Source organism: Hemitrygon akajei, chromosome 7 (assembly GCF_048418815.1).
Source record: "Hemitrygon akajei chromosome 7, sHemAka1.3, whole genome shotgun sequence".
In the NCBI taxonomy this organism is placed as follows: Eukaryota; Metazoa; Chordata; class Chondrichthyes; order Myliobatiformes; family Dasyatidae; genus Hemitrygon; species Hemitrygon akajei.
Window position 1 is genome coordinate 161091795 of NC_133130.1, and position 144179 is coordinate 161235973.

The 144179-nt window shown below is 38.9% G+C and overlaps 4 protein-coding genes across 10 annotated transcripts in view; 1 reads left to right on the top strand and 3 right to left on the bottom strand.

The window, feature by feature from the left end:
• Positions 1-20105: 20105 nt before the first annotated feature.
• Positions 20106-68180, bottom strand: odf2a (outer dense fiber of sperm tails 2a). 4 transcript variants are annotated; one of them, XM_073052394.1, is made up of 20 exons: positions 68098-68180; positions 61950-62063; positions 59969-60085; positions 58148-58318; positions 56964-57151; positions 56247-56373; positions 54020-54151; positions 51148-51222; positions 46469-46540; positions 45469-45585; positions 43351-43536; positions 42801-42910; positions 41872-42007; positions 35186-35296; positions 34668-34772; positions 33110-33268; positions 31149-31240; positions 29289-29451; positions 26304-26429; positions 20106-23311 (listed from the first exon to the last, which is right to left on the bottom strand). In XM_073052394.1, exons 1-20 carry the CDS (start codon positions 68098-68100, stop codon positions 23156-23158), a joined length of 2460 nt encoding a protein of 819 aa, XP_072908495.1. In that variant the 5' UTR covers positions 68101-68180; the 3' UTR covers positions 20106-23155. The 4 variants fall into 4 exon arrangements, with proteins under 4 accessions (XP_072908495.1, XP_072908494.1, XP_072908493.1 ...); XM_073052393.1 differs by having other exon boundaries at positions 59969-60088; XM_073052392.1 differs by lacking the exon at positions 68098-68180 and adding an exon at positions 67227-67425.
• A 2455-nt stretch (positions 68181-70635) lies between these two features.
• ptgesl (prostaglandin E synthase 2-like) lies at positions 70636-81882 on the bottom strand. 2 transcript variants are annotated; one of them, XM_073052387.1, is made up of 7 exons: positions 81614-81882; positions 77964-78158; positions 76569-76624; positions 75272-75424; positions 73823-74023; positions 73542-73659; positions 70636-72816 (listed from the first exon to the last, which is right to left on the bottom strand). In XM_073052387.1, exons 1-7 carry the CDS (start codon positions 81875-81877, stop codon positions 72676-72678), a joined length of 1128 nt encoding a protein of 375 aa, XP_072908488.1. In that variant the 5' UTR covers positions 81878-81882; the 3' UTR covers positions 70636-72675. The 2 variants fall into 2 exon arrangements, with proteins under 2 accessions (XP_072908488.1, XP_072908489.1); XM_073052388.1 differs by having other exon boundaries at positions 81818-81878.
• Positions 81883-85151: 3269 nt separating this feature from the next.
• Positions 85152-86894, top strand: bbln (bublin coiled coil protein). Its single transcript, XM_073052389.1, has 2 exons — positions 85152-85294; positions 85661-86894. Exons 1-2 carry the CDS (start codon positions 85228-85230, stop codon positions 85822-85824), a joined length of 231 nt encoding a protein of 76 aa, XP_072908490.1. The 5' UTR covers positions 85152-85227; the 3' UTR covers positions 85825-86894.
• A 4207-nt stretch (positions 86895-91101) lies between these two features.
• The window catches only part of ciz1a (cdkn1a interacting zinc finger protein 1a), a 59792-nt gene continuing 6714 nt past the window's right edge, over positions 91102-144179 (bottom strand). The window contains exons 2-15 of one of the 3 annotated variants that reach the window (XM_073052395.1): positions 143508-143698; positions 141225-141388; positions 139222-139348; positions 137302-137407; positions 133408-133496; positions 131687-131751; positions 126266-126445; positions 123342-123466; positions 122832-122919; positions 115959-116072; positions 102414-102578; positions 101355-101406; positions 98358-98479; positions 91102-95065 (exon numbers count right to left, since the gene is read on the bottom strand). In XM_073052395.1, the coding sequence (XP_072908496.1) occupies positions 94361-95065; positions 98358-98479; positions 101355-101406; positions 102414-102578; positions 115959-116072; positions 122832-122919; positions 123342-123466; positions 126266-126445; positions 131687-131751; positions 133408-133496; positions 137302-137407; positions 139222-139348; positions 141225-141388; positions 143508-143698 (2293 nt within the window). In that variant the 3' untranslated portion in view covers positions 91102-94360. The remainder of the gene's footprint in view (positions 95066-98357; positions 98480-101354; positions 101407-102413; positions 102579-115958; positions 116073-122831; positions 122920-123341; positions 123467-126265; positions 126446-131686; positions 131752-133407; positions 133497-137301; positions 137408-139221; positions 139349-141224; positions 141389-143507; positions 143699-144179) is intronic. The other 2 variants (XM_073052396.1, XM_073052397.1) reach the window with 2 other exon arrangements.

The window sequence follows — 144179 nt, forward strand, 5'->3', positions numbered from 1 at the left end:
CTTCTCCACTCTGATTTCTCAAAATGTTGCTCCATACTGTTCTGAAAACCTCATTGTAACAAAATATTTTTAAAAATTATGCTAAGCTTTGCCAAAATTCTAGAAGAGGGTGGAGCTTAGTTACGATGGTGCTAAGTGGCGACTTCTTTGCTGCATCTTTGTAAACAGCTCTATTTCCATCTTTAATATCTCTATTTTTCCCTTTGAAGACCCTGACCTGGAGTTACACACTGACTTCAGTTCTTTGCGGGAATGGGAACCGCTCTCAGGGTTTCACGACTGGCCATTATTCGACATGCCAAGGACTCGGCCCAAGAGCTCAGCTCGCCTTCGGAGCTCCAGGATCTCGTGGCTCTGGAGACGGGCGGATCGAAGGTCAGTGTTTCGACAGGAAATCGGTATGTTGTGGGAGTTGGAAGATCTCTGGCTGAGTGCTGAGACCCCAGATCTTTGGGCACAGGGCTCGGAAAAAGCAACGCAACCGACTTTAACATTGTAAACCAGTGAGTTGTTTGTTATGTCTCCCCTCTCGCTGTGAAATGGAGACATCTCTTTCTCCCTTATTAGGGAGAGAGAGAGCCTGTGGTATGTCACACAGATGCCTTGTGCAGGAAGGCACAGAGTCGACTGTACTTCCTTAGAAGGTTGGCGTCATTCAATGTCTGTAGTGAGATGCTGAAGATGTTCTATAGGTCAGTTGTGGAGAGCGCCCTCTTCTTTGTGGTGGCGTGTTGGGGAGGCAGCATTAAGAAGAGGGACGCCTCACGTCTTAATAAGCTGGTAAGGAAGGCGGGCTCTGTCGTGGGCAAAGTACTGGAGAGTATATCATCGGTAGCTGAGCGAAGGGCACTGAGTAGGCTACGGTCAATTATGGATAACTCTGAACATCCTCTACATAGCACCATCCAGAGACAGAGAAGCAGTTTCAGCGACAGGTTGCTATCGATGCAATGCTCCTCAGACAGGATGAAGAGGTCAATACTCCCCAATGCCATTAGGCTTTACAATTCAACCGCCAGGAGTAAGATATGTTAAAGTGCCGGGGTTGATTGTATTTAATGTATTTAAGTAAACTACTAAAGAACTTTTTAAAAGCTATTATTAATGCTTTTTGAGAGAGTGATTTAGATGCATATCATATTTTTACTGAGTTAAGTATTGTATGTAATTAGTTTTGCTACAACAAGTGTATGGGACATTGGAAAAAATGTTGAATTTCCCCATGGGGATGAATAAAGTATCTATCTATCTATCTAAATACTGGGTGAATGAGTAGTCTTTGGGGTCCTGCAAGCCTGAGTCTTTGCTGTTGCTTTGCTCATGCTTGAGTGCTCAGTGGTGGGTGCCGATGCTTTTTTTTGCTGGTGGGGGGGGGGGGGGGAGATTGTTGCTTTGCTGCTGCTTATGTGGGGGGGAGAGGGGAGCTGGGGGGGAATCTTTGGGGTTCTAACATTTAACTGTCATTAATTTTTTGGGGGCACTCCTCTGTTTTCATGGATGGTTGCAAGGAAAAATCATTTCAGGCTGTATATTGTATGCATTTCTCTGACATTTAAATGTACCTTTGAAACACTATTCCCATTTCCCCAGCAAGATGATGATACTATTGGAGATATATGCCGGAAATCATTTATAAAACCCCAAAGACATGTAATTTTACCGTCCTCCTGAGGGAGTACGTAGATTGAGAGCCCTGGAATTTGTAAACAATCTACCACCATCTTGAAATTTTCCACAAGAGTATCACTGGCTGTTGGATACTTTCCTGCAAAGACAAATTGTTGTTAATTGATAGAAGAAACAAAAAGTATATATAACACACCTACTAAATACTACTTTACTAGCATCATCCAGCAATTTTGCAGGATAAGGTAACATTTGTGTCATTTCTTTTAATCAGTATTTTAAACCTTTGTGTTGAAATGATTTTTGTTTGCAGAGAATAGTGGTGTACTATATAGAAGATTAGTACCAGAAGTGTCAAGTTCCTCATTTATCTGCCAACTTGCCCCTGCCTTCAGCTATCCTCTACTATGACAAGTTAAGGAAAAAGTATTGTGCATTTCTCAATAAACTTCTCCAGAATGCAATTTCATATTTTCAGTAGAGAATAAGTTGATCTGAGAATTAAGCTCTTATGTCTTGTAAGCTATTAAGTTATTTTTCTGTTAATACATAGTTAGTGCACTGAGAATGGGTCCAAGGTCAGTGGTCTATTCCTTGTGTGGGATGTGGGAACTTTGGGAGACTTCCAGTCTCCCTGATAAATACATCTGCATGAGGGGCATTGAGTTGCAGCTCACTAGAGACCACGTTAAGTAATTGGAGCTGCAAATCTATGAACTTCGGCTCATATGGGAGAATGGGAAGGTGTTGCATAGAAACTACAGGGAGGTAGTCAGCCCTGAACTGTGGGAGACAGGCACCTAGGTAACTGTCAGGAGAGGGCAGGGGAATAGGAGGCTAGTGCAGAGTATCCCTGTGGCCACTCCCCTCAATAATAAGTATACCACTTTAGATACTGTTGGGGGGGGGGGGGTTTGGAGGGCAACCTACCAGGGAGAAACTGAGGCAAACAAGTCTCTGGCACTGAGTCTGGCTCTGTGGCTCAGGAGGAAAGGGGGGAGATGAGGCACGAGCTGTAGTGATAGGGGATTTGCTGGCTGGGGAACAGAAAGGAGGTTACCTGGATGAGAACAAGATAAATGATTTTAAGACTACAACTTAAAATCATGGGTTAAGGGTAAAAGGTGAAATGTTTAAGGGGAACATGAGAGGGAACTTCTTCACTCAGAGAGTGGAACAAGCTGACAGCGCAAGTGGTGAATGTGGGGTCGATTTCAATGTTTAAGAGAAATTTGGATAGGTACATAGATGAGAGGGGTTATAGGTCGATGGGCCTAGGCCGATTAATGGATTGGCACAGACTAGACGAGTTGCAGGGCCTGTTTCTGTGCTGTAGGCCTCTGTGCTGAACAGGAATAGACATAAATTAAGGAAGAAGATGGCACTGAGATTCAGGGCATCTGGCTTAAAGTTTGACTGCAGGTAGATTTTAGGGTAGGATGGACAATGAGAACTTAAGGCCAACAAGACTGTAGTGGTGGGGCTGAAGGGAACGGGAGATGCAGAGATCTTGGTGCGGTTGGGGAAGAAGAGAATTGTTCCAAAAGCACGCATCAAAGGAATGAAGAAGAATGCGAGTTTTCAAAATCAAGGCACTGGAAAAATGTAAATCAACACATGCAAGGGTAAAAGTCAACAGGCCAAGGTACACGTTTAAATGTGCTTAGAGTTTTAAATGGGCTGATGTTTGTTGTTCTCAATATAAGGTAATCCTCTAAAGAACTTTTACTCAACCAACTCCAACAGCACTGATCAAGTTTGAGAATGAGAGCAACAAATAGTATTGAGATTGTTATCAGCTCCATGGAAGTAGATTTTCCCTTTTAGAACATGGATGAAGATATATTCAGGCTGTTCTAAACACTTTACACATGGCATCTTCAGATTGTAATCATTTTACTTTCTCACTCAACAAATAATTGTTTCTCACCTAGTAAGAAGAAGGTGTTGGTACCACAATCTCCATGCTTGTAGTGATTGAGTATAATATAGTCCTGACTCCCATTTAAGGTTACGTAATCCCACTTCTCTAAAAAAAAGTTAAGAAAAGCATGATATTCATAGTTATTATGGATTCAGAATATCACAAAACTCATCACTTTTGAAGTTGTCTATGCTTTAGTCACTGATAATGGAATTTGAACCTTCCAATTGGGTAATGGCTGAGAACAGAATTAGATTGAAAATTCCCTGCCTTATAACTTAGAAATCATAGACTCAGAAATTAGAAAGATTGGGAGAGCAGCTAAAAGGAGAATTGAAAAGGATGGTTTCTGGAAGAGGGCTGACTGGCAGTTTTCACTGTCCCAAGCAAGGAGCTGAAGATTCTGTAACAAGGAATATTAAGAGCCAAAGTATAACTAGGGATAAAATTGGTCCTCTTGAAGATCAGTGTAGTCATGGAGCTGAAAGAGATGGGGGAGGTCCTAAAAGGATTCTTACATCTGTATCGCCTTAAGAGATGGACAATCTAAGGCCAAATCGCATGAGGTCATGAACCATACTTGATTACAGAGGAGATGTTTACTACCTTGAGTAAATCAGGCTGGATAAATCCCCAAGCCTGACAAGGTGTCCCCTTGGACCTGCAGAAGGTTGGTGCAGAAATTGCAGGGGCAATTCAAAGAGGTAATTAAAATGTCTTTAGCAACAATTAATGTGCTGGAGAATTGAAGGATAGATTACTTCATTCCATTGTTTAAGAAAGGCTCTAAAAATAAGCCGGGGAACTATAGGCTGTTGAGCCTGATATCAGTAGAGGGTAAGTTATTGGAAAATATTCTGAGACACCAGATATATAAATATTTGGATAGATAGGGCCTGATTAGAGATAGTCCACATGGCTTTGTGCATGATAGGTCGTGTCTAATCAGTCTTCCTGTTCCTATGGTGGGAGAGTCTAGGACCAGAGGACACAGCCTCAGAATAGAGGGGTGTCTTTTAGAACAGATGAGGAGTAATTTCTTTAGCTAGAGAGTGGTCAATCTGGGGAATTCATTGCCACAGATGGCTGTGGAGGCCGTCTTTACATATATTTAAGGCAGAGGTTGATAGATTTTTGATTGGTCAGCCATGAACGGATATGGGGAAAAGACAGGAGATTGGGGCTGAGAGGAAAATTGGATCAGCCATGATGAAATTGCAGAGCAGATTCAAAGGGGTAAATGGCCTAATTCTGCTCCTATATCTGATAGAGTTATGTGGAAGTCACCAGGAAAGTTGATGAAGGAAAGCCAGCGGATGTTGTTTACATTGACTTTAGCAAAGACTTTGACAAGGTCCCACATGGGAGGTTGGTCAGGAAGGTCCAATCACTTGGCATTCAGGATGAAGTTCAACATTGGTTTTGCTGGAGAGCCAGATAGTGCCAGTAGACGATTGCCTCTCTGACTGGAGGCTTGTGACGATTAGTATGCTGCAGGGATCAGTGCTAGGTCTGTTGTTGTATGTATTCTATATCAATAATCTGGATAACAGTGTGGTAAACTAGATCAGTAAAGAGTACAAAGAAAATTTACAAGGATGTTTCCAGGACTTGAGCACCTGAGTTATAGGGAAAGGTTGAATAGGTTAGGACTTTATTCCCTGAAGTGTATGAAAATGAGGGGAGATTGATAGACCTATACAAAATTATGATTAATATAGGTAGGGTAAATGCAAGCAGGCTTTTTCCATTGAGGCTGGACTAAAACTAGAAGTCCATAAGACAATAGTAGCAGAATTAGGCCATTCAGCCTGTCGAGTCTGCTCCAGCATTCCATCATGGCTGATCCCAGATCCCACTCAACCCCATACGCCATGTCATAGGTGAAGGGTGAAAGATGAAATATCCAAGGGGAACATTAGGGAGTACTTCATTCAGAGGGTGGCGAGAGTGGAAGGCACCACCAGCAGAAGTGGTGGACGTAGGCTCGATTTCAACACTTACGAAAGATTTGGATAAATACATGGACCTGAGAGGTGTGGGGAGCTTTGGTTCAAATGCAGGAAAATGGAACTAGGCAGGATGATAGCTCAGCATTGAGTAGAGGGGCTGAAGGGTCTGCTTCTGTGCTGTATGACTCCAAGACTCAAGAACAAACTGAAGAGGCAGCTGCCCTGGAAGGAAACTTGGATATTAAATAAAGTTGGTGGTGGGGAAATGGGAAATGTTTACATTCACATAGTACCCCTTAATCACTTCAGTGTGTCTCCATGTGCTTTACAGCCAATTAATCCACCATTGATCTTCACTAGATTATCTTCTTTTAATATGTTTATTAAGTAATAGCTAAACACCATGGAACTTCTTTGATTTAATGCTGTGGGATTTCTTATTTACACCTTAGCCTGTGATGCCACCACAAGTAAGGTTTTCATTGCACCTGTGCATACCTGTACTGATGCATGACAAAAAAAATCAACTTTGACAACAACTCTTGGAGTGCACTATTCCCTCATGAGAAGCCTAGGGCATACATTTAATTCTCTAGAGTGAAACCCAGGCCTACAGTCCTCTAATTGTTAGGCAAGTGTGCTGATCCAGGAGGGGAAGATTTGAGTAACGTCATGGAGGCAAACATGCTGGCACTGATTCAGAATTAACATGTACACTCAGTGGCCAGTTTATTTGGTACCTCCTGTACCTAATAAAGTGGCCATTGAGTGTATATCTGTGGTTTTCTGCTGCTGTAGCCCATCCACTTCAAGGTTTGAAATGTTGTGCATTCAGAGATGTTCTTCTGCACACCCCTGTTGTAACGTGTGGCTATTGGAGTTACTATCAACTTCCTGTCAGCTTGAACCAGTCTGGCCATTCTCCTCTGACCTCTCTCATTACCATGGAGTTTTCACCCATAGAACTGCCACTCACTAGATGCTTTTTTTGTTTTACACACCATTCTCTGTAAACTCTAGAGACTGTTGTGTGAGATTAACCCAGGAGATCAGGAATTTCCAAGATGCTCAAACCACCCTGTCTGGCACCAACAATCATTCCACAGTCAAAGTCACTTAGATCGCATTTCTTCCCCATTCTAATGTTTGGTCCGAGCAACAACTGAACCTCTTGACCATACCTGCATGCTTTTATGCATTGCAGCCACATGATTGGCTGATTATATATTAGCATTAATGAGCAGGTGTACCTAATAAAGTGGTCACTGAGAGTAGTATTGGTGGACAAGATCATCGCAAGATACGAGGATATTTGAATAGTGTTTCAAAGGTCCACCTGAGCAATAGATGAGACGTCAATTTAAGATCCCATTCTTAAAATGTAAGAGAAGTGTTTACAAACCCAGTGTCATAGAGTGCTACAGTAGAGGAACAGGCCCTCCAGCCAGATATTCCATGCTGAACTGTTATTCTGCCACCACCATCTGTAATAGATTTAGTGAAGGGAATACAAAGACTGTGTGGAACGGTTTAAAGCTGTATCAACAAGATATGTAGAGTTGTCTGTTTATTGAAATGAGGGAATGGTAGTGAAAGTAATTTATGGTATACCATCCAGAGGAACTTCACTGAGGGATAATTATAAAAATTTAAATAAATAAATAATCGATATAAAGTGATGTTTTGTGACTTGATGAAAAGCCTGGGCTGCTGTTAGGTGCATTTTAAAAGATGAAAAGGGTCAAAGGTATTCGGGAGGGACTTGTTGATTGAACCCTTGCCAAAGGTGGAGGGATAAAACAGCACCGTCACAAGAAGCCAGAATTGAAAGAGAGAAGATAGCTAAAACAGTTGTAGGCTTGAATCAGGTACAGAGATGGAGAGGAGCAATGATACAATGGGACTTATAAACAAGATTAAAATCAAGGCATGGCCAGGCAGGGAGTTGGTGTAGATCAGCAAGCAGGTGTGACATGAAGTTTCAGGATACTGGCAGCAAAGCTTTAACCAAACCTATGCAGAGATGGTGCTCTCCGTTTAGCTATGTACATTCTCAGTGCAGCTGAGAGCAAAGTAACATCTCCGATTTGTGCCATCACATAATGAATTCTGTCATTGGAAGACTGTTCAGTCCTGTTTACCCCAAAGAGCTTAAAATACTTTTAAATAGTAAAGAGTCACACCTTCCATAGTATCCATAGAAGAATTGTAATAGATCTTCTGTATTTTTGTGCAAGTTCCTCTCCTGTTGAGTTGATCAATACAGAAAATGTAAAGTTAACAAAATTGGATACTGAAGGTCTTCATTAGTTTCAGTGGATCAAGAAATTCAAGGACGTAAGTGCTTAAGGTATGTTACATTGTCATATTAACCATCTTATCCAGAAAGTGCCGGGTTAAATTGAACTTTTCTTTTTATTGTATTTCTACATAATTGGACAAGATTTCATAAAACTATATTTTAGCTCAAAATGCAAAACTACAAACAATAATGAAGAAATGAAATTGACTTACTAATTTCATCCCTACCTGGTCAACAGTTTTTCTCCATTTCTAACTGTTAGGATGCATTCTGGAGTAATGGTTTTTAGCAAATACTAATTTTTAAACAGCAGCCAGTCTTCAGATCTGAATGTGGATTGTAGATTGAATTTAAAATGCAGCCTTGAACAATGGCCTACCATTTGACCACTGAAGCCTGCATATGCATGAATGCGGCCCAGAGTCAGGAGGAATTAACATTAATTTTGGGTGTCTGGAGTGTGGGTGTGAAGAAGGTGGTGTTTGAAAACTATATGTAATTCAAAGGAAGCATTATAGGTACATTGTAACTATAGAATTGTCCTGCTGTTACCTTTGATCTTTGGTATGTAAAAATGTCACGTAATATGGGGTTGAGTAGGCCTCTTCTCCCAAAGGCGTCTCAATAGGATGCCTGCTGCCCATTTTCCTGAACAATAAACTTCTCTATCTACTAGCTTCAGTGTCTCTCCAGTGATTTAGTTTACGTCACAACACTAATTTTAAGAATTGCCTCCTGAAAACAGTTTCCTTTGAGTTACATCAGTTTTTAGTTATAGATTAAATTAAATCCAGGATGGAAATGATTGCAAAGGTCCCTCCCAAATAAGCCCAAATCATACTTTGCTTCAAGTGACAAAGAATGAATGTGTATTTGTTATTTGTGTATACCTCACTGTGTCTTGCTGGGGAGATAATCAATTTATGTGATGTTTATTGTAATTATTCTTCACTCACTGTATCAAATGGAGAAATCATGTTTATCAGGAGGTTTTATTACAGTTAGGAATACAAGTTCAGTGGAGCAAATCCCTATTTCTATGATTATTACACTTCTGAAATAGGGAAGATGTTAGACTAATATCCCCATTGCTGAGTTGCCTACAAAGGGTGTAGTGTTTCTTCTTGTACTGATCTCTTTGATGTGAATAGAGACTTCAAGGACTTTGTGCTGATGCTTATCCAAATCAGTCTGGGTGTGTCACTTGAAAGAAAAACTAGAAATTATGTCATTCCACAACAGCAAAACCACATGAAGGGAAATTTCTGTTAAGTCTGCATTTATTTTCAATGGTTTTTCAAGTATATGTTCATTTTAGACAATAGACAGTAGGTGCAGGAGTAGGCCATTTGGCCCTTCTAGCCAGCACCGCCATTCAATGTGATCATGGCTGATCATACACAATCAGTACCCCGTTCCTGCCCTCTCCCCATATCCCTTGACCCCGCTATCTATAAGAGCTCTATCTAACTCTCTCTTGAATGCATCCAGAGACTTGGCCTCCACTGCCTTCTGGGGCAGAGCATTCCACATATCCACCACTCTCTGGGTGAAAAAGTTTTTCCGCATCTCTGTTCTAAATGGCCTACCCCTTATTCTTAAACTGTGGCCTCTAGTTCTGGACTCACCCATCAGCGGGAACATGCTTCCTGCCTCCAGTGTGTCCAATCCCTTAATAATCTTACATGTTTCAATCAGATCCCCTCTCATCCTTCTAAATTCCAGTGTATACAAGCCCAGTCGCTGCAATATTTCAACATATGACAGTCCCACCATTCCGGGAATTAACCTTGTGAACCTATGCTGCACTCCCTCAATAGCAAGAATGTCCTTCCTCAAATTTGGAGACCAAAACTGCACACAATACTCCAGGTGGGGTCTCACCAGGGCCCTGTGCAGCTGCAGAAGGACCTCTTTACTCCTATACTCAATTCCTCTTGTTATAAAAGCCAGCATGCCATTAGCTTTCTTCACTGCCTGCTGTACCTGCATGCTTGCTTTCATTGACAGATGTACAAGAACACCTAGCTCTCGTTGTACTTCCCCTTTTCCTAACTTGACTCCATTTAGATAGTAATCTGCCTTCCTGTTCTTGCCACCAAAGTGGATAACCTCACATTTATCCACATTAAACTGCATCTGCTATACATTTGCCCACTCACCCAACCTGTCCAAGTCACCCTGCATTCTCATAACATCCTCCTGACATTTTCACAGAAAAGATTGCTAAGATACTAATACTTCAGATTTCTCAGAGTTACAATGCCAATTGGAAGCCTCACCCCGTCACTTCTAATTTTGGAAATCGTGATTCCAAATATACCAGTAAATATTAAACGACTCTTCCTGGTGATTTATTCTGGAAATGTTGCAATAGATTTATCAACTTACCAATCAATATACAGAAAAAGTGTGTTCCCCCTCAGAGAAAAAATTATGCTGTTCAATCCATCAGTTTTTTCTGCTGAAGCCATAGCAATGACATGCCAAACAACGCCGGGCTTGTGGAGAAAACAAGAATGAGTAATGAAATAAACAGGAGGTGTATTTTTAAAGACCAAGATTATGATGGTAAATTTTATTAACATATTCCACTTATTGGCCTCATATAATACACTTTGGCAAAGATTTGACCTAAATGCTGGAGCTTAGCAAGAATCCCGGAGAGAAAAAAAATCTTCTATATAGTTAGCAATAAACATCGCACTCTTTTGTCAATGTATCTTTAATAATGTTCTCATCAAATATGCTAAATAGAGTTTAGCCTGCATGAAGATTAGATTTTTGGAATTAAATCTCAATTAAAGTAGGGTTTCTTGTGCCCCTTTAGCTACAGTTCCTGCACCTTTCAACTCAAAACATTTTTGCTCTTGAGTTTGCTGGAAGAGTAAAATTAATAACAAGAAAGGAGACAATGAGAAATACAAATAGTGATCAAAAACACCAAAACAATAAAACTTACTTATCAAACCTAACCAATTAGTTATTGAGGCAAATTTGGGCAGATCCAACAAATTCTTTTAAAAAAACATGTGTTGACGGTGTGGTATCGTTATCACAAATTAATAACGGAGTGATGTTTACTAACTAGTAAATTCTTAAGATTAACTCTGCACAGCATGCAATTATTTTACATTTTGTAATTTGTTATTTTTCCCTTCACTGGTCACAGGGATGGGGAGAGTTTGATCAGCGGAGTGTAATTCAGAAAGTAGAGTCCAATTTAGAGTGTCAAAATTGAGAGTTCAGAGTGAATCGCAACAACTTCCTACCCTGAAACTGATCACTCCAGTCCTTGAACTCCAGACCACAGTAATTTTCTTTTATTCTTTGTATTTTTTCACAGCCTGAAGATTTGGGCAGGGCCACTCGATGGTGCCTCATTTGCCCCTGGGTCACTGCATCTGGATAGGTCAGCATCAACAGGTGGAAGTACAGTAGGTGCAAGCACTGAGAGCAGGAATTTAAGCATTTCTGCTCCCTGGGCTCTATTACTCGCATTTGCTCAGCTCAGAGAAAAATAAAGTTTGAACACTTGAATTAATTACTTCCCTACCACTTACTGTCTCTTCGTGGTTATCATGTCTGTCATTCATTCCCTGCCTTGTAAAAGTTCTTCATCTTTCACTCTTCAGTTGTAACAAAGATTTGCTCCCTTGCAAGATCAAAAATCTTTCACAGATACTGACTGACCCATTCCCGTTCTGACACATTGGTCCATGCCTCCTCTTTTGCAACAATGAGACCACTCTCATATTCTGTCCAGGTAGGGGAATTGAATTGACTTTATCACTTACATCCTTCATAAACAAGAGGAGTAAAAATCTTTGTTACTTCTCTGTCTGAATGTGCAATTTATAGTAATTTATAATAAATAGTATGTACAACAGGACAGTCAATATAACAGAAATACAGTTGTATCAGCATGAATTAATCAGTCTGATGGCCTGGTGGAAGAAGCCGTCCTGGAGTCTGTTGGTCCTGGTTTTTGTGCTGTGGTACCATTTCCCAGATGGTAGCAGCTGGAACAGTTTGTGACTAGGGTGACTTGGGCCCTTTCTTACACACTTGTCTTTGTAAATCGTAAATGTCCTGAATAGTGGGAAGTTCACATCTTCAGATGCACTGGGCTGTCCGCACCACTTTCTGCAGAGTCCTGCAATCGAGGGAAGTACAATTCTCATACCTGGCAGTGACGCAGCCAGTCAGGTTACTCTCAATTGTACCTCTGTAGAAAGTTCTTAGGAAGTGGGGGCCCATACCAAACTTCTTCAACCGTCTGAGATGAAAGAAACACTGTTGTGGCTTTTTCACCACACAGACCACGTGAGATCCTCGGTGATGTGTATACCAAAGAACTTAAAGCTGTTCACCCTCTCAACCCTAGATTCATTGATGTCAATAGGGGTTAGCCTGTCTTCATTCCTCCTGTAGCCTCTAACCTGATGATATTAACATCATATTCTCATCATTTCTGGCTTCTGGTAATTTCTTCCCAAACACTTCCCTCTTCTTCATTTCCCCACTCTGGTCTCCTACGAATACATACACAATGCTGGAAGAACTCAGCAGGTCAGGCAGCATCCATGAGAAAAGAGTAGCCAAGGTTTCGGGCCGAGACCCTTCATTAGGAATGGGGGGGGGGAAGAGAGGGCTGAAGTAATAGAGATAGGGGAGGGGGGAGGGCCTAGAGGCGCTAGGTGGAAAACCAATCAGAGGAAAGATAAAGGGGGGAGGGAATAAGCATGAAAGAACTGTAGAGATAAAGAAGCAGAAAGTTGAAAGGGGAGAGAGGCAGAGAGCGACCTGGGATAGGGGAAGGGGGAGGGGGAGGGAATTACCGGAAATTGGAGAATTGAATGTTCATACCACCAGGCTGGAGGCTACCCAGACGGTAGATGAGGTGTTGATCCTCCAACCCGAGTTTGGCCTCATCATGGCAGTAGAGGAGGCCATATATGGACATATCTAAATGGGAATGAGAGGCAGAGTTGAAGTGGGTGGCAACCGGGAGATCCTGTCTATTGTGACGGACGGAGCGTAAATGCTCGACCAAGCGGTCCCCCAATCTGCGTCGGGTTTCGCCGATGTAGAGGAGGCCGCACCGGGAGCACCGGATGTGATAGACGACTCCAGCAGACTCGCAGGTGAAGTGTTGCCTCACCTGGAAGGACTGTCTGGGGCCCGGAATGGTGGTAAGGGGGGAGGTGTGGAGACAGGTGTAGCAATTGCACTTGCAGGGATAAGTGCCAGGTGGGTGTTCTGTGGGGAGGGTCTCCTACCTCTTCTCCTCACCTGCCTGACAGCTCTCCCTGGTGCCCCTTCCTCCTTCCCTTTCTCTTGTTATGCAATCCCCTCTCCTATCAAATTCCATTTTCTGCTGCCCTTTTGTCTTTCCCACTAATCACCTCTCAGCCTCTCACTTCATCCCCCTCTGTCACCCACCTGGCTTCACTTATCACCCCACTTTCTTCTCCACTCTTCCCCCTTCCTTTCCAGTTCTGATGAAGGTTCTCAGCCCAAAATGCCAACTGATCATTCATTTTGACAGATGCTGCCTGACCTGCTGAGTTCATCCAGCATTTTGAGTGTTTGTGTCTGTGTTTCCTGTTTTGGTTGACATACCTTGTACAGTACTTTGATTTCCCACTCAAAACTCCCGCTTACAGTATTTCCAAAATATGGGACGAGGTGCCATCTAGTGGTACACACAGGTATAACTACTATCAATAAAAATACCTCGCATTTAGTAGCATCTTTAACATTGTAAGATTGAAAACCGACGAAATCCAATAGTGTTTAAAATACTCACTTTGATTAGATCTGCACATCCAAATCTTTTGCCCTCTAAAGTTAATTCACAATATTTCTACCATGTAGTTTTAAAACCACAGTACTTTTGGTACAGCATCCCTGCTCGTCATTCTTGACTTGCCCACAACTTCCCACATCGTGGACTAGAAGATTTTCTTCAAACATTTATCTGTGCAGGGAATGTTGCACTCATCTGTTCTATTACACTATACCTTTTTTTCCCCATTTGCAGCCTGTGATCTCCTCCATTGCTCTCTTCTCACTCTGTTGTCCCTTAAGGACTACCTTTGACGCATCTAAACATCAAAATGCACATCCTTGGCGTCAACATTCAGAGGCGCATTAGATTTACCTTGGTGTGCACCTGCTCTACTTCTCGACTGTCTCTGCATTTCACTCTTTCACTCTGGTTATGGCGATCTGCCCGAAATCAACGTTCACCATCAACATCAGAAAGCCAAAAATCTCAGCACGGAGAACATTTCGCAGCCCCCAACTCTACCCCCCCTGCCTGTCTCTGGTTAAAGGCACAGGGTGTAGCAGTGCTACAGCTCGTCAACTCACCTCAAGCATGGATAATGCATTGCTCTGCATTGTTGTGCAGTTCGTGAGGGGTGCAGCTGCGGCTGAGATCACCGAGACAGTCAGAGCAGAAAGGATGTAAAGGGGTAACATCTTGAGCCTCATGTCGCACTTAGATTCTTCAGCACACCAGACTGGGAAGCGTTACCTGCACTACTAGAACGTGCAGAACCAGCGCCTTTTTAAAGGCACCTATTACCAACTCAACGTGACCCAAGAGGTGGGATTTGGAAGGTGGATCATTTAACCCTTAAGAGACTACCAAACACTGCCATAATTTCCAAGATATCTAGATGTAGGCTGCAGTGTAGATTAAGATGTTCTGAATGTCAACAACCAAGTACTGACACTGTTGTACTAAAAGATTATTGATATAATCCTGGAGACCCTTAGTAAATACCGCCCTGCCTCAAAGACCACAATAAATACTGGCACGATCCTGAGGAGCCCAGGCTGATAGTGGCATAATACGGATATGTCCAGCAAATATTGCCACAAAACTGGACCCCAAGGGAACTTTTCTATCATAGACTGGGGAGCCTTTATATGGTAAAACTTCTGCACAATTTACAATATGTATCCCTTTAAGTCACTAAAACCCAACAGGAAAATTGGTTTAAAAACAACAAACAAACACACGGATCAAACGGAATCTGTGAAAAGAAAAACGCTTAATATTTCAGGTAACAGCCCCTGTGCCAGGAAAGCTAATTCAACTGTGACTAACAAGAGAAGTTAAGGATGGTATCAGGTGAAATGAAATACTTGTAAAGTTGCCAAAGAAGAGCCCAAGAGAATTTTGGAATTCAGGAAGGGAGGACAAAATACTAAGTGAGGGAAGATAAAGTATACGTTTAAGAAAGGATCAGGAGGAAAAACTCTACAAGCATTTATAGATCTGTAAGAAGGTAGATGTCAGCAAAAGTTAATGAGGGTTCGGTACAAGACAGGAGAAAACCACTTTGAAAACAGGTCTAGAGCAAATGAAAAGTTGAAAGAAATTCCATTAATTAAAAAAAAATATGTTGGAAACTTAATGGGATTGAAAGCCAACAAATTTCTAAGAGCTGATGGCTTGTATCCCAAGGGTTTGAAAGATGTTTTTTTTGGAAGTAGCTGATGTCATTTTTCAAAATTCCATATATTCTTGAATAGTTCCCCTAATAAATTTAACCCTGCTATTTAAGTAAGGGTGAGAGTAGTGAGGCCAGTTAACCTTACATAAGTAGAAAGAAATTTGCTTAAACCTATTATGAAGGATGTGGTACAAGGAACTTAAAATAATACCAGGACTGGATTGGGTTTACAATAATTTATTGAAAGGAAATTATGCTCAATTAATCTATTACAGTTTATTTGAGGTTGTAACATAGAATAGTTGAAGTTAAACTAGTCGATGTGTCATAGTTGGACTTTCAGAAGGCTTTTGATAAGATGTCAAATTAGAGCATCTGGAATTGGGATAATCTATGGGCAAGAAATGACAACTGGTTAACAGACATGCAGTTAAATAAGAATATACAAGTCAATTTCTTTAGGAGCTGTAACTAATTAAGTGTTGAAAGATCAGTGCTGGGGCTTCAGGCGCCCAAAATCTGTATCAATTATTTGGATAAAGAGACTAGTGTAACATCTAGATGCAGTGTAATTAGCATGGTAAACGATATCATGATGGAAATTCCCAATGGCCAAACATTTTAATTCCAAATACCAGCAACATGTCAGTTCATGGCCTCCTCTTCTGCCAAGATGAGGACACACTCAGGGTGGAGGAGCAATATCCTGTCTGGGTATCCTGATGGCATGAACATCAAGTTCTTCTTCCAGTAAAATAAAAATTCCCTCTCACTCCCCTCTTCTTCTCTTCCCCACTCTGACCTCTTACCTCTTCTCACCTGCCTATCACCTCCCCGTGGGCTCCCTCTTCCTCCTCTTTCTCCTATGGTCCACTCTCCAGCTCTTTATCTTTCCTATCCTCCTGGCTTCACCTACCACCTTCTAGCTATCCTCCTTCCTCTTGCCCCTTCTTTTAATTCTGGCATCTTCTCCCATCCAGTCCTGAAGAAGGGTCTCAGCCCAAAACATTGACTGTTTATTCATTTCCACAGGAAATCACCTTGGATTTCCAGTATCTGCAGACTTTCTTGTGTTTATGGTAGACAACATGCTAGTCTTACTCAAAGAGGAATTGAGTGTGAAAGTGAAGGTCTCTTACTTAAATTAGGCAGAGCCCTGCTGGGAGGTTGCATCTGGAATTTCTGAATTTGTACACAGGTCTGACCAAGGCAAGGATAAAATTGTGATAGAGCGTGTACCAGGCTGATACCCTAGGAATATTGTCACATACAAGATTGAGCAGAAATGTTCTAGTCTGTCTAGAGTTGAGCAGAATGAGTGGAGGTTTAATTGAAATGTACATAATTCAGGGTAGATGGAGGCTGGATGCTTCTCTCAGCTGGGGCTGTTTGGAACCAAGTCTTGAGTAAAGGTTGTTCAATATGACAGATGAGAAGAAATTCCTTCACACAGAGGACAGCAAATCTTTAGAATTTGCTGCCTAAGAACACTGGGGTGGCCGTGGAGTAAATTTGTCAAAGAGATCATTACATTTTTCATTAGAGATTACAGAAAAGATAAGTACAGGGAAGTTTCATTAAGAGTAGCCGTGAACATATTGAATGACAATACAAGTGCAAAGAGCTGAATGGTCCAGTGCTTCGATCTACTACATTTTTTCAAATCTTAAATCTTACAACCATCCCACAAAGTGAGGGAGTAAAAATCTTTGCGATGTACAGACATAAGAAGTTATTAAGTCTAATGGCTTGTAGAAAGAAGCTATTCACAGCAAATGTTGGAAACAAACTTATATACCTTACATCTTCAGCTGTATCATTGGGATCAAATATTCCAAATTCTGAATGGTTACTTTGAGCAATCACATGTAATTACGTAAGTGCATGCATATGTCAGTAAAATATTAAACTGAGGCACAATAGGGTGCGATATATCTATTCTGAATCCTAGAATCTAATATCGTTCCTCACCACTGGTAATATGTGCAGGAGGTGCTGCCTCAAGAAAGCACCAACTTCATGACGTTATCATCAGGCAGGAGGCATATAAGCCTGAAATCCCACATCACAGGTTCAAGAACAGGATACCTCCCTTCAAACATTTGGTTCTTCAACCAACTGGTACACTAATCACTACTAAATAGCAACTCTATGACCACAATGGACTTCTTTTTCTCATTCTAATTGTTTTCTTTGCAGTAAGGATTGTGCGTAATTTGTGATTTTTTTTTGAGGTTATGTGCTGCTTCAAGTAGGGTTTTTATTGTTATTTATTATTTTTCCCAAAGTCTTATTGTTGTACCTTTTTGCGCCCCGTGGTGCATTGGGTGGCATTTTTGCCATTTCTGTAGGATTTGACAGCTTTTTATTTTACGAGGCCGAGTTACTCCCTTGGCACTCAACCCAGCGCAGATGGAAAGCGTGCAAGGAGCTGGCTGGATTCGAACTTGGGACCGTTTGCCTCAAAGTCCGGTACTGATGCCACCACACCACCAGCCGGCATAAAATCTTAATAAAGGAAGTATAATTTATTCCCAAAGTCTGATCCCTTGAACAGCACAGATTGGAATGGGTCAATATGTGATTTACAATGTTGGAGCACTGAGAGATATCAATATACTTTGTATCATGTTACCATAATTAAATCTGCATCTCGACTTGAAAAAAACAAAAGGGTGTACCTTGAAAAAATTCCAAATTTGCAACTAAACTCCAGACTTTTGTGTACTGTATATGAAAGTGATATTTAACTTCTACAGTTACAACTACCAGAGATTTTGATTTGGTTAAAAAAAAGGGTTTACTTGTTCTAGAAACAAAGCCACTTTCTGTCAGATGCGGAGTACTCGCAAGTCATGTTCCATGGCAAGGTAATGAAAAGGTAACGTGGTACAATGTGCTTTCAAAAACCTGACACTGTAACTTGATAAATATTTAAAAAAATGCACAAACCTTGCTCAAATAAACACCCCAAGGCGTTTAACTCACAGAATCTCACGTTCAGTCACAGAAGAAAACATTCAGGTGCGTTAGTAAAAGGTGTAGGCTTCACGTTATCTTAAAGGAGAAAGATGGAGGGGTTTATATACGATATCCAGGTGTTAGGGTTTAGGAATATGAATGTTAAAGAAATGAAAAATGGAGAAATGCAAAATAAGAATTTAAGGAACTTAATGATGTAATAAAGATTGTAAAGCTGGAGAGAATAACATGGTCTTGGAGAGATTTGATTGAGGATTTTAAAAAGGCTGTAATGGGATGAGTGGTGAGTGGGAATTACCACAGACCTGGATAGGGGTAGTTTTCTTAAATGATCAGACATAAGACTGATAGTTAATTTCTATTAGCTGTAGCCATCTAAGTATTTTCAGTTCTCCTGATGTGATACCCAGTAGAAACAGGCACGAAGGCAGGACTTTATGGTGGATGGTGTAGAGATCAGTGCTGAATGATCTGAACCTTTATAAAGGAAGTTTTAAACATGTAAGTACTCCCAACCAGAGGTTATCTGGAAATTTCCAGAGTGTGCATTTGACAGATGAAGGAACTAACACCAATGTCCATAATAAATCACGTCAAAATGAATGTGGAAGCTGGGTTAAAGTTTAGAGGAGATTGTCGAGAGAACATGTCTTCAAAAGGGGGGTAGAATCATTTTGAACTGACTGAGATAGGAAACGAACAGAATACGTTTGATCGTTTCAGTTTGAAAACAAAGTGTTCTGGTCATCTATGATTGGAATGTAGTGAAGCAACTGGACAACAACTGAGGTGGTGGAGAAACAGTGAGGAGTTGGCATACCTCCTTCCATTCCCTCTACCTTCTTATTTTGGCATTCCCCCCCCCCCCCCACCACTTCCTTTCCAGTTCTGATGTTCGAAGTTCAGCTCAAAACATCGACTTTTTATGCTGCCTGACCTGCTGAACTCCTCCAACATTTTGTGTGTGTTGCAGAATTCTTCATCTAGAATCCACAGCAAGTAAGGAATCCCTGACAATAAGCCATGTGAGCATTCAGTCCAACAGCCTTTTCTTTCTCTGCTGCTGTGCCTTCTGGATATTCTTCCTTCCATAAAGGCATTACTCATTCAAGAGGCACTGAGATCGCACACTGATAGGCTAACACCAACCTTCAAATCTTCTGGACTGGGAGAGAGAGGAGAAGTATCAGATGTGGGAGTTGTGAAATTGTTAAAAAAAAAATCACATGAAAGTCACGATCAACTCATCATTCTCCAAGTGTTCACATAGCTTCAGTGTTACCTGTTTGATCATAATATAAGTTTTGTCACATGTACAAAATATACAGTTTGTTTGGGTGAACGACCAGGGTCTGAGGTTGTGTGGGGGACAGCCCGCAGTGTCGCTATGCTTCTGGCACCAAATTAGTACGCCCTCAACTTTCTAACCCTAACCCATCTGTCTTTTGGAATATGGGGGGAAACACACATGGTATTTAAGAATGTGTAAACTCCTTACAGTGACGAGAATTGAACCCCAATCTTACAGCCGGTGTTCTAAAGCGTTACACTCACCGCTATACTACATGCTGCCCATATGCTACCCTGCTGGTCAGTGTACTGTGTTGACAAGTGTCTGTTCACATTTTGGCCATGTTGCATATACTGATTTCGGATTTCTGCTAGGACTATTGGCGCCATCCCATCATCATTAATTTGTTTCTCCATAAGTGACTCAACATTAAGTCAAACCCTGCACTGAGTTTTGAAGTCATTGCCCAAACCAACCACCACCATCCAAGAAGTGTGCCGTAGAAAGCAGATAAAATCTGTGTAATGGTAAAAGACACCACATGACAAATTTATTGACTTTTAAACAAATGTGCATTTTTATTAACATATTCATATAAAAATAGGATACTGATTATAAACATTTGCAATTACTTAAAAACATTCAAGTATAAAAGTGTTATTTACAAATTTTAGCAATATTTCACACTGAAAATTTAATTTTTTATTTTATAAAAGGGATTAGCAAAATGTTTAACTGAAGCACCAGAGCACATGGGACCAAAAGTGGTTTAATCCCTCAAAGTTTAGTAGGGATTTTTTGGTAAATGGGTCAATTGTTCTTGCTACAAATATTGTAAAATTAATATTACGCCTGTGGAGCCTCCGTTTCTACCACCTCTTGAGGTACTGTCAGAAATCAAAGAGCAGAATAACTATTTGTTAGCCTTTAACAAGATACTTACTGTTGGTTGTTAAATGAGATGAAAGGAGGAAAAAGATCAAATGGAGCATAATGACGTCCATTGTTGGCGAAAAGTCAGTTTACATGTTGAATTTATAAAATTCTGTCTTATACCAGTCCATTGTAAATGGGTGCAATTTATGAGAAAATTTGCTTTGCTAGCTATAAAGGTTTAACAAATTATCTCAGAGGTTTATAAAATTATAAATGGAAAGGGCAAATCACTTAAAAACTTGTAAAATTAGGCTGACAAGGGAAAACAGGCAGCCCACTCCACAACAATTCTCTTTAAAGAGAAACTGGATTATTACAAAAGGGACTTACAACCAAAAAAAAACATTGTAAGTGATGACATGGACAGTAACTAGAATGAATTGGTCTTAGTTTCTCTTTTTAACAGATGTTATTTTGCTTCATAATTTTGTAATTTACTCAATAAACAAAGAAATATCACTATGGGGAATCCTGTTGCAAAGCTATACCTCAATAATATGTAGGGAGAATTTGGCACTTGATCCAGACCTTCATCTATCAAAAGAATGTGAGTGTCTAACTGGTTCTTATTAAGTGTTTTTGGAATTGAGAGAAATAATGAATTTTTAAAAATCTTACCTGTATAACATAACTTATTAAAGTTTAGAACTTTTGAAGTTCTACTTTTAAAATTTATCTTGATATTCAGATGGAAATATTACTTTTAAGCTGAGAATGAAGAATTGTCACATAATGGCTGACTTTTTAGAAAAATGAATTCCCTGATAACTAGAGAAAAAAAATTCACTCTTCACTTCAATTATTTTGACTGCACACAATAAACAATCCACTCAGTGTAAACAAGACTTCGAACAATCAGCGATATGACTTAATAAAAGAAACAGCATTTCCTAAGCTGTGCTGCAAAACTATAAGAAAGATACTTTTGTTGCTGAATTGGCCTTTGAGAACGTTACTGATTTTGGCATGGGAAACCTGCACCATTATTAAAGGTACAGTTCTCACGTGGATCACACAAGAGACTTGTGTTCCGATAAAGCTTCAGCTAAATCCCATTTAACATTTGAGCATAATACCAAGCCCAGCCTTTAAGAGTCAAGAACCAAAATTTAGAGAAAGAGCAATGGAGAATATGCTGGGAAGAGACTGTGGCTTTGATCCAACACAGCTGAATTGATCTGATACTTTGCAGATTATTTTTCAGCACTGTCAAATGGATCAAAAAAAAAAATTGAAATTGCTTAATTGCAGACTTAAAAGTCTGGCCTTAGTTTTGTGCTTTTATCAAAATGAAATATACTGGCGCTGAGGCACTGCATGGGCCAAATATAACATAGCTCAAAGAACAGCAAAACTTTGCCACTGCTTAGAGTGAGCTCCCAGTGGAAGTGGAGGATGCTGACTTAATTGCAGCATTTATGAGAAATTTAGGTAACTTCACTGACCCAACACTGAACTGATTCAGCAACCTGTGGACTCACTTTCAAGGACTATGCTACTCATGTTCTCAGTATTTATTGCTGATGTATTTATTATTATTATTTTGGGTTTTTTCCTGTCTGTATTTGCACAATTTGTCTTTTGCACATTGGCTGTTTGTCCATCTTTGTGCGCAGTCTTTCACTGATTCTACTGTGCTTCTTTGCATTTACTGTGAATGCCCACAAGAAAACAGATAGTATATGCTGCTGTACATGTACTTAGATAATAAATTTACTTTGAACTATGAAGTGCATGGATGGAAGGGGTATGCAGGGCTATGGTCCAGGTGCAGGTTGATGAGACTGGGCAGAATAACAGTTTGGCTTGGTCTAGCAGGGCCGAAGGGGCTGTTATTTTCTGCCCTATTGCTCCATGACCCATTTGTGAAATTAACATTTTTTAAAGAAAAATTACAGGAATATTTTAGATTCCAATAATTAGGAATGTTTTAGGACATTTGTTTTTCAATTTGCTTCAATAAAGAATGAAGAATTGAGAAATGGAAGCAAGAACATCTGAGGAAAACTGCTTGAGTTTTGGTGACATGGAAGAGGACAGACAATGTAATCACAGCCCAATCAGATAGCATGCCATTCAATCAATGGTTTGAGTGGAGGAACATAAATGACAAAGGAGCAGCTCAGAGAGACCCAGATAATAAGATTTCCAAGCATTATGTTAGAGTGAGGAACATTTACAGAACAGGCCAAAGAATTATGAAACGTTCCACCTCACAATGTTCTAGTCCTCCTCTACAGTACACTATATTTGTGGGAGCTGCTATAAAACGCACTTCATCAATGAAAGGAAGTATGTGCAATTTTTCTGTGCAAGTATGTTGTTAATCAAAATGAATAGATCTTAATCAACAAATACAAGGCAGGCGATACTGTTATCCCTGTTTATCAGTCAGGAAACAGGATTCTAAAACATTTTTGACATCTTCAGTTACAGATAAACTGATAACTTAGCCTGCTCCAGATTGGTTCATAGATCTAGCACCATACAAGTCAGGAATTGTTCTTGGAAAATTCTTTTAAGATTGATCTGACTACAGAGTAACGGGGTCGGGGTGATTTCTCTGACAGTGTTCTTTTTGTATAGTTTTGATATGTGTACTCCCTGAAAAGCACAATTCAGCAAGATGATTTTTTTTGATATCACAGTCATCCTCACAGGTTATGGTATTTAAACTGGAGAACTTGTTAATGCAGATTCACCAAACACATTGGCATACGAGGATTTTAGGAACTGGACATAATTATGCATGCTGCGGTTGGTGCATTCAGACTGTTCCAGGCGATCCTTTAAATCTTCTAAACGGCTCTGGAAACGCCTCTCAGCCTAAGAAATAATTTTGCACAAATTGGATTTGACAAAATATTTTCAGTCAGTAATGCAATCCTTTACTATAACAAATAAGTACCTTCACAGCAATACCACAGTGGCTTCTCCACAGTTACAAATGTTGTCTTCCTACACATTCTCTTGGTCCTCACACAAATTTTCCAGGATGTCCATCATTTATTATTTGTAAGCCATGACTAATTGCCCTAAGTAATCCAGTCTTCACATTCACCTCACTCTATCCTGCAAATCTGATGGCAAGTAATGGATAATAAACAATAGTAGCAATCCCAATAATTTTCTCCCTCCAGTCCTGGGACGCAAGCAGATGAGATCAAGGGAACGATCACTAGCCAAATCAACACTAACAACAGGAACTCAGCAGGTTGGACAGCATCCATGGAAATGAGCAGTCAATGTTTCCAGCCGAGACCCTTCGTCAGGACTTAAGAGGAAGGGGGCAGGGGCTCTATAAAGGAGGTGGGGGGAGGGTGGAAGGTGCCAGGTGAAAAACCAATCAGAGGAAAGATCAAGGGGTGGGGGAGGGAATAGGCAGGAAAGGTGAAGGAGGAATGTAAGGGGAAAGCACTGTGTAGTAGAAGGCAGAATAATAAGAGAGGTGATAGGCAGCTGGAGGAGGAGGCAGAGTGAAACTGGGATGGGGGAAGAGAGAGGGAGGGCATTACTGGAAGTTGGAGAATTCGATATTCATGCCAAGGGGCTGCAGGCTACCCAGACGGTATATGAGGTGTTGCTCTTCCAACCTGAGTTTGGCCTCATCATGGCAGTAGAGGAGGCAATATATGGCCATTTCTGAATGGGAATGTGAAGCAGAGTTGAAGTGGGTGGCAACCGGGAGATCCTGTCTGTTGTGGCGGACGGAGTGGAGGTGCTCGACGAAGCGGTCCCCCAATCTGCGTTGGGTCTCATCGATGTAGAGGAGGCCGTATTAGGAGCTGCTCGTTTCCACAGATGCTGTCCAACCTGCTGAGCTCCTCCAGAGTATTGTTCGTGTTGATTGCAATTACTAGCCAAACCCCAGGACTAGGTGAACTATTCAATGCATATTTATTGACTCATGAGAGGAGTTCCAACCTTTGTTTATTGCCCTTTTTGGAAATATTTTTGGGGTTGGCTGTACATGTAGCACAGAATTTCTGGATGGGAATGCTCAAAGAAACAATTAATATGTTTGATAGCCCCCATCTCAGATCTACAGTCATGAATATTAAATTTGATTAAGTGCATTAAATGTAAAAATAAAACACAAAGCTATGGTAACTTTAAGGACCAATGATCTCACCTTAAGGACTCATTGTCACCTCATGTTTTCATTATAGATTGCTATTTATTTATATTTGCATTTGCACAGTTTGTTGTCTTCTGCACTCTGGTTGATCTTTCATTGATCCTGTTATAGTTACTATTCTATAGATTTAATGAGTATGCCGCAGGAAAATGAATTCAAGGATGTTCTTAAAGCTTCTTTTAAAAAAAGTGCATAGTCCTACCACTCTAGCCTCATCATCTTAAAACCCACAGAACTGAAGTGAATGCAAGTCAAGCTCAACTCCTAGGAAATACCAAAAGAAAAAGTCAATCCCCTCTCCCAATCCCCATGCTTATTTCCAAGAATCAATTTGGTGAACATTTGTTACAGTCTTTCTATACCAAGTAAAACCTTCCCTTGGTAAGGAGATCAGCTCTATACAAAATATACTATAGGTACAGTCTCACCAGTGCCCACAATATTTACAACCTAACTTTGTAAATTGATTTCCCACCCCTTATACTCAAATACCCTCATAACAAACTGCTTGTTTTCTTAATTGCCTGCTTTAAATGCATGTTATCTTTCAGATATTTGTGTAAAAGGACATCAGGTCCATATGAACACCAACACTTTTAGCTATCATCATTTAAAAAAAAGTCTTTATTCTACAACCCCACAAATAATTCTATTGCTATAGTTTATCAATCATTCAGCCTGCCTTTATACCCCTAAACCGCACCCCCCCCCCAATCTTCCTCACCATCCACTCTTGTATTATCAGTTAGTTTAAACAATTTCTGGATTTGGGCTCCTAATTCAAATTATTGATATGGACTCTGAACTGCTGGTACCCCAAGCACTGATCCTTGTATCCCAACAGACAGACTCCCAACCTCAACACAACTTACTCATTCCTTCCATGTACAGTCAGTTAACTCAGCTTCAATCTCTGCCAGTAAATAACCGTCAATCCACGTGCACTCGTTTAGTTTAGTAACCTTTTCTGTGGCACCTTACTGGAAGTCCAAAGAACCATATCCACCGATTTCACGTTCCCCTCCCCCACCTTCTTGTTACCATAGCTTCACTAATAAAAAATGTGATAAATCCACATTTACTCCACTCAACCCTGATTCTATTTTTCCAAATGTTTTCTTATAATTTTCTCAGAGACAGATTCTTGCCATTTCCTTTCTACTACCGAAAGTCGAGCTGGTCGGAGGTCATTTGTCCTTAAAGTTCAGAAGTAATTTGTATTGGAATTTTTTTCACTTTGAATTCAATTATCCTTTTGATTTCCTTTTTATTAGTGCAATAAGCAGCCTAAGACATGTCTGCATCAAGAAAAGCAGAAGTACACAACACTGTCCCATGTATCTCCAGAGTCTATAGCATTATAACCTGTAACCATAGCTATATCCTAGGGTGCATAAAATCACCACCCGGCATAAAAGGTTGTGTTAGTCACTAATCCATGTAAACTGCTCCCTGAAATTTCTTTATATCTATCTATATATCATTTAAACCTTTTCCAAATTTGGTTTTTATACGAATGTTCCCATCTTATTCATCCAATTTTAAGTTATAAGATTGAAAGGTTTTCCAAAGTCAATTCTTACACTTTACTTAAATGGTCCGCATTCTTTCTGAAGCTTATCTGAAAGCTGAAATATCTGAAGCTCAAGCAAAACAAGAACTGTGTAAATTGTAACCTACATCATCTTTGCTCCGCCTTAGCTGAGTCAATTCTGTTTTTGTTCTGCTCAGCTGAGCTTCAAGGTCCAGTATTTTGCTCTGTGCAGTCCGCTCCTTCGATGCAGCTCTCTCCCTGGTTTGGTCCACCTACACAGTCAGACGGATACGGTCACAATAACTAAAACATTTCTGTTGCATACGGGGAACTGTTCCACCTTGTAGAAGGGTGGATAACCAGAGTAACAGCTTCATGAAAATTGTCAAAAAAGCCCATGGAGGAAGGAAGCTGGGTGATGCTTTGGGATCTGCAGTGCACTTAAAAAAAAAGCAGATAACAACTTTCAAAAGTAATTTAGGTATTTGGAAAGTCATTATTTATAGTTCCAAAAAAACTTGGTAGTGGGGTGGCTTCAAATGAAAAGCATGGAGCTAAAATTAAAATGATTAGCTAGAGAGACTCCTGTTATGGTGGATGAGTCTGGAACTGTAGAGTTCTTCATCTGCATTTCCAAAATTGTACGACTTCAATGGCCAAATGCAATGGAGGCACATTATCACCAATACTTCCAAAACGTTTTCTTCAAAGCGACACTACTCTTATCTGGACATCGACAGCCATTTCTTTGCAATTAGTGTATCTAAACCCAGGAAGTCTCTCTACAGCATGATGTATCCGTATCATAAAGTCTGCACAGGTTCCAGGTGACCTTCTAAAGAACTGAGATAGCTAATAATTTTGACTTTATTTAATTTCTTAATTTCTGAAACATGGGCAAAAGGAATTTGCTAGCCCTACTAATGCAACACATTAAATGTATGCCTTCACTGCTAGATTACAATGCTTTCCTAACGAGTCTCCCATGTTCTCCCCTCAGTGAAATTCAACTCATTCAAAAGTACACAAAGTGTAATTCAAGAGCAGGAACACACCACTGCCTCCTTGAGCCTGCACTGTCATTCAATAAAATCATGGCTAATCTGAATGCAACCTTAACTCACACTCCCACCTACACCCAGCAACCTTCCTCCAACTCAATTGTTCATCAAGCGCATCTACTTCTGTCTTAAAATATTCAAAGAACTCTTAAACTGGCTGATGAAGAAATGGAGTTCCAAAGACCATGATCTTCAGAGTAAAAATTCACTTTCATCTCTGCTTTCAATGGACAGCTTCTCCTTTTTAAATAGTGACTCATAGCTCTAGATTTTCTCTTGAGAATACATATTCTCGTCACATTCACGTTGTCAAGATCCCTCACGATCTTGTGCATTTCATGGTCACCTCTCTTTTCTAAAAAAAGAGCCTAGCCTGTCCAACTTATCCTCTAAAACAACCAACCCATTCCTTGAACCAGTCCAATAAATCCTGAACTACTTCCAACTCATTTACATCCTTTCTTAACTCAGGAGACCTCCCGACTTTATATTGAATTGTCTACACCTGCATTCTTGTCTTTTGTAATTAATCTTCTGGGTCACCCGAGTCCCTGTCTCTGAGCTCTCACCATTAGGTAATAGATTTCCTTTTTTTAAGTTTGTCCTGTTAAAATTGACAATTTTGCATTGCCCACTACTTAACGCTTTGTAGCCTCTATATGTCCTTTTAAGTTGCTTTCCTACCTTAGTATTGGTTTATTGCTGTCACATATACCAAGATAAAGTGAAAATCTTGTCTTGTACACAGACACATTAAGTTGTTACACCGTGCATTAAGCTAGAACAAAATAAAACAATAGCAATGCAGAATAAAGTGTAAAAACTAGCTAAAAGAGTGCAGTGCAGGGAAACAAAGTGAAAAATCATAATGAGGCAGACTGAGTCCAAGAACCCATCTTATTGTACAGGAGCTCCATTAAGGAGTTTGAGAACAGTGGGATAGAAGCTGTCCTTGTATCTAATGGTACATACTTCCAAGCTTTTGTATCTTCTGCTTGATGGGAGAAGAGAGAATGTCCAGGGTGGGATCAGTCTTTGATTATGCTAGCTGTTTTACTGAGGCAGTGAGAAGTATAGACAGATTAAGTATAGACAGATAGGTCTTCAGCAAATTGAACAATCATATCCTTGGTACCTTCATCCAAACAATTTATATAAATCATAGAAAGTTGAGACCCCAGTATTGATTCTTGTTACGTACTATTTGTTAATCAGTATGACACCTTTACGCTGTTCTCCATTTTCAGTAAGATAGTAATTTCCTTTTGACATAAATATATTACCTTTCACATTAAGAACTTATATTTTCTACTATAATTTTTACTGTGGCCTTATCAAGAGGAAATCTAATGGTTCCTCTTTACCCATAACATACACTTCTGCAAAGGCATTGAACAATTTAGTCAAACATATTTTCCTTTCACAAAGCCATGAGAACTTTGCCAGCACATCTTGAACTTGTCAAAGTGCCTGATAAGAATCTCAAGAGTTAGTCGATCACTCTTTGCCTCATTCACGATTTATCGGCAGTTTGATATTAGAATTTTCATCTTCATTCATCCCCCACATGGTGCCATTTCTTCCTGTCAATAATGTGGCCCCTACACTTGCGTGGCAATAACTAACTCAAAGTACACAATGCCGGTACCTAACAGTCTACAGCAAACAAGATGAAATTATATATTCCAAGTAAAATTGTGGTGAATGTAAATGGGTGATTGAAGGTTGGTACTGATTCCGTGCGTTGTTTGACAGGCCTATTTCAATGCTGTGTATGTCTATGAATCTACGACAATCTGCAGTTTTCTTAAAGCAATGGAAATCTGAAAATGTTGGAAATACACAGCAGATCAGATTTGTAGAGTTAGAAGAATTTTTCAGGTGAATAGGTTCATACCAGAACTTTCAGAGAGAATAGCAATGTCTTGTTTCCCCAAACTGATCAATAAGAGACCTGATTCAACCCAACTGGGTTTTAAATTAACACAATAAATCAAAATACTGATCAGGTGTTATTGGGTTCAATGGCATATTGCTCCTCCTACATTTAATAAATCTCACTGAACTGACCTGGCGTCTGGCATCTTCAATAGCAGACTCTAACTGTCGCGCAAGGCTGCTGCACTCCCGGGATTTCTCCTCCAATCGCTGCTGATTGTGGTGAATCGTCTCTTCCCTTTGTACCACTACCAGTATCAGTTCCCGATTTTGTGTATTGACGTCTTCCAATTTCCTAAAAAAGTTATCAATGTCTTTTTTTTTTGGATGAAATATCCTTTCAATAAGCTTTGTCTGTGCATATAACAAACCATGATAATTCAACATTGACTGTTCAGGTTACACTCCCACCTTACTCCAGAAATTCAGTGCTTAATCTAAGTGCACAGTAGGGTTGGTGCTAACCTTTGGATAAACCGTTCCCTATCTCCCTATCTGGCTGTAAATTCCAACATTTACAGCATCTCCTGTGCTTACCAACAGAACCACCTGTATCATTGAAACTATGAAAGAAGAACGGTGAGAAAGGAGCACTTTCTAAATTAATGGATGTTCCTTCGATTCAGTCACTTCTTTACTGTTTGTGGCAGCACAGCAAACACAAAAAGCTGCCATATTTTTCTTTATTGTGGCAAGCCATGAGGATTTTATGTAAATTATATTTAAAAGTTTGGTATTATGTGAGTTATTCTCGAGAGAAAAGATCTGTTACTGGAGTACAAAGACATCTTTCTTAACACATGAATGAAGTTTAGAATAAAACAGATTGCTGATTATAAAAAGTTTTCTAAGGACTCAATCATACCATGATAACAGAAAGCTGATCTGGCCATTCAAGAAAACATGGCCTAATGATGCCATCATAAAACACCCTCAAGCCAAGCAATTTATGTCATCTTATCTGTTTATGTATTCCTGAGTTGATCACTTTTGAACTTTTGCAATAATGACATTTTTCATGTGTATGAAAACTTCATTCGGTAAAATTATTTAATTTTAAAATTTAGTAGCAAATGCATCAAAGCTTTTGAATCTCAGAATATTAACCTAAATATTGAAATGAGACTTAACCTACACCTACACTTGATGGAATAAAATAGTGGTTGGATCTTCACGGTATCTCTTTAAAAACATACTTAATTACAGATATGCAAACGACTACCTTAGAATCTGCAGGAAAGTTAAGAAATTGACTTTATCATGAACTTAACAGCTTCAAACAAAAATCTGATAGCATTAAAGGTGAACAAAGAAATCCAATTACCAGTCCAAACAAGCTTCATTGTAATAAAACAAAGGAACAGTAATTTTTTCCCCCAGATCAAGTCATTAGCATAAAGGAGAATAATACAATAATGGGCATGAATTCCATCCCAGCCATCAAACCTATAAAATATATAATAATTCTGCATATATTCCATTTTCACTGCAATGGAATAAAGAATTGGACTTAAGTCTCCTCTTTAATTACAGCAGGAATTATCAGTTCAAAATATCTCCTTAATGTTGGATGGGACTGTACAATATTTTTCTTGCAGTTTAACATTCATATCCTTGATTGTGCTTTTATATAATCACCTATATACATGTAATTGTTCAGTGGTTACAGTTGTCTCTGTACTTTCCACTGGTGGGTGTCTCATTACTTGAATCTGGCAGTTTAATTGGTTAACTGTTATCCATTGGAATTTCAGTGGAATCAGTGGTCTGGTATAAGAAGACCAGACCACAAATGTTCTCTCTCTTTTTCCCTTAGGCTCTCTTCCACTGCTCTTTTCTTTCCCTCTGTCTCTCACCATGTTTTTCCCTTCGCCTTCTTTGCTTTTGTAACAATTAATAAAACAATTGTAGGCAACAAGTTTTAACTTAACTTCCGAAGAGTCTTTGGATCTCAAAAGCATCAGAATCCAATATTAATGACACTCAACTAACCTTTCCAAAGTTTCCAATTTCAGCTTTAAATTATGATTTTCTTCTTGCATACTGTGACACTTCTCTCTCGACCTTCCACCTAGTTCCTCAATCTGAGAAAATAAAGAATCAAACCATTTATAGTTAAAAAGAACTACATTTAATGAAGAATCAACTTGTCCAGTTGGACCTCCTTTGAGTATTATTAATTATGAATTTTCTTAAGTATTTAAGCTTTTCCTCCCACCAATTTCCCCCACCATACCTCAGGACATAAACTAAATACAAATGGAAGAACTTATTGGGATAAGCAGCATCTGTGGAGGTAAAAGGTATCAGCTGATGTTTTGGGCATCAGGACTGTGAAGGAACAGGGAAATTCAAAGGAGATTTGCAGGTCCGGGTTTTCCCCTCCCCCACAAAGTGGTGGGTGCTAAAGTGTGTTGCTAGGGGTGGTGGTGGTGGAGGTAGATGCAACAGAGACATTTAAAGAGCTCTTAGAAAGGCATATTAATATGCATTGAATGTAGGGTTATGGACCATGGATATAGCAGTACAAACGGGGGTGGAGAGATGCTGGTAAATGATCCATAGAACCAGATGGGGAGGGAATGGCGGCCATATGGAGGGAGGGGATGGGGCAGATGAACAGAAGAATGAGGAAAACTAAGTAGCTGTGAGTGTGTGTGGGTGGAGAACATTTGGGTTATGGGTTACCTGAAAGAGGAATTGAGTTACAAGCTACCCAAGTGGGATGAGATGGTGTTCTTCCAATTGTGTGTTTGGCTTCTCTGTAGTAAAGGTCTAAGATACTGCAATTGGTGCTCACGATGTGGCTTCCTCAATGTTGGGGAAACAAAGAGCAGAGTAGACAACTGCCCTGCAGAACATCTGTGCTCTGTCAGCAGTGATCATGTAGAACTTCCAGTTACGTGTCATTTTAACTCTACTTCCCTCTCCTACAACAAGCAATCTGTCGTCCTCTTTCTTCATTGTTATGGAGAGGCTAAATGCAAACTACAGATGTTGTCTCCTTATCTAGTTTTATCTATCCATCAGCCCCTCTCCATTTGGCTCCATCCATCATCTATCAGAATCTGTTTTATCCTTCTTCATTTTGCATGCGAGCAATCTTTCCTGTCCCCTTTCAGTACTGACGCAGGGTCAATATCTGAAATACTGTTTTATGCCTTTTTGTTTCCATAGGTGCTGCTTTACCTGGTGAATTCTGTCAACATTTTGTGTTTTTTTGCATCTTGCACATCAATTAGCACAGACATGATTCTCCCGCTAACCCGTGTGTGCTAAGCCCAGCAAATGAATCAATTGTTTCTTGTTGGAAGGAGATTAAAAAAAAGTGCAAGCTACCCCAAGCCCCAAAATGACACGTATAACTACCATCAGCTTGTGCTGGCTGCCTCATTAAAAGCTCTGCTATGTAGATTTAGTAAACACAGCAGTCAACAGAACAAGTGTCAAATTGGAAGTACATGAATAAACAGACACTATAACAAGTGCTCAAAACTTTCCTATAGCAAGGGAAGAGTTACCTGTTTTTTCGCACTTAATAATGAACTGTACGCTTTTCTTGTCAGGCAGCATCTATGGAGGGGAATAAATGGTTGACACTTCAGGCCTGAAACATCGACTGTTTATTCTCCTCCATTGATGCTGCCTGATCCGCTGAGTTCCTCCAGCATTCTGTTTGAGTTACTATGGATTTCCAGCATCTGCAGAATCTCCTGTGCTTATGCATACTTTTCTTAGTCTGTTTAAAAATCTCATTCCCATATTTCACACAAAAACTTTATGCAAGCGGACCCAAAAGCGATTTTACAAATAGCAAACTCTCACGTACTGTAAACACAAAATAAGTCTAATGTTACAAACTGCTCTTTATACATTTTAATGGACATTTAAAAAAATTATTTAACCTTCATATTTAATATAAAAAGCTACACAAAAAGAAATTCCAAAACTACCTCCATCTTGAGATCACATATAATGGAGGACTGATCTACATTTTTCTTCTCATACATGACCAGCTGCTGCTGGCAGTCCTGCAGTTTATGTTCAGTTAACTTCAACAACTCAGGAATAGGTTCCAGATCACTCAGTTTTTTCTGCATTTGTCTACGCACCTACGGAATAAACACAGATATCAGAGAGACCATCAAAAATATATCACTGCAAACCTCAATATTAATACATAATGTAATTATTTTCTATTATTCCCCAATGGAACCAGCTCATCCTGTAATTAGATCTCCAGACCCAGAGGGACACCATCAATCCACCCATAAAACAACAGATGCTGGTAAGATTCTATATACTGTACTGCTGGATTAACATCCAAATTTAAGAAATGGTACTCACGGACCTAATGCATGTACAGAGTAAAATTATTGGATGGTGAAATTGTGGGCCAATTGGAATTTCTTAAATTGCTCTCTCAGCATGAAGTGCTGGGCCAGAAGCAACAAATAATAGTTTTTACCCACAATGCCAATTTATTTTACTAATTAAAAGGATGGTAGCTTAGTGATACAGTTCTCTGGAGCCATATGCAACTGCTTCACTAACTGTAGGATGCAAGCTTGCAATACTGATTGTTCAGTTAGGACAGGCTCCTCAAAGGAGAATATTTGCAAGGTTCCACTACAGGAAGCAGCCTCTCCACGCCCACTCTTTCCAAACCTTTCAATATTCAATAGGTTTACAATGAATCCCCTTCCCCTCAATTTTCTAAACTCCAGCAAGTACATGCTCAGCGCCATCAAATGAATCTCACAAGTTAACCCTTTCATTTCCGGGATCATTCTAGTGAACATTCTCTGGATTCTCTCCAATGCCAGCACATTCTTTCATAGATAAGGGGCCCGAAACTGCTCACAATACTCCAAGTGCAGTCTGACCAATGCCTTCTAATCCTCAACACTACATCCTTGTTTTTAATATACTAGTGCTCTATAAAGTAAGCTTTCTGATTAGCAATTTAATGCCCTATACAATTTTCTTTAATTATATCAACTACTGTCTCAGAAAATCTTCCACCTTTCCAAAGTTTATTAAGTCTATTAAAACTGCGGCAAAACAGACTGTTAAAACAAACTTTCAGCCTAGCTTCCTCAGATTCCAATATGCCTGCAGTTTTAAACAGCATTCCCTTTTCCAATCTGTTTCCATCAGGGGTCAATACTGAAGATTGAGCTCAAAGGTCGATCAGAAGTCTGAAAGTCAAAGCTCAGAGACTGGAGGCCCGTTTGTGCGCATGGGTGGGTGGGAGGGTGGAAAGGCGTGGCATTCTGTTGTTTCCTGGCTTGTTGTGTTCTGCATTGTTCTGCCTAGCACGCTATGTTGGCACTGGAATGTGTGGCGCCACTCACGACACCAGCATACCCTTAGGTCGTAGCACAAATGATGCATCTCACTCGATGTTTCCATATACATGCGATAAATAAATAGGAGATCCGAGCAATTTTAAAATACAACAGTCTCTATCATAAGGGAATTATTTTCTCCTTCTCAACAAGTAGTTACCTGTTCAATTTCTTTATTAACCTCATCTTTCAATAACTTGTTCTCCCTCTCTGCCTTCTCCAGCTTCATGTTGTATTCATCTGCCTCCAACCGTGTTTTCATCACCTAGATCCAGCCGAGAATTTTATTACATAGCATTAAAATAATGACATGTAAAATTTTGCAAACCTCTCCACACAAAGAAATAATAATCATTTTACAATGGTATTCAAAATCCTTCAGTGAAACTAATGCTCTGTTGGTGTTGTCAACATGCGTCTTCCTCATTGGTTAATACGTTGAACCTACGGCAGTTTCAATTTACGTTTCAAATACATATTTATTTTCATAATCTTATATAGTACAAGAGCTCTTTCACCCAATCCTACGAAGAAATTGGACTTTCCCTTCACACTGCATTAAAATCAAAAACCTTGAGTTCCAGTGGTAGGATTATAGACTAATACTACACAAACGATTGTATGAGAACAAATTGGTTTCCTATATTCTCAGACGTTCTGAAATCCAAAATTAATTACCTGAGATTTATAACTATCCACCAGCCCTTCATAGTGTTTGATAGAGACTTTGAGGTGTTGCATTTCAGTCTGAGCAAATGCGAATTTTTCCTCCAATGCATTCATATTTGCCTAAATATTTTTGAAAAAGGAAAAAGTATTCAGCTGGGGGCTGGCTGAGATATCTTTGAAATATCAAATTGGTTAGTTGTTTTTACACTCTGGTCTGCTTTAAAATATTCTCCTGAGCGTAATGGTTACACTTAGAGAATCAGGCATAATCATATTGCTCAACCTCTAACTACAGAGTAACCCAGGGTCTCTTCAATAAACCAGTAAGGTTATGATGCTTTCAAACACAAACTTGAAAAGTTTCATTGAAATAAAATCAGATACGAATTATTTGTTCTGCAGAATTTAAGCAAAAATGCAAATTATAATTATGAACCTTAAACAATATTTTCTCCTCTTATTGGTAAAAAACCATAACCCCAACTCATTAGTATTGTTTCATTGGAGCCATCTGAAATTTAAATTTTATAACCTACTTTTTGTTCTCAGACCAAGCAAGGCATTGTCTTTATAATCTCTTATTCAATTCTTAAATAAGTATATAACCTACAGTCTCTTTTTTTAAAATTCCAGGGGATCATGGGTTTGCGCCTCCGGTGGACTGTGTTCTCTACAGGCCTGGGCGGGAAGATTTGAAGAACTGGCTGTTGCCCATGCAGTGTGTTCCCCCTCTCCATGTCACTGATGTAGTTCAAGGGAAGGGCAAGCACTGATACAACTTGGCACCAGAGTTGTCGCAGAGGTTGCCAGCGTGAAGTTTAAAACAACATCAAACTGTCGTATGGACCCTGGCTCCAGATTTCTTCCTCAGGGTTTACTCCCGAAGCCTTTCCCTTGGGGTGGGTATGGCCGCAAGGCAGCGAAGGTTTAAAATCAGAGTTTTCCTTCTCCTAGGCAACTGCCCTCCACAGCTGATGAGCCCCACCTGCCCGAAGCAACTGGTTTTGAGAAACCAGTGGCCCGCTTTTGCCCCTTCTCGTCAGTAAAAACAGTTCTGCTGGGCCTAATAGCTAAGCCACACGTGAAAACCAACAGTTGGACCTGGTTGTCAGAGACTGTTAAAGATGCACGCCATTTGGAGCACTTTATAGGTAGTGAGAGCTTATCCCCACTACCAACCCTGGCTATGACCTTAGGAACCAGGCATCAATCACTCAATTTTTATGAGAAATATGGAGGTTGTCTAGGGAGTACTGGTTCCTTCGTCAGGGGTTGTGGTGGGGATAAGCTCCCAATGGCGTGCCACTCAAATAGAGACAAGAGGGTGTACAGGAGTGAGATATGCCAACTAGTGGAATGGTGCTGTAGCAACAACCTGGGACTCAATGTCAGTAAGACGAAAGAGCTGATTGTGGACTTCAGGAAGGGTAAGACGAAGGAACACATGCCAATCCTCACAGAGGGATCAGAAGTGGAGAGAGTGAGCGGTTTCAAGTTCCTGGGTGTCAAGATCTCCGAGGATCTAACCTAGTCCCAACATACTGATGTAGTCATAAAGAAGGCAAGACAGTGACTATACTTTATTAGGAGTTTGAAGAGATTTGACATGTCAACAAATACACTCAAAAACTTCTATAGTTGTACTGTGGAGAGCATTCTGACAGGCTGCATCACTGTCTGGTATGGAGGGGCAACTGCACAAGACCGAAAGAAGCTGCAGAAGGTTGTAAATCTAGTCAGCTCCATCTTGGGCGCTAACCTACAAAGTACCCAGGACATCTTTAGGGAGCAGTGTCTCAGAAAGGCAGCGTCCATTATTAAGGACCTCCAACACCCAGGGCATGCCCTTTTCTCACTGTTACCATCAGGTAGGAGGTACAGAATCCTGAAGGCACACACTCAGCTTCTTCCCCTCTGCCATCTGATACCTAAATGGACATTGAAGCTTTGGACACTATCTCACTTTTAAAAAAAATATACAGTATTTCTGATTTTTGCACATTAAAAAATCTATTCAACATATGTAATTGATTTACTTGTTTATTTATTGCTTTATTTTATTTATTATTATTTTTCTCTCTCTGCAGATTATGTATTGCATTGAACTGCTGCTGCCTAGTTAACAAATTTCACGTCACATGCCGGTGATAATAAACCTGATTCTGATAACCAAGCCCAGCTCCTGGCATTCACTCACGGCTTAGCTACTAAGCTAGGTGGAACCATTGCTACTGATAGGAGTAGGGGCAAAGGTGGGTTACTAGCACCTTTAAACCAGTTGCTTTGGGCAGATGGGGCTCGCCAGCTGTGGTTGGCAGCTTATCGAGAGGAGAACTCTGATTTCAAACCTCTGCTGCCTTGCGGCTATTCCCACTCATGAGGAAAGCTTCGGGAATAAACCCCAAGGGAAAAATCTGGAGCTGGAGTCCCTAATGGCAGTCCTACATCGAGTTCAACATAGACTGGCAACTCCTGTGACACTGTTGGTGCCAAACTATATCGGTCTCTGCTGTTCCTTTGGGCTCAGATGCTTGGAGAGGGTGAGCTTGCTACACGGGCAACAGCTTGCTCTCAATATCATAGTGCCCTGGCTTGCATATCTAGACACCTAGGACACAACATCCATGGTTGACCCTGACCGACATAACCCTCATTATTAGGGAGTACTTGCATGGACTTCCAAAGAGATTTGGCCCATTGAGGCAAGGGAAAGGACATAGGATGAAGGAACCATGGTTGACAAGAGAGGTAGAACACTTAATCAAGAGGAAGAAGGAAGCATACTAAAGCTTTAGGAAGTAATGCTCAGAAAGGGCTCTTGAGAGTTATAAAGTAGCCAGAAAGCTTAAGGAGGATTTAAGAGATCTAGGATGGGCGAGGTGGCTTTGGCAAGTAGGATTAGGGAAAACCCCAAGGTGTTCTACACGTATGTGAAAAACAGGAAGATGCCTAAAGAGAGGGTAGGGCCAATCAGGGGTAGAAGATTGTAGGCTACAACTGGACAAGGACAGAATAAAGAGAGGGGCTTAGAAATGGCAGATAGAATTCAATCCAGGTAAGTGTGAAATTATGTTTATAAAGTCGAATGTGAAAGAGTACAAGGTTAATGGCAGGATTCTTAGCAGTGTGGAGGAACAGAGGGATTTTGGGGTCCAAGTCCATAGATCCCTCAAAGTTGCCATGCAATTTGATAGGGTGATTAAGGAAGTGTATGTTGTGTTGATCTTCATTAGTAGTGGTGGTGGTGGGGGAATTGAGTTCAAGAGCTGCAAAGTAACATTGCAGCTCTATAAAACTCTGGTTAGACCACACTTGGAGTAATGTGTGCAGTTTTGGTCTCCAAATTTGAGGAAGGACATTCTTGCTATTGAGGGAGTGCAGCGTAGGTTCACAAGGTTAATTCCCGGAATGGCGGGACTGTCATATGTTGAAAGATTAGAGCGACTGGGCTTGTATACACTGGAATTTAGAAGGATGAGAGGGGATCTGATTGAGACATATAAGATTATTAAGGGATTGGACACGCTGGAGGCAGGAAGCATGTTCCCGCTGATGGGTGAGTCCAGAACTAGAGGCCACAGTTTAAGAATAAGGAGTAGGCCATTTAGAACTGAGATGCGGAAAAACTTTTTCACCCAGAGAGTGGTGGATATGTGGAATGCTCTGCCCCAGAAGGCAATGGAGGCCAAGTCTCTGGATGCATTCAAGGGAGAGTTAGATAGAGCTCTTATAGATAGCGGGGTCAAGGAATATGGGGAGAGGGCAGGAACGGGGTACTGATTGTGTATGATCAGCCATGATCATAGTGAATGGCGGTGCTGGCTAGAAGGGCCAAATGGCCTACTCCTGCACCTACTGTCTATTGTATACACAGTGGCCACTTTATTAGGTACACCCGCTCCATAATACAATCATGTGGCAGCAATTCAAGGCATAAAAGCATGCAGACATAGTCAAGAAGTCTGTTTGTTGCTCATACCAAACATCAGAATGGGGAAGAAATGTGATCTAAGTAACTTTGATCATGGAATTATTGTTAGTTCCAGACCTGAAATTGCTGATCTCCTGGGATTTTTACACACAGAGGTCTCTAAAGTTTACAAAGAATGGTGTAAAAACAAAAAAAAACATTCAGTGAGCGGCAGTTCTGTAGGCAAAAATGCTGTGTTATTGAGAAAGGTCAAACTAGTTAAAGCTGACAGCAAGACAATGGTAATTCGTTACAGCAGTTACAACGAAAAGCATCTCTGAACACACATGTTGAAACTTAAGTGGATGGGCTACAGCAGCAGAAGATCTCATAAAGCAGAAAGCTACTTTATTAAGCCACTTCTATACCTAATAAAGTGGCCATTAAGTGTACTGGCTGGTCGTTCACTGCCACTGGGTCAAGATCCTAGCACTCCTTCCTTAATGGCACTGTAGGTATACCCACACATCAAGGACTGTAACAGCTCACTACCACTTTCGAGAGCAACTCGGGATGGGCAATTAAATTTTACCTCTGTGATGCCCATACCCCTTAAATTAATATATATAAGAAAGCAGTGGCAGAGGCAGGTCAGAATGGCAGTACAATTGAAAATTTGAGAATTAGAGTGGCATGATCAGCACTGCAGACTGAGCACAGATGACCTACTAGAGCAACATCCAATATGGTTTTGGTTTCTCCATGTAGAGGAGGCCACATTGTGAAAACTAAATGTAACAGATTACACTGGGGAAAAGTGAAAGTGAAACACTGCTTCACTGGAATGAGAAGTCTGTTTAGCACTGTGTTCTCAAGAGCAATTATAGATTGGATGATAAATGCTGCCCTTAGCAGGGATGCCCATGTACTGCAAATGAATGTTATTTAAAAAAAAGTCACTTTTAGATACTGACAAACCTGATATTTTTGGCACCCTTTATTTATCTTTCAATAACAATCCAGAAGCTAATTAATAATGGATTGTTAGCTGTCCTCACTCAGTTATGTACGTTTTTAAAGTATTCAAAGATTCAAAGCACATTTATTATCAAAAAATGTGTAAATTACAACCTTGAAATTTGCTTGCTTACAGGCAGTCACAAAGCAAGAAACTCGAATAACCCAATTTTAAAAAGGACCAAAAAACCACCATGCAGAGAAAGAGAGAGAAAAAAAAACACACATAATGCAAACAATAGAAGCAAGCCAATGATATCCCAACTAGACTGAGTCTCAGATCTGCTCCTGGAGCAGGCCCAAGCCAAGCCTCGGTCCCCAGTGTTCACACCAGCGAGGCAGAAATGCACAGCAGCCAGATCAGTTCACAGCCTTGGCGCTGCAAAGTAAGGAATGAACATTCGCAGGATATTGAGTAAAATCAGCCCAGTACTTGCCTCCATACCCATCACTCGAGCTTCCAGTCTATCTGGGCCAACATTTAAATTGTCCAAACGCTAAGAAGTGCCACATTTCAGGACAGATCCAAGCCCCCTGATACACTTGTGTCACCCTGCCTGAAGCCATTCTCAAACTCCCCAAATCGGCTCAGCGCTGGGAGCAATCCAACCTCGGATCCAGGTTAGGTGAAACTCTTCCGCATCGACTCCTCTCCAAATCGCTCACTCTATCTCTGGCAGCGTTATGAACTCTGACAAAGGGTCTCGGCCCAAAATGTTGACTGCTCATTTCCATGGATGCTGCCCAACCTGCTGAGTTCCTTCAGCATGTTGTATGTGTTACGAACTCTGTCTCTGTCTGCAGCTCGAACACGTTGCGCCTCACCATGCCCCAGCATGGCTCATTCCCTCAAATTAGCCTCACCTCTGCTTGCCTCCTTGTTGTCTGCGGCGATAATTCACAATTTGCTTCATGAAAGATGTTAGAAGTAATGTTTTTAGTTGACTCTCTGGCCTTATGATTTACCAGTTGCACATCTTTGGTCGCACCATCTTAAACTAGAAAACAACTAAAACACTTAGCCACCACTATTAACTCAGTGCTCCCAAAACTGCTCAACTCTAGTGCCAATGCCTTTAAGTAATTGAAAAGAATTGGAATATAACTACATATTGACACTCCAATTCAGGGACAGTTAAGGTAAGCCATAATGGTTTGGGTCTGGTTTTACAAAAGTAGATTTCCTTCCTTATGACATGTTTGTAAATTACTAGCAGACTTAAAACTAAATATTACAGACTCTGGAAATCTAAAATAAAACAAAGAACGTTGGACAACAATAACTCATGCCTACAACTGTAAATTATGAACCCAACAGAGTAGCATTTTCTCTCTAAAAATGCCTTTTACCATCTAAACAGCAATTTGAAAGTACAATAAGATCAATGTTTTGTGAAAATCAAAGTTTATTAATAGAGAACACTGAAAACATTTCTGGGTTAAGCTAATTAATGTCAGAAAGCTGGAAACAATGTAAAGAGTTACTAATTAGTTTCTATTTACATCTTGATAGCCATTCAAATCAATCTCTCCTGCCAATCCACACACAGAAAGCTGAAAGTACAAACATTGCACTGAATGCTACAAACTCCAGCACAAGTGCACTTAATGTTAAACATTAATAAAAAATAACTTAAAACTTTAAGTTTGAGATCACATGTCCAATTAGAATTCAAGATATCACTGGATCCATTCATTATAAAATTAATAAATTCAGAAAAAATTATGCTAATTGTCTTTCATGTGCCTGTCAATGGAGAAATTTTACCTTCATTGCCTCGTTTTCCAGCTTGATGGAGGAGCTTTCTGAAGACATCTTGTGGAGCCTGTCCATTAGTGATTCCAGGTCTCCTCGAGCCTTGTCCTCCACATGATGAGTTTGATCCAGTAGATCAGCAATACGGCTGCCAAAAGAAAATTTATACATTATCTGAAATATAGTCTGTTTGCTCACTTCTGGTCCATATCATTAAATTCAGGTCACAATCTTAGGTGAAATGTTGGCAACATTAAAAGTTGCCTACTGTATGTAATTAAATTTAAATTCACTTTGAAAAGAAATCCATATGATGCTATAGCTTTTAGTCATCTAGTGTACTGACATCATCTTATATCCTGTATCATTACTTATTCAAGCAACTTGTAATGCCATAGGGCTTTTCCTGGCAAAGGACACAAATTTATTAGTCAAATCAAATAAATTCAGTGCTTCATAATGAATATCAATAATGCTTATGAAACAGAATGTCAAAATATAAATCAAGCTACATCTCTACTTCACCACAGTTGAGCATTACATAGCTTTACAAAATTTAATTTCAAAAATGTGTTATTAAAAATAGGTTTAAAAGGCATCTTGGGACACTGATGCACCTCATGAATATTTTATGCTTTTTCTATTCTAATTGTATTCTAAATAAGATAAAGAAAACTGATGCCAATACATATCTATTAACTCAATATTAAACTCAAAAATGTTTAAACATTAGAAAGGAAGCTCCTCCCAAGACTATCAGGATGTGTACTGTCCTTCCTAACTGGGAGAATGTCATAAATAGATACCATATTCATGAACACTTCACTATGTTGTAGTACAAATTCACCATTAAAATTATAATGTTAGTGTGAATGATAATCCCAAACTACACCAAGTCTATCTCTTCTCTTGAGCTGTTTAAGCTCTCGCAACTTTCTTACTTGTTCAAGATTGAGACCTCGATCTCCAGTTGACTCTTTTCTTTTATCACCTTGCTATGAGAACTTCTCCATTTCTCAGCTGATGATAGCGCATCTGCCAACTGTGTTTCCTATAAACAAGCCAATCAAGCAGGTTCATTTTAAATAAGAATTAATAAAGCAAAAGATACAACAGCAAAAACTATTATGGAGCCTATTTTCTAAAATACAACTCAAGTAGAGTTAAAGGGAATTTGTTTGCCTTATTTGGCAATTTCTTTTAATATGAGAGATGTTAATACAAAATATGAAATACAACCACTACAAGATTAATGCAATCAAAATGCAGGGCATATTTTTGTTATTTTGCATAATGCTATTCAAGTATAAACTGTCATCCTTAAATACAATGTGGCAGCTCACATTTGCCTTTCAGTAAGTAAAGCATACGTTTCACCCATTGCTCCAGGTAAATGTTGCAAATAATCCAACTCATTGCATACTTCAAATTTCATTAAATTTCTGATAACAATATCCCTTGCCACTTTATTTGCCAACACTGCCTTAGTACCTTGTCGCTAAGTTGGGCATTGAGCAGCTCAATGGCGTCTTCACTGCGTTCAGCTCGCTGTTTCTGAGCCTTCGTGGCTTTCTTCAAGGCCTCTTTGTCTCTGTCCCCTTTCTGCTGAAGCTGCTTTAGTTGCTCTGTTAAGTAGTCCAATTGACCTTTTTGTTGCGAAATGGTACGCTCAAAATTCTGAAGTGATAAAATTGGAACAAATTAAAAGCTCCAACTGGAGGCAATTAAATCAAAAATCAGAACATGTTTTTTAAAAAAAGACATGTAGAGCGATACATAAACATCTCATACAATTTTCACTCAGTACATTAGTTTTTGTGCAATTATTTTGCACAAGGAGAAATTACGCCAAGTACAAATGAGACTAATAATTCCCTAACATGATTTCACTGGTGATGATTTTAGGAGGAAAACAATTGGAGAAGATGCTGCTCTTTGAAAGCAGCCATGAGACATTAAAAGTCTAACTCATCTGAAGGACACAGTTAGGGCAGTGGTTGATGATCTCAACGGATGGTATCTCTATGTTTGTCATTCAAACATTAATTTAGATTACATGGTCAGATTTTAGAGTGCAGATGGAATGCAAGGGTGAAATGTGCAATTTAAATTTATCAAAGAATAAACCTCTCATTTAGTATGAAGCTAAAAACTCACAATTTAAAAGACTACCAGTGCTTGATAAAGATTTGGCTTTCTGAATATTTTAGGGTGTATCTTATAGATTTTTGGCTGCTGATCATGAAAATCACTATGAAATTTCCATATCATGCACCATTTTAAAAAATTCTTTATATTTGTTATTTCAATTCAGATTTCAAGTTAGTATAACTGATGCCATGATTAAGGAAGGCATTTTTGTTGGTCCACAGATCAAACATGTCATCAATGACAGGCAATTTGAAGAACTTCTAATGGGATTGGAGAAAAATCGCCTGGAAGGCATTCAAGCATGTTGTTAAATTTTTCTTGGCAACTACAGAGCACCAAGCTATGCTGACAACATGCTTCCAACTTACAAAACCATGAAGTACAACATGTCACTAAAGATTCTTTTACTGCATTCCCATTTAGACTTCTTCCCAGCAAATCTTGGCGCTGTCAGTGACAAGCACAGTGAAAGGTTTCACCAGAACATTGCGGTCATGGAGAAACAGTATCAGGGCAAATGGAATCCATCAATGCTAGTTGATTATTGTTGGACACTTAAGCAAGAAGCCTCAGACACAGAGTACAAACGAAAATCATCAACAAAACAATTTTAGCTTAGTGGACCCATTGCAAAACTTCAGCACTATTATGCAATTAAAGACATTATATTTAATTTGTTTCTCCAAATTTCTACATGATACAAGTACTGTAGTCTGAAATTATATTTGTGTTCGGCTTCAAATGGTCTATCATAAACAAAAAAAATACTAAGGAAGCAACGCTTCCGAAAAAATTGTTGTCCAGTGTAACTGAACTGCCTCAAGAACAATACAGTTAAAGATTTGTTAACAACAAAATATAGCAGCAATTAGTCACAGGTTCAGTGTTAACATTAAGCAGCATCTTTGTGCCCACCTTAACAGTTAGTACATTACACTAAAGCAAATTATAAAAACAATCATGAATGCAACAGCCTACATGCCAACCAAAGGAACAAGTCGGCACTTGCCAAGCACACCTACCACTCATATATAAAAGGATGAATCAACAACTAGAAATAAAACATACACATTTGTCACTATCAGACTATTTGCACAAGTCAATAGTGAAGTCAGCATTTTTGCAAAACAAAATAATTTTGACATGGATCCTTTGTTTTTTTTTAAAAACAGAGATATGAGCATATCTTACTTCAGAGACATGCTCATAATTAGCTAGGCTCTGTAACGTGAGTGGAATCTGCTAGGCAACCTTTGATTTCATTAATCCTTTAAGTACCATACTGGGGATGCCACATTATTGAGATGTTCCAGTGGGCTTTTAGACCACAATCTCCAAACTTCAAAAAAAGCTTTTAACTCAGAACAAAAAGAGAAGCTAACAGTACTCTTAGGGCACATGATATTTTGTTTTAAATTTAGTTCAGTTACATGAAAACTGGAACAAGATGTTGCATACCCTGATTTGAACAGCTAGCCGATTGTTCTCTGCCTCTTTACTGCGCAGCTGTCCCTGTAGATGGGCTCTAGTGCTTTCAAGAGATTTGGAAAGTTCTGCTGCTGCACGAGCATTGTCCTATAAAGGAGAGGGGTAAAAAAAGTGGCTCAGTAAAAAGTAGCTCTTCCCTAATAAAACTATACACCGAGAGTAGAAGTACAGCCAGCTGATTGGACTTTCCGAGGTGCGGACAAGGGATGGCACGGTAAGCATTCTTTATGGTGGTATAACAGTGGACAAGTACGTGAGCTCCTCTGGTTCCACAGGTGATATGTTGGTGGTAGTTGTTTGGAGGCTTCTTCAAGCTTGCCTAGTTGAAATCCCCTGCAATAATAATCTAGTGAGAGTTGATCATGGTGCTCAGCTCCTCCAGTGCCTGCCTGATGCTGGCCAGAGGTGGAATATACACTGCTACCAGGATGATGGTAGAAACTCTTTCAGCAGATTAAGTGGATGACACTTAACCTCTAAATGTTTTAGATCGGGTTAGCAGGACTGAGACAGAACTATCACATCTGTGCACCACGATGAGTTAGTCTACCTTTAAAATACTCAGTAGAGACGTGGATGCTTTCAAACACAATCAGGGATAATTGTGCATCTATCAGCATAATAGTAGGGTCATAAACTGAAGTTTATTTGTTTCACTATTTTAATCAGCAAATTCAGTGATCTTTTATATTGATGGAAAACCTTAATCAATAGAAATTGGAGAATCTTAGATATAAATGCAAGTGCATTAGGGAAAGGGACTGTGAAACAAAGTGTTGTATATGCAGAACGTAACAAGTAGCAAAAACCAACAGATTGATGCTGTACAAATTATTAGTCATGCACAAACATTCTTAATGCCATACAAAATTGAATAAATCAATTTAAATATAACAATTACTAATTCAATTTAATGCTGGTAATGTTATTCCCCCCCCCCCCCACCCCACCACCTTTCATCCTTACTTACTTTTTCTGTTTGATACTGAGCAAGAAGCTGGTCAGTCTGATTTTCAATTTCCTGCATCTTCACTAACAAGTGCTGAAAAAGGAATATTAAGAAACTTTGCTTTTTTTGTTTTAAGAATCATCACGTTTGCTTTATACTTCTAAAGGTCAATCATCCTACCCAAGATATTTTCTATTTTTCCCCTCAGATCTCATTCTATATATTTATAAAGATATAATTTCTGTTTCACTTGTATGCATATAAAAACAATCTTTAATTGAAAAGACCAATTAATTCGATCAGCTTTGTTTCACCGATCTGATGATGACACAAAGGTGTTGTGGATAGTCTGGAGAGAAATCAGAGGTTACAGCGATACATCGACAGGATGCAGAACTGGGCTGACAAGTGGCAGATGGAGCTGAACCCAGATAAGTGTGAAGTGCTTCATTTTGGAAGGTCAAATTTGAAAGAGTATAATATCATTGGCAATACTCCTGGCAGTGAGGAGGATCAGGGAGATCTTGGGGTCAGTGTCCATAGGACACTCAAAGCTGCTGCACAGGTTGGCAGTGTTGTTAAGAAGGTGTATGGTGTGTTGGCATTCATCAGCTGTGGGATTGAGTTCAAGAGCCATGAGGTAATGTTACAGTTATACAAGACCTTGGTTAGACTCTACTTGGAGCAAGTACTGTGTTCAGTCTGTCACCTCATTACAGGAAGGATGTGGAAACTATAGAAAGAGTGCAGAGGAGATTTACAAGGATGTTGCCCGGATTGGAGAGCATGCCTTATAAGAATAGGTTGAGTGAACTCAGCCTTTTCTCCTTAGAGCAACAGAGGATGAGAGGTGACTTGATAGAGGTGTACAAGATGATGAGGGGCATTGATTTTATGGATAGCCAGAGGCTTTTTCCCAGGGTTGAAATGGCTAGCACAAGGGGGCATAGTTTTAAGGTGCTTGGAAGTAGGTACCGAGAGGGTGTCAGGGGGAAGCTTTTCCCACACAGAGAGTGGTGGGTGCAAGGAACCTAAGAGACTCTTAGGTAGGTACATGGAACTTAGAAAACTTGAGGGCTATGCGGTAGGGTAATTCTGGGCAGTTTCTAGAGATGGTCGCTACAACATTGTGGGCTGAAGGTCCTGTAATGTGCTGTAGATTTCTATGTTCTATGTTCATCTCTGTCCCATTTCAGCTCAACCACTGCTGAAACCCAGCATGATTTACTTACTACCAGATTCAACTGTTATATGGCTCACCTGCTAAGGTCATATCATCCCCTTTTCATGAATTTGATCCTCAAATATTATATTATGTTCCAGACTGCTCTGTCACATTCATCAGTGGCTTCTGCTCAGTGATCAGAATTGGCACCCAGTTCAACAACAGCTTGGTTTTAAAATACTCACCCTTGTGTTAAAATATCTTGAGAGCCTATACTTAACTAGATTTCTGTCACCTCCTCCAATTTTTCAACTCTCCAGGAATTCTATCTTCTTTCAACTCTTGTTGCATAGACATTGCTCATTTCCTTGACCATTTGACCATTGCCTCTCCCTCTAACCACCAGATGTGAGGCTATGCCCAGATTTAACCTCTGGAATTCACTCCCCAAACATTTCCATCTATTTCTTCAAAACTCTTCTTAAAATCCAACTGTTCCACCAAGCTTTTAGAAGATCATTCTTTTGCCAGATGTCAATTTTATGGCTGTGAATCACCTTGGGATTTTGTGTTGCAAGAATTATAAATGAAAATTTGAATCATGTCTCAAGCATGATTCATTCAGATTTTCCTTGTAATTCTTCTTCATGCCTCTCAGGGATATTAATCTTTACCAAACAGTCAATGTATACTAAGCAAAGCTATTTGAACACCGAACCCAGTAGAGATGAACAAAATTCTCATATATACAAGTACCCAAGAAATTATAAGACTATAATACCATAAGACATAGGAGCAGAATTAGGCCACTCAGCCCATCGAGTCTGCTCTGCCATTCTGTCACGGCAGAGCCCAGATCCCACTCAACTCATATACCTGCCTTCTCGCCATATCCTTTGATGCCCTGGCCAATCAGGAAATGATCAACTTCCACCTTAAATATACGCAGACTTAGCCTCCACTGCAGTCTGTGGCAGAGCAATCCACAGACTTACTAGTCTCTGGCTAAAAAGAAAATCCTCCTTACCTCTGTTCTAAAGGGTCGCCCATCAATTTTGAGGCTGTGTCCTCTAGTTCTGGATAACCCCACCATATGAAACATCCACCCTTTCTAGTCCTTTCAACATTCAGTAGGTTTCAATAAGATCCCCTCGCATTCTTCTAAACTCCAGTGAGTACAGGCCCAAAGCCGCCAAACACTCCTATGTTAACCCTCTTCATTCCCAGAATCATCCTCATAAACCTCCTCTGGACTCTCTCCAATGATGAGACATCCTTTCTGAGATAAGGGGCCCAAAACTGTAGACAATACTCCAAGTGTAGCCTGACTAGTGTCTTATAAAGCCTCAGCATTATCTCCTCGGTTTTATGTTCTACTCCCCTTGAAATAAATGCTAACACAGCATTTGCCTTCTTTATCACAGACTGAGAACCTGTAAAATAACCTTTTGGGAGTCTTGCACGAGGCCTCCTGAGTCCCTCTGCACCTCTGATGTTTGAACCTTCTCCCCATTTAGATAATAGTCCACATTATTGTTCTTTTTACCAAAATGTATTATCATACATTTCCCAACACTATATTCCTTCTGCCACTTTTTTGCCCATTCTTCCAATTTGTCTAAAGTCCTGCTGCAATCACATTGCTTCCTCAGCACTACCTACCCCTCCACCTATCTTGGTATCATCCACAAACTTTGCCACAAAGCCACCAATTCCATTATCTAAATCAATGACAAACAATGTGAAAAGGAGCAGTCCCACACTGACCCCTGAGGAACACCACTAGTCACCAGCAGCCAAACAGAAAAGGCCCCTTTTATTCACACTTGCTGCCTCCTGCCTGTCAGCCATTCCTCTATCCATGCCAATATCTTTCCTGTAACGCCAATAGATTTTATTTTGTTAAGCAGCCTCGTGTGGCACCTTATCAAACAACTTCTGAAAGTCCAAGTAAATGACATCCACTGCCTCTCCTTTGTCCAAGCTGATTGTTACTTCCTCAAAGAACTCTAACAGATTTGTCAGGCAAGATTTCCCTTTACAGGAACCAGGCTGACTTTGACTCATTTTATCATTAGTCTCCAAATACCTCGAAATCTCATCCTTAGTAACAGACTCCAACACTGTCCCAACCACTAAGGTTAGGTTAACTGGTCTATAATTTCCTTTCTTTTGCCTTCCTCCCTTCTTAAAGAATGGAGTGACATTTGCAATCTTCCAGTCCTCCGGGACAATGCCAGGATCAAATGATTCTTGAAAGATCATGACTAATGCATCCGAATCACATCAGCAACCTCTTTCGGGACTCTGGGATGCAGTCCATCTGGCCCAGGTGACTGATCCACCTTAAGACTTTGGGTTTGCCTAGCGCTTTTTCCATTAGCACTCACTCCTGCTCCCTGACACTCACGGACCTTTGGCACACTGCTAGTGTCTTCCACAGTCAAGATAGATGCAAAGTACCCACTAAGTTCATTTGCATTTCTTTGACCCCATTACTACCTCATCAGCATCATTTTCCAGTGATCCAATATCATCCCTCACCTCCCTTTTCTGTGCAGAAATAAATGAAAAATGTGCTAAGATTCAAGATTACATAGTATCATTTCCAGTATGTAAGTGTAAAGGGGAATGAAATAACTGTCACTCTGGATCCAATGCAGCACCAAAAAAAAATACAATGGCATAAAGAATAGAATAATAATTTTAGAAAACCACAATAAATATAAATACATAAGACAGCTCTTATACATAGATTGATCTTATGTCCATAAAGTGACAATAGGCACAGGAGTATCTGTCTGCACATAAGGTGACTGACGGAAAAAGAAAAAAGAGTGGTGGTTGGGGGTGTTGAGGGGTGGGTTTGTGTTGATCAGCTTACTGCTTGGGGAAAGTACCCGTTTTTGAGTGTGCTGGTCCTGGCGTGGATGCTACATAGCCTCCTGATGGGAGTGGGACAAATGGTCCATCAGTAGGGTGGGTGGGTCACTCATGATGTCACTGGGCCTTTTCTGTATATATATTCTTGATGGCAAGTAGGCTGGTGTCAGTGATGTGCTGGCAGTTTTGACTATCCGTTGAGGAGCCTTCCTGTCTGCCACAGTGCAGCTTATGCATCATACAGAGATGCAGATTGTTAGGAGGCTCTCTACTTTGTATCTGTAGAATGACGTGTAGATATGCATAGTCCAGCTCTCTTCAGCCTCCTCAGAAAGCAAAGAGGTTGGTGAGCTTTCCTGAATGCGTAGAATGCGTTCTGGTACCATGAGAGATGTGTACTCCCAGGAGTTTGAAGCTGCTCAGTTTCTACTGCTGTGCCCCAATGTAAAGAAGGGTGTGACTGGTGCAAGTTTTTCTGAAGTCGATAACCACCTCAATTGTTTTATTGATTGAGGAAGAGATTATTTGCCTAATATTTAATTGGCCTTCTGCAGCCACTGCTGATAGCAGAACTCAAAATATAAACCGAAAATAATCCTGTTGAGGGTTTTTCCCATGAACAAAATCACCAATTGCTGTAAGTTTATCTCACCGCATTTTCTGCTTCCGACTGGGCCAGTTTTTCAAGTAAGGCTTCTTTTAGATCAAACAACCTTAAAGCATCAGTCTAGATATTAAAAAAAAAGAGTGGGAATTAACCCTATCAGCACAGATAATTACAGAGTTTTTTTCTTCACTATCATCTACCTTCTTAATTTAGTATCTTCAATATGTTTCAGGGCTTATGATTATGTCTTCCATCAAGCTTGACTATATAGATTTTTGAAACCTTTGTACCTTCCCTCTTCCTCTTGTCCTGTTTAATAAATCTCTTGTTATTCACTTCTTCCTGGCCTCATCTTTTATTCTTCCCTCCTGCTCGCTCATTTTGTTCAGAAAATTCACTTGCTACTTTCTTCCCATCCATCCTTGTTTTTGTGCTGACCACTTGCCTTTTTCTTTGACATTGTTAATACTTGCCACTTCCATCTACCCCCATCATGCAAAAACGCTATAATCACTCCATTTCAAAATAATAACTACCTGGTCTGGAATATAAAGAGAAATAAAAACACATGATGTTTGTAGAAAGAGAAACCGTTCTATTGTTTCAAGTTGAAGATTCTTCATTAGAACCAGAAAGTGAAAAAACGAGTTAGTTTTAAGTTGCACAGAGTTAAGGAAAGGGATGTATAGGGCAAACAAAATATCTCCAATGGGGTGAGACCAAAGTTACCAATGAGATTCCTTCTTAATAGATAGTTAGAGAAAGAGATGTGGTTGTAGTAGTGAGGTTTTGGCCAACATTTTAACTAAGACAGGGCAACTATGGAAGACAGTTCTTGTTTTCTTCTTAGTTCTGACAAGGCTTGACTAAAATTTATTTCCATTGCCCAATCTTCCTCTCTCTAAAGCTTCCTTCATTAATCTCGTAACCACTTGGCTCTGAAAACAAATGAATGACCTTGGCAAATGTGGCCTCATCTTTTAAGATAAATTTCCTTTGTTCCATTTTTCCCTGTCCATAACTAAGCAGCACTTTCAAATTTCTGACAACTATGTCTTCACTGAGCTCTCCCCCTGCCCTCTCATCTGTCTCAACCTACCATTAGGTTTAAACTGACCTCAAATGGGACACACTATCAACACCTTCAATGGACAACACAAGTTCCTATCATTGACTCTAAACTTCCATAATTCATCTTCCTCCCTTCACTGCTGTGCTGCACCCAATAGATTTTGTCTTTACATAACATAAGAGCATAAGAAATAGGAGCCGGAGTAGGCCATCCAGCCCACTGAGCCTGCCCCACCATTCAATAAGATCATGGCTGATCTGTCCATAAACTCAGCTCCATCTACCTGCCTTTTCCCCGTAACCCTTAATTCCCCTACTATGTAAAATCCTATCTACCTGTATCTTAAATATATTTTGTGAGGAAGCCTCAACTGCTTCCCTGGGCAGAGAATTCCACAGATTCACCACTCTCTGGGAAAAACAGTTTCTCCTCATCTCCATCCTAAATCTTCTCCTCTGAATCTTGAGGCAATGTCCCCTAGTTCTAGTCTCACCTACCAATGGAAACAACTTTCCTACTTCTATCTTATCTATCCCTTTCAAAATTTTGTATGTTTCTATCAGATCCCCTCTCATTCTTCTGAACTCCAGAGAGTATAGTCCCAGGCGACTCAATCTCTCCTCATAGGTTAACCCCTTCATCCCTGGAATCAACTTGGTGAACCTCCTCTGCACTGCCTCCAAAGCCAGTATATCCTTCCTCAAGTATGGAGACCAGAACTGCTCACAGTACTCCAGGTGCAGCCTCACTAGAACCCTGTATAGTTGCAGCATGACCTCCCTGCTCTTGAATTCAATCCCTCTAGCAATGAAGACCAACATTCCTTTTGCCTTCTTAATACCTGCAAGCCAACTTTTTGCGATTCAACTTTGGAAAATATTGTTAGATATTTTGTATTCACTCAAGGATAAAAAAATTATAGTGCATTAATTTAACATTTGGGAAAAAAATCATAGGTCCAATAAAATGCAGAAGTCTGCTTGGACTGTATAGATGATCCAGTTTCAACCAAGTAGGTGAAATTTTATTTCTTCTTTAATATGTGACTAAGTGCAAGTCAATGTAAAGCCTTTGGAAATTAAACAAGGATATACAGCTATTCATAATAAAAGGTGACCAATTTAGAGAACCTCCAATCTCCTGATCCACTTGCAAACATCTTCCTACAGACTGGAATAGATTTTGCTAATACATTGAGAAACTGAGTTCATATATAAATTATATCCTATCTCTAAATGATTTTCTTCCTTTATTCCTGCTGCCGTGAAGGGTGAATTGTGCTGTTCTTAAGGAAACAGATCTTGATAATTTATTCGTTTGTCCAGTACTCCAACCGGAGTCATTACACAGAGAAAGGGCAACCCATCAGTTGAGGAAGAATTTGTGACAGATCTAGCTCTTGCCCCATTTCATACATTATAGCAATCCTAGGGCATGCTGAAAACTAAGCTGATGTCATCCTTTCTACTCTAAGAACCAAAACCATCATATTGGATCTTTTACATACATTACCCATTGAATTATTGATCCCAGAAGGGAGACAAATTGCAATTTACTTTTTTCAGGGAGCACTGAAACCACTGGACTACTTCAGATTTGCATTATAGTATTGGTCGAGATTTGGTGTCAAAAGTTCTCAAGTGAGACATGAAGCAATCAATTAACTTTCTGAATCACAGAGAGTAATTGCACTGTGGCTCAAATCAAAATAAATGCCAGCTTGGATATTAATATCAAATGATCAGAATGATCCAACTTCAATAAAGGTGAAACAGAAGAAAGCTTTTCTAACTAAATACAACTACAGAAAAGAATTAAATGACCCAACGGCTGACAAATTCTTACCTCTTGTGCATGCTGTTCCTTAAGTAGATCCCGAACAGCTCGATTTGATGCATCAAAGGTCTCCAATTTCTGCATTAACAATTCCTTCTGCCGTGATAGCAAGTTACATTCTGATGTTGACATTTGCTTCTCCTTAATGTACAGAAAGAACAAGTTTAGTGGACCTGCAATTCCACTTTGCAAATATAGAGAATTTTTATTTTTTTAAACAAAGAGGACCACTGAAAAATCTGTACTTTTACCCTTTGGGAATACAAATCATCTTATTAAAAAGTTTCTCCTTTTCTCAGCCATGTTGGCACAGGCAGCAACAGAAATCTGCACTAAAGTCTTAGATTAAAAATCTGTTTCCAGCTGCTTCTTGGCAAAGGTCATTTGTGCATCAGCACTCAATGTTTTTGCAAATTCTTATTTAAGTATTTAATTTTTCCAAGGAATAACAATGCTTCTTCAACCATATCCCCTCTCAAGCTATAACATTTATTAATTCCAAAAGACTATTCAATTTGTATCAAAGCTTTGGCTAGGGTTCTTTATCAAACTTATAATTTTATGCTCCCATATACATCTTCTAGGCTCTTAACTCACAAACAGGAGCTGTTTCATTTCCTAGTTTCCAGACTATGCATTTAAAATAAACTTACACCCAATTTCAAGCTCCCAAAAGTGATTTCTGTTATATGTTGTGCTGTCAACCCCAGAACTTTGCTTCACCCATCTTTTACTTAGGATCCCCTTGTCCTGTGTCCAATAGAGTAACAAGTTATCTTAAAAGAGGCATTGTAGGAATGGGCATTAATGATTAGGCAAATAACAATGTAGCAAAATTCACAAAAATATTTTGGTTATATTGAAACCACTAGACTAATCTTGCCATGGCCCACAAATTAAACCTCAAAAGGGTTGTACAAAGTAACATTCCTTTTAAAACCTCCTGAAATTATGGCAGTGATGATTTCTACTCAAAACTTCAGAAGCAGATCACTAAACTGTTTGTGATCTTGGGGACAACTTTGAGAATGGTGGTGATACCAGGGTGGATGTACGAAGAAGAACAAGGGAAATTATCTTCAAGTAAGAAAAGAAAAAACTTGAAGAAACTGAAATCCTTATCATCTCAGGCAGTAAGTTAGTTCCTTTATGTCAAAGTAGGCCTTAACCCTCCAAGAAAGATTTTCTGCAGTATCAGAGTCCCATACTTTTTGCAGACTTCAAATACACAAGAACTTTTTATGCAAGAGAGCACACATAAGTGGAGGACGCTGTGTAACATTACTTCACAAGCCCAGCAGTCATACACTGTGAACATGGCTTTCCAAGCATAAAAGTTTGAGAACATTAAACCTATCTTCCTCCTTTAGACATCTATCAGAAATCACATTGTAATACACAGAAATAGGGCATTTATTTCCCCAATTCATCCAATGCAAAAGACTGTTTTCTATTTCACCACTCTATTATGCTCAATAATTTACTGAACCGATTGGTCTCTCCAACTCTTCAACCCTACTTTTCTTCAAGGCAAAGCTGAAGGTCATGACCTTCTAAATTATCACCCTCAAAATTTATATACAAGTCATGAAATTCCTCCCAATCTTTCTTTGCTCCAAGCAGTCTAATACCAACTGAACAGTCAGCTTCTCCACATGGAGCCATGGGAATTTTGTATCATTGGAGGACATGCATTTACAGCAGGTTCTTGGCACAATGATAGGGAGGGCAGAGGCTTGTGCTGGGCTTCCAGTTCCCAGGCACACATCCTGAGCTACTATCTTTTCTGAAGCACTATGCAGTGTAGCACTAAACACTTTGTATAGTATAGTATCAGTTCATTTTGCTTTTGTGCAAGACTTGTCATAATTCAACCTTCAACAATTAGCAAAAGACAAACATGCTTGGGAGATCAAGTTGCTTCTGCTTTGAATTTATCAACAAAATTAGCCACTTGACATTTTCTTATTGATCTCAAGATAGAAGGCATTTCAGAAATTTCTAGTAGAATTATTCAAGCAGTAATAACTTGAAGAAATACTCTGAAAATTGAAGGAAATAGTTCTACACACTAAGTGGACCACTGTATGAGAAGACAGGCTATTCACCAAACATTAGCAATTCTTTCCAGCATTTCAGTTTTTGTAGTTGACAGAATTGTAAGACAGGAGGAAAATCTTTCTCGAAGAAAAGACTACATGATGCATGATTAAAAGAAAAAAAAAGCTACACTTACTGTGCCCAGCTTACTGATAGTATTACGCAGAGATGCAACCTGTTTGGCTGCAGCAGCTCCATCCATTTCAACCTCCATGAGCTTTTTCAACAGGGTGTCATCTTTACGCCACAGCTTTTTATCTGAGCTTTGAAAAACAACATCAGACATGTTGATAATTCCCATTATGTGCAAGAAGTTGTCTTGAAGTGAAAGGAGAACAAAGTAATAGTTACACAGGATGAGAAGGATATTTTAAAACTACTTATTCAAGGTATTGCCTATCAGCAAGGCTGACAATTTACAGATACCTCTGAACTAAGAAGGCAATTAACAACTCTGGCGGCTTTGGAATCACATATTTTGCCAAGCCAGGAAAGAAAAAGCAATTCTGGTTCACCCAACCAGGTCTAGAGATTAAGGAGATATATTTTCTTATAATCTCTGCGAATCTCCTTCATAGTGTCCTTCTCCATATTTCTCGTTAGGAGTGATCAGAAATGAATCCAGTATTCCAATTCACGTGGCCTTATCAACATTCAACAGACTTTAATCTAATTCCTTATTCCTCCTTGATATTTAGTATTAGGTTAAATAACTTTTGTTACTCATCAATCTAACTCATTCCTTCTGTGAGATTGCTTAGAAAGGCTGTTCTCCCAACTGAAGCAAGTTGCATGAAGGAAAGATTGCCGGCAGAAACTATAGATAAAAAGGAAATACTTATAAATTTTGTACCAGGAATTTTCTGGATCCTCTTTCATCATTTCAATGTTCCTTTGTAGTAGCTCATTCTTATGCTCAGTAAGAACTAGCTCCTTGGTGATTTCAGCTAATTCCTCCTCTTTCTCTTCAATCAACCGCTTGGATAGATTTAGCTCCTCCTCTCGCTGTTCCAGCAATTGATTTTTCTTTCTCAATTCAACCTATATATCATACATAAATCACAGTTACACTTTCAAATTGGAATTATAAGAAATGGTTAAACTGTGAGTTCAGCAAACAGAATCAACAATTTCTGCTCCTTTTATTGCTCTGATATAATCAAAAAATCAATATGCTATGAAGGGAAAAATCATTTTTGACAAATCCAATAGCTTTGAGGATACAATTAGTTGAGTAGATAAAGGGAAATAGTGGAGATGAAGAGTGTGTTTTCCTTTTAAAAAGCTCCCAATGTCCTGCCTCATAAAATTCTGTTACATAAAATAAGGTTCACTAAAATGAGGGTTAACTGAAGAGGACTGGCTAAAAGAAAGTAAAAATACATGGGTTGGTTTCAAGTTACCAGCAGGCTGCCCAGGGATCAATCTCAGGCACTCAACTGTGCACAGTTTAGATTTTGATGAAACCTGATGTAACAAGTTTGTTAATAATACAAAGCAAAGTTGAAATATGAACTGTGAAGAGGATACAAGATTGTAAATCTTTAAAATTCTCTGCTCATAGGGCTGTGAAAGCTCAGTCATTACCCTTCATTCAAGACCAAGGTAGGTTCCTGGATGCCAAAGGAATTGCTGGATATCGATGGAAATGGACAGAAAAATAGACTGGACGTGATCAGGCTAATGGCTCACCTGGCCTATTCCTGCTAGTTCTTCTGTTTTGGGGGTTTCAAGCTCTACTATTTAGGGTTCTAGAGTGTTGGATCTTCACAGGGCTCATTAAACTAGCTTCCCTGATTCAAATTACATTTAAAAAAATCATATAATCAAGTGTGCCAGTACACTGTCCTGCATTCCACCCTCCAGCAATGAAATCCAGGACACCAGCTAATTTAACAGCTTTTAACCATGCCAAAACTTCACACATGGCTGGCTGTACAAAACTTGCTACACTTTATTTCGTGAAGTAGTTTGAAATCCTAAGAGGCACTATAAGTGTGGCACTACCAGCATGGTTTAACCTACAGTAAACCTCACCTCATTTTTTAATGATCCCATTTGCTTCATAAGACAGTTGATTTTCTTCTCATACTGATTCATCTTCCCATGTATCGCTTCCTCATCATCTGTGGAGAGGTCACTCAGGTGAAGTGTTGAATTGAATTTCTCAGTGTTAATGGGTGTTATATCCAGTCGATGAGTTGGACCCTGGAATAAAAGGAGCATGACAGCAATTGTTAGTAATGATCAACTCCAACACTTTGTCCAAAATAAGAGCAAATATTTGCAGCTTTGAATTTATCATTGGGCACATAAAAAAACTGAAATAACTCAGAAAATGAAGAAATAGTTCTGCTCAAGCATGATACATGCTTCCTAAAGACCTCATCAGGTTTATCTGTTCTCTGGCAGGTATTCATTACATTTTGTGAATGTGATTCTGCAGGCTGTCCACTTTGCCCAAGAGCTTAAAATCTGCCTACATTTGATAGTGTCATTATATTATGATTTCACAAGTACTACAGCCAAATTAAAATTCCATCTTCACTCAAATTCCATCTAGGTGCACCTAGGATTCACAGACACTGATTACAGTTAGGAACTGTGGATAAATTACCCATCACCTTTGAAGTGTGGTGGAATTATTTATTTATTGAGATATAGTGCAGAATAGGCCCTTTCAGCTCCGCAGCCCAGCAATCCCCCAATTTAGTCCTGGCCTAATCATGGGACAATTTATAACGACCAATTAACCTACCAACCGGTACGCCTTTGGAATATGAGAGGAAACCCACACAGTCACAGGGAGAGCATACAAACTCCTTACAGGCAGCAGCAGGAATTGAGCCCAGGTCACCTGTACTGTAAAGCACTGTGATAACCGCTGTGCTACCGTATCACCCTAATTATTGTTATTTCAGTAAAGACCTGAGAATGAACATGATCCATCCTAGTCTTTATGCTTCAGCTACTTACTAGTTTAAATAACAAGGTTAAGATCTGTTGTTAAAGCTAAAAGCTTCTATTCCCCTTCATCTCCTTCTATCTCACTCAATTTCTATGGTACCAGTGATGAATTTCTCCCAGAATTGCTATGTAAATCAACTGATGAAAATTCATGAAGATATTCCTGAAGAAGGTTCTCGGCCCGAAACGGTGACTTTTTATTCATTTCCATAGATGTTGCCTGACCTGCCGAGTTCCATCAACATTTTAGTGTGTGTTGCTTTGGATTTCCAGCATCTGCAGATTTTCTTGTGTTTAGAAACACTAATGAGTTCAATTAACACATTAATACCATCATATTATAAACAGACCTCTCAGATTTCCTCTGTACCCAAGAAGTTTAGTCCTATTTACCATCATGCACAAAATGAAATTGAGAACTCTCTTTCAAAGCCACAGGAAGCACAAGTTCATTGCACAGTAAAATACATAAAATTATTGTTTCTGCTCCATACAGGTTTTTGACCTCCCTGGAAAAGGAAGAAGCTTTATTTTTAAGTGTTCTGCGAAATTAAAGAAATGGAAGGAGCAGAGAAATAGAATACAGACAAGCCAGAGTTCTCCCTCAAATCTCCATTCTTTCCATCCCTTCAGCTTAGGGCTGTTGAGGTTAGGATTAGTAAATTGTGGGCATGGTATATTGGCGTGGCTGCCCAGTATAATCCTTATGACTTGATTTGACACAAATGACGCATATTACTATAAATTTCAATGTTTCAATGTGCAATTGACAAATAAAGCTAATTTTTGTAATCTCTGTCATCAAAACATTATTCATTGGAGTCAGACAGACACCAGAATTAAATAAGCATTGATGCAAACTAGAACTTTCAAGGAGTTATGGGTACAAACCTCCCATTTGTAGCCAAGTTCTCTTACTGATGTTTTGCCTGGTGGAATCCATGGCATCTTGGTCTTTACCTTGCTGACTGGTCTCAGGTTGCCATATTCGAGTGCTCCTTTCAGTTTCTGCTAAATGTTGAAAGTAAAGATGTTACAATACCATGAAATCTATCAATGTTATGAGAATGTCTATCAGGACAGGTTTCACCTGAAGAAGGCTCAGACCAGTATTACAGTGAATCAAATCATTAAGATAGTAGATAACATTCTGACCTAAATATTTTGACCAGCTGAAATACAAAAAGTTAGAAGGAATGAACAAAGTGATTGCACATAATTACAAAGTGGATAATGTTAAACAGATTCCGTCATGAAGAAACAGGGCATACAAACATAGCAATACATTTCCAGTGAGCATCAGAGCAGAGATGAAGGGGAAAACATAAAACTGAAGAATAATTTCTTGAATGCGCACAGCATTTGTAACAAGGCAATGAATTAACGGCATAAATCAAAAGAAATGCTTACGATTTAAGCCTCTACAAGGATATGACTATGAGGTGAATAAGGCAGAAAGTAAATATTTTCCAACTTTGAGAAAAGATAGGTATAATGCAAACAGAGGGATAGCCATGATATTAAAGAATAGGACGAAGGAATTGAAAAGAGTAATTGAGTTTATTGTAATGTCCATATATATGCACAGGTGAAATGAAAAGCTTACTTGCAGCAGAATCATAGGAACACAGCATGGGAGATACAATATTCACAAAATTATACAAAATTATCTAAGAAAGAACACAATTAGTACAAAATCCCACTGTCCATTGTAGTTCAAAGTAGTCTTAGTTCATGATATTAATATAGAGATTCACCATAGTAACCTCGACGAAAGGTTCTTCGTTCAGAGATTCAATAGGTGGAATAAATTTTGTTGGGGCTAAGAAACAACAAGTGGCAGGAATTACTTGCAACAGCTCCATATAGTCCCACAAATGGTAGAGTTAATGGAAGGCATATTAGAAATGAAGGAATACTGGTGCAGGTAACAATCACAATACAATAATCTTTAAACCAAATATAAATTAAGTGAATGTAACTGAAGATGAAATAATTGAGTACAAGAATTTTTTTTTACATTAGTATGACGAAGCACCAATATCTAAATAGACTATTTTAGATTTGGTACAGTATAATGAGAAAAGTAATCATAATATATTAAAAATGAAAGTGAGAACTTAAAACTGCTTCAACAAACTATGAAGGTGAGAAGCAGGAGCTGGTTATGGTAGAATGGATAAGGCAAAAGTGATTTATCTGGACTTTCATGGGTATCATATGAGATTAAACAAAAACTAGACTGCAACTAAGTAAATCTTCACTACAAAACAAAATTAGAACACATGGGACTGAATGAATGGAATAGGAGAGATAGAAAATGGTTAGTGGGTAAGGATTGCAGGAATCTGATTAGGTTAGGAAGCCATTATTTGTAAGGAAACACAAGGAAGACACAGAGGAGATAAAGACATTTTTACTAAAGGAATATAATGTGGAAAAATCTACTTTGGTTCAAAAAAATTGCTTACTGTTTTTAAAAATGAGAAAGTGAATAATGTTGGTGTTCATAGGAGATCATAAGGAATATGCTTTCCCAAGGTTGAAGTCCCATAAAGTGGCCACAAAATAAGGCTTGGGAAGCGACAACTAATACATCAGTGCAATTTATACACCAATTTTACAATGAAGGTCTTTGAACAAACTGCATCTTGGTGCTGATATTAAACCATAATTTTCACTCGCAATGAGTACTCAAAATGCAAAATATGACATTTATCAAAAAAGTGCAAATAAAATGTATTCACATATAAAAGGAATAAGTCAAAAAGATAAAAAATCTTAATAGTTAAGAGGTGGTGGGAGAGGTGAAAAGAGTGAGCACACAAGACTAACGTCATCTAATTTTCCACTGAGAGAGCCAAGGGATTACCTGGACTTTCTTTGCTTGTTTTGGACTCTTCTTAACATGAACATGAACAGGAGTTGTTTCATCAACATGAACATGGAGAAGAGGAGAGGTTCTTGTTTTCATTTCCCTTCTCAGCTGATCAAAGTAACACAAAGAATCAGATTGGTTCACAGAATCTCACAGCACAGATACAGGCTTTTCAGCCCACTCTATCAAATCCAACCATCAACTGTACTGTACTTATTTATACTAATCCCATTTGCTAGCTTTTTCTTCAAGACTTCGGTGATTGAAATGCTTGTCCAGAAATTTCATGAATATTGTTAGAGGCTCTGCTTCAAGCAGAGCTTCCTAAATTCCATGAAAAGGTTAACCTCCATCTATTCAGTTGTATCACGTGATTTCAAAATAAAAATTTTTATATACAGTATTCAAAACATCACAATAAAATCGGACACTAATTCAGACAATTCTTTCAAAAGAAATGCACATCTACAGTACATTCAAATGGAACAGTAGATTTATTTATTATAGATCAGGATGGGAAAGTAGCAGAAACACAGAAGTTACTGTCAGAAGGCTGTGTAACCAGAAAAGGAGCGTTCAGTTAATTTGTTTCTCAAGCATCCAAGAGTGAAATATCGGGGATAGTAGAGATCTGAAAAATAAAACAGAAAAAGCTGGAATTGCTCAGCAGATCAGATAGTACCCATAGAGAGAGAATCAGAATTTACTTTTCAGATTACGACCTTTCATCTGAATCAATGAAGTGTCAGTGAGCAGAAACATTAACTTTGCTTTTTTTCCCTCCACTGATGCTGCTGGTCTGCTGAATACAGTGGATTCCAGTTAATTGGGTCCTTGATTAGCTGGGACAGCCACTTATTTGCGACAACTCTTAAAGAAAAAAAAACGAGTCAAGACAATAGCCCGGATTCCCTTCATTTATTTGAGACACTATGCTGCTTCATTGGGACAGGGGGTTGTTACCAAACAGTTTCTAACTAGCATCAAATGCATGCACTTGTATGACCATTAGATACTACAATGTGCTTACAACAAATAGTTTTTAAATAGCATCAGTTGCTTATGCATGTGTTCAAAAAGTAATGATCTTCGTCACTAATAGTTGTTGAGAAATAAGCAGTAAGGCAATTCAGAACAGTTTTGCTCACTGCGGTTTCAAGCATTCATGTTTACAGATGCCAGAAATGGCCAAGTGAAAATGAAATGATTTCACTACTTCAACAAGTTAGGAACTACAAATAATTTGAAGATATTGACAATCATCTTGAATGCTACAATGAAAATGAAGATTTGGAAGGATATATCATCGATAGCATTGTTTGAAGGCAGTCCATATCTACACTAGGTGTCTGTGTTGATTTTGTTCATTTGCAGTGAATCAAAAGAACACAACAGGAAACAGGTACTCTGGATATATTCCTCCACTGATAACAATTAGGAACTCTTACACAGTTTAATAGTATTGTTGTAGTATTGATAGTGTTCTAATTTGTTCTGTAGTTCATTTAAATACATGATTTGTTACTCAGTTAAATGGTAGCTTGTCTTTTTATACCTTTTAAACTATTTCCATGAAACTTTGGCTAATTGAGACAGCCGCATAATTAGGCCAAAATACACTGATCCTGTTGTGTCCCAATTAACTGGAATCTACTGTACTTTCTGTTATTTCAGTTTTATCTAATTCACAGTTGGGAATGTCCAGGTTGAAACTGCTCACCAAAAAATAATTGTTTGTCTTTTTTTTAAAACCTTGCTCGCCTTCAGTGGCTGTTTCCTTGCTTTTTTTTTTAAGGCATTGACCAAAACTAGTTTATACAGCCATATCTCTTTCTTTAAGAACTCTCACTTATTCCAATGTGTGTTAAGTGGATTCCACAATTCAGACTCACCTTCAATGACAGTCATGTTTAAGCTATTCACACTTTGCCAGGCATATTTTTTGCTGTTATTGAAATTGATGTGCCTGTCCTTCATCTCACTGCAATTGTACCAACTCAAACAATTTAAAAGCAGTTTTATTGTTCCATTTATCCCTTGCAATATTTGGTGTTTAAACAAAAAAACATTCTTCTCTCACACTGAAGACCTCAAACTTCAATAACTCTAATTCAAATATTCATGCAAATCTTTCTTCCCTTTGCTGTCTTCTGACTCCACAGATTTCTCAAGTTCCATCCCGTGTCAAGTTTTCACTATCCCTCGCTTTCCTTTCCCTGAACTCAGAAGACCAGTCCTTACCAGAAGCTTAAGCTCCTCCCCATACTCAATCTTAATGAATTTAGCACTCAGCACCTTTCCCCATTGCAACCACTTCTTTTGTGCATAAATCACAGTCATAAAAAGATAAAAGTACCGAAACAGTTTTATCAACTCACCAAGTCCACTCTGACCATCAATTGTTCACACCCATTTTACAAGAGTGCTTTTTAAAAAAAAAAATCCTTTCCATACTGAAGAACTCTCCCCAGATTCACCCACTCGCCAAAACACTATGGGCAATTTATAGTGGCCAAGCAATCAGCATGAAGGATATGCAAGCTCTACAGAGACAGCAATTAAGGTCTGGATTCAACCTGTATCCAAGATGGCAGCACGGTGCAGCTTGCAGTGGCTGATTATCTGTTATTTGTGAAGCAGGGTGCCGTGCTCAATCATAATCAAATGAAAAACTGACGTGGGAGCACGGAGGAACATCTGGAAATCTCCAGGAAGACCTTCTTCGTTGCTGCTGCTGCTGTGAGGTCCGAGTCTCTGCTGGGAAGAACAGGACCCCAGTCCTCGGGGTTGCGTTGCCGATGGCCGTTGGCGGGGGTGTCTTAATACGCTTGGCAGAGGATGGTGCTCAGAGAAGCTGTGCCGGAGGGGATGGTCGGAGGCTTGGAAGTTCGACAGACTCGGAGTCTGCTGCAATCAGGTCGCTTTCAGTGTGTGCTGTGTCTGCGAGGCTGGGTTCGACAGAGCTTTCATTGTGTGCTGTGTCTGCGAGGCTGGGTTCGACGGAGCTTTCATTGTGTGCTGCGTCTGCGAGGCTGAGTCGGGCGGCGCCATGGAAGTCCATAGCGGGGGTAATCCCTTCTGCTGCCTGCGTGAGATGACTAGTCTATCGGGGACCCTGAGGACTTGTGGAAACTGTGTGGTGGTTTCTTTTGAACTTATGGTCTTTTAACATCTTTGGACTATTTTTACTGTGCCCATAGTCTGTTTTTTTTAATCAATTATGCTATTGTTTGCACTGCTGTAACTATATGTTGTAACTATGTGGTTTTGTGCAGGTCTTGTAGCTTTAGTTTTTGGTCTTGTTTTGTCTGGTGGAATTGGAGCTCCTTTCTGGGGAACACACTAAGATGGTAGCGTGATATTAATACGCAGCAGCCTCTCCGGACTCTGGATTGGGGATTGCCAAACAGTATGTAGATTTTCTGGTGTAGTCTGTTTTGTCATGTGCTTTTGTGATATCATTCTGGAGGAACGTTGTCTCATTTTTTAACTGCATTGCATTTGTGGTTTCTAAATGACAATAAACTGAATCTGAATCTTTGTTGTGAGGGTGTTGCTCTATTAACTGCACCTCTGTGCCACCCACACTGTGGCCCTCTTTCTCCCATCTCTGGAATTTCTAATCAATTTGGACACTGTTTCTGGCTTTTTTCTACTCAAAAGGAAATTGATCATTGTTACACACACACAAAATGCTGGAGGAACTCAACAGGCCAGGCAGCATCTGTGGAAAAAAGTACAGTCGACATTTCGGGTCAAAACCCTTTGGCAGGACTAGGAGCTGATTTAAAAGGTGGAGGAGGGGAGAGAGAAACACCAGAAGATAGGTGAAACCTGGAGGGGGAGGGATGAACTAAAGAGCTGGGAAGTTGATTGGTGAAAGAGACAGAAGGCCATGGAAGAAAGAAAGAGGGGGTGGGGGTGGAGAAATACTAGAGAGGCGATGGGTGGGCAAGGAGGTAAGGCGAGGGAGGGAAAAGGGGATGGGAAATGGTGAAGGGTGGGGGGGGGTGGAGAGCATTACCAGAAATTCAAGAAATCGATGTTCACGCCATCAGGTTGGAGGCTACCCAAACAGAATACACAGTGTTCTTCCTCCAAACCAAGTGTGGCTTCATCACGACAGTAGAGGAGGCCATGGATGGACATATTGGAATGGGAATGGGAAGTAGAAATAAAATGGGTGGCCACTGGGAGATCCCTGCTTGTCTTGGTGGACAGAGTTTAGATGCTCGGCAAAGCAGTCTTCCAATCTATGTCGGGTCTCACCGATATACAGAAGGCCACACCGGGCACAGTAAGTGACCCCAACAGACTCACAGGTGAAACGTCGCCTCACCTGGAAGGGCTTTTTAGGGCCCTGAATGGTAGTGAGGGAGGAAGTGTAGGGGTAGGTGTGGCACTTAATCCACTGGCAAGGATAAGTGCCAGGAGAGAGATCAGCGGGGAGGACAAACAGACAAGTGAGTCATTGAGGGAGTGATCCCTGTGGAAAGCAGAAAGTGGGGGGGGGCAGGGGGAGAAGAGAGGGAAAGATGAGCTTGGTGGTGGGATTGTATTGGAGACAGCATAAGTTTCAGAGAATTATGTGCTGGACGCAGAGGCTGGTGTGATGGTAGGTGAGGACAAGAGGAACCCTATCCCTGGTAGGATGGCGGGAGGATGGGGTGAGAGCAGACATGCGTGAACTGGAAGAGATACTGCTGAGGGTAGTGTTGTGGTGGAGGTAGGGAAGCCCCTTTCTTTGAAAAAAGAGGACCTCTCCTTCTTCTAGAATGAAAAGCCTCTTCCTAAGAGCAGATGCGGTGGAGATGGAGGAATTGAGATAAGGGGTTGGATTTATAAGGGGTGACCGATTTATTCCTCACTCTGTTCTACGATCTATGTCTCTCTGAACTTGCAGCTCTGCACTCCAACATTGTCATCAAACCACTGACAAAGCCGGAGTTACAAGCAAACTAACTTTTGCTTTGCAGAAGCTCTCAGACATCTGAACCTGTTCCATGACATCACCACTGCATATCAGACTATTGTTTCCAAGACACCCACTGACATCATTTCCCCCGAAGGTGTTCTCTTTATGGCCTCAGACACCAGACATCCTGCTCCTATCCACTCCCAACATCCCCAAGCAGGAATGTCTTAGTAGACAAGCTGTTTCAGCCTGCTCTACAGAACTTGTAGACCCTTGTCTAGACCCTTTTCACTACATCCATGACACCTCAGACACCCTCCACCATTTTGATGGTTTCCTGATCCCAAGAGGCTTACCAAGAATGTCAAATCCATCTGGACCTCCATCCACTTCAGGAAGGCCTAACCAGAGTCACTCCACCATAACGTTCATTCGTCTTTAGAGAATAAACATAGTTCTGACGAAAGGTCAGAGATCTTAAATGGCAATTGTTTCTCTCTCTCTGTACTTATTGCCTAACCTGTTGAGTGCCTCCTGCTTTTTCCTTTTCATGAAAAAAAAAAGCCCGTGACCATACGTTTACAGTTGGTAACTCATGCAGCAGGGAAACAATGATTTTCTAGCAACACAAAATTATCGCCTTTGCACTGGGTCACCCCCTAAGCCTGCCGCAATATTTCCAGTATATGTGCATCAAACGAAAACCTGGCTGGCTGGTCCATTATCTAACTTTGAAATTGAAGGTCAGTGTCGTTATTTGGACTAACGTTTGTTCCGAAAACCCACATCGGGGTGCGTCGAAATCAAATTTAGGAAACCAAGGAATATTGTCATCCCCGTCCCTAATCCCAGGGAACAAACTTTGGGCCGAAAACGAGTGAACCTGGACTCGGAAGATTTAGGGCAGTGATTGTTGGCGGTTTATCCAGGGAAGTGAAGGCCGAGAGAGAGACGTGGGGATGGCCTCGGATGAATGTAAGATACACCCCGTCCTCCACCCTAAAGATGCACTCTCACAACTGCACTCCCACCGATCCTGTTACTCACTAACAGTGGGATCTTGCCGTTGCCATGAAGTGACCACAGAGTCTTTGTCGTATTACAGAAATCACTGCCCCGCTTTGTTTGCCCTCATGCTGAAACGTATATTAATTAAATAGACTCGATCCTTCCTTTTGTTATCGATACCACCTCCGCCACGGTTTTGTTAGGTGGACGAGACCTTACCATACGAAACCCCCGATGATGCCGCCACTTAAGCGATTGATCTGAGCTCACGGCTGCTTCCCAACTTCCGACAGCCACACCTTTACGTCACTTCCGGATGCGCTCCGCTCTCTTCTAATTGATGCATTCAAATCACCCTAACGGTCTCAGCTCCGCTCCGATTCGCTCTCCCCTTGACCCGACTAAAGAAACCTTCCGGGTTACGCTTGCGGTTGGATCACCATGGCAACCGACCCAACTACTAATAGCCGTTTACTAACTTGTTGGTCTTTACATTTCCAGGCATACAGCGCAGGATAAGTATATTTACTAAATATGTTTTAATACAAAGATGCAATATAATTAACATGTATGTGATTAGAAACTACAGAGGGGTAAATTATTACAATAGGCATCGACGTTCAGCGTCGTTAGCAACACTAATTGATGAGGGACAGTCTGGATCCGGATAGGTTGTTTGACCAGTTATGTCTGTTACTAGTTGTCTCTAATGGTCTTTATGTCTGTTCTTCTCAATCCAAATTTCGTTAAGCGGTCATTTTTCCAGGACACTATTCTCTCCGGGACATAATAACCCGCTGGAGATCGATTGTGGTTAACATACTTTTCTGGGGAGGAGAATATCGGGTAATTTATGGGAAACACTGTATACTACAGTATATTGTAATGACAAGATTGCCCAATCTCAGGCCTGGCACATAAATTAAAATACTCAGCAAGTCAGGCTGCAGCTGGGGAAAGAAAAGCAGAATTAACTTAGTGACACACACAGAATGCTGGAGGAACTCAGGTCCTGCTGGATGGTCTCGGCCAAAATGTCGACAGTACTTTTTTTTCCCCAAAGATGCTGCCTGGCCTGCTGAGTTCCTCCAGCGTTTTGCGGGCGTTGCTTGGATTTCCAGCATCTGCAGATTTTCTCTTGTTTGTGAACAGAGTTAACTTTTCAGTTTGAAGGCCCTTTGTCAAAACTGGAAAATGAGGCTGCAGTTACCATGAAAGTACTTTAGCTTTAAAGGTGTCAGAATGTGAGAAATTCTAAATGGTCATTCCCAGCACAACAAAAGGAAAAAAAACCTGCAGATGTAGAAATTTAAAATAAATAGTGGAAATATCTTATGAAGACCCACCCACCCAAAATATTTATTTAATTCTCTGCCATTTCCTTATTCCCCAAGGTAATTTCTCCAGTCTCAGTCTGTTAGTAACCTGATTTGCCATTTGCTAAAATATTGTCAATTTACATATCTGCACTGCAGAAGTTTTTATAGCATGTTTTTATACTAGACTACACTCACATACACTTATAATAAAACTTGCACAAGTTCAGAGAAAACCACCCTTTTTAGCTTGGCACTTTACCATCTGTCAGCTGAGATCATAACAACCCCACCCCCCATTTCTAAAACAGATCACAAATAGGCATCAGCATTCAGCATCGTTAGCAACTCTAATTGCTGTGGTGCAACCATGGTTTCAGTGATCACTTGCGCCTCATTTGGTCACAAATTTTGTTGCTTTATTGGTGCAGCTTTTCCATCTGCCTTTATCCTGAACTTTCATCCCCTAACTTCCTTCCCATCAGAGACTCTTTGCATTGTCCTTTCCTGTCCACTTGCTTGGTCTTGTTTAATCTTTATTTTTTCCCCAGCTCTGATTAATACTTATTTAACCCAAATACTCATTGCACAGAACTAAACTGCTTAAACTTCCCAGTAATTCCTGATTATATAACTTGTCATTACTTTACCCATATAAAACTAAAGGTAACACCTCTCAAATTTAAAATTTATACCTTTCATTTGCCTCCACTGCCTCACTTTGATTCCATAACACCTCTAATTAACTATACATGCTCCTTTATTCCTCCCTTTTTGCACATTCTTATTGTAATCACTAACTGAACCAACACCATTTCATCTTGCTTTCAACCTTCAAGATACTCTATAAACCATGAAAGTGCTGGATCTATTCACAGGGCAGGCAAAATTTATGGAGAGAGAAAGTGGTTTAATGTTTCAGTTCATTTGCCTCTCAATGGATGCTGATGGAAATATTTAGGACCTTTTCAGTTTTTATTTCACATTTTCAACATCTATAGTTTTGTTTTTGCTTTTTTTCCTTCTGAAAATCTACCTAATTGGTTAAGTTCCATAATAATTGTTTAATTTTATTGCTTTAGAACTTCATTCTGTGACACTCCTTGGGATATTTTACTATGCTATTACAGTTAAATCTCTTCACTTCCAAGATATGTCAAAGCATTTCACGGATCATTTATTTTTCAATTGTAGTTGTATTTGATGGGGCAGCCATACTACATGCAACAATGAGATAAAAACCCAGTTGAAATCACAAAGACCTAGGGTGGAGGGTGTGTCACGAGGCCAGCCACCTTTCAGCTTGTACGGACCACAACTGCTGCTAAGTCAAAGCCTGTCAAACTCCTACTCTACAGTATTGTTTGAGTAATTTAACCACAATAACAAAGGCAAAATCTGCACAAAGAGAAGTTAAAATAGTGTATTTACACTATAAAAATGGATTATAAATCTCATTTGGTTTATTGAGGGATGAACACTAATGTTGATATGAAAGTGCCCCAAATATGTACAGTTCATAAAAAGCAAAACAAATCCATGATCATCCTGATTTGGAAATATATTGCTGTTCCTTCATTGTTGCTTGGTCTAAATCCTGGAATAGCCCATGCAATAGTATCTTTTGTTCTTATTCAGAATATACTATTCCCAAATTAGAGATACACTGTTCCCACACTATCCCATACCCCTGTTCCCACTTATAATGTTGAATTCATAACTCTGAATTATTGCCTTCTGCAATCCAACAATATTACAATTACATTTAATAAAGCATCATTCATAAAAAACATTATTTTATTAAATACTATGTCATCCATCTACAAATGTGGCAAACAATACCCCTTAATCTCAAGTTCCCAATTATGTTTGAAGAGACTCCATCTCACCCTGTCTAGGAAAATCAAAACTATCGAAAGATGCATCAAGTATATAATAAGATTTCGATATAATCTCATAAAATAAACTGCCTTTAGAGAAACTCGAGTTTTGCTGAACCAACAAAATACAACTTAAAGTGGTTAAACACAAGGAGAAATAGAAACAAGGGGGATAAAAAAAACATAGGAGACGTTAGATATCGCAAACTACGTAATGGACAAATTACACTTCCAAGAAAATATACAAATTATTGTGATTCTAGGACTGCTAAGCTGCAGTCAATCTACAAAGAACCAGCATTGAGCTTCTCTCCAATTAACTCAAAGGATGGAAAATATGAATCAAGGTACATCAAGGGAGATCATGCATTAGGGTAATTGTATTTTCTGTAGCATTAAAGCAAATTGCTGCAATGTAAAAAGGTAAGAGAGATAATTTACATTTATACAGCACCTCTTATGACCTTGGGTCATACCAAATCATTTTAGAGCCAAGGAAACAGTTTGAGGTCAGCAATTGTCATAATGTTATAAAATATGGCAGCCAATTGCAAAATGAAAAATTCCACAAGATGGTGATCAGATAATCTGGTTATATTGTTGCAGGAATAGGTACTGGATAGGACCTTGAGGAATACTCTTCTACACTCAGGTGGTGAATTTTTATTTACTGATAGTGTGGAACAGGCCCTTCCAACCTAATGAGCAGTTACCCACCTATTTAACACTAGCCTAATCACAAGACAATTTACAATGACCAATTAACCTACTAACCGGTACACCTTTAGACTGTGGGAGGAAACCCAGACGGAACCCACGTGGTCACGGGGAGAACGTACAAACTCATTACGGACAGTGCCAGAATTGACCTCTGAACTCCAGAAAACCCTGACCTGAACAGCATCACACTAACCGCTACACAGAATGAAAATAAATAGCACTCAAATGGAAAAAAAAAGAGCAAGGAAAGAGCAACATACATGTATATAATGGTCTTACCAATAATTTAATGTCTGTTTTTTGGTTCTGATATTTCTCTTCTGTTCCTTGTACTTATTTTTAAAAAATGATTACTTTTACCAGTTCTTAAATATCACAACAGAAATGTTTATTAGTCTATATTCTCTATAGCACATTGCATTTGCTGTGTACTGTCAGTGCAATTCAGTAGTCCATTTTTGTTTTTATTTCAATGCTCACAATCATCGGACTGCTTAATTTATGAATGCCATGATTTTTAAAGCTATGGTTTATTGTTTTCATTGGCCCATTTTTTAAAAAATAACCATCTTCATAGATGCTCTTACACTCGAAATGAGAACACAACAGTTTTCCCCTCCAATCATCTTTAAGCAGAATAAACACAATAATACCTGAACAGAGTTTGGAGCAAAAAGTGCATGACTGTATTTGCCAATTTTTTCTTAGTTTCAGGCTTGCCCTGGTATTTGCTTCAGACCAGAGTTAAGAGACGGATAAAGCATTGCTCTAATTCACACTTACTTTTAACAAAGGATGAGTGTTTTGTGATTGAGCTTTTAAACAAAACTCATTCTTTTCTCCAGATACATCCTGTGGTCAGTTCAAAACCATAAAAACATTTAACGCAATTTATTGCTCAATTCCTGTTCTTTCTGGATATTTTCTTCCATCCTTTGATACCATGTCTTGATCTTGGTGTTTGCCATCATGTCACCGAATGCCTCCAGACCTTCCATTACCCGGAGAACTCCATAGACAGCCTGCAAGGAAGAGAAAAAGACAGAAATCACAGAAACAGACTTACGGACCCAAGAGGTGATACTCATCACAATAAATGGATAGACAGGAGCTCACAACTCTACAAAGACCATAAGATACAAGTGCAAAATTATGCCATTTGGCTCATTGAGTCTGATCTGCTGATCCAATTTTCCTTTCAGCCCCAATCTCCTGTCTGCTCCCTGTATCCCTTCATGCCTTGAAAAATCAAGTATCCATCAATCTATGCCTTAAATATATGTAAAGACTTGGCCTTCACAGCTGCCTGTGGCAACAAATTCCACGGATTCAGCACTCTCTGGATAAAGAAATTCCCACTCATCTCTGTTCTAAAAGGACACCCCTTTATTTTGAGGCCAAGTCCTCTAGTCCTAGACCCTCCCATCGTAGGAAACATCCTCTCCATACCCACTCTATCGAGGCCTTTCAATATTCAACATGTTTCAATTAGGTCACCGTTCATCTTTCTGAATTCCAGAGAACACAGGCAAAGACCCATCAAACGCTCTTCATATGACAAGCCATTCAATTATTTTTGTGAACCCTTTGAACCCTCGCCGGATACGATAAGGGGCCCAAACTTGCTCAAAATACTACCAAGTGAGGCCACTTCTCTCTTCCAGAGGCACAACCTGTTCAAATGTTCTTTAAAGTTAGCTGTGGAATCAGGGCACCCAAATGTAATCCAAAGTGAACTTGCTCTTACCAAGTCAGCAAGATTGGGTACATTTCCACCCATAAATGGCCTGTGGTTGCCCACAGCAGCAATCCATTCATTGACCGCTTTGTACAGGTCCTGCCGCACATCATCGTGAAGATTGTGTCTGAAACCAGCAAGGGTACAGGTTCAGTGCATTCTTGTAAGATGAGGCACAGGTCAAAATGCTTCACTTTAGTCTAACAGTCAAAGAATGTGATATATCTGTTTCAAGTGGTGTCCAGATACCTGGACGTAATTAAGTACTCTAAAGATTCAAATGCATGTACCTTGACTTGAGTCTCTTGCTGACAAAGAACATGGCAGCTGCTCCAACATACTTGGCAAAAAATCCTTCAAACGCACCAAATTTCCCCTCCCGCACAATATAATCAAAAGACTCTAGGGCTTCTCTAGGAGTCCGGTAGACATTGGGCGAAATGAGGTGAACCAACCAGTCATCCACCCACTTGCGCCATTTCATTTCTTCCCTGAACAAGAAGAAGAACCAATACAACTTATACACAAAGAACACACAACATCTGAAGTTGAAATCAGTAAGTTACCATTATCATGGGTCGCAGCCTAGAGAATGCGCACGGGGCATGTGCGGAGTGGGGGGAAAAGATAGGAAGAAGTTTATATTGGCCCATCTCTCCTCCAATCATTCAGAATTATAAAGGGAAGGCATAAGTATACAATGTGTGTATTTCATAAATCCCCTACAAAAACAGTTAAAGTCAAATTCCTGGTCTTCTCTTTCTGTTCATGTGCACAGTAACAACATCACCAGCAAACCACACTCCCAGACCAACTCAGATGTGTATAGACACTTCCATCACTGAAACTGGGCCAAGTAGTGAGGGCTCATCATACAACAGCACTATGGGAACGTTTTGTACACAAAATCCAGCAATTCAAGAAAATGATCTATCATTGCTTTCTCAAGGTATTTGACCAGGGATGCCCAGAACCTGAAAATACATCTTTGAACAGATACAATACAGACTTCTAAATACAAGAGATCTGATTTAGGACTGAGTAGCTTATAACTTGTTGATGGTGGAAACCAAGCAATAATAGTTATATTGACCTTAATGACAGTGAGTAACCAGCAACTTTCTCACTACCTTCCAACCTCTGCCAACACCAGATATTTAAAAAAAAAATCACTCTGAATGGAACTGCAATTGGATAAATTAACAAATAAAAAATGCAAGGGCCAAGAGGCAAGTTTCACAACTTTGTAATAGTAGCAGGAAATCTGTGATACATTCTCAGGCGAGTAATCACAGATCATAGTGAAGGGTCGACAACAAACCACACTGCTGTATTATTGTTACTACAAATGAAATGTGGAATATAATGTTTCACTGACACAAAAAAAACATGGCAGCCTTTATGATTCAGCAAACATTAATGAACAAGTGCTGGGGACATTAGTTAGTGGACAAAGAAAATTTGCCGAACACTTCAAACAGCAAGATAAGATCTTCAGCCATTTATTCAAATAGGGAAAGAAGTTTGGGGGGCGGGGGTGAGGGAGGAGTGGATGGAAAGTTCAGCTGAATGTAACATTTAAAAAGACAGGAACCAAATTTTAAAAAAATTATTGCAAAATCAACAGGTTTGGCCAAGAGGGCACGCACCGAATGATACAGAAGTCTCTCCCAGTTAGAATGATCAATACTTATATAGTAATAAAATGATGGGTGTCATTGATATTCCTGTATACGTACTTCCTTGCCTCCTTATTGGGATAGTATTGCTTTTCATCCTGGTCCTCCAGCATCACCCAGTACTTGTTGTTATATTCAGTGATCTCCTTTCCCTTTACATCTTTTGATTTCATCTCTGGGTAGTATGATATCACCTTATTTAAGTTTTTGTCCCTAAGTATTTGAATGAGAGAGGAAGAGAGAAAAAGACAGAGTAAAAAATAGCATGTTTTAACTTGCATTCCAAATCCAAATCAAGAGTTCCAGTATTTGCAAACATGTTCAAACACAATGTTTGCACCTGCAATTAGCGGTATGCATAACTGTACCACCGACGATTGGGCTGGCATTCAGAGATCATTCAGAGCAGCCAAATAACTGTGAGTAATAGGGGAAAAATTCAAAAGGATCTCCATGTCATTCTTGTCTGTTTCACATACTGATATTGGCAGAAGGGATCACTCTCTTGGACAAGATTTGACAAGGTCAGGTAACCAGAAGATGTGAGAATACAAATCTCTGTAAAATGGTAGAAATGGCATTAGTTTGTCAGTTGTGAGGTGGCAGTTCTGATTGCGCAGTGCTCCCTCAATGCTGCTCTGCAGCATGAGCCCAGATTTCTTTTTGCTCACACGTATGGAATGGGTCTTGATAGAAAATACCCAAGGGCAGAGCATGTCCTTTTTCCCCCTTTGTTGTTAATTGTGAAAAGAAAAATAATAAATCTTGGAAGCCTTTTCCTTTTGGGCAAAAATTGGGAAACATGGAAAATAACAAAAACAGGAGTGAAATTTGAAAACAAACTTAACAGACACCTATCTCCAAGACCACTTGTGTGAAGCAGTGAATGAAAATCTTTAAAAATGTCAGGGAGTCATGTGATTGTGTGCTGCAGTCTTCAAGTGAGACACAGAAAGGGCATTGCAAATCTAACTGAGGGCATAAAGCTCTTAGAGGAGTGTCTATTGCATGGTCAAATTAACAACTGTGTTTGCAACTGCAAATATATATGTGACTGATGCCAGTGCCGTGTTTATGCTTAACAACTAGTATATGAAAAGAGAAAGTCCTGGTTTCAAGGAAGCCAACACCGATTTGTTGGCATTCAAGTGAAAAGATTAAATAAAATTAAATCAAGTTTATAGTCAAAAAGGGTGAAAATACAGAAAACAAAACTAATAGCCAGAGAAGCAGAAATTTAAATGTTTTGACAACAAATTGCTAACATTAAACAGTAAAACATGAGTGTACACTTCACATAGCCAAGTAGTTTGGAAATACTAAATAACATGATCACCAGTAGCCACTTCTGGTTTACCTGGACACTAAATATGTCTTTACAGCACTGATGATAACAGACGAATCGTTGATTTGCTGGGGGGAAAAAGGGAAAAAATTGGTTATGAGCTGCTTACTGCACATGCAACTAGCAACCACCAAACTTCAATGAACATCCTTCACTCACTTGTTAGATTTCAATTTTTAAAAATATGAAATTCATTCTGAACTTAGCACAAACCTTGTGTGTATGTGGGTAGAAACACAGACAGAGAGAGCACACGTACTGGGGCTAACCCACCTCTTTACTTCACCCCCTCCCCCTCTCCTGGTTTCACCTATCACTGCCACCTTGCACTTCTTCCTCCCCTCCCTCTCACCTTCTTATTCTGACTTCTCCGCTTCCTTTCCTGTCCTGATGAAGGCTCTTGGCCAAAAACGCCGACTGTTTACCCTTTTCCATAGATGCCGCCTAACCTGCTGAGTTCCTCCAGCATTTTGTGTGTGTTGGTCTGGATTTCCAGCATCTGCAGATTTTTTCGGGTTTCTGAAATGTTGATTCCTTTCTTCACGGATGCTGCCTAATGTGCTGAGTGCTTCTAGGATTCTCTGTTGCTTATTAAATATCCCAATCCGTTTGTATGCAATTAATTAGCTACGCTATAATCCACTTTGGTAAAAGTACCAAACCAGAGAAGATGTATCTAAGATGTTTGTCAGTACATGGCAAGAATTCACTTGTCCAATCTGTACAATGTACATCCAGTGGAGCAGCAGATGGTTTAACAGTTCACTGGAAGGGCAGCAGCTCATGCAATGCAGCATTTCCTTGCCACTGTACTGAAATGTGCAGCATAAATTATATACTCAGGTCACTAGTCTGGAAAAAGGTTACAATGGATTGCCACATTAGGACAGCAACATCAAAAGTTAAAAGAGAACTCGACTTCTTAGGTTACATAACTAATGTAGAAATACACAAATCAACACGTTTTACTACTGGAAAAATTATCAGGGGAAGAGGATAAGAACACATGAACACAGGAGCAGAAATTGTCCATTTGTTCCCTCATACCTGCCTCACCACCACTATTATCACTCAAACTCCACACTATAAAAAACCTTTCCTTACACTTTCTTAACCCTTCCCACTTTCTCTGCAACTTGTTTCATTTCCATCTTTTCATCAATTCTGTGAAAGATTAATAACTTGAAACGTTAACATCGATGCCACCTGATCTTCAAGTATTAATAGCGTATTCTGTTTTTATTTTAGCTCCCCTTGCTTTGAAGTAGGCACTGATACCAACCATTATTGCTTTCTGCAAAAACCTTATCACCCCTCCCTCCACCCAAGGACTGCACCACTGACGTCCACAGTTTTTTTTAAATGACTCTCAGTAGTTTGAATTTATGCCTGTTATGTGTTACTTACCACCTTCTCGCCATTCTCTCCAATCAAAATTGGAACCTTTCGGTAGCTGGAAAATTTTATCTCTTTCCGTAAGACTGGGTTTACCTCAACAATTTCATAAGGCAATGAATGGAAGTCAAGGAATGCACGGACTTTACTACAGAATGGGCAAGTCTTATACTGATACAGAGTCAGAGACAGACCAGTGCTGGAATCCTGCAATAGAAACAGAGAGATGAAAAGGGAATGAATCCTATTTGGAATCACATACTTCCCAATACCCCACCAAGGAAAACACAAAATCACTAAAATGGATTATGTTGGCACCTCTGAAATCTAATTGTGTGCAAATCAGCAGTTCAACTTTCCTACATTATTAAATTGAGCAAACTTCAGGAGTATTTCAATGGCTGAAGAAGCCAGCATTTGAAGCATTGGTGTCAGTTAAGTGCAAAGTTTCCATTCCTAATTCCAGTTCAGTGGATGCCACAATTCCAGCTAGCTGAGTGGTAACAACCTTGTAAGACCAAAGAGCTGATTGTGGACTTCAGAAAGGGTAGGATGAGGGAACACACACCAATCCTCATGGAGGGATCAGAAAGGGTAGGATGAGGGAACACACACCAATCCTCATGGAGGGATCAGAAATGGAGAGAGTGAGCAATTCCAGTTCTTGTGTGTCAAGATCTCTGAGGATCTAACCTGGTTCCAACATATCGAAACAGCTGTAAAGAAGGCAAATCAGCAGCTATATTTCATTAGGAGTTTGAGGAGATTTGATTTGTCACCTAAGACACTTGAAAACTTCTACAGATTCATGGAGAGCATTCTGACAGGCTGCATCAGTCCGAATTGGGGGGCGGGGAATCTACCGTATAGGATCAAAAGAAGCTATAGAAAGTAGTAAAATTTGTCAGCTCCATCTTGGATACTAGTCTCTGCAGTACCCAAGACATCTTAAAGAAGCGGTACCTCAGAAAGGCAGCATCCATTATTAAGGACCCTCATCACCAAGGACATGCCCTTTTCTCATTGTTACCATCAGAAAGGATGTAAGAAGCCCGAAGGCACACACTCAATGATTCAGGATCAGCTTCTTCCCCTCTGCTATCCAATTCCTAAATGGACATTGAACCCATGAATACTACCTCACCACTTTTTTATTTCTGCTTTTACACTGTTTTTAATTTGCATATACTATATATGCAAATTATACTATATGCTATATAGCGGTGTGTGTATACACTCATACAAATATATTTACTGTAATTGTTTTTTATACTTATCACATATTGCTTTGTACTGCTGCTGCTGAATTAACAAATTTCACGACATTTGCTGGTGATATTGAACCTGATTCTGATACATCCTTATAGCTTTGAACTGGCTTGAGCAGTGATTTACATTTAAGTACATACATGAGCAACATCCACTGAGCAGGAGAAAGTGACACAGGGAAAAGCTATAAACATGAATTTATATCACATCTCCCTAGTCTTAACACATCTTAAAACAATTTTCAGCTAATGCTGAATGATAAATATTCATAAGATAGGAAACTATCTTGGTTTCCTATATCCTACAAATAATATAATGAGCAAAAAAATCAGTTTGCACTGATGTTGATTGAAAGACGAATGGCAAGCAATGTAGCTCTTGTTCAAGTTAGTACATTTATGTAATATCTGTTAAGGAAGGGAGAACATCATCTCAGAAATTATCACCTTAAACAAAACGGATTCATCTTGGACTCTACTGACTCAAACCATCAAAGTCACATCTGATATTGATCTGATTATTCCATTGGCATCAGCTACTGTTAGAGGTCATTTCACATCACTTGATTTATTACACAGGTATCAGATAAGATTTGTCTTTTGAGCCGAGCTAACGCATGTTTGATAATATGAATTAAAATCACTTTAAACCAAAGTAACAATTTTAATGTACTAACAAAATCATGATACGTGATAGTGCTATTCAGTCTCTTCCATCTATCTATGCGAGGATTGTTTTTCAGAACTCACCTGACTTCTGGTCCCACTACACTGCTCATTCTCAACAGCATTTTATATTTCTACCTTACGTGCTACTATTTAATTTTCATTTCAACCCAATTCCAAGGTTAAAGGGGTTAAGTTATAAAGACATGTTGTACAGACTTCAGTTGATTGAATAAATTCAATGTGTAGAAATATTATTTTCTTTAATTTTGAGGCAATGTGGTAGAGCCATGACCAAGGGTCACCCCTGACTTCTGTGGAGTTTGTACATTCTCCCTGTGATCACGTGGATTTCCTCCAGTTGCTCCCAGTTTCTTCCCATGTGCAAAAATCCTTGGGTTAGTTTGGCCACTGCAATTTGCCCCTGTGAGCAGTAGAAACTGGGGGTAAATTGATATGATTATGGGGAAAATAAAATGGGATGGGTGTAAATAGGCACTTGAAGGTCAATGCAGACTCACTGGGCCAATGGGGCAAAGGATCTGTTTCTGTGCTGTATGACTATGATATTGGGAGTCCAAGCCAAAAGCACATAATCTTAACATTTAGAGCTGGAGCAGTTAGGGTCAATAGAGCCACTCCTTCACACAAAAAGATTGACAAATTCTGGAACTCACTGGATGTTGTGGCTTCTGGTCGAAAGAAATTTCAAAGGAGAGATCTTCATCTACATTGAGGTAAAAGAGCAAGTGGAATTGGGAAACAGCTAAACCAGTATCTATCTGGATGATGCGGCAGATGCAAAAAATTGAATGCCATAATTCTACTTCTGTGTTTTGCCCAAGAAATAAGACACAGAATTTTACAATAATTAATTTCAGAATAAGTATTAAAAAAGGATTGATACATCACTTTTTCCAGATCTTGGAAAAAAATCAAGCTATTCAACTGCAAATCTGGGGATGGTTAGATCTGTTCATTTATTTTTATAGTTTTAAAACTATTATCATTGCAAAGTTGCAAAATGGGTCCTTAGAGCCACTTGGAAAAGTTTGAAACCCATGGCCAAATAAAACATGCAACTGTGACCTGATATCCAAGTGCAATCCAATTAATAGATTGCAGTTTTGAAGTGTAGTCGTTTGTAATGTAAGAAACACAAATCAACTTGTGCACTTATGATAATTACCAGATAATATGATCTTTTTTACCTTGATTGAGAAATGGATACTAGCCAGAACAGTGGGATGAGCCCCTCTGCACATCCTTAATGCTCATATTGCATTATCCTTGCAATAATGCCGCGAAGTCCAAGGGGAAAAAACCAGAACCCGTTATAGTGTATAACCTCTCAGTACTGCACTACATGTCAGACTACATTTTTGGACTAAAGTTCCCGAAAAACTCAATCTCCTTGCTCATCAGCACGTCAGAATTACCCAAACCTTCAGAAACGTGGCAAAAATTTACAGCATTGCTATATCTCTCTTTCAGGATTTTCAAACTAAAACAACAACTCAATATTTTAAATCTTGGCAGAGTTATGATGGAATTGCACTCAGATGGTGTTTTTGAGCGCAAACCAATTCGAAGTGATTAAAAACTCGGTGCGTTGCAGCTACCGGTACTATAACATAGGTATTTTAATCTGGTGTACTAAATTAAACCCCGATTTCACTGATCGCTAAAACCGCCAGGCCCTATCCACGCGCCTTTCTCCAGTTTCACCTTTGTGAACTGTTGTTCGGCGTGATGCTGCTGAACATTATGCTTGATCGTCTGGTAGAGTCCCAGGGTTCCACCGAACACAAATGCGAGGCTCAGCGCAGTGCTGCCAACTTTGAACCCCTCTGTCAGTTTCTTCTGAAAACCCCTGCCGTACATGTGAAATCTACAGCGAGGCTGCAGTGCCAGAAATTGCCATTTGCAAACCTTGCTAGAAGCTACCAGCCGCATACAATACCGTCCCACACCAACATAGGAAGCTGCCATCTTTAAGTTACGTAAAGAGGTTTTTGCCAAGCTATTTTTAGAGACGTATTTTATTGACCACCTCCTCCCCCCCCCCTCCCGAGATGCCCTTTCGGCATTTCAACTACAAAACAGCTTATGATCAGCTGGGTTCCTAAGTAAGCGATAACAGTGCAGACGAAGTAATAATGGTTGTGCAAAGTAAAATTGCAGTCTCGCTCACAATCATTGTTGAAATCAAAATACGGCTCCAAAGCAATCACGGCCAGCAGTTTAATCTTCGATGAGAATCGCCTCAGTGTCACCAGCCCAAATATCCAGCATTTTGTGTGTGTTGAACGGATTTTTAAAATTGGCCCCTATAATCATGCAATTGGTTCTGTAAGGGAAAAGCATTGTAACACGACTCCCAATTACTCACAAAATGCTGGTGGAACACAGCAGGCCAGGCAGCATCTATAAGGAGAAGCACTGTCGCCGTTTCGTGGAAGGGTCTCGGCCCGAAACGTCGACAATGTTTCTCCTTATAGATGCTGCCTGACCTGCTGTGTTCCACCAGTATTTTGTGTGTGTTTGAATTTCCAGCATCTGCAGATTTCCTCGTGTTTGCTCCCAATTACTCCCAGTAGAGAATTCCAGATATTCACCACATCCTGGGAAGATATTCCTACATGCCTGAATTTTAAATGCCAGCGCGTAATCTTGTAATTTTGTCCCCTGGTTTGAGGGTCTCCCAATACTGAAAACATCTTAGCATATACTCTGTCAAGCCCCCTAAGGATGTATATGTCTCAATAAGCTCACCCCTTGAACGTCAGCTTCATAAAAATACAACTTCTCTTATTGTTTGTGATAGAGAAGCCCTTCCAAGAATAAGACTAATAACTCTCTCTTCTGTACTGCTACTAATCTTAATAAATCTCTTATAAATAAGGAGAGAAATAATATGGGTACTCTAGACATGGTCTCACTAACACTCTGTAAAATTATTGTTTCCATTATTGTTAAATACTTTTACAAAGAAAGACACAATTGTTTTCCTTAACTACTTATTCAGAATCAGAATCAGGTTTAATATTACCAGCATATGTCAGGAAATTTGTTAATTTAGCTGCAGTGGTACAATGCAATACATAATTTTCGAAATCAGATGGCAGAGGGGGAGAAGCTGTTTCTGGATCATTGAGTGTGTGTCTTCAGGCTCCTGTATTTCCTTCCTAATGGTATCACTGAGAGGAGGGCATGTCCTGGGTGATGGGGGTCCTTAATAATGGATGCTGCACTTATGAGACACCGTTCCTTGAGGTTGTCTTGGCTACTACAGAGGCTAGTACCCACGATGGAGCTGATGACATTTACTGCTTTCTGTAGCTTCTTTCAATCCTGCGCTGTAGCCACTGCACCCCCCCCCCCCCACCATACCAGGCAGTGATGTAGCCTGCCAGAATGCTCTCTGCGGTACATCTGTAGAAATTTTCAAGTGTTTTAGGTGACAAACCAAATCTCCTCAAACTCCTAATGAAGTATAACTGCTGTCTTGCCTTCTTTATAGCTGCATCGATACGTAGGGACCAGGTTAGATCCTCAGAGATTTTGACACCCAGGAACTTGAAATTAATCACTCTCTCCACTTTTGATCCCTCTATGAGGATTGGTTTGTGTTCCCTCGTCTTACCCTTCCCGAAATCCACACCATCTCTTTGGTCTTACTGATGTTGAGTGCAAAGTTGTTGCTGCAACACCGCTCAATTGTCTGGTATGACCTGTATGCCCTCTCGTTTCCACCTGAGATTTTGTCGACAATGGTTGTATCATCAGCAAATTTATAGATGGCATTTGAGCTATGCCTAGCTACACAAGTCATGGGTATAAAGAGAGTAGAGCAGTGGGCTAAGTACACATTCCTGTGCCAGTGTTGATTGTCAGCAAGGAGGAAATGTTATTACCAATCCACACAGATTGTGGTCTTCTGGTTAGGAAGTTGAGGATCCAATTGCAGAGGGAGGTACAGAGGAATGATGGTGTTAAATGCTGAGCTATAGTCAATGAACAGCATCCTGACATGGGCATTTGTGTTGTTCAGGTGGCCACATAAAGACCCATTGAGATTGTGTCTACATTAGAACTATTCTGGCGATAGGCAAATTGCAGTGGGCCTCGGTTCTTGCTGAGGCAGGAGTTGATTCTCGTCATGACCCACCTCTCAAAGCATCTCTTCACTGTAGATGTGGGTGCTACTGAACGATAGTCGTTAAGGCAGCTCACACTGTTCTTCTTGGGTATCAGTATAATTGTTGCCTTTCTGAAGCAGGTGAGAATTTCTGACTGTAGCAGTGAGAGGCTGAAAATGTACTTTGTGTACCTGTCACTAATTGTTCATTCATGTATAAGATCCCTCTGCAATGCACCTATTTGTAATCTGTCTCCATTCAGATAATCATCTGTGGTTAGAATCCTCTTACCTAAGTGCATGACTTCATAATTTCCCCACACTGTTTTCACTCACACACTCAAACTATCTATATAACCTTTTAGAATCAAATATCCTTAGCACAACATGCCCTTACAATTATTTTTGTACCTTGGTCAAACTTGGATGTTTTGTATCCCACCCCTCCTATGGACTCACTTTCACGGACTCTTTATCTCAAGTTTTCAATAGTTATTGCTTATTTATTTTTATTACTATTTTTTTCTTTTTGTAATTGCAGTTTGTTGTCTTTGGCATACTGGTTGAATACCCATGTTGGTGCGGTCTTTCATTGATTTTGTTATATATTTATTGAGTATACCTGCAAGAAAATGAATCTCAGGGTTCTGTGATGACATATACTGTATGTACTTTGAAAACAAATCCACAGAACCACATTGATAGAAATGAAGTGAATTATCTTCAAAGTCTGACATATTAATTCCTGAACTAACATTTATTTTTCAATGGCATCGTGTTATTTTTAGCACCATGCTGTAAGCATATTGGTTGCAGTGCCTCAAGCTGTAACAGAGCTTAGCATTCTTTGTCACTAAATTGGGATCGGCGTATGCCCGAAATAAATGGATTTATTTCTTATTTTGACTTATTATCACACATACTGTCGTAACTGAAGTTAATAACTGTCTGTTGCTTTCCTCCGATGTTTTAACATTGGTCAGGCTCTGATAATCTCCGTCGCTGCCTGAAACGGAAACTTTCTGAATTATACTGTACTTACTAAGAACTGAAATGATTTAAGGCAAGAAGTGACGACCAGTTTGTAAACTCTTCAGGCGGTTACCGGACACCCCACATTAGGACCCACCGGCCGGGTTACATTGAGGTCAAGGGTCAGGTGGGAAATCTCGGCGGCGTTGGGTGTCGGATCTTCGCTGTGATGTCGGGACCAAACGGGGAGCCGGCCGTTAACGTGCAACGTGAGGATGACGATGTATCCACGGAAGGTAAATGTCAGCCGAAAGAAGCTGTCAGATCTCCGTCCCGTTCCCTGGATGTAAACCTGCTGCTAAATTATTGAGAGAATACTCACGTACATCTTCCCGACGCTGGAAGCTCTCTGCGGTGGATTTCCTATAGATTGAAAAACTACGTGCACTCCCCAAGGTGTTTTCTCGTGATATTACGGGATAACTATAATCTATTATTGTAATTGCCCCATTTCATATATAACGAGGCTGTGCGTGTCGACGATTCTTGTAACTGACCACACTTCAAAAATGTTACTGTGTTGTAAACGTTTATTCTTTGTTGTAGCTCATTCTGCTTGTAATATAAAAATCCCTTTCCTCGCCTTTGTTTCTATTTGGCAGAGTACGATGCACTCAACTTGATACTCGATCAGATCAACTCTTGTTTAGATAACCTTGAAGAGAAAAATGATGTCCTAAATGCTAAATTTCAAGAACTGTTGGAATCGAATCGTCAGGCAAGGATGGAATTTAGGCAGCAACAAATCAATGCTACGAATCAATAGGATGCAAAAGCGGCAGGATTGACACCGACCTCTCAGATTCTAATCATGTTCCTTTGATTGTTGTTATTGCGTAATTTTTCTGTGACTCCTGTTAAACTTGATTACCAGCGCCGTGACATCTTTTGACTGTATGTAACATTGTTTGTCGGCTTTGTGTAATTGCTCCCCCCCCCCCCCTTTATTTAAAGAACCAGTACAATTCCGCAGTTTTCATTTCGAAAGCAACGCTTTTTGATGGAACCCATTACTATTTGGTTTTATGCACTAATCTGCACGGGGCTCAAGAACTGCTGTTTTCTTTATAGTTGGTTCTATTTATGTTCGAAGTAAGTAATGCTACACACTTTTAATATTATTCTCCAAAAAATCCAATTTCCCTTAAATTTTCTGCTAACTTTATACATTTTGCAGATTCAATGGAAATTATTTCAATCTGAAATTCCTTTCATCTTCCCGTTTACAAATCAGGGTTTCTACCCTGCTTATATTAAGCACCCCTTTTAAAGTCTTGATTATGGCCAAAAGATAGTTGGAGAATGTACCCCTACTTAAACATTCCCACCCTACACGTGGATGTTTGCAAATGTACTTTGTTCTTTAATGTCCTTTCTCAATGCATCTGTTACTACAGGTGCAGCTAATTTAGAGCTTGGTGATGCATTTTATTAAATGATTTTATTAAAACTATGCTATTCTATTGGGGTAAGGGCATGGATAATGAAACCTGCTGTTTTTGAATGGGATAAACTAGTCTTGCCCTGGTTGTGGAATTAATGGAATGGAAATAAAATTTTATATGCTTTGAAAGTTGGGTAATGTACTGCTACCAGTACCATTGTAGTTGATGAAGTATTCAGTGTTACCTCAATTTCATTGAAGTAAATTAAGTGTTAAGTTTTCAAAGGACAGAACAAATCAATAAAATGCTTTAATCTGTACTGGAATAATGGGGGGAAAATTGTTCAAAATTTGTTAAAATTTACACAGTAACGTGGGAGACCAGGCATTGTAAATCTACTGAGCAGATGAATGGTTACTTCTATAAATTAAGCTAATGAGATTCTATCTAACTTGCATGTGTATCATGGTTGTTATTTCAAGTGTTTTCTTGGCATGGTGTTGAGAAAGGTTATTAGCTCCCTATCAGTGAGCACTGCAGATTACTCCTCAGGGGATTATTAAAGAAACCTTGGCTATAGTTCAAATTGAAAGGGGACAGGTGTGGAATGGGTTGAAGTCTCTATTGGAAAATGGCACAGTGCACCTTTGTATTTAAAATTAATATACCATTCCAGAGTAAAGTATGACTTAAAGAAAATGCAACCCATCCACCAGGGCATTCAGTCAACATCAAATGAGATAAATAGATGTTCATGTATTTTTTCTATACACATTTTCCTTTACTCCTAGAGCTTTTATTTTCAAATATAGTTACTTGATTTTGTACCACTACTGCTCATTCATTTCTTTATACCTTCAAGAAAAAAAATTAACTTCCTTCCCTAGAGAAGAAATAATTAGCTAATGACACCATATATAACATATACTTATATTCTGGGCAAACATGAGGAAATCTGTAGATGCTGGAAATTCAAGCAACACACAGAAAATGCTGGTGGAACGCAGCAGGCCAGGCAGCATCTATAGGAAGAAGCACTGTCGACATTTTGGGCCAAGACCCCTGATGAAGGGTCTCGGCCTGAAACGTCAACTGTACTTCTTCCTATAGATGCTGCCTGGCCTGCTGCGTTCCACCAGCATTTTGCTTATATTTTGGGTGTTACTTCAGTGTTTCCCTAGCACCCTGTTCAGAAGATTAGCAGCTCCTGGGCTTCCTGTCAGTGAGGGCTGCAGATTACTAATCAGAAGATATTACTAAAGAAATTCCAGCCACAGGTATGTTAAATCTGACTGTAACTATCTTTACCATTGTATTTTGGTGCAGTCACACACAAAATCTAAACTGAAGTCAAGAGGTTTAAGTGGGTAAACCAAAACTGCCATGTATTTAAAATACCATTTGAAACAGATATGGCTGATGTTTTTTTTTCCTGAAACTTTATTCCTGAAACCCAAGTGCAGGCTATTTAACCACCAACATAAACATGGTTTTCAAACTATACTCAAACAGCATTTTCACTAACAAAAATGACAATGCTCACAAACAGCAATATTATTAACAGAAGAAATTCAACATTAAAGGGAATACTACTTCATAAAATTACTTTTTAATGTGCCATTATTCTAAATAATGGCCATCCAAATTTTATTTGCTACATATCAAATATCACATTTCTAGAGGATTTAAACCATTAAAAAATAACTATCAATTTGGTATTTTACAGATCTTCTCATTCAAGGGTGCACACATGACATGGGATATTCATCTCCTAGTATGCAATGCTTCTTTCACCCAAAGAAAATGACAGTAAATGGGAATAACAGTTCACAGAATTTCATTTTGAGATGTACTATGTGACTGGGAAACAAGTCCCAGTTGTGGGCAAAAACATCATTTTTCACTTTTTTTACTTGCCATTCTTCAGTTATACTGTTACACAAGTAGATGTTCATGAGCCAAAGATCTTATCCTTATTGTTTTAATCTGTCACCCAAGGATTAGAATAAAGATTAAACAGAAAACTTCATGGCTCATCTGAAAATATTCACTCCATCAATAGGTGGGTTTAAATCATTTGGTCCATGATAAATGGAAGGAATATAAAATAAACCCACAAATTATTAAATATATTTATTCACTCTAGATTTTCACTTCGGAGAATAAAGTCTCATTTTTCCTTTATAAGTGGGGCACCTCAATGCTGGAGTGAGGGCAGTGCAAGAAAATGCACCCACTCAAATTTGATCATAAACAAATACAAAGCAATGATGTTAAAATACATTCGTTATTTGGCTCTGCAACCTTAAGATGTAGTTGGATAAGCAGTATCTAATATTTAGATTTTAGGACATGGGTTAAAAGCAGTGGCACTTTCCCTTTGACCAATTCAATGTGTCTGCCTAGGAGGATCCAGAATGATGGGATTGGCAAGTCCTTTTTTTACTGTAGAGATCAGTATTTAGGAAAATGTGAACCTTGATGGGACCCATTCAAAGCAACCTTTATTTTGCATAACTTGAGAATATCAATGATATCATAACACTGATTATGACCCAATATGAAAAGGAGTGATATCTGAATGATGTGGGATACTGTAACTAAGGAGACCCAAAGACAAATTCTGACTTCAATGTAAAATGCAGATTCTAATTCTGATATTCCATACCAGATCTGACATTGGAAAATATATTCAAAGTGTTCAGCAAATTTTTGGCCATTAAAATTGAGAAATGGAGAAGATGCATGGACAATGCTGTTGAAGATGACTTATGAATTAAATGAACATCAATCTGTCTTGGGTATTCTTCCCAAGTTTCTAATCTCAAACCTGAGCAATATAGAACATCAAGGAGCAGGCGAGTAAACATATATAAATGGCAGATAGTACCTCCTTATCCTCAGGATGTTAAATTACTCAGCGTATTTACTCATTTATAAAATCAGTTTCATGAGCCTTCCTCATTTGACTGTTAACTGCTACTAGCTTAGTTTTCCAATATTTAACGTTGAGTTGTCAGGAAAGTGAGGATCATCCACCTTTTTCCAGACCAAAGACAGCTTAACCACAAGAAGAATGAACATATAATGTTCGTCTGATTGGGGGCGGGGGGCGGAGGGATGATTTTTGAAAGGTTAGGCAAGTTTAATGGATTGGATTTTTTTTAAAAACACCAATGGTTTGCTGTATTCACTCTCCCTTCCTCCCCAACAACATTGCTCAGTATACCACCAGTCCTTTGCAACTTGCCATTTTTTGTCATTGGGAGTGTAAATGACAACAAATGAAGCTGCACTTATAAGCATCTCTTCTCACCAGGTGGTACTGAATAGGAAGCAAAATTTTGTTTCCTGGTGAAAGCTTGTACAACAGATTGAGCATATGCAAGTCTCAGCTGAATTTAAAACAAAACCCATTTTGTTTTCTGTTAAATGGCCCAATGACTAAATTCAAATTTCCAACTGGAAGTTTTATTTATTTTTATTTAAAGATACAGCGCGGAATAGGCCTTCTCAGCTCTTCAAGCTGCACCGTTCAGCAACTCCTGATTTACAATGACTAGGACATCTTTGGACTGTGGAGCACCTGGAGAAAACCCATGCAGTGCACAGAGATGGGACAGAGACTCCTTACAAAAGGCACCATGATTAAACTCCGAACTCTAATGCCCCAAGGCGTAGTAGCATCATGCTAACCACTATACTATCATGGCGGCAAAAACTGGATTGTTAGGAGCACCTGTAATCAGCATAAGCACAATGAACAATTCTCCACAAATAAACCTGTCATCACTTGAAAGAAGTTAAGTAATACACAGCATCATCTAAATGAAGAGCTGATGTCAGTCAGCCAAGCCGTCTTTGGCAGGAAGCAACATGAGAAGGGAAAAAAAAAGAGACAACCATCACAAGACTCATATTCCAATGACTGATGCAAGATGATCTCTGGGTGTGACAGTGAGGTGAACTGAACTAAATCAAAAGGGCAACAGCCATACCACCCATCAGTTACATTATCTAAAAGGTTGTAAGCCATTCTTTAATTCAGGAAATGATCTTACCCATTACCTCAATAAAGCTGGCAAAGACTTAATAGAAATATCCAAAACAGCTTTAAATTAGAAAATATCCATTGTCAGCAGAATATGGAAAACATAGTTGCACAATTGTCGATGGTTATACAGCAACAAATGGAGGAAGTTGCAAGCTCCTAATTCCTTCAAGTACTTAACCCCTATATCTAGAGATGAACCTGATGTGAAAGCAGTTCATTTTAAGGGCAATGTAGATTACAAGGATAACTTTCCTGCAAATGTACGGTATTTGTATTGAGAATAAAAGGCTGATATTTCAAACTAATTATTTGCAGTTGAAGGGCCAATGCCTGAAACCTTAATATTTTCTCTCAACAACAACTGACAGACCTGCTTTCTATTTTTTTTTTTTTTGGCCTGTTGAAACATTACCATTACCCTTTAAAATACACCCTATCCTCATTATAAGCGTCTTCAGACTATGTGGGTCCACAGTTACGTGAGGAACCTATTTCTACCAATGTCTCCTTATATGCATCCAAAACTCAGTTATGCGAGGAGCACTGCTTTCCCGCCAATACAAGTCATGTGCGCACACCTCAGTCTCACTCCCGCCAGACTCCCGGTTTTAACAAGGTGTGGATGTGCGATCTTGCACTCAAACTTTTTGTTAGTTTTACGGTACAGTGATTTTGTGCTTGAAATATTTAACTATGCCTCCTAAGCGTCCGATGGCATGTCCTGGGCTATCAACCGAGCGGAACAGAACCACTTTAACACTTGAAAAAAGTTGGAAATTTTGCGCGGCATCAGCTGAAGGTAACACAGCTCTGGGACGCTACTGCCGGGAACAGAATCTTGCCTTTAAAGTTCTTTTGTTGCTTGACAATGCGGCAGCCCATCCTAGATATTTGGACAGCATTCATATAAACTTAACAGTGCGTTTCCTGCCACCTAACACATCGCTGATTCAACCACTCAACCAAGGTGTGATCCATATTCAAGGCGTTTTTTTTTTTTACAGTGAACTATCTCTCAGATGCTGCAAGCAACAGACGATTTTGAAAATCCCAGGAGTTTACCAATGGTGAGGGAATGGTGGAAGTCGGAACACTTGGCACAAATGGCGATGGAAATGGACCCAAGTTTAGAACGGAGTCAACATTTCAGTCGTTCCCTGCCATCAACCCTTCTTCCCTACAAGCAAATTTATGCTGAAGAACAAAATGCTACCAAGCAAACAACCCTCACCACTTTATTCAAACCGGTGTCATCTCCTGCTGCCTGGAGTTCTAAGAGTTCTGTGAGTCTTCCCTCACTTTGCTGTGTTTGATATGATCCCGACACCACAACAACCACTCATTTTCGGGAGCAAACACATCTGCCACTGTTGGTGAGTACTGTACACCCTAGTATGTTAACTTTCCATGATTTATTATGTTGAATATTACTTTAAATTGATGAAATATAATACAAATGTTGCCTTGTGGTACTGCTTTTGTGTCGTATTGGTATGAAAATGTGAATAAATTACAGATAAAACATATTTAGGAAGCCCTCCGGAACACATCCCTATTTTCTCCATTTAAATAATTGTTCACTTTATGCATTTCACACTATGCGCTAACTGCAAGGAACGTATTCCCCGCATATAACAAGGATAGGGTGTGGGACAAATTACAATCAAGATATCAATTCAAAACAAAAAGGCAAAGAAAGTTATACCTGGAACTTACTCCCAAGAGTAGGAATTTTCACTTTGAAATAGAATACTAGAAATGTGTAGAAAACCATAAAAAACAAAGCTAACCTATATGCATGCAGGTCTCCCAATCCACATTCCAGCCAAGGCAATATTCAGCCCTCCACCTGGTTGTCTATGGACTGTCTATACAGGGTGCCAACTTTTATGGATAGGCATCTACAAATCAGATCAACTTCCAGGACATGGCTGTAAACAGAACTGAAGACAAATAGCAGGGGCATTGAATAAACTATGTTTAAAAACAAATCTTTCTGACTGCAACTGCCTATTAATTATAATATTATTAGAGTTGGGAAGGATATGAATCTTTCAGAACAGATTCACTTTTATCCCCCACCCCCAAAATGGTACTGGAAATGTGCAATCTATATACTGGACAGCCAAGTGGGAGGCAATTTAACTACCTCCCAGTTGCCTCAAAGCACTGCAAAGTAGGATGAAGGTGGTTAGTGTTGGAGGAATTGCTGGATTGTTTGTGGTTATGAAGCTGGAGATCATTTCCAAGTGGAGATGCTAATCTCCACATATACAAGAGAAAAAATGCAGTAATATAACAAACTTACCTGTCATTATCACAGAATTTCACCATATTACCTTATTGTGGGAATATATCTAACAGAACTCTTTGCAGTTCAAACTCTGGCAAGCAACATATTCCAAATAACGGAAATACCACAAAGACAGTGAAAAACCAGAAACAGCCTCAAGGTTCTGTTATGTAAGTCATTAAAATGTAATGGACAGACATGGAAAATAATCAATAAACAATAGTTAATGGAAAGCTAGCTTTTGTTTTTACAAGAATGAATTTTCAGGGAAAGCAAAGTGGGGATTTGATTAATGTCTTAGAGAAGATCAAAGATATTTACCAAGTGAGAGTAAAGAGAACGGGCCAATTTTAAAATGAAAAGCAAATGACAATGAAAAACTTCCACATTCAAGAGGGATAGAAATTTGAAGTTCTCTACAACTGGATCAATTGCTAATTTTGATAGCAAAAATATAAGACATTTCTTTGTTCACTGAAGGAGCTAATAGATATGGGGCATAGAAAGATATTTGATGTCAGTTTACAGAAACCCACAATCTCACTGATTAGCATGATAGGCTAAATAACCTTTATGTTACTGAAAAATTGAATGCTAGCATCAATATCAAGAGCAGTGTATAGCATTCTAAGAACTAAATGTGATTTAATGTCATTGTTCATCATCAAGAAAAGGTGCTTTGGAAACATTTATTTTCCTTGTCAGAAAGTCTAACTTTAATCCAGTTCCATATACAAGCAAAGTGTACTTTATGAATGAGGCTTTTCAGGGACAATAGCCAAGAATCCCAATTCCTGTAAAGCTTCAGAGGACAGATGTTAGAAACTGCATAACTGCCTTGGATAGGCAAGTCTGTGTATGCTGCATTTCACTTTCTTGACCAGTGAACACAAGTAAGCAACTCACAATAGGCAATTAACTTACATGACTCAGAAAGATGATCAGTGCTGTCCACTTTGCACCTGCTGTTTAAACACAGGGTTATCAAGGTACTGAGAAATTGGTTGACGCTTGACTTTGCATTTAGTGATAGAGTTGCATAAAGTGATCACAAAGCAAAGAGATCCTATTTGAAGAAATTCCAGTCTACCCAGTATTTAATTCTGCCCACATTGGCTTGCCAATATGAAAAGAAGCTTGGGCCTCAAGCTACTGATCATTCTGTTTACACAAATTTGAGTCATCAGCTGTGAAGGGGAGTATTAAGTCAGATGGTATAAATTCAGTCACAGTATATAACATATGTAGTAACATCTTGGAAATAAAAATAATTGAAGACAATTTTTTAAGATACAATAAGATCTTTGGAGTACTGCAGTTATCCCTATTTTGTATTCCATAAGAGGATGGAAAAATACTTCTGAATGGGTACTGTATTGAGATTTACAGTTTCAATCAGCACTATACTTGTGTAAGAGTCTTCCCTCACTGAGAAAAGGAAATGTATAACCACTGATGGACAACCATGTCATATATCTAATACGGTGCCAGAGGTATATTAACTGCAGGCCTTTAAATTTAACTCAACGTGGTATAATCAACCCTTAAAAACAAAAAATGCATCATAAATTTACTTCTTCCGCCTCGAAGAGAAACGACGGCCACGCACTACTCTCCCTGATCTTGTTTTGGAGACATTGCCTTCCAGATGCCCACCCTCCTCACCCACCTCATTCTCTTCACTTTTGACACTTGTCTCTTCACATTCCTTCTCCGTCAGGTGTTCTTCCTCACCCTCAGTCTCACTGGGCTCCTCCGCTTTGGACAAGCTCAGGTCACACTCCTCACTCCCATCCTGCTCTTCATCCAGCACCTCACTACCCACAATGGAACTTGACTCACACATGTCAGAACTAATTCCTTGCTCCCCCTCCACTCTGGTGCTTGGCACCTCGTTCTTTGTACATGGGCTGACAGTTAATTCACAATCAAGCTTTGAAACAGGTAATTCATCAATGCTTGAACCACCTTGATCAATGTCATCTGGGCTCTCCTGCTGGAGGTTCTGCGAAGGGGAAACACTGTCTTTGTTGTTACCACCATCTACATGGGTAACAATGCCATCACCTAAAGGTGCAGGGGTTTCAGCTTCACAACTTGCTTCCTCCATTTCAGGGTGATTGTCAGTGACATTGGCAGGTTTTAAGTCATTCTCTGGTTGCTTCTCACTTGCTGGTTTTTGATCATCTGTTGAATGAAGGTTGTTCACCACAGAGGCTGCTGGTTCTTGATATGATACTGACAAATAATCTTGGGCTCTTTGTACTTTGTAACTCTGTTTCAACAAAATAAATGACAAGAATTTGGTAAAGGCATCAAACCTCAGATTACAAAAAGCATTACTGCTCATGAAACAATACTATTGTTGCTCTGTGCAACAATCATTGAATTTATAAGAATCATTGCTGCCTTCTTTGAGCTTCATGCCTCTGCTCTTTCCTGGTTAAGAATGTGGTGAGGTGACCAATTTCTAGATGTTTGTCTTGTGACTGATGTTACAAAAATTAAGAAATTTTCTCATCATCTAATTTTCTTTTCCATTTTGCTGGAAATTATTTTGATGCTTAACTCACTCAGCCACCAGAATTTATAATGTGGTTAAGAGCCCAACACCTATTAGGTTATAACATAACTTGTTATATGATGAACCTTAACACTACCCTCTACACAACTCAAAAATAATCCCCATTCATTCACTCGGTTCACTTAAATATTAATATTGCATATCCTCAACTGACCTGTTACTCCCTCTCTTCCTAAATTGTGTAAGATTTCTGTACTACTCTCATTCTAGCATCCTGCAGCTTTAATCCTCACATCAATGAAGAATGTTCTTTTAACTACCCAAACCTGAAGCTCTAGTTCTCCTTCAAGAACCTCCTTCACTTCTGTCTAACCCTTTGTCAGCTGTGTTAACCTTTGTTCCATCACATTTCTTTTCTTACTATACCACCAATATGATAGCCGATCTTTTATACTCATCTCTAATGGACTCCATCTTATCACCACTGCCAGTTCTGAAAACCAAGCACTTGCTTCTCATTTCTTCCCTATGACTACATTATTGTGTCCATGCATTGAAATTTACATCTACATCTATGAAATGGTTAACAATTCAATCATTTATAACAAGATTAAAGATGGCTATAGAATTGTGACAGAAATATGGATTTTCTTTTACATGCATCTCCTTGATAGTAGATGAATTCTACTGGAAAAAAAGGCATCAAACCACCAGAGTGACCATGTGAAGTAACTGAAACCATACTTCACCTACCGGTAAACAGATTCACCCAATAAATGGGAACAATTGAGGTTTTCCATTTTACCAATGCTAACCATCAAGATACATTTACAAGCAGTAAAACTCTCAAAGTGCATTTTGAATTTATTAGGATTTTAGGCTGGCTGGTGGCGCAGTGGCATCAGCACCAGACCCCGGAGCAAAGGCTTCCGAGCTTGAATCCAAGTCAGGCCACCCCCGAGCACGCTTTCCATCCATGCCGGGTTGAGCGTTGAGCTAACCACTCAGCCTCGTAAATAAAAGGGTTGAGTCAGGAAAGTTCATATCGTGACCTGGTTAATCCGAAAGGAGACCAATCCTGACACCATGCGCCAGACAAGAACGGCTGATTGTCTGGTGCGACACGCTAAAAAAAATTAGGATATTTGTCCTGAAACACCAAATATTATTTGCATAGGAAACAATCCATGATGAAGTTACTTAAAACATGCCCCAATGTACCTTCCTGTTTGTTATGTTGTTTAATAACCAAGTCTACAAAGTACTTCTTTCAGCCATCCATAAATCCTAATGTAGACTCATGAAAGAACCAGATATCAAAGCAATGGATGAACAGTAGACATGGCATGGGAGTACAGACAGTAACGCCAACACCAAAGGTGTGGCAAGATGTACCAATAAACTGATGTCCAAGTGATGAAACTGGCGATCAGAAAAGTGATCAGGTTTTGTAAAAAAATTTTCAGTCTGAAAGCAAACCAACAGCAAATTTAAAGCATTATTTTAAAAATACCAGGCATCATAATATATGTAAATGAAAAAACAGGTTGCATAGCATGGAATTGCACCTAAAACTAATTATACTAGGATTTCTTTTTGCTTGGAATAGAGCAGAAATACCAAAAATATGAAGCTCTAAAGCTGCACATCAACCCTTGAGATAACAAAGTTATTTGAAAAATTCTCTGAGAAAGTCATGTGTTTGAAAAACTGGAGATGATCAAATGTAAGCAGACATCTTTTGCTGCTTCTTTTCAAACTCATTCATGCATCATAGCTTATACAATAGGGAAATTATTGGTTGTATTCAAAGCTTGAGTCTACTCAACAACAATTAGGAGTACTTCACTCATTTTGTGCTAAGAATTGCATGGCACAAAAGCAGGAATTCAGCTTGGAATTGAAATCCAAAATTGACATAACCTTTTGCTCAATTACTTTAAAAAAAAACTCCACAAGAAAGATATGGAACAACACCAAGATGTTAAAAAAAGAAATGTGAAACTACATGAATTAGATAAAGCAGACAGTTTATAGTGCGGCAGACAGAAGCTGAGATTATATACCGCAAATCAGCTCAGAGCATTGAAATGAAATGAGAAACAACATAAGGTGCCAACAACTGGACTGCAATAATACAATAGTTACTTTAAATGCAAAACAAACAGCACAGTAACCATGATTTAAACCAACATCAATGCAGTTCATCAATGTTAAGTGGGTCACAGACTTGCTCCAATTTCCTTCAAGAATAGTGTTATCAATATTTCTTTGTTAGCATTTTGTACTGAGGGGGAATTCTCAGGATCAGTTAACAGAATTTAACACATCCAGATCTAGCACAAGGATAGATGCAAAGCAAAGCTAACCTAGTTTGCCCAAACAATGTACCTCAGTGTCCAAGTCTCCTTTCCCAATTTGATTATACAGTCTCTTTGGGCAATGGCACTTCAATTATAATTTTTCAGTCCCAGCTGTCTTTAAATTCACAAAATCAGTATTCCTTTTTATTCTGCTTGGTATCCAAACTGGTCATTCCACCCCCCCCCCCCCCAACCAGTCAAGAAATATGTGGGTGAAGATGTATGGATCAAATATAAACCATTTCATTTTCACTTTAACCAGTTAATGAGAGGTACACTGAATAGAACAAAACTTCCAAGAAATGTGGCACATTTTCATCAGCATTACATTGGAAATTAATGTTAGCTCATCACTTCAGAAACATCAAATGATTAGCATTTTTTTTTCAATTGGAAAGGTTCCAGTTGCTTTCACAAAACAGAGATGAAAGGACTTTAAAGCAAGTCTGAGACTACACCAAACACCAGAATTAAAAGAGGGAAAAAAGTACAGTAAAACATAGTGATCCTACAGAGGGGAGAGGGCCCAGGAAGGAGGGTGGATAGGGTAGTAAGAAGAAAAGTAGTAGCAAGAGAGGATATTAAACAACAGATACACAAATCAGGTGGGTTGAAAGATAAAGGTAGCAAAGAGAGAAAGGAAATGAAACATAGGCCACATTATGGAACAACCATCTAACCTGAAGGTTCTGAAAATGCATCAGTGACTTGCAGTGGGTAAATCTGGCAGTGGACTCAGAATGGTAGAATTTGTGACACAGCTTGCAGAGGAAACCGGTCACAGGGACCACAAATTCCTGGCCTGTGGAGGGGAGGGGAACCAAGACGATCACTATGTTACATTGAATGTGCCCTAATCATAAAAGCACACAAATCAAAATGGAAATGCATACAAGAAGATTTTTTAAAACAAGAATCAGCTGTATAAGAGTTAACAGAAAATTGGCACAATCAGCATTAAGAATTATGACTACATGTAAAAAGAAATCAACTTGCAGATTCAAAGATTGTATGGAAGTGCATTTGTGAAAGGTTTTCATGGCATTATAATGGAAAGTCACAATACATAATGGATACATACTGTTTTGGTACAAGAGCTAATTTATTTATCTGTATTGATCAAATAACTCTGCACTTATGATAGGCTAAGCAACAAGCCAATAATTTTAAAAACGGAATCCAATTTTGTGAATAAATTGGCTCTAAATAACTTAGTAGGCAAACACATTTGAAAAGGTTCAACTTTGAAAGATGAGCACCATTTAAACTTGTTTTAAAGGTTCTGCTCTTCAGTGTATGAACTCAATGACTAAGGGATCAAAAATGATCATTAAAGCAAAAGTGATTACTCTCTTGGCAGCTTTCCAAGCTAATTGGATAAATTTGAGATAAGAATAAATTACAAAGTATATGCAAATATTAAGTTTTAAGTTATGTCTGAAATGGTTAAATTATGAAGCTAAATTGAACAATGTAAATCTGTATTTTTTTGAGTTTAGAAAGCTGCAGTGTAATGTGATTAAAATGATTAAAAAGATGTGATAGTAATTGCAGAGTGACTATTTCTTCTGGTGAGAATTTCATATTTAAAGGATCTTATTAATGCTTTCAAGAAAGGCCAGTTTGGTAACACTTTTTTTAAAATCTGGAATTTGTTCCTGCAGGGTGGCCATGGATAGTGGAACTGAATTATAATTTTCTTTAAGTTGGCAAAATTTTATTAGGCATCAAGGGATAAAATCAAAGATGAGAAATGGAGTCAAGTTATCTAGATGAATAGCAGGGAACAGCCCCAAGGAATCAAAAGACTGATCATTCCTTTGTGGCAAGGAAGAACTCATCCTATTGTTTCTGTACAGAACAGGGAAGTATGAAAACTGGCAAAAGAACAGCAGGAAGCAGTCAAACAGGATTTCATAAAGGCAGTTAGGACTGGATAGCTCTGTTCTATTGCAGATAGGTCTAAAGTATTGAACCCATTTAGATCACTATAGCCATTGGAGAAGGCAGGCATCACAACCCAGTCAGTCTAATCAAGGCAGAGGAGAAAAATAGTTGGGGAAGGGAGGATTCTTTAAGATTTGTTTTAATATGAAGAAATGTTACTTAGGGTTTTACATTTCTGCACTTCTTTTTAATGAGAGTTTTCCTACTTTGCACACTGACACAATGATAATCGTAAACCAACTATGAAACTAGGTACAGAATTTGCATTTCCACTTTATAATCTGACAATATACCTATTCACTCTCTTCCTCCCCAACAATATTGCTCAGTATATCACCAGTCCTTTGCAAACTATTACTCAACTGTTGTTTAATGAACTGTTCGCTGCAATGAACAAATCTGAGAATAGTTGTGTGTGCTATGTAATTGGTACAGCTGAGAGAACAGAGCAAACTCCTTTTAACGTAGAAAGCTTGAGCTATCATAACTGATGGCAGCATAATTACTAGGTTATTTAACAGATAAATATCTGGTTAAAACACAGCATTGGTAAATAAAATAATAATAATAATGTAAAACCATAATGCATAACAGCCTCACTTGGCAATGCAATCCCAACCAACCTCCTTAGATCCATGTCTGATGTCTAGCAGAGTTCATGAACTTTCTTTAAACTAAGAGTGAAACTATTATTTTTCTGCATCATTCTTGTCAATCAAACATCACCCTTGGCTGCTTCCTGCCCTGATCTTGAAACCATATTTTGCTCTATCTTGCCAGCTCCTGCCCTCTATATCCTTTATGGAAGCATAATCTCAACTAAATTCAGCCGTCTGTCCACCCCGTTTGCAATAAACTGTTGACAAAGCAATTTCCCTTCTTGGTATTCATTGTAGTTGACAATGTAATCTGACATTCCTTTTAAACCTGGTACTATAAACCTCACATTTTTATCATCTCTACTGTTTAAACACTCCTCCAGGGCAATATCCTAGACTGAAACAAATTATTTGTCACATGGCATTTTCTTTTTGACTCCTTGAGCTAAATCTCAAATGTCTTTCCTCTCTATCAAAAGACCATCCATTTTCAATGCCAAAATATTCCAATTTTCTGCCTCTGCATCAAACATGTGTTGCTGAAACAGCTTTCACCTTCCTTTCTCCATAATAATTGCCTATATCATAAATGACATTATCCCAGCATCCAGTATTTCCCCAATCCTGCAATACCTCAAATACAAATTTCTCATCTTAATATTCAAGACTTTCCATGCTGTTTTCCCTTCATACCTCTGCAACTTCTACTAACCCAATAATCCCAAGAGCTGATCACTTCCCAAACCTCTACGCTTTTAACCCACTAATAGGAGCTGTGGCCTCAAACATCCAAGTTTTCAGTTCTGCAATCTCAATCAACTGTTTCATAACTTTTTTTAAAAACAGATTCTCTTTAAAACCTATAATTCTAACTAAACTTTTTAGTCCTCATTCCTAAATTTCCTTTTGCTTGGTGTTAATTTGATCAGGCTTATGTAAAGTGTCTTGATATTTTCATAATCTGGAGGCATTAGAAAAATCCAATTTATAATATTTGGAAAATCTCATTAAATCAAAGATTAACACTTAATTTAGAATGCTTGTAAAAACATCTAAGTTGGTCTTATTTGGGTAAATTTATAAGGTGTTAACGACGAATGCAATTATCAACATTAGTTTTTTTCGACTCACCATATACAGTCTCTGCATCATATGGCTCCGTCTGAAATTCTGACATGAAATCCTAAATGTACAAAGCACATGTTTATTTTTTTCTCCCCATTCTAAAGTTAACATTTAAGAGATTGTAAATTCAATTTTATTTCAAAGAAGTCAAGCAATTCAGACAAAACAAAAAAGCTATTATCCATGTCAGGTTTCTTTCTGATCACCTCCACCATGCTCACTGCTGATCCCCTAAGGCCTTTGAGTTCCTTGTCCCTTTTACAAGGGAAAATAGTGTTTATTCTAAAATTTTAGTTCTTTTTCAGTAGTCATCAACTGATAAACCAGTCTTTCAGCAGCACCCATGTTACACAACTGCCATCCTTTACATCTTTTCTCCTGCTACTTTAAACTTAGTTCAGAGTTAGGGAATTCTGTTTCTATGATCTCTAACACTATGATCAGTACCAAACTAAATATTTATCAAATTTGGCCTGATAACATCAATGATTTTTAAAAACTGCAATTTAATTGCAATTCCTTTGTTCACTGGGAAAAGAAATTAAGAGCTTAGTTTCCATAATGGAACGTGCTAACACACAACAGCTGCTAAAGTAACATCTTAATTTTAAAATTCCTGCATGTCATTCACTCTTCCTCTCTGCAATATATTACAGCTCTGTAACTCTGAGATCTTTATACTCCTGTACATACTTGACTTTTTGCCCCCTACACTACTGATGATAGCCACACTTTTCCATTCTCCAAACCCCCAAGTTACAAAAATCTTTCTCTAAACCTCTATTTCGATCTTAATTAAGAATACAACTTAAAAACCATCTTCTTATCATGATCTTGTACAGCTCAGTGTCAAATTTTGTTTGATAATGTGGCAAAAAGCCTTTACTACATTAACAGTACTGCAAAAGTGACTTCTTGCAGTAAAACATTAAAACAAAATGATTCTACATTTTCACATATCAAAAAATCATATTGGTAATAGAACAGCTAAAAATAAAGCTTTAAGTCACCCATACTGTAAATGAGCAATTAGAAATAAAAACCACTCAGAGCATATTGACAAACCTGCTGAGAATCCCCATCACTTAAACATTCAGAGCCACTGTCATCTTCAGTCATTCCTTCTTCATCGTCTTCATCAAAGCAACCAACTGCATCAACAGTGATCATATCCTCTGGATCATCTTGTCCAGCTTGATCTTTATCCAGGGAGCTACGCTGCAGTTTAACCTGAGAAACATACAATTCAACAACGTACAATACTTTTACACAAATAGTACACTGATTTTTTTAAAATCATTTGCTATTTCTCAAATGTCCCACATGTAGATTTTCTAATGACATTCTCTCACTCTATTATGTGGCTTTCATTTTTTCCAGTATGTCAAAGAATTGATCATATCTGGACTTTTAATTAGCAATCAACAATATTAATGTAGTAGGGCGGTCAAGAGAAGGGGCTCAATAACATGCTGATTTGAAATGTCTTTTAAGGCAAATAAATTTTTGATTCTGCTGTCATGGGACAGAATGAGGAAGAGAAGGGCGAAAAGGACAGATCCTTGGATGTAGCTAGAGATATCAGATTAGGAAGAGGAGTCACCATTGGAAATGTTTTTCTAATACCTCGACCTGTTTGGTTATTTTTCATATAGAAAATGCATTAATGACCCAAATACAAGTATAAGTTTGCGTATAAGGAGAAGGTGGGAGTGGAGGATGCTATCACGTATTTGCTGCACAAATCACTCTCTCACCTAGATGGGGTCAGTTGTGCTGTGAGGATTACATTCCTTGACTTCTCTAGTGCCTTTAACACCATCCAGCCCAAGATCTTAAGGCACAAACTAACGGAGATGGGAGTAGACTCTCACATGGTGGATTGGATAGTGGACTACTTGACAGATAGACCTCAGTATGTGCGGTTGGGAGACTGTAGGTCTGACACGGTGGTAAGCAGCACAGGGGCGCCGCAGGGAACCGTACTCTCTCCGGTCCTGTTCACCCTGTACACATCAGACTTCCAATATAACTCGGAGTCCTGCCATGTGCAGAAGTTCGCTGATGACACGGCCATAGTGGGGTGTGTCAGGAATGGACAGGAGGAGTATAGGAAACTGATACAGGACTTTGTGATATGGTGCAACTTAAACTACCTGCGTCTCAATATCACCAAGACCAAGGAGATGGTGGTGGACTTTAGGAGATCTAGGCCTCATATGGAGCCAGTGATCATTAATGGAGAATGTGTGGAGCAGGTTAAGACCTACAAGTATCTGGGAGTACAGTTAGACGAGAAGCTAGACTGGACTGCCAACACAGATGCCTTGTGCAGGAAGGCACAGAGTCGACTGTACTTCCTAAGAAGGTTGGCGTCATTCAATGTCTGTAGTGAGATGCTGAAGATGTTCTATAGGTCAGTTGTGGAGAGCGCCCTCTTCTTTGTGGTGGCGTGTTGGGGAGGAAGCATTAAGAAGAGGGACGCCTCACGTCTTAATAAGCTGGTAAGGAAGGCGGGCTCTGTCGTGGGCAAAGTACTGGAGAGTTTAACATCGGTAGCTGAGCGAAGGGCGCTGAGTAGGCTACGGTCAATTATGGATAACTCTGAACATCCTCTACATAGCACCATCCAGAGACAGAGAAGCAGTTTCAGTGACAGGTTACTATCGATGCAATGCTCCTCAGACAGGATGAAGAGGTCAATACTCCCCAATGCCATTAGGCTTTACAATTCTACCGCCAGGACTTAAGAACTTTTTAAAAGCTATTATTAATGCTTTTTGAGATAGTGATTTAGATGCATATCATATTTTTTTACTGAGTTAAGTATTGTATGTAATTAGTTTTGCTACAACAAGTGTATGGGACATTGGAAAAAAAGTTGAATTTCCCCATGGGGATGAATAAAGTATCTATCTATCTATCTAAATCCAAGTGTTGCAAAGCATTTTAATTTCAGTTAATTAAAATCTTGTTACACCAGTCATGGTGACCATGAAACTATCAATGCCAAAAAAATTTATTCATAGTCTCTGAGAAAAAGATATGTTTTCTTGAACTGGTCTAACAAAACACTCAATTGTGTCAAACCGCTGTACACATGGGATTACCTTCAGCAATCTAAAATGATTCTGAAAGTGATCTCATAAGAAATTGGTAAGCTTGTTGAGACAGAATTTTTTTCTTTACAGGCTTAAAAGGGGTGATGAAAGGACAATGGTTCTCATGCCAGGTGTGTACAGAACTTGAGTTACAGGCTCAGTATAAACAGTAGGGTAATCAAGATTGAGATAAGACATTTTTTCATCCAAAGAGTAATGAATCTTTGAAATTCTCTACACAAGAGGTCTGTGGAGACTTGGTCACTGAGCATGTTGAAGGAGACTGATCAAGGGAAATGAGTTAAATGCAGCAAACTGGAGCTGAGGCAAAAGATCACACATGACTTTGCTGAGTGGCACAGGAAGCTATTTGGAAGAGTCATTTTCAATCTTGTTTGGAGTCATTAAAAAAAAAAACGAGCCAAACACTGTTTCCTAGGTTGCTATAACTTTAGTCAATAATCTGGACTTCTGCTTTGCTTTGTGGATGTGCAGTCTGGGTATTTAAATCCGCTCAATCTGTCCACATTGTTGATCTCAAGGTCAAATCTAAGTGTGCATAACCCCCAACTTACCATCTTTGCAGAAAAATAGAATTGGTTAGAAAGCTCATATTAAGTTAATCTGACTTTTTATTTTCCCCACATTCCCCTTTTGATTCTTTTCATCCCTACCCCACCATTTTTTACTACTCACCTCCACACTAAAAGCAATCTACAGTGGCCACATAAGCTGCCAATTTGAATGTCTTTGGGATGAACGTCACAGTGAAAATGCACGAACTCAACATAGAGAGCAGACAAGATCATGTTTGAACTCTGGTTTCTGGGCTCTGAGACAGCAAACTCCTAGCACTCGCATCTCCCCAGAGTCCAAAATGTTTCAGCTTCAGCATTCATACAATTAAGTAAATTGGAATTCGAATATACTCAAAGGATGCACTGCACATACCTTACATTAGCCTAGTTTTGTTGTGAAGTTGAACACACAATTTATTTAAAACGAACAAAACCAAGACCAGGGTGTCAAAGTGGGATCCTAAAGAATATGTCCTATTGAAGTAAATTTTCAGATAATGGTTTCTTTTGCATTTAAAATATTTCAAACTACTTTGGTGTGAGTATATCTAAACATTTGCAAAAATAAACTGCTGCCCAACTGTCTTCTATTTACATAAATCACAGATTTACACAAATCATCAATAAACAGAGACTGGTTATGACCTCTACACTCATTCCTAGTCCAGCAAATCAAAATGAAATTCTCATTAGTGTATTCAAGTCACTTCATGTTTTTGACGTATTAACTACAACCTCATTCACCACTGCCTGTCTTCCATTCTCCCAATGTTGGCTTCCTGCGCATTCCAGATTTTTCACCCCATCGCTGGTAGCTAATTATTGAGTCATCCAAGCTCTGAAACCTGCATAATAAACTTTTACCTATTCTCTTAATTTTTAAGGTGATTCATAAAACTCTCCTCTTATACAACTGTTCAGGATCCAAGATGGCGGCGCGACACAGCTTGCAGCAGCCACTCTGGAGCTGATCATCTGTTATTTGTGAAGCCGGGTGCCATGCGCAATCGTAATCGGATGAAAAACAGATGTGGGAGCACGGAGGAACATCTGGAAATCTCCAGGAAGACCTTCTTCGTTGCTGCTGCTGTGAGGTCCGGGTCTCTGCTGGGAAGAACAGGCCCCCAGTCCTCGGGGTTGCGTTGCCGATGGCCATTGGCGGGGCCGTCTTAATACGCTCGGCAGAGGATGGTGCTCGGAGAAGCTGTGCCAGAGGAGATGGTTGGAGGCTCAGAGGTTCAACGGAGCTTTCATTGTGTGCTGCGTCTGCAAGGCTGAGTTGGGTGGCGCCGTGGAAGTCCATAGCGGGGATATTCCCTTCTGCCGCCTGTGTGGGATGATGAGTCAGTCGGGACCCTGAGGACTTGTGGAAACTGTGTGGTGGTTTCATTTGAACTTATGGTCTTTTAACATCTTTGGACTATTTTTACTGTGCCCATGGTCTGTTTTTTATCAATTATGCTATTGTTTGCACTGTTGTAACTATATGTTGTAACTATGTGGTTTTGTGCAGGTCTTGTAGCTTTAGTTTTTGGTCTTGTTTTGTCTGGTGGGATTGGAGCTCCTTTCCGGGGAACGCGCTAAGATGGTGGCGCGATATGGACTTCCGGTTAAGATGGCGGTAGCTTAAGTCGCTAAAACTATTGCTCCGTTCCATTTCATATACCTGCATTTATTTCTTACTCTTCCTCCCACTATTGAAGTTGCTGCCTGCACAATGACTGTATCTAAACCTACTAAATTGCCAAAAAAAACACTCCATCGGGAGCAACCTTGAGTGAAATTGTGTCGCTGTTAGAACAAACCCGACAAGATATGTTTTCTCAATTTAGTTCGTTGGAACTGAAACTGGATAAAATCAACTCTACACTGGAGAATCACGCTCAATGTTTATCACATGTTGAAGAAGTCACGGAGAAACTAGACCGTCGTTGTAAAGACCTGGAAAGAGTTTGCTCTACCCTAAAGGAGCATAATAGCAAGTTAACTCTTAAAGTCATGGACCTTGAAAGCAGGAGTAGACGCCAAAATCTTCGAATTCTCGGCTTGCCTGAGACTGTTGAAGGGGGATCTCCTGTTGAATTTTTCTCAAACTTTCTATGTGAGATTTTTGGAAGCAAAATACTTTCCAGTCCTCCAGAGATTGATCGAGCGCACCGTATCTTTACATCTCGCTCAGCGGATGGCCAGAGACCACGTCCAGTGATAATTCGCCTCCATCTTTACTAAATCAAGGATTTACTAATTAAAGAAGCTCGCCGACGTAAAACGCTTCAATATAAAGGTCATGCTATCCGTTTAGTAGAGGACTATGCACCTCAAGTTATGAGTCAACGTGCTGAATAGAGAGGAGTAATGAAAGTTCCCTACGATCGTGGACTTCATCCGTCTCTCGTCTATCCAGCCCGGCTCCGAATCAAGCTTAGGAATGGCGATTTTAAACATTTCAATTCGGTTGCAGAGGCGCAGACCTTCATTGATAGCCTATCCTCAGATACGATATGATATGATTTTTTTTTCTTTTCAGCCTTTTTCATTTCTGTTTAGATAACGGTTTTTTTTCTAATATTCTAATCTTTATTTCTATCTTTTTCATTATCCATTTAACTCAATATATTTCGATATGATGGATTTCTATTTTTCAGTATGGGCATTTTCATTTTCATTAAATAGAGCTGACTGTGAAACTATGTAATTAGACATCTCTTAAAGGTCTTTAGAAACTTTATTTCAAAATGGAGTCAGTGTCGCTTTTAAAAATTGATATTGATTTGTGAAGTGACGACGTCTTTGAATGGTTTTTTGTTTTTCTCTTCAGACTTCAGTCTCCAATTTCTACAAATCTTGTTATTTTCTTTTTTAAATTTAAAATGTAGCTGTTGTCGCATCTATTTAATTAGTAGCTTAATTATGTTGCATGGTTCTATTGAAGTGTTTTTTTTCCATTTTCTCAATTTTAGTTTCTATTTTACATAATTTTAGTTCTTTAAAGGTGATGATTTTTTTTTCTCTCCAGTTAGATTATTTTAACTTTAAGTAGCAGTTGATGTTGTACCTTTAAACTCAGTTTCGGGTTTGGATCAAATTCCTCTTGAGTGGATTTTTCTTTGGTGTTTTTTTTTCCTGTGTTTCAAGATGCTATTTATGATTTTTTCCCTTATTTTTATGATTCAGTTGGATTACTTACTTTGACGTTAAAGTTTTTTTCTGTATAACTGAGTTTATAGATGATCTTTTTTTCTCGGTTTATCAACTCTAGCGGGAAGGTTGGGGTAAAGTTTTTTTTAGACCATTATTATACTTTAAGATTTACAAACTTTGAATGTATTGTTTTTTCTTGTTAAGGTAAATCTTTGTTTGTAACTCTTAAAGCTTTTTGGTGTTTATTTCCATTACTGTATCAACAGTTGCTTGGGGAGAGCTTGCTGCTTTATATTTGCAGCTTTCTTGTTGTAGGTTTAGAGGGTGTGGGTGGAAACTCCAATGCTACTATTATATATGGAATTTTTATATATCTGTACTATACAGGATGTAATTTCACCATTTTTTTTCTTCTATACTTTTGCCCCAGAATTACATATAAATTTCAGATATGGTTTAATACCTGCTATCCTTATGTTCAATGGTTAGTCCATTGAACTTTGTCAGCTGGAATGTTAACGGTTTGAATTATCCAGTTAAAAGGGGGAGAGTGTTCACCCATCTTAAACAGCTTAGAGCAGAGGTAGTCTTTTTACAAGAAACACATATTCGTCACTCAGATAATTCTCGTCTTATGGCACGATGGGCAGGACAACACTTTCATTCAACTTTTCAAGCCAAGGCGAGGGGCATTTCAATTCTTATAAACAAAAATGTTTCTTTTGAGCTTCATAATAAGATAGCTGATCCTAATGGTTGTTTCATTATTGTTTCGGGGAAACTTTATAATACACGGGTGGTCTTAGCCAACCTTTACGCTCCTAACTCAGATGATGTAGGGTTTTTTGACCATTTTTTTTCCTTCATTGCCAGAACTAAGTTCATACTCTCGTATATTGGGTGGTGACTTTAACTGTTGGCTGGATCCAGTTTTGGACAGATCTTCTTCTATCCCTAGACAATTAAGTAAATCTGCTTTATTTATTCAATCTTTTCTTTCTAATTATGGAATATCTGATATTTGGCATTTCTTTCATCCACACGAAAGAGATTACTCCTTTTTCTCACAAGTTCACCATACATTTACTAGAATCGACTATTTTTTAATTGATAATCAATTGATCCCATCTGTCCATTCTTGTGACTATGAGAGTATATTGATTTCAGACCATGCCCCACTTACATTGTACATAGTTCTCTCTGGCCTCCCTCAAGTAAATAAACACTGGCGTTTTAATCCGACCTTGTTGTCGGATAACGACTTTGTAAAATTTATGGAGGATCAGATAACTTCCTTCTTAAATACCAATGCATTACCTGAAACCTTTAGTCAGGTGGTTTGGGACGCAATGAAAGCATATCTAAGAGGTCAAATAATTTCCTACACAGCAAATTTGAAAAGAAAGACTCACAAAGAACGTTTAGAACTGATCAATCAGATTAAAGCTATAGACCAATTATACGCCCACTTCAAGGATCCGGAGTTATATAAGAAAAGAATGGAACTTCAAACTAAATTTAATCTTATTTCTACTTATCCGAGATTGAACACCAACTTTTGGGCAGTCGGAGTAAGTTCTATATTCACGGGGATAAATCTGGTAAGTCCTTAGTTAACCAACTTAGACGCTCTAAAGCAAAACAACACATCACTAAAATTCGAATGAATAATGGGAATATTAGTGTGGACCAGTCTGAAATTAATGATACATTCAGGAATTTTTACTCTCAACTTTACAGCTCTGAATCCTTTAATGGTAATACTACTGTTATGCAATTTTTAGATGGTTTAAATATTCCTAAACTTTCTTCTGATCTTAAACGTAAATTGAATGAGCCATTATCCTTAAAGGAAATATCCTCTGCTATTTCTGCTTTGCAGCCTGGTAAATCTCCTGGTCCTGATGGGTTCTCTACAGAATTTTATAAATCATTTTCCTCATTGCTCTTATCCCAACTTAGTTTAGTTTTTACTGATTCTTTTAAACAAAATAAATTGCATCATTTGATGAGGCTTGTATCATTCTTTTAGCGAAAAAAGGCAAGGATCCATTAGAATTTGCTTCATACAGGCCGATTTCTCTATTAAATGTAGATGCTAAAATTTTAACTAAAGTTTTGGCCTGTAGGCTGGAGACTATTTTACCCTTAATTATCTCTGAGGATCAATCTGGCTTTATTAAAAATCGCCTTCCCTTTTTCAATATTAGACGTCTTTTTAATATTCTATATTCATCTTCATCAGGGACCCCTGAATGCGTTATTTCTCTTGATGCCGAAAAGGTGTTTGTTCGGGTGGAGTGGCACTATTTATTTGCGGTTTTAGAAAAATTTGATTTTGGATATAATTTTATTAAGTGGATTAAGTTACTATATTCCCATCCAATTGCACCAGTTTTGACTAATTCCCAGCAATCCCAACCGTTTGATCTTAAATGTGGCACCCGACAGGGATGCCCTTTAAGCCCTCTGTTATTTGATCTGGCTATCAAGCCATTGGCAATTGCGTTTCGCAGTTGTACTGAACTGACTGGGATCCGGAGGGGCGGTTTTGAGCACAAAGTCTCTCTATACGCCGATGATTTGTTACTTTTTATATCAAACCCGACCACCTCCTTACCTTTGTTGTTTTCACTTCTCAATAAATTTAGTCAGCTTTCCGGATACAAACTTAATCTACATAAGAGTGAACTTTTTCCAATAAATAAGGAAGCACAAGAGTTAGAATTTCACAATCTCCCTTTTAAAGTAGTAAACAATTGTTTTACTTACCTTGGTATTATCGTAACAAGGAACTATAATCGACTGTTTGATGAGAATTTCAATAATCTTTTAAATTTTACAGAACAAAGATTAGCACAGTGGTCACCTCTGTCCATGTCTTTAATTGGGCAAATTAATGTAATTAAAAGGTATATTCTCCCTAAATCTTTATACTTATTTCAATCTTTACCTATATTTATTCCTAAAGTTTTTTTTGATTCTTTAGATTCTATTATCTCGTCATACCTATGGAAGGGTAAACAGCCCAGACTCAATAAAGCTCATCTCCAAAAGCCTAAAAGAGAAGGTGGCTTGGCATTGCCTAATTTTCGTTCATATTATTGGGCAGCCAATATTCGTAATATTATCTTTTGGTCCTACTTTTATAATCAGTCTGTTTGTCTAACATGGGTGGCAATGGAAATAAATGCTTGTAAGAAATTATCAATTCCAGCTTTACTTGGATTTGTTCTTCCTTGCCAATTGCCAAAATCTATTATTAATCCTGTAATCAGGCATACTCTGAGAATATGAGCTCAAATTAGAAAATACCATGGTCTTTATAGTTTTTCCCTCTCTAGTCCTATTCTATACAATCATTTATTTCAACCGTCTATGCAGGATTCCACATTCCAAGACTGGTGTAGGAGAGGTATCATTTATAGACAATCGGTTTGCGTCTTTTGAACAGTTGTCTATGAAGTTTAATTTACCGAATACTCATTTTTTTTAAAGATATCTTCAAATTAGACATTTTATTAGCCCTTTAATACCACATTTTCCTGAACAACCTGATAAAAATGTTGTAGACTTGTTTCTTCAAATGAACCCCTTGGGCGAAGACGTAATTTCTACTACTCGTGTTAAATTTATGACTCTCAGACGAGCCCCTTGCGATAAAATTAAAACTGCTTGGAATCTCCTGGACCTGATGGGTTCCCCGTAGAATTTTATAAATCATTCTCTTCACTTCTTTCTCCTCAGTTACTCTCAGTACTATTTGACTCGTTTAATTATGGTAAATTGCCACCCTCTTTTAATGAGGCATCTATTATTCTTTTATTAAAAAAGGGTAAAGACCCAACAGAGTGTTCCTTGTACAGGCCGATTTCTTTGCTTAATGTTGATGTTAAAATCTTGGCCAAAGTTTTGGCTTATAGATTAGAAACTGTTATTCCCTCTATTATTTCTGATGATCAAACTGGTTTTATTAAAAACCGTCTTCCTTTTTTTAATATTCGGCATTAATATTTAACATTTTATATTCACCTTCAACTGGGATTCCTGAATGTGTTATTTCCCTCGATGCGGAGAAAGCATTTGATCGTATAGAGTGGAACTACCTTTTTGCAGTTTTAGAAAAATTTGACTTCGGTCAAAGTTTTATCTCTTGGATCAAATTGCTGTATCTGTGTCCTACTGCCTCTGTTTTGACGAATTTTCAGAAATCCCAGTTATTTAACCTCAAACGTGGCACCCGTCAAGGATGCCCTTTAAGTCCCTTTCTCTTTGATTTGGCTATAGAACCTTTGACGATAGCATTTCGAAGCTGTCCTGAATTGACCGGGATTTGGAGGGGGGGGGGTGTTGAGCATAAAGTTTCTCTTTATGCTGATGACTTATTACGTTTTCTTTCAAATCCGTCTACATCCTTACCTCCAATGTTCTCACTTCTTGATCAGTTTAGCCAGTTTTCTGGCTATAAACTTAATTTACATAAGACTGAACTTTTCCCAATTAATAAAGAAGCACAAGAATTAGCATTTCGTGACCTCCCTTTTAAAGTAGTTCATAATCAATTTACTTATCTTGGGATTACAGTTACAAGGAAGTTTAAAGATCTTTTTCGTGAAAATTTTGCCAATCTTTTATATACTACAAAACAGAGTCTGTCACAATGGTCACCTCTATCTGTGTCTTTGGTAGGTCGTATTAATGTTGTTAAAATGTATGTTCTCCCTAAATTTTTATATTTATTTCAATCAATCCCAATTTTTATCCCTAAAACTTTTTTTGATTCCTTAGACTCTATTATTTTGTCATATCTGTGGAAGAATAAGCGTTCCAGAATTAATAAAGCTTATCTCCAAAAATCTAAAAAAGAGGGTGGCATGGCCTTACCTAACTTTCGTTTATATTATTGGGCAGCCAATATACGTTGTGCTACCTTTTGGTCTTTTTTCCATAGCCAACCCGAGTGCCCTAATTGGGTGGCAATGGAGTTGAGTTCCACTAAAGATTTATCTATTTCTGCACTTCTTGGCTCTGTACTCCCTAGTAGTTTGTCTAGATTAATTGTTAATCCTCTTGTTAGACACACTTTGCGAATATGGGCTCAGTTTAGGAAATTTTATGGTTTCTATGGTTTTTCCTCTTCTAGTCCTATCTTACATAATCACCTTTTTTTACCTACTATGTATGATTCAACATTCCATGATTGGTATAGGAAGGGCATTAGACATTTTGAAGATCTTTTTATTGATAATCGCTTCGCATCTTTTCAACAGCTCTCTGCTGTTCAATCTGCCTAATGCCCATTTTTTTAGATATCTCCAAATTAGACACTTTATTAATCCTTTAATTCCTAACTTCCCTGAAATGCCTGAGAAAAATGTTATGGATTTCTTTCTTTCTACTAATCCACTGGGTAAAGGTTTAATATCATTATTCATGATAAATTAGCATTCTTACGGCGTGCCCCTGTGGATAAAATTAGAATGGCTTGGGAGCATGATTTAAATATCTCTTTATCTGATGAGACTTGGGACTCGATTCTCAAATCGGTTAATTCAACCTCTCTTTGTGCTCGCCATTGCCTTTTACAGTTTAAGATTGTTCATAGAGCCCATGTCTAAATCTAAATGATCTCGATTTTACCCTAATATTAGTCCTCTTTGTGATAAATGCAAAAGGGGCGAGGCCTCTCTTATTCATATGTACTGGTCCTGTCCTAGCTTAGAGAAATTTTGGAAAGATGTCTTCATAACTTTATCCTATATTCTGAATCACCACTTAGAACCTAACCCTTTAATTGCTTTGTTTGGTTTTTTGGGTGAGACAGATATATGTTTGAGTTCGACTAAATGTCGAATATTATCTTTTGCTTCTCTCCTGGCTAGACGTTTAATCCTCCTTAGATGGAGAGATGTTGCCCCGCCCACGCATGCTCAATGGCTTAATGATATTATGTCCTGCTTAGACCTTGAAAAAATTCATTATTCAGTTCTTAATTCGGATATAAAGTTCCATAAGGTCTGGGGACCTTTTATTGAGTACTTTCATAACCTTCCTCTAAATTAAGGTTTTTTTTTCGGTCCCTTGCTTTCAGCTCTATTTTTTTGGTAGTAGGCATTATTATCTTCTGTTTTCAAGTGTATTTACAGTTTTGGGGGTTTGAATGTCCTGATTTATATTCTCTATATTGTGTTGTGGTTGGTCTGGAGTTTTTTTTGTTGCGGGGCTTGGGGAGGATACTAACTTTACATGACTTCAATTTGGGTGCTTTCTCAATTATCTTTTTTGTATTATATTATTATTGTATGTTTATTTTTGCACTGTATTAATTTTCTTCATTTTGGTTTGGGGTTTTTTCCTATCTGTAGTGATGTAGAAAATGCATTAAAAAACCAATAAAAAAAATTTTTAAAAACTGCTTGGGAGCATGACTTAGGTTTCTCTTTGTCCGACAGGGTTTGGGATTTAATCTTAAATCCGTCAATTCAATCTCTTTATGTGCTCGTCATTGTCTCCTGCAGTTTGAAGTCGTCCACAGGGCTCATATGTCCAAAACCAAATTGGTGAAGTTCTATCCTGATATTAGTCCCTGGTGTGACAAATGCAAAGGAGGTGAGGCCTCCCTTTTCCATTTGTATTGGGCCTGTCCTACTCTGGAAAAATTTTGGAAAGATTTTTTTTAACTTTATCTTCTATATTAAATTGTCATTTGGAACCTGATCCTTTGATCACTCTTTTTGGTATTCTTCGAGACCCTGACAAGCATTTGACCCCGGCTAAACAACGAACATTGTCTTTTGCCTCTCTTCTAGCCAGACGAGCAGTACTCCTTAAATGGAGAGATGTAGTTCCCCCTACCCATGCTCAATGGCTTAGGGATATTATGTCTTGTTTAGATCCGAAAAGATTCACTACTCACTTTCTAATTCGGACATAAAGTTCCATAGGGTGTGGGGATCTTTTCTCGAATATTTTCATAACTCTCACCTAAATCGACAGGTGTTTGTTCTTTTTTCCCTTGATAATCGAACCCTACATTTCCAGCTTTTTTTTGACTTTCGTTTTTTCTGATCAGGTAGCAGGCTGCCCCCCCCCCCTTTTTTTTATTACAATATGTGGTTCTGGAGTAATAAAAGTGTATCTCATATAATGGTTGGCTTGGAGTTGGATAGGTGATGGATTGGGTGCTTTTCTTTCTTTTTCTCTTTTTTACTATGGGTGACTTGCTCATTTGTTAAGACATGTATTATTGTTATTTTTGTTTATATGGCAATGATCCTTCTATATATATTATTGATTTTCTTTTCTTCGTTGTAGTTTGTAGAAAATTATAAATAAAATATTTTTTAAAAAGATGGTGGCGCGATATTAATACGCAGCAGCCTCTCCGGACTCTGGATTGGGGATTGCCAAACGTTATGTGGATTTTCTGGTGTAGTCTATTTTTGTCATGTGCTTTGTTAATATCATTCTGGAGGAACGTTGTCTCATTTTTTAACTGCATTGCATTTGTGGTTTTTAAATGACAATAAACTGAATCTGAATTTGGTTGTTCTAACATCTTATGTATCTCATTGTTAAATTTTGTTTGATAAAAATACTGCGAAGCTCTGTGTTTCATTACATTAAGGGTTCTATACAAATGCAAACTGCCACTAAGTTCTGCAATTTACTTACACTGTTCCAGGTCACAAGTATACCCATTCCAAAGCAAAATTCAAACAAATTATTTAATTTTTCCCCTGTATTCCACTAAGGAAACAAGTGAAAAACCTAGAAAAAGCTTAGTGTACCTCTTCCACTTTCTGCTTGTGCTCTGGCGACTTCATGTGCTCCACAAACTTGCGGGGGGTTTTGAAATGTCGGCTGCAAACAGTGCAGAAAGGCCGCAGAGAGTACTTAGCAAGCTAGTGAAAAACAGAGAACATAAATGATACAGCTACCGCATGGGAGAGGATTTGGCTAGTGGTTTCATTTAAAAATGGGGAAGTCTTTTAAATGATTCCTGTTTCTAAGTGTTATACCATTCTAGTTCTAGCCGAAGCTGCACTCAACTCTGAATAAAAGTATATAATGGAAACACCCAGCTGCTGGAAGAACTAAGCAAGTGTCTTGCATCTGTGGAAAAATGATTGGTCTTGACCTAAAACGCTGACTGTCGTTTACCCTCTACAGATGCTGACTTACTCACTGAGCAACTCTGGAAGATAATTTTTTTGCTCCAGATTCAAGCAGCTGCAGTCTCGTGTCTTCACCCTATTGGAATGCATGCATTACTAGTCCAACAACCCTGAAAGAATAAGCACAAATTCTTTCACAGCAAATTCCAATTTCTCAACTTATGGACCATTACCAAAAACTCAAAAAGTGTCAAATTGTTTTGAACCAGTTGAGTATTATGAAATGATGAGAATAAAGACACCCCTTAAGCTATAACTTCCTTTCCCCTATTAATCTTACTGAAGTCACCCAGAAACAGGAAGCCAGAATACTGTCCCACCTGGCTACTACCTTCTATCTTAACTATCAACTATTAATCCTATTTTGCAGCACTTCAATAGGTACATTTAATGTCAGTTTTACAATATACATCCTGAAATACTTTTTTTTTTGCAAACATCCATGAAAACAGAGCACTGTCCCCAGTTAAACGTTAGAACCCCAAAGCGCCCCCCCCAGCTCCCCTCTCCCACGCACAAGCAGCACAATTCAAATGACTGGATAATTCAAATGCTGAAGCAACTCTGATTTCAGCACCCTCTCCAGCAGCATATTCCATGTACCTCTCTGGATGAGAAAGGTTCCCCCTCATATTCACTCTAAATCTCTTATACTTTAACCTGTGTCTACATTTTCTAGTTTTAGTTGCCTCTGGTAAGGGGAAAGGTTTCCTGCAGGCTATCTACACCCTATAATTTTATATTCCTCAAACCTCCTTTGCTTTAGGGAAAACTGACCAAGATTGTTTTGTCTCACTTAACAACTGAATTGCTACATGCCAGGCAACATCTTGATAAATTTCCCCTGCACCCTCTCCTGTTGTGATGTCTTTCATATAGTGTTGTGACCAGAACCGCATGCAGTACTTCAGCTGAAGACTGACCAATGTTTTTGTTTTTAAAAAGTTAGAGCACAACCACCGGCTCTTGCATTCAGTATTCGGCCTAAGAAACAAGAAACAACAGAATTTTATCTATTTTAATATTTTACCTCTCATTTCTTAATGTACACACATATGGCAGTACTTTTTCACAGAATGATTTCCCTTCACCTCTCAAATGTTTTTCCATATTATTTACCTCATAGATGTCTTAACAAGGCCAACAAGTGCAAGCTGTAAACTTGGATCATCAATTATTTGTTGTGACTTGAATCATTAAGCTATCTAATCTGTATTTGATATGTATTATAAAGTGTATACCTCCATTAAAACTGGTCTTGGCAGTAATAAGCGGAGACTTAAGAGGATGCAACCTAGCTCCACCTTATTCCCCCCCCCCCCCCCACACTGAACTGAACTATCTGCCTTCTTTCCCCCCTCTCCTTATCAACCTCTACCTATCACTTTCCAGGCTTCAAGTAGTTTTTAGGTTCAGATTACAGCATCTTAAGTCACTTTTGTTTCCAATGGCAACAGCTGGTTACTTAAGGGATTTGCCTTAAATGCTGACAAGACAATCTCTTATGTGACCTACCTGCCATGAACTACCAGCATTCATTACTATTATTATTGTTGAGAGAAAAACATCCTATAGCAACTTGTCTCTATACATAATATGGGATTCAATGAGAAATAGCATTTTAACTCAAGAAAAACTGCAATACAGACCATTTCCTAGAAACACAACCCTCATAATGCAGGGTCAGGTTTCCTTGTAATCAATTGGGCATCTCTAATATAAATGTAAGTTTAGCACAACAGAGGAAAACTGGGGCATTTTCAGTTGAACTAGTGCTAGGGTTCAATTATGTAAAATGCATTTTAATAACTTAGATGAAGGACCAAATTTGCTAATGAAACAACAGAAGATGCGAGGAAGACAAAGGATCTGAAACAGCCGGACAGTAAGAAGGGACCTCATTTAATACAACAACATTCTCAAAGGAATTGACAGGGTCCCTGCCAAAAAATGTTCTCTCTTACTTGTTCAGAAATTAGGAGCAATATATCAGGATAAGGAGCTGGAGTAACTTCTTTATACAAAGAATTAAAAATCTTTAGGATTCTCTCAGAGATACATTCCATTGCAATTAACATTACAGGTGTCACTCGCTTTACAAATGTTCACTTTACGCCACTTTGCTTTTACAGAAGACCTACATTAGTAACCTGTTTTCGCAAAGAGGATTTTCACTTTTACCAACATTTTTCCCATATTAATTAATGGTTCTTCGCTTTACGCCCATTTCAGATTAAGAAAGGTTTCATAGGAAATCTCTAGCTTTGTAAAGGGAATATATTTTTGGATTTGTTTGTTGCTTGAGCCTCCCATTCATTTCAGAGAAAATTTCAGACGGGGGGAGACACCTGTATTAGTCTCACTAAATAGTTGATGCCTATTCCAACTATTTCGAACATTTTCTGCTTTCATTTTAGTTATTATGAAGCCTGAAAATTACCTTTTCACTCCAATATGTTTAATAATAAATGTTTAAATTATCTCACTCAGCCCCACCAAATCAGTGTACCTAATAAAGTCAATTTTTACTTAAAATTCAACTACATTACATCTGTTTATTATAGATAAACCTTTTACGATCAAACAATCTCACATAGTTTAATGAACAGGATTAACTCCAGGAAATTAATCTTTTTAAAAGCATTAAATATTTTATGGTACAACAGGAAGACATTTTCTCTGAAATGAATGGGAGGGTCAAGCAACAAACAAATCCAGAAGTGTATTCCATGATCATTTGAATAAATTGTAAATTATATTCCTGTCCAAATAGACTTAAACTTCACACACAAAATGCTGGTGGAACACAGCAGGCCAGGCAGCATCTATAAGGAGAAGCACTGTCGACGTTTCGGGCCGAGACCCTTCGTCAGGATAACTGAAAGGAAAGATAGTAAGAGATTTGAAAGTAGTGGGGGGAGGGGGAAATGCGAAGTGATAGAAGAAGACCGGAGGGGGTGGGATGAAGCTAAGAGCTGGAGAAGGGAAAGGATCATGGGACGGGACGCCTCGGGAGAAAGAAGGTGGGGGGGGGGGGGGGGGGAAGCACCAGAGGGAGATGGAGAACAGGCAAACAACCAAATATGTCAAGGATGGGGTAAGAAGGGGAGGAGGGGCATTAACAGAATGCCCCTTATAGATGTTGCCTGGCCTGCTGTGTTCCACCAGCATTTTGTGTGAGTTGTTTGAATTTCCAGCATCTGCAGATTTCCTCGTGTTTGCTGTTTAGACTTAAATTTGTTTACTCTGATGATAAGGATGCTGCTGGAGAGATCAATATTGATTGGCCATCCAAACTGTGCTTTGAACAGATTGGCTTGCTAAGCCATTTCAGAGGGCAATTCCAAGTAAGCACGTAGCCTGGGATCTGGAGGCTCAAGTAGGCCAGATCAGGTAAACATGGCATACTTCTTTTCCCGAAAGCTATTGATGTATCAATTCAAATTTTACAATTATTCTGAAGTTTCATAGTACTGTTTTTATGCCAGGTTCACTTCATTATTTTGGTTTAAATTCCCCAGCTGCCATTTTAGGATCATTCATCCAAGCCTCTAGATGTTAATTAATTCAGTAACATAGCAATACAGGTTTCCCCCGCTATTCCAAGGTAGAGCGTTCCTTTGAAATGGTTTGCAAGCCGGAACGTCGTAAAGTGAAGAAGCAATTACCATTTATTTATATGGGAAAAATTTGTGAACGTTCGCAGACCCAAAAAATAACCTACCAATTCATGCCAAATAACACATGAAACCTAAAATAACAGTAACATATAGAAAAATTAGGAATGATCTGATAAATAAACAGCCTATATAAAGTAGGAATACTTTTCTGCAATTATTGCAGCACTGTCCACCGTAGCAAAATTCTCACGCAAGCGCTCTCGGCAGAAAGATTCAGCGCAAACACTCTTGGCAGCACTCGCGGCAAAAACACTCGGCACAAGCACTCTTGGAAGAAACACTCTGCGCAAGCGGTCTTGGCACAAGCACTCTTTCCAGTAACCGTTAAGCTATGAAGCTGCCAAATCATACCAAATAACATATAAAAATACACAGCCTATATAAAGTAGAAATAATGTACGTCCAGTGTAGTTTCACTTACTGGAATCGGGAAGACAGTGAGCACACTGATGATGGTGTGTTAGGCTGAGTCGTCGAAGGTTGGGGTGGTGGGACTCTGGGAGGTCATCTCATCTTCGTCTGTTTCCATCAGGGCAGGCAGGTCACGTTCTTCTATGTCTGCCTGCCTCGATGTCGAAGGTCGAGGTTCGTTGTCTGCTGTGGCTGATGTGGAAGGCTTTAAAATCGACAGTATGCTTGACTGCTTAGCCTCGTGCATTTTTCTATCATACAATTCTTTGTAAGCACTCAAACCATCCTGCAAATATGCCCTAAACCTACGTACCCTTTCAAAATTAAAGTCATATTTTTCTGCAATCATTGCAGCGTTGTCAATCGCAGTGAAAATCTCACGCAATTGTTTCACGTTCAGTTCCTGGACGACTTCATTTTCGGGCTGTTCACTACTGCGTTCGGCTTCAATTGTTATCCTTTCCTCTTCATCAGCTCTTCATCTGTCAGTTCTTGGTCATGGGATGCCAAAACCTCTTCATCATCTTCGTCAACTTCCACAAACCCTTAGCCAAACTCACTATATCCTTACTTTGTTCACCATGATTGAAACGCTTAATTATGCCTAGTTTTACGCTGTCTAACACCCTTACAAGCTCTTTTAGGCTTTTCTGATACTTTAGAACTCACCTTGCTAACCGATGCACAAAATAAATCGACATAAAGCACAGATGCTCACAGGCACATGTTTAAGCAATGCCAGCTAGAATGCCATTCCGGGGGAGGACGCGCTGCCTTTTTCGTAACAGTGAAAACAACTTCTGTTAGCGAAAACAGGTAACTAATGTAGGTCTTTCATAACAGCGAGGTGTCGTAAAGCAAACTTTCAAAAAACAGGGGACACCTATATATTATTGTACCAACTGTAGGATTACTCTAGAATAATGTACATTAAAAAATAAGTTATTCCACAATACAAAAATCCCTAACCCATTACAATATAGAAATCCCAATTTTCCACATTACACAGTCTAAAGTGATTGGAATACTGCAGATGATCCTGAGTAAACTGAAGCTGAAAGCAATGTAACTGACCTTAGTTAAACTACAATCAGCACCGGATTTAAAACCAACATTTCACCCCACACAACTTAGTTGTGGAACTTCATACAAAAATAAACTAAACAATCAAAAACATTATCACCTTTGCTCTTGCACCATCATCAGTACAACTACTTCTGCCCAATATAAATTAAGCTTTTAAAATATTGTGAAACAATTCAATGATATTAATTAGAAATCAAGAGTCAGATTCACCGGCATATGTTGTGAAATTTGTTGTTATGCAGCAGCAATACATAATAAAAGCTCTGAATTACAGTACAAAAATATATAAATTAAATTAGTGCAAAAATATTAAGTTATTAAAATTAAAAATATTAACAGTTCACAACTGATGCCTGTGATTTTAACTGACTTAACTCCAAATCTTGAAATTCTCTTTCTAAACCTTACCATTTCTTAGAATGCCTTGTAAATCTTCACCTTTGAATTAATTTATAGAAATGTGGGACAATAGGATGTTTTACTACATATATTGTATGAAAATTGAAATTGTTGTAAGCTGCTAAAGGTTCTACCTGTTGCAGGTTAGGTTAGGTTTAATGCTTAAATGGAAACAACTGCATGGTTGTATAGAGTTCATCTGCTTTATAAAATGTTTTACTGACAGTGATGTCTCATTTGCTTGGCATCTCTGGGCAAAGATCTTTACGTTCATACAATATTCCTACCCAGCTAGTAGGCTGATATTTCCACTGTTGAAATTACATTATAAGAAACTTCACAAAACATAGGAAATAGTTAAGATTAGCTAAGCAAGGAGAACTTGCAAACTTTACACAGACAACACTGAAGGTCAGGACTAAACGTGGGTCATTGGAACCCTTAAGGCAGTAGCTCCACCATATGCATTACTAATGTGTGCAGGCAGAGAAGCAAATTATACCTGAACCTTTTTCAACTGGCACATTTTGCATGTGGGCTCTAATGTGCTTACCACTAGAAAGAATGACAATGCATCCTAAGCGTGTACAAGAAATCTGTCCATTCCCACATTTTTATGCAAGCATAAAACAATATTTTGACTCTACAAAATTTCATAGATTTTGCATCAAAAATGTTCTTGGTTTAAAAAGCTGAAAACGTTTGGTTAACTTTGGATATAGACAAATAGTTGCACAAAGCAAAACAATGGTTTAAACAAAAAGGCAGAACATGCTATAAATGTATATGGTTGGTTAATTTCTGAAAGTTAGTTCAAAGTTTTACAGAAGGTAAACACTATTCAAAAGGAAAACTTTTTTTTGTGACACTTATCAAATAGCAGTACAACGCAAGTGGAAAGGTTGTCTACCTTGTGTCTCTGTGTCCTCCGATGTTCAATGACATTCCCTCTGAAGTGGGCCTGACAGGTGCTGCACCATCTGGGCCTTTTTTTGTCACTGTAAAGCAAGAAATGGTTACTTCCAGCTGCCAGAGATAATCTGTCTGCAGATTTTTACCTCAGCTCATATTCCAGGAATTGCTCCAATGGGGAGTTAACACGTACAAACAAACTGGATGAACTCAGCAGGTCGGGCAGCATCCATTGAAATACTCCGAATGGGGAGTATTTGGATACAGCTACATATTTATTTAGGAAATAAAAACAAGCTAGAGAAAGAGAAGATGATATTCTAAAGAGGCAAAGGATAGAAAGAGGCTTTGGAGCATAAAATCAGCACTGAATAAGTAGGCTGGAGTGATCTGTGCTAAAACTTATATGCAATACAATTTTCAAGGACAGAGACTTTATACTTCAGAGGTTTTAACTCCATTCATTTCATAACATTCCAAATTTTCAATCTCTGGTAAATACACCCACCTCTCTCTACCTCTTCCCGTTGAACCTTGCTGTGGAATTATCGTGGCCAGACAAGCATTACTCATCTGCTGAATCTCTAAGAGTCGCTGATGATGGCGTGTCCCTGTCATGTGTTTCTGAAAGTTCTTTGTAAGGAAAATGTAAATTGACATATTTAACAATATGTTAACCAAATATGTAAAATTGAAGCATTGAATACATTGAACAAAATAATCAGCTTTTCTTTAAAGATAAAAAGTACATTTTATATCTCTGTTTTCATCAGCCATTGTGAGAGCCTATCCAGTGCTTTCTCAAACTGGTAAGAAGAAAGTTGACAATAGTCTATGCAGCCAGAGCATGCTACAAGATATATGTAATCACTGCTGATGATTGATTTCTCCTATGTTTTTCATTATATTCTAAATCACAGTAAGAGCTGCAAATTATTAGCTACATGCACTTGTGTATGAACTGCTGCAAAAACTTGAGTCAGATTACAATGGATTTAGCTCTCACTTTTAAGCCTCTGTATAAGATCAGAAAATTTGCCCTATTCCTCTTTGTCCTTTTCCCAGCAAAGCAATTCTGCTCTTAGCTGGTGGAAGTGTAACAGTTCTACAATACATACACTCAAGAGAGGCAAAGGGCAGCAGGCTATCTTCATCAAAAATATGTGTCTGAGCCATACCCCTTTGTTTATATCCTGCTAATCACTGACACAACTGCAAAGAGGTATGGCTTAAGTCATTAATTCTCCTTGGTAACGTAAAAGTGCATGACCCACACCACACACCCATCCAATACACAAATTCAGAGTGAATTTCTCCGAAAGGCTTTATCTTTCTGCATAATTGTTGTAAGCAGATGGCCCTTTTAACTGGGTCTGTGCAACAGCTCTGCCAATACAGCCAAATGCACCAAAAACAGCTACTCCACATGCATAGATCTGGCTTCCCCTATAGATTCCTTGTCACTAAAATCAGTTCTAGCTGCACACTATATTTCAATAGGACACTGCAAAAATTTGTCATAAAATACAACAGAGATTTATTAGGATCAGGAATGCAAAGTTTCAGTTGTTGGAGCAAAAGTACTGGACCACTTTTCACTAGGAAAAAGAGATTAAGACCCATAAGACATAGGCACAGAATTAGGCCATTCAGCTCATCAAGTCTGCTCCATTATTTGATCATGGCTGATTTATTTCCTTTCTCAACCCCATTTTCCTACCTTCTCTCTGTAACCTTTGATGTCCTTACTAATAAAAAACCTACGCTTTAAATATACCCAATGACTTGGTCTCCACTGCCATCTGTGGTAATGAATTCAACAGATTCCCTACATTCTGGCTAAAGCAGTTCCTCCTCATCTCTGTTCTAAAGAGAAGTCCATCTATTCTGAGGCTATGCCCTTTGATTCTAAATTCTCCCATTATTTGAAACACTCTCTCCATATCCACTATAACCAGGCCTTTCAATTCTTGGTAGGTTTCAACGAGATCTTAATGGAATTAATATCACATCTGATAAAAGATACTGAAAGATCTTGAAAGACTGACTGTAGAAATGGTAACAAGGCATAAGATTACGTGAATAAAGAGAGAAAATTAGGTTTTATTTTGAAAATGCAGATATTGAATTGACCAAAAGAAACAGAACTTGAATTTTAGCTTCTTAAAGAAGGAAAGAAAGCCATGCTCTTTCATCACTGCTGCCATCAGGTAGAAGGTATAGGTGCCTCAGCAGTCACACCACCAGGATCAGTAACAGTTAATACCCCTCAACCATTAGGCCCTTGAATAAAAGGGGATAGCTACACTCTTTTAAGGACTGTTATTTCATGCTTATTATTTATTGCTATTTACCGTAGATTCCGGATTTTAAGCCGCTACTTTTTTCCCACATTTTGAACAGCTTTGAACTCTGCGGCCTTTAATATGGTGCGGCTAATGCATGGTTTTTTTTCATGCCGCCAAAAACATTTTGCCTCGTAACAGTAGACCAATAAAATTGATGAGTAGTTCACAGAGGTCCAATGAAATTGTACGATAAATCAAGCGCACTTTCACAATTAAATTATTGTAAATCAGTCATTTGTACTCACCCTCATCAACATGGAAAACACTTGAAGAAAAGCATTGTGCTGCCTTTATGGCAGTTATTTAGTTTATAATATTTTCGCTTAGTAATTCATTTTCTAGTTAAAGTTAGAAGAGTTTTAACTATATTTGTTTTCTGTACTACATCGCGGGATGCTATGACGTCACACCCGGTTTCGCCGTGTCTTGTGGGAAATGCCGGTTTGCGATAAACGGGACGGCGGGGGCGAGCGGCGGAGCCAAAACGCTGCTTTTAAGTTAAAGGCGATCAATAACTTTTCCTGGTAGGCTGCAGTATATATATTTTTTACCAGTCGTTAGGAGATATTGGAATGTTGTTCAGTAAAAAAGTATACGCAACGTATATTTAAAAGTAGCCGCGTTACAGGCACGGTTCGAAAAAAAGCATTTGCAATATGTATTTGTTTATGTTACCATATGGATTTAATTAAAAGTTAAAAAATCCTCACGTGTAATATCTTTCTGTGTAAATATCTCATATTACAACGTGGGACACCTGCGGCCGAAAATCCGGTGCGGCCTGTACAAGTAAAAAATTGATTTTCTTTCTAAAATTAGAGCCAGCGGCTTTTAATCAGGTGCGCTCTGTAGTCCGGAATCTACGGTATTTATATCTACATTTGCAGTTTGTTTGCAGTTCCTGATGTTTAAGATTACTGCTCTATAGATTTGTTAAGAATGCCTACAGAAAAAGAATCTCAGGTTTGTATGTGGTGACGTCAACTGTTAGTTTTTCTAGGTGAGTAACTGCCTTAAAGGGATTATACAAAAATCCTCTCTATCAATCTTCATTCAATATTCAAGCCAATGCTACTTGCCTTACCTTTTGATTATAGCAGTTGACATTGCAGATGTAACAGATGAACTTTGAAGGTATGGAATCCAGCTCCTCAATCGAATCCTCATTGCCCTTGGATCCTGAATCAGGTGCGGATGTACTGATTGCCCGACTCTCACTGCTCTGCTGGATTGTTACTTTCAGTGTACTCATGGTACTCAACATCTGCAAGATACACATTTATTTTTCCTCTGTAAATCTTTTCATTCAGAAGGAATCAAGAGGGAGGAAAAGAGGAAGGAGGAGAGTCAGCAAGAGCACAATACTTGCTTTATTAACTGACGTCATGAAGTGATAAACATGGGTCAAACAATCACAAACAAGAGAAAATCTGCAAATGCTAGAAATCCAAGCAACACCCACAAAATGCTGGAGGAACTCAGCAGGCCAGGCATCAACACTGCCCTCAACTTCAGCTCTTACATTTCACGCATGTCTGCTCTCACCCCATCTTTCCGCCATCCTACCAGGGATAGGGTTCCCTTTATCCTCACCTATCACCCCACCAGTCTCCACGCCTCGCACATAATTCTCCGTAACTTACACCATCTGCAACAGGATCCCACAAGCAAGCACATCTTCCCCTCCCCCAACAAATTTCTGCTTTCTGCAGGGATTGCTCCCTACACGACTCTCTTGTCCATTCGTTCCTCCCCACTGATCTCCCTCCTGGCACTTACCCTTGCAAGCCGAACAAGTACTACACCAGCCCCTACAAATCCTCCTTCACTACCATTCAGGGTTCCAAACAGGCCATCCAGGCGAGGCAACACTTCACCTGTGAGTCTGTTGGGGTCATATATTGTGTCCGGTGCTCCCAGTACAGCCTCCTGTATATCGGTGAGACCCGATGTAGATTGGGAGACCACTTCACCGAGCATCTATAGAGAAAGTGGGATGTCCCAGTGGCCACCCATTTTAATTCCACTTCCCATATCAATCCATGGCCTCCTCTACTGTCGCGATGAGGCCACACTCAGGCTGGAGGAACAACACCTTGCATATTCTGTCTGGGCAATCTCCAGCCTGATGGCATGAACCTAGATTTCACGAGCTTCTGGTAATGCCCCCCCCCCCCCACTTCACCATTCCCCTTTTCCCTCACGGTCTTCTGTCCTCTCTAATTAGATTCCCCCTTCTCCAATCTTGTATCTCTTTCACCAATCAACTTCCCAGCTCTTTAACTTTCCCCCTCATGGTTTCACCTATCACCTTGTGTTTTTAACTCCCCTCCCTTAGCTTTTAAATCCACTCATCTTTGTTTTTTCAGGCCTGCTGAAGGGTCTTGGCCCGAAATGTCGACTGTAGTCTTTCCATAGATGCTGCCTGACCTGCTCCTCCAGCATTGTGTGTGTTGCATGCGTCAAACAATCAGAGCACAAAGTAAATTATTTTCATATTAGCACCTTTAAACCTTGAAGGTGCTATGTTAACTGCATCACACCTCTAGATCATCACAAGAGCACAGAAAAAGAAGAATAAGTTCAATACCCACTTACATATTGCTTCTGAACTGGTTAAGGGTGATTAAATCCAAAGAATAAAATGTAAAACAGTAAACCAAGCAGTAGTTCCTCATATCCAAAGATACACTCATGCATTGTGATGTTCCGCAGACCAAACAAGTCCCATTTTGTTTACTTAAGCTTCCTCAGCCTAAATATATGAAGTGTAGAAATGCTAACAAGATTCACAAAAATGCTCTGAAATTTCACCAATTTTTTAGCCTTAAATTGGACCAATGACACTTGACATCTCTGGCATCATGACTAACTAACCTTATTAGCTAAATTTGCTTTAACTTTTGCCTTGTGGAACATTGTGTTGTTACTCTAAATACAGTAAATGGAGCTTGCTTGAAATAAAGACCTCCCACCAGAACCACTTAGAGATTTCTGATTTTCTAAACTTTGATTTCTCCCCACTCTAACTTTGTTCTTTCTAAGGACCTTAGTTAGGGTAGCACATTAGTGCTCCTAGCGTGTGGCTAACTGGAAGAACCTGGGGGTCAGCATGAACTTAATGGACCTAAGAGCCTGTATGAGTACAATCCTATGACCTCAAAGCTAGAAATCCTTATCTTCAGTATCTTCGTGCAATTCTACAGGCTTCTGCAATCCAAACTTGTTATCACAAGTAACTAAATCATTAGATCTCCACTGCTATTCATTTTTTAAAAACTTCTGATATCTTACATAATTAACAAACAGTAGCTTAACAAGTAAGGCAGATAAAATGGGGACGTGGATTGATTCATGGGACATAAATAACAGAAACATGGCAGAGAGAACGACACGACTGGCAACTCGGGATTGCATCAGGAACTGCCTTTTTAATAGGGAGGACATAAGAGCAGAGCTTAGAGAAGATATTCCTGACAAATCATTTAATTATGACATTTGTTTAAAAATTAGAAATAAGAGGGGTATGGTCACCTTGGTAGGTACATATTATGGAGCCTTACCCCTACCCCCCCAGTAGTCATTGGGAACTTGAGAAACAGATGCATCAAGAAATTACACACAGTTGTAAGAATAGTAGGGTAATAGTAGGGGAGATTTCAATTTTCCCAATATTGACTGGGCAACTCAGAGGCCAAACAGTCTGTATGGGCACAATTTGTGTGGTACATTCAAGTTTCCTCATGGAATACACAGAGGAACCAACTCAAGAAGGAGAAATAATGGATCTCCTCTTGGTGAACAAGGCAGGCCAAATAACTGAAGTGACGGATAGGGTCCAGTGACCACAAATCTATTACATTTAAAACAACTATGGAAAAGGCTGGAACAGGCTCACAGGTAAGTCCTGAACTGGAAAAGGGGGCAATTTTAACGGATCAACCAGGCAACTCTATTTAAAGGCAAAGGAACAGTTGAAAAGTAGGCAGCTTTTAAAACGGTCATTATCAAGAGTCTGGAACAGCAAGTTTCAGTTAAGGTGAAGGGTAGAAATACTAAGTTCAGTGAATCCTCGCTGACAAGAAATATCGAAACTCTGGTTAGGAAAAGAAAGGAACATACATCACTTTTAGGCAGCTGGGTACAAAAAAATCCCCTCCACTAATATATAAAAAAGTTAAAGAGCAGGCTTATTAGGGTAACCAAGGCATCAGATGGATATGCCAGACAAGATCAAAAATAATCCCAAAAAGTTCTTTGGTTATATTAACAGTAAAGGATGACTAGGGAGAAACTTGGACATCTTCAAGAAACAATGCCTCATTATTAAGTCATCCATCATTAAGGACCCCAATCACCCAGGATATGCCCCGTTTTCATTGCTAGCATCAGGAAGGTGGTACAGGAACCTGAAGGCACACACTCAACAATTCAGGAATAGCTCCTTCCCTTTTGCCATCTGACTTCTAAATGGACATTGAACTCATGAACACTACCTCACTGCCTTTCTCTCCATTACTATGAATTGCATTATACTGCAGCCACCTAACAACTAATTTCACAACATATGCTGGTGATATTGAATCCGATTCAGAACCTGATTAAAGACGATCAAGAATCGACACGTGGACCCGGAGAAGATGGTCAAGATTATTAACATCTCCTGTGTTTACTGAGGAAAATATCATGGATGTCAAAGAAATGAGGGTAACAGTGAGGTTTTCATATGTATATTAAGAGGAAGGAGGTATTTGCAGCTTTGAAGCTCAATAAGATGGGCAAATCCTCAGGGCCTAACCTTATGGGAGACCAGGGAAGAAATTACAGAAGCCCCTATTGAGATGTTTGCATTTGTCAGTAGCCACTGGTGAAGATGTAGAAGTCCGGAGGGTGGCTAAAGGACAGGCCAGGGAACTACAGGTCAGTAAACCAGACCTCAGTTGTAAGGAAGTTACTGGAGGGAATTCCAAAGAACTTGGATCTACCATCACTTGGATCATCAAGATCTAATCAGCAACAGTCAGCATGGTTTTCTGTGTGGGAGGTCATGTCTGATTTATCTTTAGGAGTTTTTTGATGGGGTAACTAAGGGACTAGATGAAAGTAGGGCAGTGGATGTTGTCTGTGACAAGGACTCACATGCAGGCTGATCTGGAAGATTAGGTTGCATGGATTTTAGGGAGAGCTGGCGAGATAGATTCAAAATTGGCTCGAAGATAGGAAGTAGAGGGTGATGACTAAAGGTTGATTATCTGACTGGAAGCCTGTGAATGGGGTCAGTGTTGGGACCTCTGTTAATCATGAAAATAATTTGAATGTGATTGTACAGGGCATAATTAACAAATTTGCTGATGATATTAAATTAGGGAGCCTTGTTGATAGTGAAGTGGGTCGCAATGAATTACAAAAAATCTTGACCAGTGTGTGAGATCGGCTAAGGACTGGCAAATAGGTTTTCAACTTAGATAAGTGTGATACTCAGATCAAGGTAAGACCTATACAGTGAGTGGCAGAAGACAGACAAGTGCTGTGGATACAGGGACCAGTGCACAGTACAAGTAACCAGTGCGTGGTTCACTGAAAGTGGCCGCAGAAGTAGATACGGTGATGAAGGTGGCATTTAGCATGCTGGCCTTTATCAGTTAGGGCATTGGTTTAGGAGTAGGTACATTATGTTGCTATTGTACAGGTTGTTTGTGAGATTGGACTGCACTGAGTACAGTTTTGGTCATCCTGTTATAGAAAAGAGATTGTCAATCTGGAGAGTGTGTAGAAGAGATTTATGAAAATGTTGCTTGGACTAGAAAGCCCGAGTTACAGGGAGAGGTTGACCATCCTGGATCCTCACTCCTTGGAGCATAGGAGAATGACAGCTATGGATAGAGTGTCGGGGAGTCCAAAACTAAAAGGCACAGATACAGAGGGGAGAGATTTCAAAGAGGCCTGAGGTGTAACTTCTTTACTCCGAGGGAATGAGCTGCCAAAGGAAATATTTGAGATAAGATGAACTGTAACATTTAAGAGTCATTGGGACAGAGACATAGAGGGGAAGGGTTCAACATGGTCATCTGGGACTAGCAGGGAGGATCAGTGGTTGGCATGCACCAAGATTAGCTATAGGGCCTGTTTCATGCTGCATTGTCCTATGACACTAGTTATTCAATTTGGCTTCTCAATAGAAGAGCCTGTATTTTATTTTAGCCAGCAAAGCTAAAAATAAATAAATAAATCAGAAACCATTGATAAGCGATCTTTGCATGTTAACCAGGTTCCTTCATAAATAAAGAATTATTTACGTTAAGTTTTTGTTAATCCACAGTCATTGAGCCCTCTGGTATAGTGCAAGACTAATCAGGGTTACTTAAAGTAGAGAGAACCTTCATGGCAGAGAACCATCAAAAGATACCCACTTTTAATAGGGATATCTGCTTACATTAAAAATTTCACTGCATCCCTTACATTAGCCTTTAGTCAAGTGGATGAAGCCATAATGGTTTATTCTTACCTCTGTATTTGGTGTATTGTGCTCCAAAATCTTTTCAGTTCCACTCTCTTCACATTCATCAGTTTCTGCAAATAAAGCTATTGTTTTAAAAAGCAACTACTTATCCAAGTAACAACAATAGTATAGAAACATCAATGCCCTTGAATGGAAAAGCCTACAAAAAATAGTGGATACGGACTAGTCCCTTATGGGTAAAGCCTTCCCCAACACTGAGCACATCTACACAGAGCGCTGTTGCAGGAAAGCATCATCCATCAAGGACCCCCAACATCCAGACCATGCCCTCTTCTCGCTGCTGCCATCAAAAAGGAGGTACAGGAGCCTAAGGACTCATACCACCATGTTCAGGAACAGTTATTACCCCTCAACCATCAGGCTCCTGGACCAGAGGGAATAACTACATTCACCCCATCACTGAACTATTCCCACAATTTAGGGACTCATTTTCAAGGACTCTTCATTTCATGTTCTCGATAGTTATTGCTTGCTTATCTATCTATCTATTTATTTTTTTATATTATTATTATTATCATTATTATTATTATTATTATTATTATTTTCTTTTTGTATTTGCACAGTTGGTTGTCTTTTGCACAGTAACTGCTTGTCTGTCCTGTCGGGGCAGTCTTTCATCAACTCTGTTGTATTTCTTGTATTTACTGTGAATGCCTACAAAAAGATGAATCTCAGGTTGTATATGGTGACATATATGTACTTTGATAATAAATTTACTTTGAACTTTGATACTAGGATAGATCTAGAAGAGACCATAGGATATAAAATGGCATAGCTTTACATTAAAAATTTCTAATTTAAAGAAATGTGAAGCTGATGGAAAGATTCTAAGTTGTCATGTTCTCTTACTTGAATTAGACAAACTGGGTGCCACTGTAGCTTAGTGGTTAGCATCACACTATTACAGCTCGGGGATTCTGGAGCTTGGAGTTAATTCTGGTGTCATTCTATACAGTCTCTGTATGTCCTCCCCGTAGAATGTATGAGTTTCCCCCTGGGTGCTCCTGTTTCCTCCCACAGTCCAAAGACATGCTGGGCAGGTTAAATGGTCATTGTAAATTGCTCAGTGATTATGTTAGGCTTAAACAGGGTTGAGGGATTGCTGGGGCAGCTTGGCTCGAAGAACTGGGAGGTCCTACTCAGTGCTGTATCACTAAATACACAAAATAAAAGCAGAGAACAGCAGTATTTCATCCAATTATGAGATCTGTAAAAATATATATCAAAAAAACATAGTAATTAAATGGTTTTCAGGGCTAATTTCAACAACTTGATCTTATTCCACTTGTTAATCCCAAACTTTTACTCTTGGCTCACTTGACGTACACTTTGAATGCTATTCAGTGACTTGTTCAAAACTTCTTCCTCAACTATTATCACAAATCCAAAAGATTAACAAGTATTTACTTAATCAATTAAACATTGCAGATTTACAACTTCTTGAGTTGCTTTGTTGGCCTTAACAAGTTGCACCATTTTCTGGTTATTCTGTTCTCGGAGACATTAACGTACCCAACTATGCTGCTCTTGAAGTTGAAGGTAAGTGAAGTTTGGGAGACAGTGGGGTATGTGTAATATAATATAGGATGCTGGTAAGTAGTCTTCTGCACTTTTATAGTGATATAAATTACCACTTTGGAGTTAAACCTAGGGATTAATTAAAGCAAAGCACCTTCCAACACTTTTACTACAGTTTTCTGAATTACCTTTTGAAAAATCATCTTCCTTCAGTGTACTCTTTGATGTGCTTGGCTCCTCAGAATTAGACTGTTCAATTACATCATCATTATTCTTGCTGTAGACAGAAGAAAGTGGCTTTGTTTAATTTTCATAGTAAGTTAAAAGTAGTAACAAGACATAAATCACACATGATTTCATGGGGGAAAAATACAAAACTATTGAAAAGCTATTTAAACAATGTACATTTTTTGAATTATGCCATCCAGTAGATTTTCAACTGCTAAGTCTTAGCTGTAATAGGCAGTCATCTCCAAGGCAAAAGATAAAAAGCTAAGAAGAGTCACAAGGGTTGGAAAGCCCCACCAACAAGTCACCAGGTTTGGAAGTCAAGGTTTGTGCAAGCCCAGAAGTAGAGGCCCAAAAGGTCAAAATAGTGAAATCCAGAGGGCAATGCCAAAGGTAAAAGCCTGAAGGAATCACAAAAGCCCTGGTCGCCAAGGTCAGAGGTCTATAGGAGTCCAGAAATCGAGACCCGAAGGTCAAACATGTGATCGGCATCCTGGGATGAAGTCACAAGTTGGAGGCCTGATGTCAGTGAGTCTGAGAATCTGGAGACTAGAACTGAAGGCAGCCTACCTGGTTAGAGGCCTGGCTGTATGTGCAAGGTGGTGGGTGGGAGGAATGGGAAAAGGGCTTATTTTGCAGTTGTTGTTGCTGATTTTTGTTGCTGCTTGTGCTGTTCTGTGGAACATTGTGTGCGTACTATTTTGACACCAGAATATGTGGCAACACTTGCAGGCTATCCCCAGCACATCCTTGAGTATGTTGGTTGTTAACACAAATGAGGCATTTCAATGTGCTTCAATGTGCACGTGATAAATAAATCTGAGTCTGAAACCTCACACTAACAGAATCAGATTTTCACTACACAGGACATGAAATTTGCTATTTTGCAGCATCAGTACAGCGTAAAGACAAAAATCTATATTACAAACCTATATAAATAGTGCAAAAATGGGAATAGCAAGGCTCTGTTAGTGGACTGTTTAGAAATCTGATCGCAGAGGGAAAGAAGCTGTTCCTAAATCTTGTACCTTCGCCTCAATGGTAGTAACAAGAGAGCAAATCTTGGATGGTCAGGGTTTTTAAATGATAGATATAACCTTTGAGGCAATGCCTCTTGAAGATGTCCTCCTCTATGGTGGGGAGGGTGGTTCCTCTGATGGAGCTGGCTCAGTTAATAACCTTCTATAGCCTCTTGCGATCCTGCACATTGGAGCCTGCATATCAGGCTGTGAGGATTTGGTGTGTGTTCTCTCAATTTCCCCTTCCTCAGTATACGAGTTTGTTGGTGTTGCTAACGTTGAGTGTGAGGTGGTTGTTGCAACACCATTCAATCAGCCTATCTATCTATCTACCCTTGTCATCTCAGATTCCACCAAACAGCAGTGGTGTCATCAGTGAATTTATAGATGGTGTTTAAGCTGTGCTTAGCCACACCATTTTGTGTAGAAAGAGTAGAGCAGAGCAGGTGGCTAAGTATGCATCTTTGAGATGCAGAGCAGAAGGAAATGTTGTATGTATTACTAATTGAAAACCAGGTAACAGGATGATTTCCTGGTAAATTTTTCACTACTGGTTTATTCTAACACTGTTTACCTGGGGATTTATACTATGTGCTCAACATAATCTTGAATCCCATCCTCCTAACAATGAAGGAAATGAAATAGGCCATAACATTACATGAAAAAGAATTGATGTATAGATTATTTCTTTTTAAATGCACAATAGGAAATTGTTTTAAAAATACAAATAGAATAATGTGATTAATAAACCTTGAAATATACAGCCCATTTGAGAAAATAAGTGAGAGGAAAAAATACAAATAGATCTTGTAAGATTTCCACCTTAGTATCAATAACAGATCCAACTATACTCATAAGCACGTCAGAGGCAAGGCTTTCATTACTTCTGTACTGCAATAATTAATGAACAAATATCTTCAAGTGCAGCTTGACCGTTTTGAAGTCAGAGATAACTGGCTTATGTCAGATTATACATTATCCCAGATGTTCTGAAGTGAACAGCCAGCCACTACAATTGCCCACTGTCGAACCATGAAAATCGTAAATACACTGGAATACAAACATACTAAAAAATGGAGCTAGATGTTCTCTATGTCCAGCTCTTCAGTTTTATAGCAAGAATGGCTGAGATAAAAAGCCTAGCTCCATTAATTCAAATGAGATTATTGACCCTATGTAACAAGGGGTCAGAAGAAGCCTAGCTTGCAAAAAGGGTCAATAAGTAATTTATTTTACTTCATTATTTTATTTAATATTAGATACAAGGTATATTTACTTTTTCTTTCAATATCAGGAAGCTGTCAAAAGGCCGCTGGGACCTTCAGACTCCATGATCAAGGCTCAGTTGTCTATCTTCACCTACTCCAGAATGGAGGACCATTCTTTGATACAGAGGGTCAGTTCAATTGATCTTCCATAACTGGAAAGAATTAGTAGTAGTGTCCACCTTTGCCAGATCCAGGATGATCCACAGTGATGTCCAACTAAAACTCAGTGCCAAAATAGCTAGCAACAAAATTGTTTTCCACTCCCTTCTCCCCACCAAAGTGAAGTTGTTTTCAGCTGCCAAGTCCAATACTCAACAATATTCACCAACTCTCAGCCTAGCCCTCGTCCTTTCAGGCAATATTTAAAACCTTCAATTTAACTAAGCTTTTGCTCACTTGCCCCAACGTAGTTGGTTGTAATTTTTGAGGATGAGTGGAGGTAACAGACAAATGCAGCCTGGCTTAATACAGCAATATATGGTAGATTTTAATCAAAATGTAAGAAGAGGTGATAGGAAACCATCATATGTTCTGCTTGAACTGAATTATAAAATACCAAAACAGTTTGATGTCAACATTATTTTCTTCAAGACATGCATTATAAATTATAAATAATAAGAAAATGTCATTGTTATAAAACTTAAATTTGTAAAAAACTCAATGTTGCTATTTTTAAGTCTTACAACTTTTAGGTCAATTAATAGCATCCTATCAGGAAATAAACAATTATCAGAAGATTTGAGATGTGCTTCCCAGGGAGTATCATCCAGACTGGTTCTAATTCTAAAATGCTAATGCTCAAAATCAGCAGCTGGAGAGAACAGTACTGAAACAAGTAAATTACTCCAGCTCCCCAGAGAAGGCCAATTACAAGTCTCTGGGTGCAACATATAAAGAGGAAGCAACTGACTCACATCACTTTGTTGGACAAACCACTGAAACAAAGGCATTCATGAGAAATTGAGCCTTGAATGTTGAGATAAACAAAGCAGTTTCAAAGCAAGAGTAACTGTTTCCAGGATTAAGTTTAATAAATTTACCTTTGCCCTACATCTGCTCTCAAGAGCTGGAGCCCGGTCCTTGTTTTTTATTGACACACTGTCAACTGAAATACAACCCTTGCTGTGAATTCAAATGGAACATTTTGTGTTCATTTCTGAATTACATCACAAAATTATGTTTCTTCTCCTCTCCTTCTCATTTCCTTCTTTAAAAGAGCTAAATACTTCGAGTTTATAGATCATATTATTCTATTTGAATTTTTAAAATGATTTCCCATCGTGCAATTAAAAAAAATACCTATAGCAGAATTCTTTGTATCACACTTTGACTTGGAATAAGGAAATGGATTTGTAATTTTCAGGTTCAGTTATAGCATCAACAAGATGATGTGATGTTCTCAGCAGGTAATGAAGTGAATTAAGGCAAAACAGGGAGTTGTTATGGAGGCTGAAAAGTTTTCTTAGCAAAACTGTGGGTCTATTGTCACATGCTTAGTCCTGATCAAACAAAGGCTACCAGTAGTTACTGTCTCAGAGGGAGGTGCAATAATTGAAATCCCAAGTACCTTTCAAGCTTTCTCCTTTTTACTTCCGGTTCATCAGCTTTAATAGAGTCCTCGGTTTCCAGAGATATAAAATCAGCTGCCTTCCCTGCATCAACATGTTTATTACCTGAGGCAAAATAAAACAATTGTTTTTATTTAAGAAATGGAAATTGAAAAATGCTTATCTTACTTATTTAATTTGGTTACTTTTGTAACAAAATACTTTTGTCACTGGTGGAGAGGATGCAAAATTTAAATTGCCAAATCAATTTCTTGTAACTTTAGATGAATGGTTTTAGGCTTCAGAAAATAACATTACAATTTCATTACAATTATGATTAGAACTAGACACAAGGGTGAAATAGATTAGTATAACAAAATAATATCTGGCATTTGACACTTAACATTCCTTTAATTTCAGCCTGTTACTAAATTATTTCCTTGGTAATAAGTGCAAAAATGTGGGTGAACTGCTTGAATGGAATAAGAAAAATTAACAGAAGGAAATGATGGATTGCTTCCTTTCATATTACCCCAGCCATTGTCAATAGCATTAACTAAGAAGTCAAAATAGTGCAAAGACCCTCAAGAGCAAGTGGTAAAAAACTGACAACTTGCACTGCAGATTCTTTTAAATAACATTCCAAGATAGGTTTATATAGCAATGGAATGGAGTGGGAATCATTGAAGGGAAGGAGTCAAGTTTCAAAAGATTTTTTAAAAATAGACAACAATAAAGATAGCTTTCCATTCACATTCGTTGCATCTCTCAAAATTTGAGATGCAAACATCTATTTGTATTATATGACAAAAAGGATAGATGATGACTGGCTGGTTCATCTAATCTATTCCACAATGATGCAATTTCTGCCCTATTCACCAGCAAGCAATATCCTACATGACAATACAGTGGATTTTGATTAATTGGGCCATTGGTTAATTGGGGTCAGCCGCTTATTTGGGCCAACTCTTAAAGAACAAAATCTAATTGCGAAAACAACTGGGATTCACTTCATTTATTTAGCATACTATGCCACTTAATTGCGACAAGGGACTGTTGCCAAACAGCTTCCAACTGGCATCAGTTGTGTACACTTGTGTGGCTGATAGACACTATACCATGCTTAGTGTGAACAGTTTTTAAATAGTGCCAGTTGCATGTGCTTATATTCAAAAAGTAGTGATTTTTATCACTGATATTTGGTGGGAAATAAGCAGCAAGACAATTTGGAACTGTTTTGCTCACTGCAGTGTCAAGCACACAGGCTTGGAGATGCCAGAAATGGCCAGGAGTAACAAGTTAGGTACTATGAAGAATTTAAAGTTATTGACAATCATCTTGAATGTTACAATGAAAATGAAGATTTGGAGGATGTAATAGTCAAAAGCACTGTATGAAGGCAATCCATTATCTGCACTAGGTGCCTGCGCTGATTTACAGACAATCAAAAGATCATGGCAGCATACAATGGAAGGATTCTTCCATTGATTGCTATTAGGAACTAATACAGTTTTATAGTACTGTAGCAGAATTGACAGTGTTCTAATATCTGTATTTAATTTAAATGCATAATTTGTTACTCAGCTTTTTATACCTTTTTAACTAATTCCATGAAACTTCGGCTAATTAGGGCAGCTACTTAATTGGGCCAAATGTACTGGTCTCGATGTATCCCAATTAACCAGAATCCACTGTATGTGCCTTACATTGTCTTAGTCAAGTGTATAATGCTGTATTTATCTATAGTAAAAATTCTGACCCATTCCATTCCACATCTGAAAATTATAGTAAGCATAGTAGATAGAGCTCAAATGGTTTGATATGCCATTATCAAAAGAAAGAAATTTTAGAAAGCCAACAATTAAAGATTCTCCCCACTTCTATTTTGCAATTGATCTTAAGCCTTGTATTAACACAATTTTGTTTGGCACAATCAAGACCTGTTGACTGTTTTGATCCAGGCTCCATGTTAGCTTTATTTGCATCCCATTTCAAATCCACTTTGGGCCGGAATGGCTCCCGTGGAGAATAGCGATCTCTTCTCATGTCATGCATTCTCTTCATGTCCTGGAATTCAGAAAATTTTGCATTCAGCAGGAAACTGCACAAGATATCAAGTATGGGTTTAGGTATCAAACTGGAAGATATAACAAAGGCGCACACAGGTATTCATCATTAGCTGCACTTATCCATGATACATACCTGGTTCCAAAAATCAAAGCAAAATACTACTCAATTTCTTTTAAAAGTCACATTACAAAAAGTGAATTCACACAACTGTTAAAATTGTGTTAATCTATTAAACACTCCACTGCCTTTAATCCAATACTTTCAATGTCTATTAGCTTAACAGTCATAGTTATAAAACCATAGCACATGAACAGGTCCTATGACCTACTGAGTCTGCATTGAACATTAAATGCACATTTACACTAATCCTATTTCATTTTGCCCATATTCCCAACAATCACTCATTTACATACTACAGATAAAATATAGTGGCCAATTATTTCTTTTAACAGTCATTTCTAAGTGATAGCAATAAAAATGCAGAACATAAGAAATTTTCAGATCAGATAGCATCTGTGGAGAAAATAAATATTTCATGTCAACGATCTTTGTTCAGATATTATTCCATATTTCAGCATTTGCAGTTTTTTTGCTTTTCACTTCCCCATGATGAACATTTTACTGTCTGAAATTCGCATAATACTCTGCACTGTATTGTGTATAAACAACTGTTAAGTATAGTCTTGATTCATTTTCTCTGAGTTTAGCCATCTCTAGCCTTCCTACCTTCTACCCTGTGTCAACCAGGTACTTCAGTACTGATAGTGTCAATATTCTACTAGAAGACTACCTTCAAAAAAAAATCCTAAAATGGAGGAGAGAGACGCAATATGTTCTACTGGAATGAAAAATGAAGGTTTCATGAGCAGCAAAAACTCAAGTGGACTTACCTTTCCTTTAATTATAATTGGTTATTTTGATTATTTTTCGATCACAGGTCACTGACTGTGCAATTTGAAAAAAATTTACAATAAACCACCTTCATTTCACCCTATTACAGGCATGCCCTTTGACCATCCTTTATCCTTCCCAACCTTCTGTACTATTTTGACTGATTTGTTTTCTCTCTTCTCTCAGTCCTGAAGGGTCTTCGAACTGAAAGACTAACTTGCATCTCTTTCCATAGATGCTGTCTGACCTACCAAGTTTTTTTTTGTTTTTGCACTTTTTTTATTTTAGGGTATTTTTAATTGTTGGTTCATTAAAAACTGTCCACAAGGTTTCAACGTAAACTTACACGCCCTCTAGAAGGGAATAGTTAACCTTTTGTAATCATGGAGGCTTATGTTACAAGATGCACAAAATGTCAATGCAGCAAAATCATAGGGGCAATGAAGTATTTGCTAGGCATCAGTGGTGAGGGCATTCCTTTGAATAAATTGTCTTTGCCCTGTCAGCTGGTAAATAAGGCTAGATTAAAAATCATCGTCAAAAATATCCTGCATTGTACTTCACAGAACCAAAAGACCTAAATGGATCTTTCATCCAAGCATTTAACTTACAAAAAATCCATTACAATTCTTGTTAAGGGAAAACAGTCAAGCCACCGGAGTGGAGCAACAACTTACATTGTTTTTATTTAAATTTACCTCACACTATCTGTTTATTGACAAGAATAATTTTCATTACTTTCAACTAAATTAATTCTAGTGGCCTGCATTAACCTAACTTTGGAAGAAATTTTTTTCCAGATAAACATTGTCCAAATAAGTTCTTCTGGGCATTTGGTTTTGAAGTTTCATCTCTGCCATCAAAAACCAGAAAATCTGACATTCCTCCATCTACTATAAAGATTTGTACAATTTTTAAACACATTCACCCATGTCAATTTTCCTTATATAAAACAATTCATGTCACCATAATGCTTTCTTACTTTGAATCCACGATTATGCTGTTGGAAGAGTTGGTTCCCAAATCTGATGCGAGGTGCTGGCAGCTGAATGCCAAGGGGAGGGGTGCCAAGAATTGATGCTCTAGATCCTGGTGGAAAGAAAGGCTGTAGACCTGGTGCAGACACGTTGTATCCAGGAAGACCACCTATAAAATTGAACTTGTGAGAATCAGATTTAGGAAAGATGATATGCTAGCAACATACAAAAACTTCCAAACCATGTAAATCATCATACTTTAAATATGATACCAAAATGTCACAACTAAATAAAGTATATTTTCCCTGACCTTGATAATCTGGAGAGCATGCTAAATTAATGTGAATTAACAGCTGCAAATTCAGAACAATCCAAAAATAACTTTTTTTTTTCTCCAGGATCTAATTAGATCACTTGACCCACAGAACCTAATCAAGTGGTTAAAAGGCTCATTCAGAGATAGTAGGTTAAAACAATAACATAATCCTACAGAAAATGCCGTAACATTTAAATTGGACTTGAGTCACTGTCAGAGTTATTTCCAAGTTAAGGAATGAAAATGTGGTTAGAATATGTAACTGACGAACAGGCATTAACAGTCATCTCAAAAGACACAAATGATACAAGTTTTTAAAAAAGCTGAGAAGAAAGATTCAAAGTATACATATCCAGGTAATTAAATGTTCACTGCATATACAAAGAACTCAGAACTGACCTTCATGGGACCCCAAAAGAAAGTGTGAAAAATTGAGGGAGATCTATTTTCTCCTATTCTGCTTTAATCAAGCACCAATTTCATGCTTATATCATAAAATGATACAACATGGTGCAATTCAGTCATAGACTTTAAAACACTAATCTAATAAAAGATATACTTTTAAATAAATGTCAAGGTGCTTGAGGTAAAAACAAAATTTGTTACAGAATATTGAAATACCAACCACAAGCCCCACACTTGTAATGTTGCATATAAAAGCTGATAGTAAGTGAACCACAAAAATATAATTTAAAATACTATAACTGCTGCTAAGAAATAACCTTCAGTGTACTTGGCAAATAATCTCTAATTCTAATTGCTACCAAAAACACACCCTTTGTTTAACAACTGTGCAGGAAAAGTTGTTGAACTCTACCTGCGCTCATTTTATTGCAGCATAATGTATTTTTAAAATGTATTTAATTGAACCCAAAAGGAACTGTACTGTTACGAACGTGCCACAACGCTGAGGGGCCGAAGGGTACAAAGTAGCCCCCTCCTTCTTGAGAATCGCAAGATCGCTATTAATTTGGGTCTGGGACCCAGGAAATGAGAGAGAATCCTCAAGGTTTTGGAATGTCTTGGCCCCTCCGCAAGACAAAGCCACGGGAAACGGCCATTGTCTCTTGGAGACGGAATTGTGTATTGAGTACTGTACTATTCATTGAAGCCCTCAGGGAATGACCAGAGTGGGCTGGTTGAGGGATTGCATCATCCCAACCTGATTGACATCTGAGACCCCGTGAGTAAGGATAAAAGAGGGTCTGGGGAACAACCCCTTCAGACGCACCAGGAGAAACGCTAGAAATCCCGTGACAGCGTTTAAGAGCGACAGCCGGTGGGGTCCGCGTGCGTCCTTTCTCTTGCCTGGGATTGGCGGCTGTACTACAGAAGAATGGCTTTAGCTAAAGGAGAAATCAACACCAACGGAACTCTGGAAGGATCGACATCATAAAAAGGAAAAGCTGGCAAGTTTCAAAAATCCCTCTCTTGACTCCAACCAAAGGCTGCAGCCTGCATGAACTAAATGACTTTTTATATTTCCATCGGACAATACATTATCCCCTAGACAACGATAGAGCTTATTTCTTATTGATTATTATTATACCCGCACTTTTAGAGTTAGTATTGACAACGTATATTATCTGTATGTTTGCATTGATATTATTTTTGTGTATTTTTACCAATAAATACTGTGAAAAATAGTACCATCAGACTTCAACGGACCTCTCTATCTTTGCTGGTAAGTGACCCAGTTACGGGGTTCGTAACAGTACTGTGGACTCAAAATAAACTTTGATAAGATGTAAAAACTCACTAAAATACATCTGCACTCATTTTGCTATTTTAAAAAATTATTTTATTTTCATAATGAAAAGGTCACTAACAGTAAAGTCTCAAAAAATAAGTTCAAAGTTTTACTAAGAGATGAACATTTCATAAATTGCTACAGTATAAAAATATTGCAGTATAAATCTATTGCAGTCACAGCACAATGTACGTGTTAACAACTTTCAAAGTATGACCCTACCTTGCATCTGCTGCATTATCAGGGCTCGCTGTAGCATAGGATTGGGATTAAGGAGTGAAGCTTGACTGGATGGATGTAGGTTTAACTGAGGCAGTTGCTCCTGCTGCTGCTGCTGCTGCTGCTGCTGTTGATGATGCTGCTGGTGTTGAAGATGGTGGTGATGATACTTTTGTGGCTGTGGCTGCATAACCCTACAAAGAAAATTATCTATATTTTTAAAACAAATATTTTCCCAACAAGCATAATTATTCATGGATTAAAATAAAACTCTAACAGATTATAATTTCCTGATACACAATACGTGACACCAGCAATTTTAATTTTTAATGAGTTCAATGGCAAATCACTGAAGGGTTGTATTACCCAACCATCTGTCTACATACTAATTAACACCTGATCTGGAACTTCAATTCTCCAAAGGGAATTTTTCACTTTTTTTTTAAAATGTGGATTTTCTCTGTTCTAATACAGGCATTAAAAGGTGTCATCCTTGAGGTTTCTGGTTTAATCTGACAGCAGGCTCTGATGTACATCATGCACATGAAGTTGTCCATAGTTGCACTTCCTGAGATTAAAATGGAACTATTACCAAGTATCCAAAATACTGCAATAAGACACACTATTAATTTCCCAAATGCATTCTTTCAACAATAATAGAAATAGGCACAGCCT

What these genes read in the sequence shown, in the direction of transcription:
- odf2a (XM_073052391.1), bottom strand. Translation starts at nt 67,256, where the DNA reads ATGGAGGTCCAGATGGATTTGACATTCTTG. An exon ending in AACTTGGCTACAAATGGGAG is followed by an intron (nt 58,319 to 59,968) that starts GTTTGTACCCAT and finishes CTTTTATTCCAG; the next exon opens with GGTCCAACTCATCGACTGGA. An exon ending in CTCAGTATCAAACAGAAAAA is followed by an intron (nt 45,586 to 46,468) that starts GTAAGTAAGGAT and finishes TCTCCTTTATAG; the next exon opens with GACAATGCTCGTGCAGCAGC.
- ptgesl (XM_073052387.1), bottom strand. Translation starts at nt 81,877, where the DNA reads ATGGCAGCTTCCTATGTTGGTGTGGGACGGTATTGTATGCGGCTGGTA. An exon ending in GAGAGAATGGCGAGAAGGTG is followed by an intron (nt 76,625 to 77,963) that starts GTAAGTAACACA and finishes TTTTCCCCCCAG; the next exon opens with CAAATCAACGATTCGTCTGT. An exon ending in AGCAAGAGACTCAAGTCAAG is followed by an intron (nt 73,660 to 73,822) that starts GTACATGCATTT and finishes TGCTGGTTTCAG; the next exon opens with ACACAATCTTCACGATGATG.
- bbln (XM_073052389.1), top strand. Translation starts at nt 85,228, where the DNA reads ATGTCGGGACCAAACGGGGAGCCGGCCGTTAACGTGCAACGTGAGGAT. An exon ending in TGACGATGTATCCACGGAAG is followed by an intron (nt 85,295 to 85,660) that starts GTAAATGTCAGC and finishes TCTATTTGGCAG; the next exon opens with AGTACGATGCACTCAACTTG.